Source organism: Cavia porcellus, unplaced genomic scaffold (assembly GCF_034190915.1).
Source record: "Cavia porcellus strain 051 isolate PalLab524CR breed Dunkin Hartley unplaced genomic scaffold, mCavPor4.1 scaffold_17, whole genome shotgun sequence".
Lineage (NCBI taxonomy): Eukaryota > Metazoa > Chordata > Mammalia > Rodentia > Caviidae > Cavia > Cavia porcellus.
The window spans coordinates 48,018,590-48,146,672 of record NW_026947500.1 but is presented as its reverse complement, the minus strand read 5'-3'; the positions used below and the strand labels follow the sequence as shown (position 1 = coordinate 48,146,672).

The following is a 128,083-nucleotide window of genomic DNA, read 5'->3' as shown; positions in this document are numbered from 1 at the left end:
GGAGTCAATATCTGACATGACTCCTGGTCCCTAGTGGGTGCCTGGTAAGGAGCCTCACAGTGAGAGGAGCAAAGCTGCTTGGTCTCCAAGGCCAGGAAGCAGTGTAGGCAAGCTGGACAGCCCACAGAGGAGGGGACTAAAGGGTCAGCCTGTCCCTGGAGCCTGTACAAGCCTGGGCTATAAGAAAAGACACTTCCCAGAAGTGTTCCAACTGCAAGTCAACCCTGCCCAGGAGGGTACCTGATAATGACCATGTCACACTCTGCTGCTCACAGCTGGCTCACCTAGAGAGACCCTCCTCAACAACTCCTAGAAACCTTTCCCCAGGCCAAACGGCCACTGTCTTAGTCTGCAACACTCCACCCCCACCCCATCCAATAAAGCTTCTTTCTCTTAGCAGATTGTCTGGTATGGCTTTGCATGGGTTCTGGTCCATCAGGGACCACCCCATGCCAGGATCCAAGGCCATCCAGGTCCACTTTCCCTCTGGAGAGCAAACTCCTCCAGGTGTTTCAAACAGAAATAGTGAACACGGGATTAGATGTAAACCTGTTGAAAACACTAAGCAGGGCATGGTGGGTACCTGTCATCCCAGACTCTGGGAGACTGAGGCAGGACAATTGCAATTGCCCAGTCTGGGCAAGTGAATGATTTATCAAGATCCTGTCTCAAAAAAGTATATACTTAGAAGGACTGGGTATTTAGCTCACTGGCTCAAATGCTTGCTTGGTAAGCACAAGGTCATGAGTTCAATCCCCAGTTCCAAAAAAAAAGAGAAAGACATTATGTTATTTCAAAGAAAAACACTAGTTGATGAAATACACATTAGTTCTCTGGGAAAATGAATCCCACTGTTTCTTAGGGAGGACAGACTGCCAACCCAGGTTTTCTGCATATCCCCGAGTAGGAAAGGGGCCCATGCAATCTGCAGGTCTGCAGTTACCAGAGGTGTTGGTGCAGATGCCACCCCAGAGAACTTGGGCTGCAGCAGGAAGTGAGCACTCTCTCTGCACAGGGAGACCCTGGGTTCCAGCCCCAGTGCAAGAGAAAGAAACCAAACTGGATCTCATAAGAAAAAATTGCAACTGATTCACAGCCAGATGTGAAGCACGCACTTTCTCAGAATGCATTTTACAGACTTTTATTTTCAGAACGTTAAGGATTAAGAAAAAACACTGTGTCTCTGCTGCATAGACCTATGGAGAGAACCTTTCTGCTGTAGGCTTGAAGGAGAAAGAAAACTCGCCCTACCCCACTGAGGAGCCAGAAGACGTTTTAACTTTTTTTGTGTTGTTTCCTTTTCTGAGGCAGGGTCTCACTATGAGTTCTGGCGGGCTTCAATTCATGGGAACCCCCCTGCCACTGCCTCCTGAGTACTGCTGCCCCATCACACCGGGCCCCGAGGGACGTTTTTCAAGGGCACTGGACAAATTAGCACACACAGACCGAGTTTTGAATTGTAGACTGATGTAGAATGGAGGTTTTACCAGTCACCTCTGCCTACCGCAGGCCGGACTACAGCTCCTGCCGCCTGTGAAATGGGCGGAAGGCGTCCTGAGGCTTGTGGCCCCTGCCCTCCAGCAGCTCATCCTCTTCCTCCTCGCGGGCTCTGATCAGCTCCTCCTTGATCAGGATGTCATCCATCTCCTTCTCTGGGCCCTGGAGGGGGAACAACAGCCGGCGGTGGCCTTGTCCCGCCCCACTGACCCTGTCCCCGGGAGCTACCCCTCGGAGCAGGGAGCCGCGGGCGAGTCCGACCCCAATCCCCAGGTGCGGAGCTGGGGCTGGGCGGTGAGAGGCCCTGGTTCCGCCTCTCCCCAGGGGCCTGAGCCCGGGAACGCTGCCTCTCGTGAGAACCAGGATCTGGTCAAACATCTGAGATGCTTGAGAAACTGTCGGAAGGTAGTGGTCCCATCCTGCAGCCTTTGGGCTGGGGCCAGGGACAGGAAGCATAGGAAGCCGCTGGCCTTATGGCCACCAGCAAGCAGACAGGAAGGGGCAGACCCAACAGTCATGAGGCCCGCCCCATCAAACTCACTTCCGCCCACCACGCCCCGCCCCCTAAGAGCAGCAAGCAGGCACGTGCGGCCACACCTCCGTGGGATCCCGGGTTTAGGGCCAATCACAAGTGTCCTCCTGAGATACAAGGAAGGAGATGGGCATGCAAGGAAAGGAGCTTGAGACTGCCAGCACCCCGATCCCTGAGGACCCTGCATGCTGCCGTCTCAAGCCACGGTCAGGGGTCGTCTGGGACAGCAGCTGCAAGACACATGGCCCTCCTGTGCCCTGCCCAGGCACCTGCAATTCCAGCGTCAGAGGGAGCCCTGGGGGGTTCATCCCGCAGCCGTAAGCTCAGGCAGCCTCCTTAGCAAAGAATGGAGCTGAAAGCCACACAAGGCTGCAGGAACAGAGCACAGGCCGCTCTGGACAATGACAGGGGGGTAAGACCTTACTGAAGCCCTAGCAGGACCGGTCCCACTGCCCTCTCTGAAAAGGAAGCCAGGCGCAGCTGCGCCCCAGGCTTGCCATCCCAGCACTCAAGGGAGGCTGAGGCAGGAGGATCACAAGTTCAAGCCCAGTATGGGCAATTTGGCAGACCATGTCACCAAATTAAAAATAAGGGTGCAGGGGCTGGGGATTTAGCTCAGGGGCATAAGCGCCTGCCTTGCAAGCAGGCAGTCGTGAGTTTGATCCCCAGTACCGATAAAAAGGAAAAAGACAAGGAAAAAAAAAAAAAGTGAGAAAAAAAAAAAGGGGTGCAAGGAATGGAGCTCTGTGTGAAGTCCCTGTGTTCAATCATCCCAGTACTAAAAAAAAAAAAAGAATCTATAGTGCAAGGTCTCTGCTATGTTTGGCCAGTGTGACAGAGGCTTGCTCCAGTCTGTCACTATAGGGAGGTGGGGGCCCTAAGAGGCGGGGCCAACAGGGAGGTCTGACTCATGGGAGGGGACGCTCAGGGGCTTGGGGTGCTGATCTCTTGCTCCTGGCTCACCCAGGGGTGAGCAGTTCTGCTCCACCACATGCACCAGGTGCTGTTTCACATGACCAAGGACTGGCCACACACTTCCCACAGTAACGGGAACTGCCTGCCTGTGCCAAGCTGGCTGGGGGTGCATTCGTCAAACCCCCAAGTCCTCTCTCCAATGAAAGACTCCAGCATGGGATCACAGAAGTGGGCACATCCTCCCTACCTTGGTTTGGCCCCAGGTGGCCTTCCCAAAATTCTCTGCATACGCCTCATCATCTGTGAGCAGGAAGTTGTCAAAGATGGTTCCCGACCTAACCTGCAGGGGCAGAGAAGGTCTTTAATGCTTTGCTTTGTTTTTTGTTTTGTTTTTCTTTTAGGTACTGAGAATCAAACAAATCAAACTCAGGACCTTGTGTTTGCCAGGCAGGCACTTACGCCACTTAGCTACATCCCCAGCTGGTTTGCTTTTTATTGTATTTTGGTTTTTGAGACAGGGCCTTGCTATGTAGTTCAGGCTAGCCTTCAACTCACTATGTAGCCCAAGTGGTCCTCGAATTCATGGTGATCCTCCTGCCTCAGCCTCCCGAGTGCTGGGATGACAGGTGTGGGCCACAACACTCAGTTTGGTTGGGTAGGTCTTGCTTTGTAGGCCAGGGTGGGCTGGAACTTGGGATCCCCCTGCCTGAGCCTCCCAGGGTCCTGGGGGAAAGGTCTTTCACCATACCTGGCTAGGATCTGAGTTATAAAAATAAAGCCGGTCACCTGCCACAGCTCCAGCCCAATGGCGCCAATGTTCTCGAACTCTGAGAGGTCATACTGAGTCAGGTAGCTAGTGCTGCTCATCTTCTCGTGCAGCCAGATGTCCGGGTTGATTCCCTCTGGCTTCAGGCCATCCTATAACAGCCAACCACAGGCTGGTCCAGGGCACAACAGGAGGGGACAGCCTGGTGCATCCCCAGGCATCACAGCGCCACACACCTGATAGGGTGGCTTCTGCAGCATGGGCCCCGGCCAGTCCCTGTCCAGCTCACTGTTCCAATCGCTCGGCTTGTTGGCCCTGGCGTCCAGGAAATGCTTCTTCCAGTCCTGTAAGACACAGCCGCCAAGAGTCACCTGAGATCACCTGGGGTTGACAGCGTAAATTCGGTCTTTCCTCTGCTTGTGCTGCAGAGCAGTGGATGGAAGCCCGGTTGGGCACCTGCCACACCAGTGCTCTCCCAGCTGGCCTGAGACGGGGTGGCCCGGTCTCTTGTCCCCATGTCCCCCGTCCTGCCTTGGGGCATGTGCTCAGGGAGCTGGGCTCTGAGGGCTGCAGACCACAGTGTGCTGCTGGGATTCCCACTGCCCCCCCCATCACAGCTGAAGGGGAAATGTCAGGGTGAAAGGTGACAGTGGGAGGCAGCCACATGCCAAGGCGCATCCAACCTCTGCCTGGGTCAAACAGAGACTGTGCCCAAGGGAAGGCCAGCCTGGGGCGTGAGATCTGCCAAGGAATAACAGAGAAATAGAAATAACCAATATACAAATTTTGTTCTGTTTTCTTTGAGGCAGGATCCTGCTCTGTAGCTCAGGCATGCCTAGAACTTCTGTGGCAACCCTCCCACCACAGCCTCCCAAGTGCTGGGATGACAGGAGTGTGTGGAAAGGCCAGAACCCAGCCTCATATATGCTAGTCAAGGGCTCACCATTGAGCTATAGCTCCAGTATGACAATTTTTCAATGAGTAACACATGAATTTTAAAGTGATTGGCACTGCCCATTATCCTTTCCTTAAGGAAGCACTGCTTAAGTTGGGGTGTGGAGGCCCTAGGCTCTTCCATCCCCAACACTGACAGAAAAAACAGGTCTAAAAATTCTTTCTGGCAGGAATGGTGGTGCACGCCTGTCATCCATCACTTGGGAGGCTGAGGCAGGAGGATCACCACGAATTCAAGCCCAGCCTGAGCTACAGAGCCAGACTATCTCCAAAAGAAAAAATCCTATCAGCCAGACATGGGGCCCAGGCCTGTGATCCCAGTCCCAGTACTCAGAAGGCTGAGTTCGGGAAAGCTCAGGTCCCCTGGGGGTGGCAGCTGCCTGGAAAAGTCTCCTGGGACAGGAACGCACCTGTCCATTAGCAAAAGCTGTTGCCATGAGTTCGACAGCCTGGACAACAGAGCAAGACCATCTCGAAAACAAAATACTATCTGCTCCCATCTTGAGCCTGAGAAAACCCTTCTGCGCCACACTCGTCACCATGCTGGTGCGGGGCAGGTACCTGGGGTGGCAGCCATGCTCACGCCATCACCATCTGTCCTGCAGGAGCAACAGTGCAGTACCGGGAGGCCCTGCCACCCTCGCAGCGTAACCCGAGGTTGCCAAGCCACACACCTGGGCTGTCCTGGCTCTGCCCTGGTCTGTGTCTGCAGCAGCCGCCACCACCATCGCCGCCGTCTTCCTGAGCGATGTCAGGTGCCAGTCGTGCTCAATGCTGCCCAGCTCGGTGGACTGTCCATCAATCTTGACCTCGTAGGTGAGATCCGGCCGCAGGATCAGCGTGTAGAGGTGTGTGAAGCCGTCCACCTGCACGGCAGAGGGCGAGGGGCATGGTGGAACCCTCCCTGGTGCCACGCCCTACACCTGTGACCTGAGGTGTGCACCCAGAGGCCCCCAGAAAGAGACAAAAAGAGAAGCTGGGCACAGTCATGTGTGCCTGTAATCACAGCACTCGGGAGGCTGAGGCAGAAGGATCTCACTGCAAATTTGAGGCCAGCCTGGGTGAGGCCGTTTCCCAAAAAACAGGAAACCAATGGCAACAAGCACTGGCCTCTGAATACTCACTTCTCTGCACAGGGAGAGTTGTTGTCTGCTGCACCGGCCTGCAAGCAAGACCCTCTTCCAGTCCTTCACAGCCAAAGGCCTGTGACGTGGAAGCAGTCAACAAATGGCCCAGCCTGCTGAACAGGACCCCGACAGGCCCAACAGCAGCTCCCAATCCCTGGGGAAGCCTGAGCCAAGCCAGCTCTGGGAGCTGCAGATGGTGGCCTCTCCTGTCCCATCTGTGCTATGCAGGCCACAGCTGTCACCATTACACCAGCAGTCACACCACAGCTTCCCAGAGGATCACCCTGCCTTTGGCCTTTAAGCTGGCAGTGACAGCATGCACGCTTAACCCCTCCCAGTCTCTACCGCCCCCCTCTCTGGCTGGTTTGTTTGGGTTTTTAAATTTTTATTTGTTTATTTATTGGTGCAGGGAATCGAACTCACAACCTTGTGTTTGCCAAGCAGGCACTTAAACCACTGAGTTAAACCCTTGGCTATTATTTTTGAGACAAATCTCGCTAAGTAGACCATGCTGGCCTCAAATGCGTGGTGCTCCTCCTGCCTCAGCCTCTGCGGTGCAAGGATAAAAGGCCTGTGCCCTCACACCCAGCTGTGTTTTTCACCTGCAACACTCTGAGGCCTTCACATGAACTCACACCCATCTCTTTCTGTTTTTTACTCTCACATGGGGTCTCCCTAAGTCACTAAGCTGCTCAGACTGGGTTTGCACTTGCAATCCTCCTGCCTCAGCCTCCCATTTCAGAGTGAACCACTGCACCCAGCTGGTGCTTTTCTTCTTTCGCACTTTGGGCTCTGTTGCCCCAGGTTGCAGGGCTTTGTCACTGGCCTTCTGGGGGTGACGTGCTCTCCCCCATGCACACAGATGCTGCCGACCCTAACGTCTGCCACCCTGGCCATGGGCTTGAGCTTCACTCAAGTTTCCAGCAACTACTTGGCCCATGCGCCTCTGCCTGGATGCCCCAACTACAGGGATTCCACATGGGCTGCTCCAGACCGAGTCCTCCCTGCCTGGTGTCCCCTGCCCATCCTCGGTGACCCTGTTCGCAGCCACCCTCTGTGTCCTTGTGGCCAGCCCAACAGCTTTTGCTAATGGACAGGTGCGTTCCTGTCCCAGGAGACTTTTCCAGGCAGCTGCCACCCCCGGGGACCTGAGCTTTCCCGAGGCCCCATGTGCGCCCTGGGGCTTGCTGACCTCCGAGGCCCTGGCCCACAGCTGTTCCTTCCTGTCTCTGAATGCCCAGAACCTGTGCAGGGACCAGAGCACTGGGAAGGCGGCCAGCTGCAGGGTGCAGGGGGGACCCACTGATCCTTCACAGTCGCTCTCTTGCCAGCCATAGTGGCACATTCTTGTAACCCTGCCATCCCGTGGGCTGAGGCAGAATGGTTACAAGTTCAAACCCAGCCTGGGCAATTTGGTGACGTTAGCAAGACCCTGCCTCAAATTAAAAAAAAAAAAAAGGGCTGAAGGGCCGGAGGTCAGGCATAGTGGCCCATGCCCGTCCCAGCACCCAGGAGGCTGACGCAGAAGGATCACTGTGAATTCAAGGCCAGCCTGGGCTACACAGTGAGACCCTGTCTCAAAAAAATAAATAAATAAGATTTTAAATAAACGAAAGGTAAGACCAAGGAAGAAAGGGGGAGAAAAATCAAACCACCATCTGGGTGTGAGGACCAAGTACCTTACACTTGATGGTTTTCTTGTTGGCGTGATACTCATTCTTGAATTGTAAAATGACATGAACTTTCTTGAAATCAAATCCACAGATATCAGGTCCTACAAACACAATACGGGCACCCTCAGGTCTCTCCTGGCTGCCCACAGTCGCTTGTGCTCAGGGCAGATTTCCTAAGCCAGGGTGCTGGGCAGGTGGACGGCTGATGGCTTCTCTGGCCATGGTCCCACCGCCTACACCTGTGTTAAAACTCATCTGAGCAGCCCAGAGGCTCCATGTCACCTGAGCGTCCTGAGGGCAGCCTCAGGGAGGCAGTCCCCGGGAGGCTTTGCAACTGGAGAAGTGAGGTGGCACCCTGGCCTCAGACAGCGGCTGTGCGAAGCCAGCCCTGCAGGACAGAGTCCAACAGTCCGGCAGGATGACACATGTATATATTGTGTTTTAAATTTTGTTCAAGCCGGGCGTGGTGGCTCATGCCTGTAATCCCAGTACTCAGGAGGCTGAGGCAGGAGGATCGCTGCAAGTTCAAGACCAGCCTAGGCTACAAGGTGAGCTCAAGGCTAGCCTGAACTTCACAGCGAGACCCTGTTACAAAAAATAAAATAAAATAAAATAAATAAATTTTGTTCAAAACCAGGAACTAAACCCAGGGCCTTTGCACTCAGCTATATTCCCAGCCCCCTCTTTTTCCTTTTTAAACCTGAGATAGGGTTTTGCTAAATTGCTAAGTTGTCCAGGCTGGGCTCAAACCTGCCACCCTTCTGCCTCAGCCTCCCAGAGTGCTAGGATGGTAGGCGTGTGTGTGACAGCACATCCAGCCAGACAAATCCAGATCCCAGGCAGGAGGCAACTTACAATCAAGCACAGGCTCTGATTGGAAGTACAGTCTGGAGGCCATGCAAAAGGCAGAGGTGGGGCTTGACTTTTCAGTTCAGGGATGGAGCCCAGGGCCCATGGATTCTAGAAGAGCACTCACTACTGAGCCACACCGCCAGCCCGAAGGATATGTTCTGGTTGTCTTTGTGAGACAGGGACTTGCTATGTGGCACAGGCTGGCCTCGATCTCACAGCTCACAGCATTCCTCCTGCCTCAGCCTCCCCAGTGCTGGGACAAGAAGTATGTACCACCACTCCTGGCATAGATTTTTTTTTCTTTCTTTCTTTTTTTTTTTTTTTTTTTTCTGTCTTTTTCGTTTTTATCGGTACCAGGGATTGAACTCACGACTGCCTGCTTGCAAGGCAGGTGCTTATGCCGCTGAGCTAAATCCCCAGCCCCTCTTTTTCATTTTCAAGACAGTGTCTTGCTATGTTGCTCAGGCTGACCTTGAACTCCCGCTGTGTAGTTCAGGCTGCTTCAAATTCCTGGCAATCCTTCTGCCTCAGCCTCCCGAGTGCTGCTGGCATGGATTTTTAAGTTGCTACTTACAGTAGCTGGGTGAAGCAGTGCACCCTATTATCCCAGCACTAGGGAGACTGAGGCAGGATGACTGCTAAGGGCTTGAGGCCAGCCTGGGCTACATAGTGAGTTTGAGGTCAGCCTGCCGTATACAGTGAGACACTGTCTCAAAAAACCAAAAGGAAAAAATTGTCTGTGTGGAATTCATCTGTGTCAGGGACATGGCAGGACATGCTGGGCTGACCAGACTCTGGGCAAGTGCCTCAGTTTTCTTCTCTGTAAAATGAGATCATATGGGTAACCAGAGGCCACACACAGGATGCCTCTGAGAAAGACAGGACGCACTCTTCCTTCTTGGTACTTACCTGGACCTTACCTAAAAATATGGAAACTGGAAGATATTTATTTATTGCAGAGCCAGGGCCTTCGCATTGAGCTACAATCAGAGCCCTTTTTACTTTTTAGGCAGGTCTCACTAAGTTGTTAAATTGCCCAAGTCAGCTTCACCCTTATGATCGCACTGCCTCAGCTTCCCCAGGGCACTGGGATATTAGCTGTGGCCCCTGGGCCTGGCCATAGTGTCTGTTTTCTGAGGATCCTGCTGGCACTCGAAATGCTTCAGGGCTGGGGCCTGCCCTCTGTGCCCAAGGCTTGAGCACCAGATGTGGAGCCTTGTATCACATAGCCTTCATCACATGGCCTTCAGGGCTGGGGGGTGCCAGGGAGCCGGCAGGCACAACTCACCAAACATGATGTAGTAGGGAGACTGCGAGTTCAGTGTCCGAGGGTCCAGGTCAGCAGGGAAGAGCTTGACATAGCCGCCACCGCAGTCCATCTTCTGCTCATGCTTCACTGTGTACTGCAGCACTAGTGTGCGGCCCTTGTTGCTGAATGGTGGGAAGCGTGCGGAGATGGCATAGAAACGGCTGTCTTGCGTGGTCTGCAGGCCTGGGGGCAACAAGTTCTCAACTCCCAGGGACCCTCCCACCTCAGCCTCCCTAGTGCTAGGATGACAGGTATGCACCACCGCACCACGTTCGCCTCCGGCCTCCGTTAAAATTTTATTTTTACCTGGGTGAGTTGGTGCCCGCCCATCATCCAAGGACTGAGGGAGGCTGAGGCAGGAGGACTGCAAATTCAAGTCCCACCCAGACAATGTAGCAGAACCCTGTGGCAGCCTCAGCATAGTGAGGGCCCCAGGGATGGGTTCCCAGTATTAAATAAATGAATAAAATAAAATTTTATTTTTGAGACAGAGGCTTGCTAAGTTGTCCAGGAGGGCCTCCAACTTGTGCTCCTCCTGCCTTAGCTTCCTGAGGGTGGGGATTCCAGGCATGTGCCACCACACTGGCTTCAAATTTTTTTCTTGTTAAGTTTGGGCATCTCCTTAAAGACCCAAAGCCCCTTTGTCACTGTAGGTAAGCAGACTGTCTCTTTCTCTCTCATGGTCTAGCACTGAGCTAAACTCCAAACCCTCAAATTATTATTTTCTGGTCCTGAGGTTGAACCCAGGCCTCCACAATGAGTTCCATCCCCAGCACCTTTTAAAACTTTTTCATTTGACACAAGGCCTCTCTGCTTCACTAAGTTGTCCTGGCTGAATGAAACCTGTGATCCTTCTGCCTCAGCCTCATCGAGTCTGCTCCACGCCTGTAATCTCAGCACGAGGAAGTCTGAGGCAGAAGGCTCTCAAGTTCGAGTTCCACTGGGCACTTTAGGGAGATTTTGTCTCAAAATAGATGACTGAAGCCGGGCGGCTCGAGACCAGGGGACGGACGAGGTGAGGGAGGACAGTGCTGACAGGGTGCTCCGGGACTCGCTCCCAGTACTGCCAAAAAGAAAAACAAACGAACAAGCTGCGGGGGTCTGGCCCTGGCTCGGCACCTCCTGAGTCGACACTGACCTTTGTCCTTCTCTTTGTGGCCATAGAACTTCCCCGACGAGAGTCGGAAGTGACCGAGGCGGGAGTCGTTGGTGGACGGCACCCAGCGGTTCCTCCAGCGCTCTGCGGAGACAGCACGGGTCAGGAGGCCGGACAGGCGCAGGACTGGGCAGGCGCAGGACTGGGCAGGCCTGCGAAGCTCCGCCCCCAGGTGGCGCCCGCCTGTCACCTCCATCCAGAAACTCCTCCTGGAAGTACACTGTGGCCAGCGCCACGCGGAGCGCGCACAAGGCCCAGAGTGAGACGCGAGCCCAAGCCATGGGGGCGCGCTTCGCTCCTGCCAGTCCCTCTACGCCAGTGGTCTCCCCAGCGAGCCTGTCTAGAAACTACAAGTCCCGTGACGCCTCGTGATTATGACATAGGTCACTGTGGCATCGCCTCGCGCGCGGTGCATGCTGGGTCAATCCCAAACTACAAATCCTGTGATGCTTCGCGATTATGACCGACCAGATCATTGGCCTCCGGCGCGAGGGGCTCGCCGGGAGCGCCCGAACTACTATTCCCATGATGCACCTCAATAGTTACCTGAGGCGCCATTGGCCCTCGGGGCGCTGTGGACGCCGGGAGGTGTAGTCGCTTCCTCCTTGGCACGGTTGCCGCGGCAACAGTACCCTGGGCCCAGAGTACTGGACAGCGATCCGCTTCGGGTAGGACGGCGAGGGAGGAGGGCGGGCCCAGGTGGGCGCCTGGCGCCTCAGTTTCCCCATCAGGGAAGCCCTGCTCGGTGGTCTGGTTCGGGTCGCTTCAGGCAGGGAAAGGACACAATAGGCCGAAGGGCGCCGTGTTGCTGGTGTATTCGCGCGGTCCAGCCGCGGAGCTTTCCCTCCGTCGCGGGATGAACGCGGCTGTCGCGGGTCTAACTCCCTGCTCTTGCCCGAGTCGCCCTTTCTGGTTTAGCGTCGGCGACAGTCATCGGGGGCGCGCGCGCGCGCACACACACACACACACACACACACACGCTTGACTTTTTATCCTTCAAGGCATTTTTGCAGTGCGGGGGGTTGAACCCAGCGCCTCTGCATTGTGCTATATTCCAGCTCCCTTTTTAAAATTCTGATCTGAGACGGGGTCTCACCGAGTTGGTAAGGCTCTAGGCTTCCCAGTCTGTGCTGCTGTCGCCCCTCCCGCTCGGAGCACACGGAGCATCTGGAGGCGGACAGCTCTTTCTCAGGGCCCTGAGAGAAGGCCCCTGGTAGTGTGGATCACTGTAGTGTAACCAGGCCCTGGGTACCAACCCCTAACCCCGGTGAGGGTCACAGAGACTGAGGAGACCCGGGGAGAGGAAGGCAAGAAGGGGGAGACAAAGGACTGAGACTCTGGGGATTCCCATCCCAGCTCACTTCCGAAACATTTTAACAAGCGAATGAGTCCTCATGGGGGGTCGCCACACAGCTGGGACATGTCATACTGCCCCATCCCGTGACTGCAATTACGACACACCACGGACATGTACTAATGACACAATGCTTAAAAAAAAAAAGATAGAGATTTCAAAAGACTACAACAGTTTTAAAAAATGAACAAGGTTGGGCAGTTATGGTAGTGCACGCCTGTAATCCCACTACTTGGGAGGCTGAGGCAGGAGGATCTTGAGTTCAAGACCAGCCTGGACACTACACACAGTTCAAGGCTGGCTCACACTACATATCCAGACCCTGTCTTGAAAAAAATAAAAAATAGGCCCCACTCTGCGACCCAACCAAAACAGATGGCAATCCAGTTTCAACCTGGGTTTTGCAGGGCACAGCTGCATTGCACTCCAAGTGGGCGCTGCGGTCTCAGGCCGCCGGAGTGGATGGACCGTGTGCGCACCTCCAGCCCTGGTTCTCCCTCTGACAGGCTCTCTAGGATGGCGTCCCTGAGGGAAGCCAGCTTTCCTGGGAGCGGGCTCTTTGACCTCAGCTCCAGCTCCCTGGATGAACCCCGGATGGAGGACCTGGGACTCCTGGGCTTTGGCTCACGCCCCGCCCAGGCTGCCACCATGGCTAGCAGGTTCCTAAAGCGAGAACGAAGTGCGGTTGCGAAACACTTCTCCGCCCCACCGGGGCTGCGATCTGCCAAGCTTCCCGCCCCCACCCTGGGGGCCACCGGGGCACAGACCCGAGCCAGCGTCGTACTCATGAAGGCGGCACAGATGGAAACCAAGATCCTGGGCCGGGCCAAGGCGCGCACGACACAGGGAGACGCGGAGTCTGAGCCCGAGACTGCGAGCGAAGGTCCCCGGCGGAGAGAAGAGGACGTGGCCGGCGGGGGCGCTGCCTCCCTGACCTTCCAGGCGCGAACCCTGGAGGCCTGCACGGCTGAGAGCCCAGCGCCAGGCAGGGAGGGCAGGAGGTTCCTGAAGACCAAGGGACCAGCCGCCCGAGACAGGGCCCCCCAGACTCCCGGGAACGAATCGGCCCCGAAGCCGCGCGCTCCGGACAGCGAAGCAGAGAAGACGCCGGTGCTGGGGAGCCCGGCGGAGTCTTCCAGAGCAGGACCACACAGCTGTGTGGGGCTCCCCAGTGATAAGGTCAGGCAGAGAAGACTGGGGAAGTATCTTAGAGAAGGTTTCTCTGGTTTGCTTTTGTGTTTCGTTTCCTTTTTTTTTTTTTTTTTGTTTGTTTTTGTTTTTGTTTTTTGTTTTTTGAGACCGGGTTTCCCTATGCGGTTTCAGACCGGCCTTGAGCTCACTTTGCAGGCCAGGCTGGTCTTGAACTCACCATGATCCTCCTGCCTCAGCCTCCTGACTGCTGGGATTACAGGTGGCACCTTAATGCCCGGGTGGGTTTTTTTTTTTTTCTTTGGTCCCAGGATTGAATTTGTGACCAAGTGCTTGCCAGGCAGGCACTTACTACGCTGAGCTAAACCCTCAGTCCAAGGATGAATTCTTTCTAACATTAATCTTTTCAGCAGTCACTATTCTCTAAGGCCTCAACCTATCAGTACTCATTCTGTGATGAAATGGCACTTTTCAAATCATTCATATCTGCTTTTATATGTATCTATCTACCTACTTAGTTTTTTTGTTTGTTTGTTTTTGTTTTTTGAGATAGGGTAACATGATGTGTTTCAGGCTTGTCTTTAGCTCAGTTACCTTCCTACCTCAGCCTCTTCAGTGCTAAGATCACAGGTGTGCACTACTGTGCCCAGCTCAGCTCTGCTCTTTTCTACTGACTCTTACAGTAGTTCTGGCTAGAGGCAGTCAGCAGTACCCATGCCACATCCTGAATGCTGGGGTGCCTTAAAATTTCTTCTACTACCTGGAAAGCACGAAGTCATGAGTTCGATCCCCTGTACCAAAAAGAAAAAAAAATTCTTTTACTAGATTCATCAATCCACTGTGTTTCAATTCATCCTCACACAAACTCATGCCAGGAACACAGGGTGGACACTCCACATGGCTTCTTAGTCTACCCAGTTGCCAATACAATCCTCCTCCCTTTCTAAAACCTCCTGAGCCTGGCTTTTACTCTCCACATGCCTGTCAGTATTCTAGGGCTGCCTCTGCAGGCAGCAGCTCCAAACCTTCCCCAACACTGCGTGTGGGTAATTCCAAAGGCTTCTAAGCCATATGGTCAGGTTATTTATCTCAGCTGTAACCTACTCTCAGTACCACTTTTCCTACCTTTTCCATTTTGGGGAGAAAATACCTGACAACCACAGCTCATGGGAAGAAAGGGTTATTAGGTTCACATTTCCCAGTGGGTTCAGCCGGTGGCCAGCTGATGCAGGGCCGGCAGAAAAATGTGTGCGCAGGAAGGATGCTCAGCTTGTGGCAGGAAGGAGCAGAGAGGAAGAGTGGGGGACAAGTATTCAGCACCCTCAGGTCCTGCCCCAGTGACCCACACCCTCATCCAGGGTATGCCTCTGTACTTGGGACTTTTGGGCACTGTTTCATCCCACAGAACTTAGTTGTGATGAATTTGATCAGTTTTTCTTTTTTTTTTCTTTTTTTTTTTTTTTTGCACCAAAGTAGGATCAGATCTGGACTCGGCAGATCCCTCCCAGAGTGAAGCCTCCTCCAACATGGCGCCCACCACTCTCAGGGTTACACAAGGTCCCTCAGACCCACGTTCCCAGGGACCCTACCCCCCATGCTGCTTTGCTACCCATCTCCAGCCCCTTGGTGCAGCCAGTATCCTCCACAGAGGTGCACAGCCAGCTTGCCTCCTACCCCAGAAGGAACATCGCAGGGCCCGGCAAGGAGGTGGCCTCAGACACGGGTGATGACGACCAGGACAGCGACAGCCTTGACGGTGACGTGCTGCCCCAGGCAGGCAGGGCCCTGTGGTCACCAGACTGCTGGCTAATGTGCTTTCTTTGTGGCATCAGCACTCCAGATGCTGGGGTGGTGGCTGGGAAGGAGGTCACTTACCTGTGATGCCCCTCCTGGGGAGGCTGAGGCAAAAGGATCACAACTTGAGGCCAAGTTGAGCCACACAGCAAGATTCTATCGCAAAGTAAAAGCAGGTCCATGGCTGTGGCTCAGGGGTACTTGGGTCACTAACACGCACAAGCCCTAGCCTCCAGCCCAGCCTGCAGATCACAGTAAGGATGCACACCTGTGATCCCAGCCCTCTGGAAGGTTGAGGCAGAAGGACAGCAGGTTTGAACTCAGCCTGGGTACCTTAGTGAAACTCTGTCTCAGAAGAGCAGGAAATAAGAAAGGGCTGGGATGCAGCTCCCAGCACAGCCCTGGGTTCAGCCCCACTGTCACAGGTGTCACCAGTGTCCCAGAGGCTGGCCAAGGGGGTCCAGGTGCCGGGACATTGCACGTGTCCCAACACAGTGAAGAGAGCAAGGGTTCCATTCTCCTTGTTCCCTTGTGAGGTCTCCAGTCCCATCTTGGAGCTCTAGTCCCTGCTTTCCCCGGCCCCAGTTACCACCCCTCACCTTCTGAGGGACAATGACTGGGGCTTCCATGGCAGCTTCTGAGGGGCATGAGACACTCAGTTGTCACCTCTGCCTGGACCACAATGCCCCAGGCTCAGGTCCCCACCTGCATAATGGGGATGAGCTGGGTCCCGTGTGGTAAGGTGGGGATGCTGGGGACCCCATCACCACCCATGCGTGGGAGCTCTGAGCTCTCACCAAGCTGTGGGCAGATGACACCTGCATGTGTCACTGGAGCACAGCACTGCACGGCTTAGGGCCAGTGTCAAGAGAAAAGCTCTCACAGGTTGAGTAGAGATACATGTATTCATTTTATTTGGACAAGACTTCACTACAGGGGCAGGGGATCCAGCTCAGTGGTGTAAGTACCTGCTTGAGGTCATGAGTCCAATCCCCAGTACCAAAAAAAAAAAAAAAAAAAAAAAAAAAAAAAACCCCATAACATTACATAAGCCAGACCCCAAACTTGACACCTTCTTGCCTCAGCCTCCTGAGTTTTGGCTGAGGTGTACATCCTCACAGCCAGTGAGCTGCAGCACTTTATGGATATTCTCTATGCCCAACACATGGAGAGGCCCAGCTGTCTATAGGACAGACCAACCCCTGCCCAGATGCAGGAAGCCCTGCACCCTACTCGGGACAAGGGCTGCCCAGTGCAGGCCCCTGAGGACAGCATGTAGCTTCAGTCTGTCTGAACTTCGTTCATTGTTCATTTGCAGATTTTAGGGTAAATATTTTGTCACTTGATGATCTGGCTGCAGCTGTCAGTGACTCTAACTCGGGACAGAAAGTAAGTACCGCCCCTCCTCATTCCTGTCCCCTCTCCTTTTCTCCTCCCCCATTTGCTTTTCTCTGATATGGGAGCCATCCCAGGCCCTCAGGTGACCCAGACCAGCTCTCACCCTGCTGCCCCCAGCCCTTCCTCATGGTTGACTTGGCGACAGGGTCTCTCTGAGTTACTAAGTTGCTGGGCTGGGATTGAGCTTGTAGTCCTCCCGCCTCAGCCTCCTGAATGCTGGGATCCCGGGTACACTCAGCCTGGCTGGCCTAGGCCTGGCGTTCCCTGCACATCCCTGGGGCCACCTTCCTGCACCTGTCGCCGTCATACAGGGTGCTGGCGCACTGGGAGAAGATTCCTCAGGCAGCAGCCTCACAGCCCTGGCACCTACCAGTCCTCAGCCTCAGAGTTCAGGGTCTCCAGATGTAGCCATCTCTGGGCCTCAGGACTGGGGCATCTCCCCCGGGAGCGAGAGCAAGAGTGAGAGTGAGGTCGTGGAGCAACTGGGCAGCAGCGTGTGCAGCACAAAGCCAGAGTCCTCAAGCACAGCCTACTCTGCGGACTTTGAGCCTGCATCGTGGTCCTCTGAGGCCCCTGATGGGATGCTGAACACCGTGTCCTGCAGCACAGGGACAGAGCCACCCACCATGTCGGGGCAGCCACAGGCCAGGCTCCGAGCAAGGGTCACACGGAGGGAGATGGCTGTGCAGACCCTGGATGCCACCCCTGCCAGCCTGTGGACAGAGGGTAAGTGTGGCCTAGGCTGAGTGGCTGTGATGGCGCCCGGCGTGTGGCCTGCGGGGTCCTGGGAGCCTGGTGTGGGCTCCAGCTCATTACTTGGAGGGGCCCTGGGCCAGTGTTTTGAGTGCCTTCCAGCTCTGGAACACTGGAAAGTTGTGGAACCATCTGCTGAGGTAGTGTTTGGGATGCTGGGCACACGGCCAGGTTGCATGGGGGGGATGCAGCTGCTAGCTTTGGGGGTGGAGGCCGGGTCACTGTTCAGCACCTCACAGCCCACAGTGCTGAGGGTAGTGCTGGGCTGCCCGGCTATCTTGGCTTGCCTGGATAGGATGGAGCTCATGCATGCCACGTGGGACTTCGGGTCCCCGTCCCCACCTGTGACACAGGAGACAGCCTGGCAAGACCCTGTCTCAAAATGAAGCAGAGGAAGGGCCAGGTTCAGCCCAGGTTCCTCAAACAGCAAGGGAAACTGAGGCAGCTGGGCAAGGCTGTTGGGTGCGGGGCGCAGGGCCTGCTCTTACCTCTGGTCCTCCTGCAGCCATTGGCCTGGCCTTGGGAGGCACCTACGTGGACCCTGCACCCATCGTCCCGCACACGGTCAGCACAGACGCCTTAGAAGGTACCAGTTTGGGCCCACAAGCATCCACGCCAGTCAGGGAGACCCAGCAGGCCAGGCATGGGTGCAAGGCGGTGGGCCTTGTGTCTGCGGACACAGCATGTGGGGTCAGAGCAGTTCCCTGCGGGGCGCTGGGAGGAGAGAGAGGGACAGATAGACAGACAGTGAGAGAAACAAAGGAAAGTTAGCCTGGCTTCCAGGGCACTCGGGAGGCTAAGGCAGAAGGATTTGAAGCCAGGGTTCAAAGCCAGGCTGGGCTACATAGGGAGACCGGTCTCAGAAAGCAAAACAAACAGGAAAGAAAAAGTAATTCACTGAACCATCTTCTGTCCTGACAAAGTACTCAGATTCTGAAGGCTGTGTCTCAGGTCTCTAGCTTTACACTTTAAGTCTCTTTTTGTGCTGCGGATGGAATCTGGGGCCTTCAGCATACTAAGCACTCTTCTATTTGGCTACGACCCCAGCCTGACCTGTTTTTTAGTTGCTTTTTTTTTTTTTTTTAAACACTCTCGCTATGTAGCCCAGGCCGGTCTTGGACTCACAGTGACCCTCCAGGCTCCTCCTGAGTTCTGGGGTCATAAGCGTGCCCTGCCATATCCAGTGTGACTTTTAATCCTTATACAGAAATTTATTTATGCATGCATGTCGCTAGGTCTGACCTTGAACTCAAGACAATCCTCCTGCCTCAGCCTTTTGAGTGCTGAGATGACGGCTATGTGCCACCGTACCTGGCTTTCTCTCTTCCTTTTTTTCAGTGCTTGAAATGGAAGCTAGGGCTTGGGAGAGCTGGGTATGCCCAGCCTTTTCATTTTTGATTGCATTTTTTTCAAGAAGTGCTTTTCCACTCAGTGCAGTAGCATGTATGGAGACTGAGGCAGGCAGATCCCTGGAGCCCCCTTCGTAGCAGGACCCTGCTTCCCATGTCCCTTGCTGTATCCCAGTTCTGTGTCGGTGTGGCATGGCCCGGAGCAGGGAGGGCTGCAGGGATCCGGGAAGCAATAAGTGATGTGGAGGGGCAGCCCTGACAGCCCACAGTCCAGCCCTGGTGGCCCTCGACGACCTGCTGAGGCAGCAGCTACACCTGACGCAGCAGTTCATCCAGGCCAGTCGCCACCTACATACATCGCTGTTGCAGGCGCTGGACAGGGATGCCTTCCACTACCACAGCCTAGAGGAGGCCAGGAAGGTGAGCGGCCCCGTGCCACCCAGCCCCTTGAAACGTTGCTGCCCCCACTCCCTCTCTGCTCCCGGGAACCTGGCCTTCATTAGCTGGCCACGGAGCAGGAGCCCACAGCACATAGTACCTGGGAGCCAGGCAGCTGGGGACAGTGTGGGCCCCATGTCCTTGGGTCCCATGAGGTCCAGGCTGCTGCTGTGGTTCCCATTTCCTATGCAAATACTCCAGTTTTTTCATAATGACTCTGGCTTTTGGTTTTTTGAGGCAGGGTCTCTCGATGTAGTCCATGCCTGCCCTTGATGTAGCCTAGGCTGGCCTCAAACTCAGTGACCCTCCCACCTCAACCTCCTAAGTGTGGGGACGAGAGCTGTGGGCCACTGATCCAGGTTAAAAGCCGTCTTGCTCTGAGTACAGTGGCCACACCTGCACTGGTGCACAGAGAGGCTGAGGCAGGAGGGACCCTGTTTGGAAAGAGGAAGGGCCCCAGTTCATTGCTGAGACTCCATGAGGTGCGGGCAGTGGAAGACCCAGCGTCACTGCCCTGACAGGGATCCTGGTCTCCAGGCTGCATACCCTGCCGTTTCATTGTACCTCTGGCCATCTTGCTGGTGGCGTGGGACCAAGGCCGGGCATACCACGGGCACCACTCCCCTGCACCTGCTCCCAGGCCTTCTGGACTTGATCCTGCCTTGGCCGCATAAGCATCTGAGAGCACAAGTGCCCCCCACTGAGTGCCTGCCAGTTGGTTTTTTCTTGGTGCTTGGGCTGGAGGCTCCAGGTCCTGGGAGCCAGCACTGGGGCCCTCGTTTTTAGTCCAGAGCCCAAAGTCCTGTGAGCCCACTGTAAAGAAGCCAGTATCTGGTCTGGTAGTTGAGCCCTGTCACAGTCTCCCCACCACTGCTGACAGCGACCCTGGCATCACTATGTCCTGTGTGGGCCTTGTGCTTGCCTGGCCAGGGGCCAGGGACACGTTTGCCTGTGTAGACTGAGCCGTGCCCTCTGCTGGCCGTGTGCTGGCGCAGTGATGGTGCCCTGTGCCCTGCAGTACATCCAGGACCACAGGCCTCGCCTGTGGAGCACAGTGAACGCTGCACAGGAAGCAGAGGAGTCATGAGCGCTGGGACAGACTCGGGGCCTCACCAGCGACACCTGGGGCACTATGGAGGAGAGGAACCCCAGGTCGCAGTAATGACTGGCCCAGGGGACGCCGGGCCACACAGCCAAGATCCAGCTTTAGAAAAGGGCTTTATTGGAAGGCAAAACAGTAAAACCCAGAAGGAAGTGTGAACAATGTGTGTCCCATTCTGGCCAGAGTGCGTGAGCGAGTCTCACCACAGGGAACATCCCGGGGTGGGGTATGGGCGCCCAAGCAGGGTCCCTGGGTGCCGCACAGGGTCACGTCCCTGTTTTTCGGGACAGAGGGTAGGGGTAGGGTGAACAGCGGTGCCGACATCTAAAGTAACAAAGAGGGTGTGGCCGGGCAGCACTTCGGGACCTGGATGTCACCTCAGTCCTTAGCCCACCACACCTGGCCAAGGTGCCCGCTCATGTCCCCGCTGGCCGTCTGTCCATCAGTTAGTCTGTCCGTCCAGCAGGCCTGTCCTCGCTAGTCCTCCTTCTCCTCCTTGCGGGCCCCAAACGTGGAAACTGTGGCAACAGCAGAGTGTCAGCTGGGGACCCCGTGTACTCCCCTGCCTCTGAGTCCCCAGCCCAAGCCCGGCCCCACTCACACTCATCACGGGCCTTCATGCGTGCAATGAAGGAGTAGCTCTTGTTGCGCCGGTAGTTCTCGTAGGGGTCATCCAGTGCCACACCCACACCCTTGTACTGGTCCCACTTGTCACGCACATCCCCGCCCTTGATGGGGTCCTGGATGCCCTGCTCCTTGGCGCCCAGGCCGCCAGAGCCGCTCCAGCCTGGGAGGAGACGGGGACAGTGAACAGAGACACACGCACGCATGCACGCACATACACCTGCTGCCCAGGCGCACCACTCACCCATCTTCACCAGCATCTGGTGCCCCTTGTTCTCCTCGCCCAGCCTTGAGTCAGGGACTGGAGGTGCTGAATTGGAGCCCAGGCCTGCGGAGGAGCTGAGGGGAGACGCAGTGTGGTGCTGGGATGGGCTGGACCCCACAAGTGGGACCCTGGGTCCATCCCCTCTCCCCCTCGGGCCCAAGGGACAGGGCTCACAGCCAGCACTCAGGACGCAGGGCACAGGGGCACTTACGGTGGCGTGGGGCTGTGGGAGTGCGAACGGCGCCTCCTTCCCGGCGAGTAGGACTTGGACCTGGACCGCGACCGGGAGCGTGAGCGGCTCCTAGAGGAGCGAGACCTGCTGCGGCTCCTGTGGGTATCGATGGGGACAGTGGTGGTTGGTGCAGGTTGGGGAGGGGTATGGGGGTAATGGGGGGACACACGGGCTTCCACCTACCGAGACCTGGAGCGGGAGTAAGAGCGTGAGCAGGAGCGCGACCTGGAGCGTGAATAGGAACCCGAGGACTTGGAGGAGCGGGAGTTTGAGCGGGAGGAGGAGCGACCCCGGCTCTTCGATCTGCTCCGGGACCTGGAGGGGCCACTGCGGGGAGGCGGAGAGAGGGGATGTGGGATGCTGTGAGGGGAGAGAGCAAAAGGGGAAGGGAGAAAGAGGCAAGGGCCCCGCCCGCCCGGGCCCCCACCTGTTCCGCTTCTCCTGGCCCCTCCGCCGCCGTGCACGCATCTTGGCCCGGAAGAACTCATAGAGGCCGTTCTGCTCCCAGCCCTCGCTGCAGCAGCCAGTGGCAGCGGGCAGTGACAATGACATGAGGGTGAGCATGGCAGTCAGCCCTGTTCCCCCTCCCCCCCCCGGGTGGCCTGGCCCTCCTGGCACCTGTTGCGGGGCCGGTCGTGGGATGGTGGACTGTAGAAGGCCTCCACTGCGGCCAGGAGCCGCTCGCTGGGCGGCATGGGCGGCGGGAGGCGGATGTCCTTGGGGTCCAGCGGCTTGTACTCATGGTCCTCCAGCTGCGAGGCCACCGCCACCGTCACCATAGCCCTCGGCTGGCCCCCCTTCCCATCCACCCACCTGGCCCCACCCCCACCTTCACGAGTGGTGCCATGAGCCCAGCGGGCAGATCAAAGTAGGGCACGTTGGGCACCAGGCTGGGGTCGTCGTGGTTGACATGTGGAGGGCCCTGGCGCCGCATATGCGGGGGCTGCCCATTGAAGCCATGGGGGGGTGGGCCGAAGTCAGGGTGCTGGGGCCCAGCCCAGGGAGGGTGCTCGTTGATCCCAGGATGAGGCATGCGATGGCCGGGGTGGTGATGTGGAGGCCCCATTTCTGCAGGAGACACAGTATCGGGGGTGGGGGACAGAGGCCCTGGGCCTCCCTCTCTCCCTCCCTTCTGCCAGCAGCACGGCACTCACCAGCTGGGAAGTCGCCCTGTGGGTAATCGAAGCGGTGTGGGTAGGGGGGCCGCTCGAAGGGATGCCTTGGCGGGAAGTCGTCCTGCATGAAGCGCGGCGGAAAGCGGTTGAAGCCGTGGGGGTGCGGAGGCTGGCTGAACTGCGGGTGCTGCTGGTGCGGTGGGAAGGGGCCTCGGAAGGGCGGTGGCCGCTGCATGCGGAAGGGCGGCTCACGTTGCCCGGCGCCCCAGGGTGGCTGCTCATGCTGGCTATTCCAGGGGCCCTCGAACTGGCTGTTCCAGTTGGGGTCTGGCTGGTTGTTCCAGGGTGCGTCACGCTGGCCATTCCAGCCGGGGTCACCGCGCTGCTCGGCCCACATGCCCTCGTGGCTGTTGTTCCAGGGTGGGCAGTGGGGTGGGCCGCCCTGGTGGTGTGGGTACGGTGGCTGCTCGGGAGGCTGCAGGGCATGGCCGGGGAGGGGTCAGCTGGAATGGAGGGTCCCCGCCACCCCTGCCCCCTAAACCCAGACAGCAGCTCCTGTCAGTGACACTCGCCTGACACTCGCCTGCCACACCTTGGGACCAGGGTCCCCTGCTGCCACCCCTGGTTACTCCGTCAGTGAGATGAGACAGAGCCCTCCCGTGCCCAGCTGTGCCCTCTAACCCCAGCTCCCAGGGATACCTGCTGTTGGCCCCAAGGGGCGACAGGGTGTGGCTGGTCAAACCAAGGGGGCTTGCCAGGTGGGATCTGGTCATGGGGCCCAGGGCCCCGAGGCCCGGCGGCGGCGGGGTCCTGTACACCCCCTGAGGCATCATACTCCGAGGAACTGGGCATCTGGATGGGTGGCTTGCTGTCATCTGACCCCAGGGAGACATGGTCAGGGCCTGGGCAGTGGAGGAGGAGCGACTCCCACAGGAACTCTGCCTCGACCCCCACCTTTCCCAGGAGGGGACCCAGGGCCCCTGACCCCAACAACCAACCGCACCTGTCTGAATGCTTCCCAACATGCACCACACCCAGCAACCCTGATTCCACTTTGTGGAGGAAATTTCTGCAGCACCAAGGTTTAAGAAACTAGTGAATGATTTTTCTACTTCAAAGTTTACAGCTGGAAGGGGCAGGGGATTTAGCTCAGTAGCATGAGTGTTTGCCTGGCAAGCGCAAGGTCATGAGTTTAATCCCTGGTACCAAGAGTTTGCAGCTGGGAGGCTGAGGTAGGAGGGCCATGAGTGAGACCAGTGTGGGCTACATGGCACGTTCAAGGCCACTCTGGGTTTGAGATGGTTTCAAAAACAGAACACAACCACCCAAACAGCTCAGTTCCCTTGGGGGATCCTTCTGTGGGCAGCACCAGGCCTCCTGTCCCTGTGGACCATGTGCTGGGCTGCTGAGTCACGCCTCTAGCCCTGAATACTGAGTTCTTGAGCCGGTCTCGCTGTGCTGCCCCAGCTGGCCTCAAGCTCCCAGGCCCAGAGACCCTTCCACCTCAGCCTCCTGAGCTGTGCTACCTCACACAGGCTTGGAGTAGACTTCAGTGCTCAGCACCCGAGCCCTCGAGGTCCCGTCCCACACAGTCTGTTTCCAGCATGAGTTCCATGTCCCTCATCCAGAATGCAGGGCCTGAGCCTGAGACCTCAGGCTTGTGGAGTGTCGGGTATTTGCTAAGATTTTACTCAGTATCCCTAATCCATAAACCCAAGAGCCGCGACTGGAAGGCTGTCTGGTTTTCTTCACTGTTGGAAACCCTAGACTTCTGACTCCAGGAGCGGGTGCCTGGCCTGTGCTCTGCTAATTTATCTTGGGCTCTGCAGAGCCCCGAGCTCGGCCCAAGTTGCACACCAAGCCCTAAGGCACGGCACTTTGCTTAGGTCTTTTGAAGAAAGCATCTTACTATGTGGCCAGGCTAGTTTTGAACTTGTAGCAGTCCTCCTGCCTCCTGCCTCAGTCTCCGGAGCCCAGGGCCCACAGGAGTGTAATGCCGGGTCTGACTGAGGTTCTGGTCCCTATGTCCCACCCTGTCTCCCTGAGTCACCTCAGTTCTGAACTCAGTGCGTGGCTGTCCCCACCCTGTCTGCCGGACACTGTGCAGGACAGAGGTGTGCCCTCCACTAGGGTGGGGACAGACCCCACAGGGGCAGCAGTGAAGCTCTCCTACCAGGCTGGGTAGTAGGCGGGATGGCCGGGGTAGGCGTGGGAGCCGGGGGTGGTGCAGGAGGTGGTGGGGTGGCCTTGACCTCAGCCTCCAACTGGGGCAGCTGCTGCTGCTGCTGCTGCTGTTGCTGTTGCTGCTGCTGTTGTTGCTGTTGCTGCTGCTGCTGGGCCAGGCTGCTGACAAACTCCTCATGCTGTGTCTTGAGCGTCTGGATCTGCTGCTGGAAGGCCAGCTGCACAGGCTGTACCACTGCTGAGTACTCGCTAATCAGGGTGGCCTGGCGCAAAGGGATAAGGTGCTCAGGACCCACTCACATCCAGGGCCTGACCAGTGCCATGCAGCCTGCCCACTATTACCGCCATGGGTCCGGGGACGTGGCTGGGAGGGGAGTGGTTGCCTAACATCTGTGAGGCCCTAGTAGCCTCCCTGGGCTGCAAAGTGAGAAGCCAGTGTTGCAGGTGATACCTGAGGACACTGGCTGGGCCAGGCAACTAGCTTCTGCATGCTTCTGGCAAAGCCCTGGGTTCCCTGCAGCCTGAGGCCCTCCTGAGAGAGGACAGTGCCAGGCCCACTTCTGTGGCCTCTGGGGCCTCTGGGGCCTATTATGTGGCTCAGAAGAGGATGGGAGGTGGGGAGCAGGGTACTGCAACCCCAACCTAAGACCAGACTGGTGAGTGACAGACAGAGAAAACATGGGGTGCAGGGCCCAGGCTGCCCTGGTAGGGACCTCCACAGTACTCCAACACAGGACTCACTTGGTACTGGCCAAGACCCAGGGCCGGGCTCTGCAGCTGCTGGATGATGGAATCATCAAAGTAGCCATTCTTCTCCCAGAGCTGCAGGAGCTGCAGAGGGACAGAGTATCAGAACGCTGCTCTAGCCCCGGCCCTGGCCCCACCCAGCTGCCTGTGCACCTGCCGTACCCTCGCAATCTTCTGCTGCTTATCCTCCTCCACAGCCAGGAAGCTGGTGCAGTAGATGGGCACCACCACCTTCTGCAACGCGGCCAGCAGCTCCCGCGCCTGCTTGCGCTGGCTGTGAGGGAGAGACTTTCCGCGCGTCAGGGCCCTGGGGCGGGACCCGGCCACGCGCCCGTTACCACCACAGCTCCAGCCACTCGGACCCCAGCCCGGCCTGGCGCCCGGTGGGCAGGAGCAGCCCACCCTGCCCCGCCCCAACCCAGGGTGGCGGCCAGGGTGAGGGTAGGAAGCGCAGGAGAGGGTGGGCAAAGTGCTCTGCACCGGCTAAGCACAAAGCAGAAGCTGCTGGGAGGGGGAAGGGCTGGGCAACTGAAGGCCACCAAGCAGCCCCAGCCTGGCAGGAACAGCAGTGCAGCGGTGTGGGTGTCCCCGAGAGGTCCCAGCAGAAGCAGCTCCAGCCCCAAGGCGAGGCCAGGGCAGCGGTCCAGGCGGGGCTACGTGGGAGAGCGGCGTCCCAGCCCCGGGCAAGGGCACCCAGACCAGAGCTCTGCCCCTCTGCCCCCAGTGTCCCCGTGCCGCTCACTGGCTGTCCCCATACACACCAAGCCACAGGGAGCAAGGTGGCAGCTGGGACCATGATTTTCTGGGGTCCCCAGCCCCCTACGTCACCCCACACGCCCGGGCCTCTACGCTCCTGACCTCCGCCCAGCAGCCACAGCATCCACCCCAGACTCGGGAGACCCCAAGAGCTGAGGTCCTCTGGGTGGGTAGGCATGAGGACCCCAGGAGGCAACAGCAAGGGGCCTGGCCACTCACCAGTGATGCAACACGTCGTTGATCAGGTAGATGAGGTGCAGCCGCAGCTCGAAGTGTGCGCCATCAGCCGTGATGCGGTTGCGCAGGTGCCCAGCCATCAACTCACAGTGTGGTGGGGACTTGGCATTGCTGAACATCCAGTTCTTCCCGGCCTGCAGGGCAGGCAGGTGAGCAGGCAGGCCAGCCCATGGGGCTGTAGCAGGCACTCGGGGAGTCGACGCTCACCGAGATGGCATCCTTGGTACACGTGTCGATGATGGGCTGCAGCAGGTTGTCGAACTCGTTCATGTCCAGCTGTGTCTCCTCCAGCAGCTTCTGCATCTGCTGCTCCACGGCATGGGCCACAGCCGCTGTCACCTGCTCCTGGGGGTGAAGGGGACTGTGACAGGCTGCCACCAGGAGTCTTAGGAAGGATTCGGAGCAGGGCAGAGGGGCAGGGAGGGCCGCCCGACCAGGGCTCTGCTTGAATGCCAAACTCAGGGGACTACAGGGTGAGCAGGCTGTGTGCTGTCCTGGGCCGCACCTGTCTGAGGGCCAGCAGGTGCTGCTCTTGTTGCTGCAGGGTCCACTGGCTCTGCTGGATGAGCTCGTCCATGGATGGGGTACCTTGGGGTGGCGGAATGGGCGCAGCAGGTGCCAGTGGAGGTTGAGGCAAAGGTGGCAGGGTGGCAGGGGGCTCCAGCTCAGGCGCCTGCTGCTTGCAGATGACTGGCAAGGGGACAGGACACGTGAGGGTGCACAGGATGCAGGGTCCCCTGCTCCCCTACAGAGCCGGAGGCCCAGGCCTGGCCTCCCACACAGCCCCTGGCTTTATTCTCCCTGGTCCCAGGTCTCCATTGTCCTCTCTGCCCCCTGCCATGTGGCGTGCACCATGCAGCAAAGATGGGGGGCAGAGTGTAGCACATGTGCAGCCACAAAACAGAGGGTGGCTTCAGGAAGTAGCCCTGGGACACACTCCTCCTGAGCACCAGAGACAAAGACAGCCAGGCACCATAGCTTAGTGCCAACCCCTGCCTTGGATGTCACGCCAGGAAGCAATCCCGAGTCTGTTCTCAAATTTGTCTCCTTGATCTCTGCAAGGACTGTCCCCTTCCCTGCAGTTACTCATCCCCATAGCCTGACTGCTTGGCCTGGCCCAAGACCTCCCCATCACTCCTCTGTTCACTGCCCTTAAGGGAACAACCATGCCACCGTTTCCAGCCCTGAGCCCCTCTGCAGTTCCAGGCTGCAAACCGAGACCGGGGTGACACTCCCTGGTGTCGCCTGTGTCACCCTGGGAATGAACTCCATCTCAGGCCCTGCTGCTCCCATGCCAGGTAGTCGGGGTGAACCCAGGCAACAGGCAACTACACCAAGAGAAGGTGAGCAGTAAATTCAGGGCAGATTGGAATGTTAAACCCCAGTGGAAGGGTCCAGGGATTTAGCTCAGTGGCCTAAGTGCCTGCCTGCAAGTGTAAGGTCAAGAGTTCGATCCACAGTACCAAAAAATATAAAAATAAAAATGGTTTGTAAACCTCAGGAGCCCCCAGCTGGTGCTTACCATGGGGTCTGCAAGCTGTGTCAAGTCTGTCCCTTTCCACCCTAAATTGAACTGCCAGCAAAGCCCGAACTTCACACCCTTTCTCCTTCCTTCTTGCTGGGACTCCAGCTGCTCTAGAGGTCCTGGCCAAGGTCCCAATCCCCGTCCACTCTGCTCAGACACCTACTACCATGAGGGCACTGAGGCCCGGGCAGGGACAGGAGGGTGGCTGGGGCTGTGTGTGTGGATGGAGCAGCTCTGGGCGATATGCAGAAGTGCTCCAAGCCCAGGACTCTTCCCCACCCCGCCTGCACCCCGTCCACACCCTGGGACCACTCAACCTGCCGAGGCCCACGCTGCAAACCCTCTTATCCCTTTTAAGTTTGCTGTGCTGGCACAGAAATGACCCAATCAAGGCCTGTCCAGCTTCAAACAGCAACAACCCAGGGTCGACATCCTCTTCCTGCCTGTGCTGAACATGGAGCATAGGCCTTTCACGCTGAGTCGGCCCCAGCCTCTTATGAGACAGGTTGTCACTAAGTCACTGCATTACCCAGGCTAGAATGCAACTCGCGACAGTCGGACTCAGCCACCATGCTCAGGAACTCTCCCCTTTTAGGGTCACTTGACTTGGGGGTGTACCACGCTTACCCCAGATAAACGTAAATTGGGATGCAGCCGTCCCGAGGCCCGTCACCCCCCACCCCGTGATCGCCATCCAGCGCCCGCGCGCCGCTTCCCAAGGCGCGCCGCTTCCCAGGCCCGGGCGCGGGGCAACGCTTCATGACCCCGGTCTGAGCGACGCCGGCCCGCACGCGCACTCACGCTGCTGCTGCTCCAGCGCCAACTTGCACTTGTAGTAGCTGTAGAACTCGCCCCCGAACAGGAAGGAGAACTTGGGGTTGTCCTTCTGCTTCTCCATCGTCATCTTTTCGAACTCGGGCCCATTGCGCGCCACGAACTGGGCCAGCTTGTCGATGACATTGCGGAGCTCCTGATCTGCAGGACGGAGAGCAGGCCGCGCGGGGCATTAGCGCCGATGTCGCTGGGCCCCGGGGCCCAGTCCGGCTCCGCGCGGGGCCCAACGGCGGCCACACGCCCGCCGACGCGGCCCTGGTGGAGGCCCCCGCCCCGGCCTGGGGACTCAGGGAAGACAGGGCAGGCCGACGGGGAGTCCGAGGAGAGAGCAACGGACACTGATGCGGGCTAGGCCTCACCGTCAGGGGGCAGCGGCATCTCCATGGCTCCGGCCGCGGAGAACGACCGCCCGCGCCTCACGACCGCGAACCAGCGCCGTCTACGGAAGCCGGCCGGAAGTGACGTGAAAAAACAATTTACGGCAAGCTAAACGCCAACTTCCGCCCGCCACTTACGGCCGTCGCCTGGAAACCGGGGAAGTGAGGTCAGAAAGCGCGGGGCTGAGGGATTGCACAGGGTTTGGAGCGGGGGAAACAGCGAGTGTTGTGCAGGCGCAGAGCTGGCGGCTATGCTGGCCGCCTGGACCCCAACGGGATAATGCGTCTCGGAGCGTAGGGACTGCGCTCCCGGTCTTTGGGGGTCAGGAGCCGGGGCGTTGCTGCCAGGCGTCTGTTTCTTTCCTGAAAATGTGTTAAGTCCGCGAGGTGAGGCTTGTTTCAAGCCTTGGGCTAGGGGATGCAGAAAGAGGCGGAACCGGGTTTACGGTTTGAGTTCCCAGGTGCTCACTGTCACCGTGGTTGGCTGAGCTTGGCAAGCTTTTATGCACCTGAGGCACAGGTGGCTTAGATTTTTTTTTTTTTTTCCTGGTACTGGGGATTGAATTTAGGAGTTTCCTTAGCGCCATACCCACTCTGTTTTGTATTTTTCAGACAGGGTTTTGCTAAGTTGTCCAGGCTAGGATCAAATTTGCAGTCTTGGTCCTGGAATGTAGCTTAGTGGCACAGCGCCTGCCTAGCAAGCACAAAGTCCTGAGTTCAAGTTCTGGTACAAAAAAAGGATCTTACAAATAAGACCCCCAGCAAAAAAGAAAAACTATAGGTAAACTTGCAGTCTTCTTGCTTCAGTTTCCCAGAGTGCTAGGATCACCACACCCCGCTAAAATTTTTTTCTTTTGTCTTTTTGAGACAGGGTCTCACTATGCGGTTCAGTCTGGCCTTGGTCTCACTTTGTAGCCCAGGTTGGTCTGGAACTCACAATTCTGCCGCAGCCTTCCCAGTGCTGTAATTACCGGAATGCGTTGCCACATCCACCTTCCCTGTTAATTTTGTTGTTGCTACAAAAGTCTCCACCAGGTGGGCCATACTGCAAATATTTTAAACTCTGCAGGCCAATAAGCAAGATTGGGGAATCTTATCCAGGCAATGACATAACCAAAAGAAACGTTTGTAAGGTTTTTATTGTTCGAATTCAGCCATGTGCAATGGCACCTTTGCTCCCCATTCTTTGAGTCTGAGGCAGGAAGATGGCAAGTTTGAGATCAGCCTGAGTAACTTAGCAAGGCCCTGTCTCCCAAGTAAAATACATCAGCTGAGGTGGGGCACTTGTCTAACACCTGCCAGGCCCTGGGTTCCAGCCCCAGGGGTGAAACTTAAAATATAGTAAATACGATTTTTAAAACCAAGTCTGGTGCCAAGGATATAGCTCAGCAATATAGTGCCTGCCTGGCAAGTACAAGGTCCTGAGTTCCATTCCTGGTACAGAAAAAAGTTTACTCTTGAGAAGAGTAGAATCTTTGGGGGTTAATGTTTTGCTCAACTGGGGTTTCAAGTTAGACTTCTGTGTCATGAACAGTGTTGCAGTCAGGGGTTTCAAGGGGATCAAGTATATACAAGGCACATAATCAATAGTATTATGATGGTCACCGAGTTAAATACAAGAAATGCAGGAAATCTGTCCACAACACTAAAGACCTAGAAAATCCAGTTGAGGGCCTGGATCCCATGGCAGTAACCTGCATGACTTCAGCTGAAAACCTAGAGCCCACAGCAATGACCCATGCAAGTATATCCCAGGGATTTGTACTATGAAGACCCAAAGGTCAGCAGTAAAAGCTAGAAGGTCTATGCCAGTGGGATGAATGAGCTGTGCCAGCAGTTGGAGAGATCTGCACTGGAGCCAAGAAACAACACTTAAGGTCCAAGGCTGCCCCAAAAAGTACCACAGCCATCCTCAGCAACAATGAAGTCCTGAGCTCCTCCAATAGTGAGAACAGCTGATAAGTCAGCAAGCCAGCATGACAAGCTTCTCCTGGAGATTGAATAGCACACACCTTCCCCTCTGGAGCCAGGAAGCGATGTTCAAAGTAAGGAGCAGAACTTCCCCAAAGTGAACCCCAGCCACTCTCAGCAACAAGGCCCCCAGCACCTCCAGTGATAACAGCTGAGTTCCTATCAGGGAAGCCAGCATGACAGGCTCCTCCAGGGGAACTAACAGCTCCAAACAACACCACTTAGGAGAACCCACAGTACTACTATACCTCTCCAGGTCTCCTTTTTTGCTGGCAACTTTCCTCAGCTGGGCCATCCATACTCAGCACCATGCTGACTCAGTTAAGTTGACCTCACAGATACTGCCCTGTGCTTTGAGACCAGGAGGCTAAGATGCAGCCACACCTCTCGTGGCATCCACCACCATGAGGGTGACAACCCTAACTCAGAAGATGTGTCAGCATCTCATGATGGAAGCATCATGAGAACAAGACATGGCTGTGGTCTTGAGAGGGTAGCTCATGGGACAGGGCTGGCAGCAGAAGCCAGCTCTGTAACCACATCTTTTGGGGACAGTCAGCACTGTCCTGTTTCTGCAGGGGCTGCTGGTTCATGTTTTCTGCTCCAGTAAAGATCTGCGGCTGATCCTCCCCCTGGGGCCTTTTGCACTGACAGCCTCAGAGCTGCAGGCTGAGGAAGCACACAGCTCAGTCTGGGAGCACTTGTCCCAGGCTGCAGGGCACCCCGCGGACCCACTGTTTTTCCTCTTGGCGTTGGGTGTAGAACCTAGAACAGCACCCCGAGCCCAGCACTTTTCATCTTTTGAGGTAGGGTTTCACTAAATTGCCCAGGCTGGGCATAAGTTTGCAAGCCTCCTGGTGTGGTCTCTTCCTGTGCTGGATTCACAGCTGGGCACTAAGGGTCTTGTGTGGTGGGTGGAGATAGAGTCTCACTTCCTGTGTGGTCCAGCCTGGCCTCAAAACTGGCCACAGTCCTCCTGCATCAGCCTTCTGAGTGCTATGATTACAGGCTTGTGCCATCACCACAGGTTTTTTGCTTTTGAGAGTCGCACTCCTTGCCTTTCCTGGCCTCAAGTGCTTTTTCTTTGCCACAGCCACCAAGCCTGTGCTACAAAAGCAGAAAAAAACTCGCCCTGTGAGGGCCCCTGCCCTGTGTTAAACCTTTCTTTTTTCCAGTTTCTGTTTCCCAGAATGCTACACCCCACTTCCTACCATGTGTGAGGTAGATGAAACCAGAAGGTAACCTTTGAGGAGTCACCTGATTCCCACTGACTCCACATAGGCAAAGAAGGTGGAACGTAATGAAACTTTCTGCTCTGTCACTAACAAGAGCTCTGCTTCTGTACTTCCTGCTTGCTTACAAACCCTATAAAAACCCTGCACACTGAGAATTCAGGGCCTGATTCTGGGAGGGACCACAGGGTCAACAAAGCCGGGCATTCACTTGCAGACCTCAATTTGGTTCCCTGACCAGGAACTGACCATGCTGACTACTTAGGTCACCAGTCAAAGCTCTCTTGGAAGAGTGCTCTCCCCACTGGCAGGCACACCCCCAGAGGTGTCTTGGAGCCTGGCTCACCACTTCTGGTTCTCTGGAACCAGAAGGGGAGAGGACATAGGTTTGGTCTAGGCACCTGGGGACTCCCAGAGGAGTCCTAAGGCAGTGCAGGCCTACTCAACTCAAGGGAAGCATAGCCTGATCACCATTCAGCAGTCAGGATTCCCAGAGAGGAAATGTCTGACCTCCAAGCGGCTGTCGGAGGAATGAGGGAGTGAATGTGAAAGGGCAGTGTAAGCCATAGACTGCCCTGTCTGTGCCACCCCACAGCTACAGCGTGTGCCTAGGTCAGATTCTGGGGTTCTGTGGTTTCATGATTAGTGACTCACAATAGGGGCAGTAGGGGCCTCTGCCTAGACCAGGATCACAGTGTGCATCTTACCAAGATGGACCTTAGTCCCTGCCAGGGAGCAGCCAGAGTTGAGCACATGGCTCCTCTTTCGTCTCCCACCTTTGTCACGACTGCTCAAGGGAATGCTGCATGCCCATAGGGAGCCAGAAGGGACTCCATTTAGTCTGAACCCAATGTCCTAGTCTTGTTGTCGATGTCCGCTCCCGGCCGGCAGGAAGGACACACGACAAAGCCTGGCAGTGGACAACCTTTTGTTTTATTTTCCTTCTCCGTACAGCCTGCCCTGGGATCGCTCCCAGCCGAAGCCTCCTTTGGTCCGCTCCCCGCGGCTCCTTCTGGGCTTCTACTTCCGGGCTTCTTCTTCCCCCCCAGGGGTGGCACCAGTATATATACGGATACAGTGTCCAATCATGTTAAAGTAAGCAAGGCAAGCTGATTGGCTAACATCATCAGTTGCCAGGCAGACTATATTGTTGAGCGGGTTGCTTACGCGGTAAGCAGGAAACTAACGTGCTCGATGGGAGGGGTAATCTACCTCAGGCTTTACTCTTTACTACAGGCCTCACGTCCGCCAAGTGAGGCGACCGGGCTCGGGGCTGCGGCTCCCAACATCTCCCCCTTTTTTATTTTTTTTATAAATGTGCGCATCGTAGCCCTTCCTGGACTGGGTGCAGAGGCTTATGCCCTATGCGTAGGCCCACCGTAGGTCCTTGGCTTAGACCCTGGTCGGCCGTCCCATGATCTGCCAAGGCCCTGAGGCCCTCGTCCTTTTTCTAGGGCCAGGCACAAACTGGACGGAACCTGGATGCACACAAGCTTGCACTCATTTCCTCTCCGTAAAGAAATCCCCTCGGAGAGAAATTCAGACCTGGGCAGCATCTAACAGTCCAGCGGCTTACGTGCAGGATGGGGTAGGGCCTGGCTTAGGTTGAGTCGCACCGAGGGAGTACGCTCTTACCTGTCATTGACTCTCCTACCCAGCTATGTCATAATTTTTTAGAGGAGGAGTGTGGGAAGCTCACCACCCCTAGACTCGGTCGTAGGCTACGCGAGCGAGCCATGCATATGCCTGAGGATCTTCTTGTCCATTTCGGGCTACCGCTATTTCTATTCATCTTGTTGGTTGGTCTGTGATGGATCTCCGGTAGGGCAGGTCTGATCTTCAGTCGAGGGCTTTGTCGCCCGTGTCAGTCTCTCCGGTACCCACAGTGGTTTTCGTCTCGATTCCTGTGGGAAAACACAAACCGCGCCTCGGTTCCAGCTGACCACTGGATCCGGGCCCATCCATTGTCCTGTCAGGACATCTTTCCACTTCACCCACCCTTTATGGTTGGGGGAAGGGTTGCAGTGCTCCACGGCTGGGGAGCAATTATCATTATTTAAATTTAAAAAATTGTGTGTGAATAGTGCCATGGATAATCGTGCCTTTGGGGCCAGGCCTTGGCCTACTCCCCCTTTTTGTTTTTGTAAAATTTCTTTGAGGCTTTTATGAGCCCTCTCAATGATTTCTTGACCTTGGGGATTGTATGGGATACCATGTTTTAATTGAACCTCCATCATTTTGCAGAACTCATTGAAGGCTTTGCCTATATAGGCTGGTCCATTATCAGTTTTTAATATTTTTGGTTTGCCCCATGCGGCCCAAGCCGCCAGGCAATGATTGATCACATTAGACACTTTTTCACCTGTTTCTGTTGTTGCGAATATGACGTGAGAACAGGTGTCTGTGGAAACATGAACATATTTAAGAGTCCCAAACTCCTGTATATGTGTGATGTCCATCTGCCAAACATCACCAGGGATCAAACCTCGAGGGTTTACTCCCATCGGTATGGCAGGTTTGTATGTGGCACAGGAGTCACATAGTCGCACGATATCTCGTGCATCTGCTCTGGAAACATGGAAATGGTTTGCTAGTGTCCTGGCATTGACATGAAACTTATCATGGAAGGCACGGGCTCGCTCGATTGGTGTTAGTAAGGTAAAAATCCATAACGGGCGAGTGGCAGTATCAGCAGCCGCATTCCCCTGTGCCATGGGCCCCGGCAGGGATGTATGTGCTCTTATGTGGGTGGTGAAGACCTTATGGTGTCTGTTCTGAAGCAATGTCTGGATAGACAGGAACAGCCCAGCCACTGTGGAAGTGGATCTAATTAAACCGGCAGTCTCAAGCACTTGCATAGCATTGACCACATACCTAGAATCGGAGACAATATTAATGGCTTTTGAGAACCGTTCAAGAATCATTTTAACGATCTGTAGTTCCACCACCTGAGGCTGATCAGGTTCAAATTGTATGGTAACCGGGGGCTTGCCTAGGATCACATAGGCGCCTATCCCCGTCTTGGAGCCATCTGTGTATATTGTAGTTGCTGGGACTAATGGCTCAGAGGCAGTAACCTTTGGAAAAATTATAGGGTGCTGAGTGACAAATGACAAGATAGGGTCTTTAGGGTATTGATTGTTTATATCCCCATGGAAAACACATCTCAGAATGGCCCATGTATCTATGCAGGCAGCCAGGGTCTTGATCTGGCTGGCGGTATAGGGTACTCGGATGGCTTGTGGTCCTGAGCCAAAATGTTGGACAGCTCTATCATGCGCTTCAAGGGCCAATGAAGCGACTGCCTCCGGGTAATGCTCTATGACTTTTGCAGGTGAGACCTTAGGGTGTATCCACAGTAATGGTCCTTTCTGCCAAATCACCACTGTGGGCTGTAGACTAGTCTGTAGCAAACAGACATCAAAGGGTCGCCCTGGTTCAATTCTGTGTAAGGTAGCCCCACCTAAGGCTTTTTCCACTCTCTGTAAGGCAGCTCTTGCCTCAGGAGTGAGCCTCCTGTGGGAGGCTATATCTGGGTCTCCCTTCAGAAGGTCGAACAGGGGTTTGAGATCTGAATTTGGTATATGTAAATATGGCCTAATCCAATTAATGTCTCCCAATAGTTTTTGCATGTCATTTAGGGTCCTAACGCCATCCGTCCTAATGGTGACCTTCTGTGGAGAGACTAGCATAGGGGAGATTTTCGTGCCTAAGTAGGTCACCATTTCTCCTCCCTGAATCTTGTCGGGGGCAACATGCAGATTAGCTTGTCTCAGGGCCTCGACCAACTGGCCGAGCATATTATTTAGCATGTCTGGGTCCCTGCCGCTGAGTAAAAGGTCGTCCATGTAATGCACACATCTTATCTTGGGAAAGGATTTCCGTAGGGGGGCCAGTAGGGAATCAAGGTAAATCTGACACATAGTGGGACTGTTGGCCATACCTTGGGGCAGCGTTATCCACTCGTATCTGAGATCAGGGCTTTCTCGGTTAATGGTGGGTAAAGTAAAGGCGAACCTATGAGTGTCCTCTGGATGCAGGGGGATTGAGAAGAAACAGTCTCTAAGATCTATAACATAAACTGGCCAGGACTGAGGGATGGCTGAGAGAGCTGGCAGCCCCCTCTGGACCGCCCCCAGGGACTGCATCTGCGCGTTGACCGCCCTTAGATCATGGAGCAGCCTCCATTTGTCAGACTTTTTCTTAATTATAAAAATGGGGGTGTTCCATGGGGAGGTTGACGGCTTAATGTGTCCTAATCTAAGTTGTGTACTGACTATTTTTGACAAGGCTAATAGCTTCTCCTTAGGCAGGGGCCACTGAGGTACCCAAACCGGATCATTTGACCTCCAGGTGATTTTGATCGAAGTGGGTAGGAGAGCTTCTTCAGCGGCCCCTAAGAAAAACCCAGCCCTTGCCTACCTTTTTTGTTCTCTACTGGTATTGGGGATGTCCGACCCTGTAGGGCATTGCCCAAGCCTTTGCCGGGGGTATATCCCTGGTTCCTGAGTATATCCTTAGCCTGGGGGGAGCAGTTTGACGTAAGTGTGACATCCATCTGAGTGAGGATGTCCCTTCCCCATAGAGACACTGGCAACTGCAACACAAATGGTTGGAAATGGCCCTGATGACCCTCCTCATCGCACCAGAACAGGGTTGAAGCACTAACCTGAGGAGCTGACACCATCCCCAGGCCCTGCAGCGTGTTATCTGCAGTGTTGGTGGGCCAGTTGGAAGGCCAATCCTTTTTGGAGATAATGGAACGGTCAGCTCCTGTGTCTAGGAGCCCTGTTATATTCTTGCCATTGACCTTAAGTGAGAGCATGGGCCTTTTATCAAGTATTATATGGAGTCCCTCGAAGACTTCCCCTGAGGAACCGAAACCTTGACTTTCTCTAATTTTCTGCTTTAAGGGGAATCTCTTGTGGAGACTGGGGAGCAGCAAGAGCTGCGCTATCTTGTCTCCTTTATTGATTACCATAGTACCCACAAGAGATTGAACCATAATTTTAATGTGTCCTGTGTAGTCTGAGTCTATGACCCCCGGGACTACTATGAGACCCCGAAGGGCCGTGGAGGATCTCCCGATCACCAGACCCACGGAATTTTTGGGTAACGGTCCCTTAAAGGTGGTTTCAACCACTCGAACACCCATATCAGGCACTAATATAAGTCTGGAGGCGACACTGAGGTCCACACCTGCTGACCCAGGGGTGGCCCTTGTTGAAGGCTGCCATCCTGAGCTGTCCTGTCTCTGGGGCGGGGGCCCGCCTGTGAAGGGGGCCCCCTCTGGCCGTTTTTTGGCCCTCTAGCATCTCGTCCACAAATACGGTTGCCCTGAGCATCAAAGACCGACCTACACTCCTCAGCTTTGTGTGATCCCCTCTTGCATCGCCCACAAACATATGGTTCTTCATTCCTAGGGCGAGGCCTAGCATCTGCATTGTTTGGGCAATGACGTTTAATGTGTCCTGGCTCCCCGCAGGCAAAACACCCTTTAGCCTTACATTCCCCTTCTAACCCGCGAGGTCCCCTCTGCTGTACAGCCGCGGCCAGGAGAGCAGCCACTCCCGAGTTGGAGAACGGCCCCCCTATCTCTCTGCATATCCTAATCCAGGCGTTGAGGTCCTTGTTCTTATGAGGAGCTATCGCTGCCTTGCACTCCTTTGTACATTGCTCAAAAATCAGCTGCCTTACCAGCGGTCGAGCCACTCCCGGATCAGAAAATATCTTATCGGCAGCATCTTGCATTCGGGCCACAAAGTCAACAAATGGCTCTGTGGTACCCTGAATTACTGGGAAAGAACCCTGCGACTCCTTATCGAGCGACTTAGGCTCCTGACAGCTGGTCTCTTTGGCCTCCTTGCCATTCAACTTTCCCTCGTCCTCGGAGTCAGACGACTCCGAGGCTAGAGCCCCGTCCTTCTCCTTAGCATCTTTGTTCCCCTTGACGGGCCCCTCTCGGGAGCTCCCTGACTGGGCCTGCTCAAATACCCTGCGTACTTTTGTAAGCTCTTGAGAGCTTTCTCCACAACCACCCTCGCTCTTAGTGTTGCTACCTAGCATGTTTCCCATCTTTTAATATGTTACTCACCGCGTGAGGCCCAAGGAATCCGCCACTTACGCGTGAGCCTGAGGGGAGTCTAAAAGCCCTGTAGGTGTGCGCCACCCAGAGCCCAGGCTTATCCCCAACTCACCTGTCTCGCAGCTCTGTACTGGAGCATTGTCCGCTGTCACGTCTCGGGGGTGATCAGTCCCCGTGCGGACCTCCAAATGTCGATGTCCGCTCCCGGCCGGCAGGAAGGACACACGACAAAGCCTGGCAGTGGACAACCTTTTGTTTTATTTTCCTTCTCCGTACAGCCTGCCCTGGGATCGCTCCCAGCCGAAGCCTCCTTTGGTCCGCTCCCCGCGGCTCCTTCTGGGCTTCTACTTCCGGGCTTCTTCTTCCCTCCCAGGGGTGGCACCAGTATATATACGGATACAGTGTCCAATCATGTTAAAGTAAGCAAGGCAAGCTGATTGGCTAACATCATCAGTTGCCAGGCAGACTATATTGTTGAGCGGGTTGCTTACGCGGTAAGCAGGAAACTAACGTGCTCGATGGGAGGGGTAATCTACCTCAGGCTTTACTCTTTACTACAGGCCTCACGTCCGCCAAGTGAGGCGACCGGGCTCGGGGCTGCGGCTCCCAACACTTGTAACAGTAGCAAGGGGATTTTGGAGGACTACTGGGTAAAAATGAGGGCCAGGGATATAGTGTAGTAGTTTAAGCACCTGTCTGGCAAGCATGAGGTCATGAGTTGGATCCCCAGTACAAAAAAAAAAAAAACCACACGGACTTCCGGGAGAACATGACAGACATATAGCAGCAGCTACGGAGGCTCTCTGAAAGACCCAGCTTAGAATTCAGGAATGGTGTGGAGTAAGGAATCATAAGCAAGAGGAGATATGCCCCGCTGACCCAAGAACATAATGGGCTGAGAGAAACCAACTGGGAATGCAATCCTGTATAACAGCAACAGAAAAGGCTCAGTGTGGAAGCTGGAGCCTGTGCCATTGGAAGCCACAATTTGGGTTTCCTGCCACCACTGCTGCATCTACATTGGCTCAGGAATCGGTGAACGGAGTTGAAAGCAGGACGGGCGGGGAGCTGTGCATTGACCTGCGGAGAGTGAGAGAAACTGGGACTCTTCCACGGTCTAGGAGACTCCCAACAGAGGACATTCTGGGTCAGGGCAGACTTGTGGGAACAGGGCGCTGCAGTGACTTCAGTCACATATCCCCCTCTCAAGCAGGATTGGTGAGCAGTGCCTAGCCTATGTGACGCTGCTGGCTGAGACCCAGTAGGCTAGCAAAACCCAGGTCCCAGCGCCTGAAGGTAGATTGACCTGGAGGGGCGGGCCCCCGAATAGGCTGCCTGGTCTGCAACTTCCTGGTGCGCTGCAGTGGGCGGGAACACCTAGCCAGCACAATTCAATCAGACTGTGGCTGACAGGGAAGGAAGCTGGGCCTCCTATATATGCTTGCATATATAAGGAACAAAGAATATGGGAAGAGGCAGCAACAAGAAAGGCTCCTCGGCCCCCAATCCTGAGAAAGAGGCAATAGCAGACACAGCACCAATAGATATAAAGTGCTATCTCCAGAGCCTCATAGACAAGTTCAGGAATGAAGTTATTAATGACCTGAAGCTAGACATAAGCAGAATAGTTAGAGAAATGCTAAGCACCACCCAAGAAAAAAACAGATGGTGGAATGGAAGAACAGAAAAAGAGGGAAGAATTGTTTAATGGAGAAAATAGAGAAAGCATAGAATATGTGAAGCAGGTTCAAAGAGATTACCAGGAAACTAAAAAGTTGATCGAAAACTGGCATAACAGCTTGAAAGAAACTAAGGACAGATTATCTGAACTGGAGGGCAGATTTGTAATATGGGAGCATGAAATGAAAAACTTCTTAAAAATAACAAAACGAACAGCAATAATACAAAGACTAGAAGATGATAAGAGGATCTATAACTTAAGAATTAAGAACATAAAAGAAGAAGTAGGGACACAAACAAATGAACTACAAAAGCTACTCACAGAAATAATCCAGAAGAATTTTTCTAATTTAGCAAAAGGTAAAGACACTCAATTGTATGAAGCATACAGGACCCCAGCAACCTACAACCCAAACAGAGCAACACCCAGGCATATAATAATTAAAATTCCAGAAATCCAATACAAGAACAAAATATTAAAAGCCATCAGAGATAAGAAACAGATCACTTACAAGGGAACACCCATCAGAATTACTGCAGACTTCTCGGCACAAACCATCAAATCACGAAGAGCGTAGGGGGAAATAATTCAAGCTTTGAAAGATAATAATCTCCAGCCAAGATTGATATATCCTGCACAACTATCACTGGAAATTTATGGAAAAACAAGGTGCTTCCAGGATAAAGAGGAACTAGGGGAATATGCAACCACCAATTCAACTCTACAGAGAATACTGCAGGATATTCTAAAAAAGAAAAATACGAAGAATCCAGAAATAGTGGCAGAGAGGCCACAATGAATGGAGCAGAAAACAAAATGAAGAAGACAAACTGACATCTAATGACAGAAAAAGAGCTCAACAGAAATGAGGCAGAGAAGATTGGATAATAGGAATAGCTATTTTGGAGAACATGATGTCTTAAGAGGTAATACTGATTTAGTATCATCTTGTTTTGAAGTCTCATCAAGCTTTTGTTCTTCTGTCTCCATTGGTCTAAACAGGTTGTATCTTATTGGATTTTATTATATATGATAGTACAAGCAAAAACTTTTATAGACAAGGAGATTATACAGAAACCATTGTTCATTTTCTATTAGTTGATTCTAAATTCCCTGTAATACTGTCATTCTCTTAAATGGTTTTACATTGTTTTGATTTATTTGATGCTACAGTATATGAAGTTATACTCAAAGATTTCAAGGAAAGAGACAATATGGTAACTACTTTTATGTCGGGATTATCTTGTGGTGAAACACTATTTTGCTTAAATGGTTTTGTTTTGATCTGCACTGTTTTGCTGTTATGCCCTCTTTTATCTCAATCTCCATTTTATTATTTACTTTTTTATTTTTATTCCTTTAATTATAGGAAAAATAAATTTAAGAATAGCAGGATATATTATAGTAACCCACTTTGACTTTCCATTATCTTGATTTAAAGCCCTGTATTGCTCTCACCATCTTGTTTTGACTGATGTTCCTCTATTCTGTTTTTCTTTATAGTACTAGGTTTAAAAGTTTAGGCAACAGCTGTGAAGACAATGGGATTCATTATGACGCCCATTCTGGTTGACTATTATCTACTTTTGAAGACCTATAATGTCTCCAATATTTTGGTTTTGTTGGTTTTGTTATTTACTGTTTTGTTCAATTTTATTATAACTGATGATATAGGCATTTCTATAAGAGATAGCGGGAGGCATTATGGTAACCATTGTTGATCACCTTTATTATGTTTTTACGTTATCTATTATGGCCACCCTTTTGACTGACTCTGTTCTGCTATGTCACATTTGGTTCTACTCTCTTCCAAAAAAGTAATAAGAACTGTGGGAGCAACAAAACCCAAAATGTGTAATTGTCATTGTACAAAAGAGACAAAAAGAAAGTGCTCTAAAAGATATAACTGCATGTATATTTAAGTGTATAAGATAGATAATGATATTACTGAGTTTTGTGGGATCATTGAACAGAACTGTTTGCAGTCTCACTGTTGGAATGTCCACTTTATAAGCTTTAATTTTGTAACTTGAACAATTATTTCTAAGATGACAATATGTAATCCATTAACTAGTGATTTCCTACTGTTTATTTTTTTCTGTAAATCTGTATAACTTGTACCCTTTCTCTGCTTTCTTTTTCTTTTTCTCCTTAAATAAAATTAAAAAAAAAAACCACACATACATAATTCCGGCTCTACACCTACTGTGAGATTCAGTGCCCAAGAGTTTGCCCCAAGGGGCTTCCAGAAGGGACCCTAAATGTCGCTCTCATTGAAAAGATTTGGGACACAGTCACCTGGCTGGTACCCCAGAGCCATCTGGATCAGTTCCCCCACATCGATTGCTGGCTAAACTTGTGCTGGTTTTTCCTGCCTGGGCTCTGCACCTGTGTCTGTCATGATGAAAGCTCTATGGTGATGATGAGTGTGGTTCCCAAGAGATATAAACCAAGGCCTGCCAGTTCTGAGACATAGAGCTCCTCAGCCTCCCTGCAGACCCTGCCCAAGGGTGCGTGCTGCACCCACGTCTCAAGGGCCACAGCCACCTTGCCTGCTCCACCTGTGCCCCCCAGTGGCTCCTCAGCTCCCCTGTTGCTCCTAAGTCCATTGGGCTCGCCCTCCTCCCCGCCCCTGACCCCACTCCAGAATCTTCCCTGCTGCTTGGAGGTTTCCCTTTGCCACAGCCACCCTTGTCCACTCTCATTGCACCCACAAGCGGCCCCTGGACTCCTCTGGTTGGTCCTCACTCCTCTGGGCTTTCATCATGTGCCCAGACCCTCATCGAGAAGGCCAGCAGGCTGAACAGGACATAACTGCAGTTCCCACAGGTGGCTCTAGAGATTCTCAACCCATGCCGACACCACTGGCTTTCAGACAGCTATTCCATATCAAGGCCTCCTTTGTCACAATCCCAGACTCTCCTTCAAGTAAACAAAGCCGTTAAACCCAGCTACTTTTCTGTCTGCTGAATTGGGGGCCCCAGACCATGACTGCTTGGCTCTCACTGGAGAGCTGCTCACCAGCCAGCGGGGAGAGCCCTCGGCTGACACTTGAGCACCCTGTTCACAGAGGGAAGTAGCTCAATCAAGAACAGAATCTGCTGTGCAGGACATATAGCAGGAACCTTAGAAGAGGTGCTTCTGGCAGGACCCCTACCTGTAGGATGGTCAGCTCGACAGGCTGAATTATGAGCACTTACTTAGGTCCTCACTTGGGCAAAAACTAAGGTAAATATCTACACAGACTCCCGATATGCCTCTGCTACAGTCCGTGTCCACAGCATGATTTACAAGGAGAGCAAAGGACTCAAGCTATTGGCTGCACTCTGGGAACCCCAGAAGGTTGCCGCCTATTATGGTTTGTGTCTGGGTGTCTCATGGAGGCAGCTGAACCTATCCTTTGTGATTGGTTCATTGTCTAGTGCTGGGATTGGCAGTGTGAGTGCTGCACCTGCCCAGGGGTGGAGCTGGTGCACAGTAGAAGTGAGGGAAGGAGGCGTGCCTTCCCCTTTCTGCTCTTTTCCCTCTAGTAGCTTGTGGCTGCCATGAATGGCTGCCCCTCAGCCATGCCATCCTGCCTTGGAACCAGCCAAGCATGGACTGAAACCTCCAAAAAACTAAGCTAAATAAACCTTTCCTTCCTTCATTTTGGGCATCAGGTATTTTGTCTCAGCAACAAGAGAAAGGTAACCAAGACACTGTCCTATGCTGCATGGGACGTGAAAAGATGAAAGATTCCATGACCCCGGGAAATCACAAAGTGGAAGAAACTGCTGAGGTGGCAACCAACTTGGCCTGGACCAAGCTCTCCAAATGCAAAAACTTAGAAATCCAACATTAGGAGCCCCAATACTGCAATTATCCCATGGGAAAGACTGCTTTGTAACACCAAAAAGAAATGGGCAGAAGAGGAAGTGGCCACCCAAGGATCAGGGGTCAAATGGACTTTGCCAGACAGATGAACCTTCCTCCCCGTGGACTAGCTTACACTCTGGTAAAATGACACCATGTAATAGCTCTCTCTCTCTCTGTCTTTTTTTTTTTTTTAACTTTTTTAAACTTTTTATCGGTACCAGGGATCAAACTCATGACTGCCTGCTTGCAAGGCAGGTGCTTATGCCGCTGAGCTAAATCCCCAACCCCTGACACCATGTAATAGCCCACAGGGGAAAGACTGCCGTGGTCCAACTTCTCAGCAGACACTATTGTATTCCCAGAATGGCCTCCACCTGGTCTCTGTCATCCTTAGATATCACATCTGCCCTACAGTCTGGCCCCATCAGGGACCTTGACCACCCCAGGCATTTAGCATGCAGGTCTGCCCCCTTCAAAGATCTTCAGGTTAACTTTAGGACTAAGCCCTATAGAGCTTACAAGTATCTATTAGTGCTCTTCTTTACCACTCTGACTGGCCAGAACCGTTTCCCATCCACTCAGAAAAAGCTTCTGAAGTCTGAAAAGTTCTCCTATTACAGATAAGTCCAAGACGTGGCCTGCCCTTGAGTACTGGCAGTAACAGTGAACCTGCCTTTGTGGCCAGAATAACCTAGTAGCTTGCCACCCTGCTGAAAATCAAGTGGAATCTCCACACTGCACAGCAGCTTCAGAGCTCAGGAAACACTGAAAGAATCAACCACACCCTAATGTCCACCTAGCCAAACACTATCAGGAAACTCAGTTACCCTGGGTAGATTTAATCCCTAAGGCTGTACTTAATGTTAGGGGCTCATTAGGCCTCACAGCTCACCTTCTTCAAGATCCTTTATGGGAGATCCCCAGCTGTAATTCCCCAGTGGAGGGGAATGCTAAATGCCTGGGGTGGTCAAGGTCCCTGATGGGGCCAGACTGTAGGGCAGATGTGATATCTAAGGATGACAGAGACCAGGTAGAGGCCATTCTGGGAATACAATAGTGTCTGCTGAGAAGTTGGACCACGGCAGTCTTTCCCCAGTGGAGGGGTCCCCAGTGGAGACCTCAGACACTTAGGTAAACTGAGCTTAAACAAGTAGGAAAGACCTCACAACTCCATACCACCATAGCAGAAAGAGCTCCCCAGCCTACACATGAACCTGGAGACATGATATGGATTATGGATTGGAAAACATCCCTTCTTTGACCTAGAGGGAGAGTCCATAGGTGTTCATACTAGCCACTCCCACCACTCTTAGTTTCAGAGGTCCAGCCCTGGACCCATCATTCTGGGACCATTAAGGCCCATCCTGATGACTGCTGGAAAGTACCCAAATCAAACAGACCCCTGAAGCTGAAATTATAGAGACAGCACCCTCAAAACCCTGTCCCTGACACTCTGGAAGCTGGCAGGTCTATGCATGGCTGAAGCTCCAACCTTGGGGTGAAGTGTGGACAGTGAAGCTTGTTTTATGGGATGCTGGGACAAATCACCCTGGCTTGTTTAAGGTTACTGTTACTTGGCTTCTGGTGCACCATACCCGCTACATACACAACTGGGTAGAGATATTTCGTATTGCTAATCTATATCTGCTCCTATTCAGTCTGCTTGGCCTCTAGGCTTGCCAGGCAGACTCAGGACAAGGAGTTCCAAGCCCAGCTGTACAGTGCCAATCCTGTGGTAATCCTCAACTAGACTAGGTGGGATCCCTCCCAGCCTATTGTGTATTTATATTTTGATACATGCCCTATTCAAACCAAAGACCCAGGTCAGAATTTGTTTTTCACAAAGTATGAAGGCTTGAACTGGGAATAACAGTATCAAACCAATAACAAATATGTCTGTCCTGAATGGCACCAGCCCCCTGGAGGCCAAAGGCATCTGAGCCACTTTAGGGACATTCTAAATTGGCTCTGCCTCTACTGGGACTCCTCCATGGACCATGGGGGACACTCAAACACCCCCCCAACCCAGATCCCATGGAACCCAAATTGCCAGCAAGGAGCTTGCAACTTGCAAGGTACGCTATCTAGGCCCCCACCAAGCAAGAGTGGACAAAATGGTTGCCAAGTGAGTGTCGGGGTAATCATAAAATTCCAGAGTCTAGATCCCTGCACCATATACCAAAACTACCACTGTTCCCACTAGCGCTGGGCCCTGCAGAAACCTTACAAACTCCCAACACCCACCAGTTACCAGTTCTTTGCCTACCATCCTCTGGACCTTACTCTAAATGGTACGAGCTCCAATTCTAGCACCACCCCAATTGCTTACTCATCTCCCGCAGAGGAATATGGGGAAACGCCTCATGCCTCCAGGACTCCTCTACAAGGCCATGTCTTGGCCGACTACTACCTCAAGCTTCCTGATAGCCACCCAAGGAACCTTTTCTGTCTGCTCTGATGGGGTCCCCTGGATCTTCTCAAGCTCAGAAATGAGTCTCTGTGCTCTCACCTACCTCTTGCCTGACCTCTCTGTTTACTCAGGTCAACAAGACACTCCCATGAGTCCTACCATAAGTATGATCAAGCATAGCAGGAAGTTAGGCCCTCAGTGCCACAGCCCTGAGTCAACAGCAATACACACAGTTAAGTACCCAAATTGAAGACAACTTTACAGAGGTACAGGGAGCACGTGACACACTGCAAGACCAGATTGACCCCCTGGCTGCAGGGGCCCTCTAGCAGCACAGGGCCTCCGACCTTCTTGCTGCCCAAGCACACACATGCTTATTTTTAGGGGAGAACGCTATTACGGCTTGAGTCTGGGTGTCCCACCAAACCCTCACGCAGTCATGAAGGGGCCTTCTAGAGTTTGTGAACGATTCATGGTCTAATGCTGGGATCCCCAGTGTGAGTGCCACAGCCAAGTGAGTGTGGCCTGTATACAATATAAGGGACAGAAAGAGTCTTCTCTCCAGGCTCCTCCCCTTTTGCTCTTGTTGCTTGTGCTGTTTTCTGCCACCATGAACTGTTGCCCTCTGCCGTTAGCCAGTCTGCCTTAGAGCAGGCCGATTATGGACTGAAACCTCCACACACTGTAAGCTAAATAAACCTTTCTTCCCTTAACTTTGAGTGCTGAGTATTTTGTCTCACCAACGAGAGAAAAGTAACCAAGACGTTTGCCAGTAAATCGGGTATCGTCAGAAAAAACATTGGCTAACTGTGAGATCAACTCAGTCTCAGTCGGCAAGCCCATGCCATGCATGGGTGTTTCCACAGGTGGGGCTCCCTCAAGGCTGGCAGCTGTGGTCAGGAGCTCTGCTGGGACTGCTGTCTATTCTGAGTTACCCGCTTTGTGTCCCAACACCTTGGTCCTGTAAGCTACAAATGTGTGTCAGACAAGGATTCTACCATTAGTTTCCAGCTGCCACAGACTCAGGCACCTCTTCAACATGAGCACAGTCTAGTCAAGGATTTACTATGTACAGATGGAAGGGAGAATAAAGCAGAATAAAACAAGCCCCCATTTGGAGCCCCACTTTGCAGTAAGCCTTTCATTCTTCCACAAGTCTCTGTTTCCCAGAATCCTGCACCCCACTTCCCGCCATGTGTAGAACAGGTGAACCAGCATGTAACTTTGACCAGTCTCGTGACACCAGCTGATGCCACATACACAAGGAGGTGGAACAAATGCAATGTAATCTTCCACCCAATCAACAGACAAGACACAGGTGGACCATTAGACTCAGCCTTGACTGACTACATCCGCTGCAACTCAGAGGAAGTCTGACCTGGCTCAGGCTGGCTGTTTCCCACTGGACTGCCTGTGCTGTCTGACATGCAAAGGTTCTATTTTCAAGGAATAACCAGGACAGCCTTAGCACCCACCACCCCCTAAGCCCACCTTCCTGTCTAGTTTCTCCCACTGTATGATACACAACCGCTCTAGCCAACCTGCCAGAAACAAATCTGCCTGACAACATATGACTCAATCTGTGTAGCCAATCATAGCCAAACTTACTATCGGCTTTTGTACTTCCTGCTTGCAAGTCATATATAAATTCCTATTTAACCCAAGTTGGGGCTGGTGATTTGGAATTGGATTCCTCCAGTCCCCTGGCACAAGGAAAGTTGCTTTCAACTCCTTGGTGTGGCACCTTTTCCCTTTAGTTCAGCACGGGTTCTGGAACACTTCTGCATTTCCTGATTGCTTGCAAACCCTATAAAAACCCTGCATGCAGAAAATTCGGAGCCTACCTCTGGGAGGGGTCCCAGTCAGGACCACTGGCATCAACAAAACTGTGCATTCACCTGCAGACCTTGAGTGCCACTTGGTTCTTGGTCCTGGTCCGTTGTAGCACTGTGAGACAGGGTCTCACTGCTGGCTCAGTCACTCTTTGTGCTGGATTTACAGGTGGGCACTTAACAGTCTTGCAGGTAGATGGAGACAGGATCTCACCTCCTATGTGGCCCAGCTGGCCTTGAATTGGCCATGAGCCTGCCTCAGCCTCCCAAGTGCTAGGATTATAGGTATTTGCCATCACACCAGGCTTGTTTTTGAGCCTTGCTGTTGCCCAGGCAGCCCTTTCCTGGCCTCAAAGGCTCCTCCTGCTGCCACCACCAGGTATATACTAGGACCCCTGATGTCCTGTGACTTACTATGAACTCTGAAGAGAAAGGCTGATGAGCCATGCTGCCATGTTTAAGGCTGCAGAGGATTCTGGAGTCATTTACCACAATATGTTGGAGTGAAACTTTATGGAGTCAGTTGGATTGCAATGGTTCTATTTTTAGGCCACTATTTAAAGGTGTCATGGTGCTTGGTGACACACATGTAATCTCAGCACTTAGGAGGCTGAGGCAGGAGAATCACAAGTTCCAGGCAGTTTAGGCACCTTGGTGAGACCTGTCCCAGAAGTAAAAGGAGCAGGGGCCACAACTCAGTGCCGAAATCAAAATGCTCCCATGTGGAGAAACTCACCTGGACTTTGGTTTGCATGTGCAGTCCCTGCACAGCCACTGTCCAGAGGGCTGCACACCCACACATGCTGCTTGTACACCCCTGTGTACATTAGTGTGAGCCCCTGTGGACAGATGGCAAGTTGTAGCCCCTGCCCTCAGCTGGCTCTTTCAAGGCAAAAGTAGCCTCACCTGCTACAGCAGACATGCGGTGGTCCCATCCAGATCCATCTGCGACAGCAGACATGCGGTGGTCCCATCCAGGTTCTTGGTTGGCCTGGAACTCACTGTGCTGCTGCAGTGCATCCTGGGTTGCTGCAGACCACAAGCTAGAAACTGAGGCTAGGGGCTGCTTGAGGCTGATGCTCGGCCTGCCTCGTGGTGAGCCTGTTGGTACCTGGAAACTCCTGCCCAGGCTCACAGGGCGAGAGATCTGCCAAGGACGCTCTGGTTTTTAGAACAGCACAGCAGGAATGGTGGTAAGGTTAGCTTGGGGGAAGTTGGTTCCCTGTTAACCCAAGTCCCCGATCCTGCCACAGTGCTTTGCTCCCTGTCAGCTAACCCACAGCTGCCCCACCCCTCCTGTGGCACCTACCTCCTAGCCCTTTGTATGCTTCCCTTTGCATTTTGTCTTTTTGAGACAGGATCTCACCATGCAGTACAGGCTGGCTTTGAGCTCACTTTGTGGCCCAGGCTGGTCTTGAACTCACATCCTCCTGCCTCAGCCTCCCAAGTGCTGGGATTACAGGCGTGCATCACCGAGCCTGGCTTCTTTATGCATCCTCAATCTTGTCAGTCTTTCCTTCCATCCTTCACTGTACCCCTCTATAGGAAGCTGGGGGTCTTGGGATATAGTTAAGATGAGGGAGGTCAGGGCTGGGGATTTAGCTCAGCGGCATAAGCGCCTGCCTTGCAAGCAGGCAGTCATGAGTTCAAGCCCCGGTACCGATAAAAATGAAAAAGACAAAAAAAAAAAAAAAGATGAGCGAGGTCAATGGGGTGGCTGTGACAGGGCTAGCAATCACAAGACAGACCTGAGCAGACACCCTGAATGCTTGTGTCCCTACAGCAGATGCTGTGCCTTGAGCTGGGACTGCCGGGGGAGAACTGGGGGGCAAATAAACCTCTTTACCAGTCACTATCTCAGGCATTTTGTAACAGCACAGGAAGTCAAGAGCATGATGGGAAACAGGATCCACTATGTATGCACAGGTGTGGCGGGATCAGGCAGTTAGTGTAGGGGGCTGGTGACACCCCAACTCCCCAGGATATCGTGGGCACAGACACAGCCAAGGGAGCCACGAGCCAACGCAGTGATCAGATGGAGCTCAGGGCTTATCTGTCTGAAGAGATGGGACCTGCACACAGACACATCATTTTCTCTAGCAGTTCCCTCTTAACTTACAAAACACAGTCATCAGGGCCAGGGACATATCTCAGTGGCACAGCGCCTGCCCTGCAAGTGTGAGGTCCTGAGTTCAATTCCCAGTACCAAAAACTAAAATCTCAATACAGCTATTAAAATAAAGTAGTGGGGCACCCCGATAACCTCTGCCCTCAGAAGGCTGAGGCAGAAAAGTCACTTTGAGGTCAACCTGAGGTACATACATAGATCTGTCTCAAAAAAAGTGGCAGAATGGTGGGACAAGTGTAAAAGCGCTGTACAGGGACTAGTTTTGCTACATTCAAAAAACATAGGGCTGGGGATTTAGTTCAGCAGCATAAGCACCTGCCTTGCAAGCAGGCAGTCGTGAGTTTGATCCCCAGTACCAATAAAAAACAAAACAAAAACCCCTAAACATCTTCACTGTTTTCCACTCACACTGCATATGGTAGAGCTTAAAGAACCAGCTCCCTTACAACTGAGCCAAGCAGGACCCTGGGTGTGTGGCGCCCTCCTGGCTCTGCCTCCTGCCCCCTGGACTCAGTGAGGTCCCTGTGGAGCAGGCAGAGTGCTCATTGGCCCCTTGAGCCACAGGTGCAGCACCCAGGGTTACCAAGCAGGGGACTCCCCCCCACCCCCGTGGGTCTTAAGCAGCCTTGCGTTCCCATGAGGCCCACAGTGCCAGCTTCATGTAGCACAGCACAGGTTCGGCATCCGCACACACCCGCATGCCAGGGCTCAGACATGAGCAGCCATGCAAGGTGCAGTCAGGTCGCCAGGTGCCTCATTGGGTGCACTGCAGTGTCCTTGTATCCAGTTAAAGCATGTGAGTCACGGTGCTGTTATGTCTGTTTATTTACTTTCAATGATGTCATTATTTGGTTTGTGAGGGACTGAGGGTTGAATCTTTATTTTTTTGGACAGGATCTTGCTAAGCCCCCCAGGCTGGGCTCAAACTTGTGATCCTCCCGCCTCAGCCTCCAGGATTGCTGGGAATAAAGGCCTGCACCACTAATGCCTTGCTTGTGATTCTATTTTTATCCTAACTCATGGATCTGTGTGTCACATCTTCTAGGCTTTGGCCTAGAAGAGGACAAAGGGCTGCAGCATATGGCCATCCCCATCACAGAGACAAAGGCATCTGATGCATGACTTCAGGTGAGGTGCATGAGAGGCACAGACACCACCTGAAAACAGCAGGAGCCCATTTCTCTCTCTCTCTCTCTTTTTTTTTTTTTTTTGTCTTTTTCCTTTTTACTGGTACCAGGGATCGAACTCACGACTGCCTGCTTACAAGGCAGGTGCTTATGCCACTGAGCTAAATCCCCAGCCCAGCCACCTGAAAACAGCAGGAGCCCATTTCTCCTCCAAGGAAGGTAGGTGCTGGTGCTGCTGCTGGGCCGCTGCTCAGCACAAAGGGAGTGAGCCTGGTCTCTCACAGAACCCCGAAGGCAAGAGGGTAACAGACAGCACCAGCCCCAGCCTTGGCTTGCCCCAGCCTCCAGCATCTGTCTCGGGGGGGGGGGGGGCTAGGACACTCCTCAAGTCTCTTGATTGTCACCTCTGTCCAGTGTACACATTTGCTGTGGGTTTGTTTATCTTTTATTTTTTCAGACAGGGTCTCACAATGCAGTTCAGGCTGGCTTTGAACCAACTACAAAGCCCAAGTGGACCTGGAACTACAGTGATCCTCTTGCCTCAGCCTCCCAAGCATTGGGATCATAGGCATGTGCCACCACACCAGCTTGCTGTGGGTTTATGTACAGAATTAAATATCTCCTTTATTATTTTAGAAACCGTGATAAAACCAGATAGTCCCTTCTCCGCAGCAGCAAATCTTTCATTGGAAAAGGAAACAAAAATGTTAATATACAAATTTCAGTAACATCAGAAACTCCTGGCCCAGGGAAGGGATGCACTGGGAAGTAGCAGGGCAGGGCTACCCAGGCGTGTCTGTGTCACCTGGGAGGCTGAAGTCCCTGGCATGGACTCAGCAAGTCCTTTTATCTTTTTTTTTTTTTTTTTTTTTTGGTTTTTTGAGGCAGGGTCTCACTGTGCAGTTCAAACTGGCCCTGGAACTCACTGCATAGCCCAGACTGGCCTCCCACTCACACTCATCTTCGCCTCAGCCTTCCCAGTGCTGGGATGATTGGTGTGGCCATCATATGTGGCTTCAGCAATACCTTTTTCTAAATCACATCCATCCCATCATGCCTTCTTTCTACAGTGCTCTCGACAGGGGCCAGGATCTCTCTGGCATTGGGCAAGCTTTCATCACTGCGCTGCTCTGCAGCCTTTTATTTTATTCTGACAGTCTCAGTAAGTGGCCCAGGCTGGCCTCAGAATTGTGATTCTCCTGCCTCAGTCTCCCAAGCAGCAGGGACTCCAGGTGTGCACCGACATGCTGGCTGCCTCTCCCTACCTTGTACAAAGTAGTCTCCAAACTAGACACCGAAAACACAGATAAAGCAGGCACATCTCAGCCAGGGGCGCTAGGCCTCCCGGATATGCATGACAACGGTCCTCTAGTGAGTTGACCAAGTTTTGTAATCTGCCGAGAAATACAGTCACTAGAAGCAAGGACCCAGGGGCTAAGTGTCAGCCACTCTCCAAGTGGCAAGGTGGGCGGAAGGGTCCTGTGCAGCTCTGTCCCCCAAACATGGACATGGCTGCTTCCTGACACCGGAAAAGCCAGGGACCATGCAGGATGGCCCCACATGAGGTCCTATCATTCTCCTGATGCGATCCCGTTGAATTCAAACTTTTCTTTTTTGCGGTGGGGTCCCTCTGCTAGCCGGGCACTCCCCCTGCATCAGCTTCCCTAACAGTTGGGCCTGCAGGTGTAGCCACGGCAATGGGCCCCAGTTTATTCCTGAGCCAAGGGTCTGACCCGGAAAAGTGCATCCAGCTCAGTGTCCCCATCCTGGACCTGACAGGACACAACCAGATCCCAAGGTAAACAGCACAGAGCCAGTGGAGGCCAGGCCACAGCAATCCTGCTCCGGGTGTGATTGTCCTCAGCTGTGCAGTTTCCCAGTGGCGTCACTGGATGGTAGCCTCAAGGGGAGGAGCAGAGCAGCTCTGGCTGTGAGCTGGGCCTGCTGTCTCTGTTGTGCCCGAGATCAGCAGGGATCCGACCAGCATCCTGTAGGTTCTTACCCGGAGATGGCAGTGCCAGACTGGGGTTGGGGGTGGGGTGCAGCTGCGCAGTGGCCCAGGGCCCCAGAGTCCTGTGGCTGCCTGGGAGCATCCAGCTCAGCGAAGATAAGAAGGCTGAGGCAGGACAGCACCTTCCGGCCTGACCCCACAGACCTTGCTGTCCACCAAAGCTACTGCTCCAACTCCACCTACTGACCCAGGTCACCCTCCCAGCTCCACCCCACAGGCTGCCCTCTGCCCCCCAGGCAGGCAGCATTCACCAGCCTCTCCTATTCTGAGTGCTGCTCACCATGCAGGGGGACGGGGACAGTGTGGCCCAGAGCCTTGGCCAGCAGGGACTCTGCCCTGCCCTGTGCAGGCCATGCCCTGTCCCTCACCAGCGGATGTCACCGGTGTCAGGAGTGTCCACAGCGCTGCAGCTCAGACCTGGCCCTGGGTGCTACACATCATAGCGGTTCAGGGCATAGGAGCCAAGCTGTCCGGGCCGGCTGTACTGAAAGTGATCCGTAAGGATACCGCTGCGGCTGTACTGCAGGTCTCCATGAGGAGGGCAGAGGACGCCATTGTGGGGCCACTCCCGGCTGCCCAAGTCTGCAGCAGTCATGGGCAACAGCTGCTTCCGGGCCTGCTGGTTGGCATCGTACTTGGTCTGCAGGAAAGAGATCAAGGGCGGCATCAGCGCATCCTCTGGGGTAGGGGACCAAAGTCGATGAGGTCCGCACCCTTGGTCCCAGCTGCCCAGGAGGCTGAGGCAGGACAGTGTAACACAAAGGCCTAGGGTGTAGCCCGGTGCCAGGTGCCTCAGGTCTCTGTGTCTGAGAGGAGGGCCCAGGGAGGTGACAGCTGCCCACCTTGTTATACAGGAAGACACCCAGGATGGCGGTCAGCATGCCCAGCACGTTGGTGCTGGTGACTGGGTTGCGCAGCATGACCAGTGACACGGTGATGACCATGATCCTCTTGGTGGCATTGGCGACGGAGTAGCTGAGTGGGCTGATGAGGTTTAGGATGCTGAAGGCGATCACATTCTGTGCAAAGTTGCAGAAGCCACTAATGGCCAGGAGCAGGAGCGTCCAGGGCCACTGGGCCACATAGGTCTGCAAACACAGGGTAGGAACAAAGTCCATGGCTGGTAGGCCTTGCCCCACCCCTGCCTGGGCAGCTGTGCCACACTCATCATGGAGTGGGGATGTGGCCGCCTGGTGGCTGGAAGCAGAGAGCAGTGAGGGGACATGCAGGGGCCCCTGGGTTACCCTATGTCCTCCAGAGCAGGGCTTTGCTAATCTCAGGGATGTTCCACCCATCAGGTCACTCAGGATTCACCATCAGCCTTCCAGGCAAGGGGGTGCATGCCTATGATCCCAGTTCCCTGGGAGGCTGAGGTAGGATAATCTCAAATCCCAGTCCATGCTGGGCAACTTACTGGGATCCCATCTCAAGGTGAAAAGTAAGAAGGATTAGGACCAGAGTCAATGTAAAGCCCCGGTAACAAGCCCCCCTGCTTCACAAAGGAAAGAGTGAGGACAAACTGGCATAGGCTCTGTACAGGTGGCAGTAAGCCTTGTGTGGGGTCACGTGATGCCAGGGGTGTGGCATGGCGTGGCCTGGCCTAGGTGCCTACCCTCCTTTGGATGCTGCCGGCTGTAGGCGGGAAGGCAGAGGCTCTGAGCCAGGCCTGACCATAGCCTCCTCCTGTCCCTGGACAGGAGATGCTGCCACCCACTGCCTCGAGCCCGGCAAAACGTGGGCCTCTTGGGCGGTGCCCACCCCACCCATATGCCCATGCCACAGCCTAGGATGCTCAACTTCCACGCACTGAGCTCCTGGACTGTGCCAGGGTGCTGGGGGAGGGGGCACCCTGCTACCCGTGTAGACCAAAAAAAAAGGGAAGGAATCCACGTCCCTGGAGGCCTTGCAGGCTGGGGGCCTGGGCAGCGAAAGTGAGGTGCTTGGTTACAGTCACAGGGCACCTGCACAAGCCCACACACCCACCATATGCTCACCAGGTCGCTGCCCACAAGGAACGCAGAGAGGTCCACCAGCACCCAGGTGGGAATCATGAAGAACACGGCATGGCAGCCCAGGATGTTGAGCAGCCGGAGGTGGTGGATACGAGAGTCTCTCAGGACCTGCGTGGAGGGCGTCGCAGGAGAGGTCAGGACCCAGGAGCCAGACTCAAAGCCCAGGGCCCCAGGCCCCATCCAGGGCCCCCCCCAACCTGAACGATAAGCCGCCAAGCACATCTTGGAAGGCCAGGCAGCAGGTGCCCAGGACAAGCACGGCATCTGAGGTGAAGTGAGTGGAGAAGGGAAAGCAAGAACACCAACATGCAGTGGCCAGGAGGGTGCGGGGAGAGGAGCAGCAGTGTGGGGAGGGCATCGCTTCAGGCGCCCCAGGGTTGGTGGTGCAGGGTGGCCTTTCTGGACACTGCCCAGCAGTGCAGGTGAACTGACCCATTACAGGATAGGGCCTGGGGCCTGGAAAGCATTCTGCATAATGACAGCCATGGGGAAAGCTGGAATGGCCTGTGTTTGTGACAGGACAAGGGCCCTCGAAAGATAGAAAGGCCCTGACAAGGGCCCTCAAAAGGTAGAAAGGCCCCAACCCAAGAAGCAACTTGAAGCAGGTCTACACCTTGGCGTCCCAGGGACGCCAGGAGAAGCCGACCTTCACAGCCATTCCCTTCTGGGGTGCAGCTAACTACACAGTGTTCTGCTGGGCACAGCAGAGGCCCTGGGCTCCCCCTTCCCTCACACAGCTGGAACAACTCTTTCATGAGGGTTTTCTTTTTCTTAGTGTCCTGCATGTGTTAATTTTATAACAGAACAACACTGACTCCTTAAAAACACAAAGCAAACAAAGTGAGCCAAAAGCAGGCAAGTAGACCCCTGGTCCCCCCAGGATGACCCCCAACCCCCACCCTGGCCACACCTTCTTGGAGAAGATGTTCTGTAGAGAGAAGCACAGCGTGGCTGCCAGGGCGCTGAGCAGCCCCCACATGTCGAAGGACAGCTCGGTGACGGTGGCCAGCAGCACGCCGCTGATGATAGGGATGAGCGACAGATACACCTGGGAAGAGCAGTGCAGGGACACAACTCCGAGAACCTGCAGGGCACCAGGGCAGCCCAGGGAAACCCTGCTCCCTGTGGGTCTTGGTGTACCCTGACACTAGGACACCTCTCCCACCCAGCTTGGCCCCTCGTGTCCAAGAGGCAGGGCCTCTCCAATGCTCTGTCCAGCATGCAGTGGGCAGGTGACAGTGGTAGGGGTGGGGGGTGCAGAATCCCAGCATCTGTGTCAGATGTCCTCAGGCCTAGGTCACCCCCAGGTACCAGGAATCCTCTTGTTTATTGTGGTCCCTGGATTGGAATCTGGGTCTTCTATACCAAGCTGCATCTGTGCTGAATCTCTAGGCCAGGTCCTGTGGTCATTAAGCTGGTCAGGCTGGGCTCATGCATGCAAACCTCCTACCTTGGCCTCTCTGGGTGCCGGGCAGAAAATGGCCTCATAACCAGATGAAGACATAGTGAGCAGGGGTGGTGATGTCCCAGTGGGGTGGGTCACCTACCACACACTGCAATACTCTCATTTTTCCTTTTGCTCCAGAGTGAGTATGACCCTATACACCTTGCAATGTGGGTCCCCATGAGGCTGCCCTCCCCATGAGGTTACCCCACTGCATGCCTTAGAGGGCCTCTCCCATCTCTGCTCACTGTGTGAGGCTCTGGGTGCAATGTCCCAAACATGGAAACCTGATAAACGTGATGAGGTGTCAGGTCACACAGGCACACCTCCCGGGTGACTCTGACCCCTAGGACTAGGCCAGTCACATCTGACCTCACCCTGAGGCCAGCTGCAGGGCACACACAGGTCTGGCCTGGGTAAACATGCTGCAACAGAGCCCAGCCAGAGGCAGCCTAGTTTCTATAAGCTGATCCAGGGCACTGTGCCAAGTTACAAAAGCGCACAGTGTCCAGCAAGAAATAGGGGCGTTCCAGCGGGGACAACCGGACTCTGGTCTCCACTGAAGCCACAGCCCCGCTCCCCACAAGGGTAGGCAGAACTGGGCCCAGCACCTTACTGGTCTTTCACAGCTGAGACTTGGGGACTCCGCCCATGGTTGGCGTCAGATTCCCGTGCTGCCGAGTACCTCACCGGACCGCGCGGAGGGAAGCCCGCCAGGCCCTGGGTCCACTCCCGAGCCCACTGGAGGGACCCCGCCCAGCGGAGACCACCCCCAGGCGGCCTGCAGGGCGAGCCCAGGACTGCAGGCTTCTCTCGACTTCCTCATCCGACAGGAAGCCGGCAGCCCGCAGACACGTCACCCGCTGAGGACTGCGTCCTGTACCTCCCGGGGCGCCTACCTTGGTGCTCTGCTTCTCCTTCATGATGATACGGGACAGGAGGACCACCCAGATGGGCATGGTGGCCTTGACTGCGGAGAGAGGGGGCGGCACTCAGGCCCGCGTCACTCCAGGGCTCGCTCCCGGCCCGGCGCCTCCAGCCGGCTGGCGCATTCCTAGCCTCGCGCCGCAACCCCAGGCGCCGCCCTCGCCCGCTCCCCACCCCGGGCGCGACACCCACCGGTGTGCGCGTAGGACACGGGCACCTTCCAGATGCTGACGTGCGCCGACACGGACGCGAAGTACTTGCCGAAAGCGAGCGGCAGCACGTAGCGCGGGTAGAAGCGCGGCGGCAGCAGTGGGCCGGGCGGCGGGTGCGGGCCGGGCGCGGGCCCTGACACGGGCGGCGCGGGCGGCACGCGCCAGGCGCGCAGCAGCGGCGGGAGCCCGGCGCACAGCGCCAGGATGTGGCACAGCGACACGGTCACGGGGAACGGGAAGGCGCTGAGGATCACCTTGTTGACCACGTTGCCGCCCGCGCTTAGAGCGTACCACAGCAAGCACAGAGCCGCCACCCGCGCGCCCTCGCGCGCCCCGCCGCCGCCCGCCGCACCCCCCGCGCCCGCGGTCCCCGCCGCCGCCATCCTGTCCGCGGCGCCCTGCCCGCCCCTTCCCGCGCCCGACAGCCCGACGGCCCGACGCCGGCCGGGGGCGGGACCGGGGCGGATGCGCCGGCGGCGACGCTCCCCATTGGGCGCCGCCACCGCGCGTCACCGTCCCGCGCCGCCGACGCTCCCGCCACCACGTCCCGAGCGCTGGCTACGCCCCCGACGCGGTTCCGGTGGGCGGGACTGAGCCAGGGCGCGGATGGGGCGGAGACCGCAGGCAGGTGCCGGCCTGTGGGCGAGTGCGAATGGATCGGCGGTCCGACCTGGGCCTGGGTTGGCGGTGCATGGAGCGAACCAGGCTCTTGATAGGCTCGGCGGCGGCGGGCACAGAGCGGGAAAAGGTCTTCCTGGCCGCACTGTCGAGCGGGCGCCCACGGAGGGCCAGCCTGGGACCGCTCGGAACGCTGCGCGGTAGGAGGCCCAGCCCGGTCCTTCGGACAGCAGGCAGGCGAAGCCCGGAGACGCCCACTGAGCCCGCAGCCTGCTTAGATTCCTACTCCCAGCTCTGCTGTGGGCCCCGGGCAGGAAGGCAAGACAGCTGCTTCCAGCAGCCAACCCCTGTGCCACTTCGGCGACGCGGGCTTAAGTTGGAGACCCTCCCGGGGCGCCCATACTTGGTAATTAGCAAGTGGCAGCCCAGTTGGTCCCCTCTCCAAAAGGTGGGGCTATCCGTTTATTCTTGCGTTCTTTGGGACTTTCTTTGGGGAGCCTGATAGTGTGACCCAAGGCAGGCACAGGCTGGGCGAGAGCTGCGCGTCCCAAGGCTTCCACTCCACCGTCACCCTCTTCGACCTTCTGTCACTTACTCCTCATAGTGCGGGCAGACAAGCTTCTCTTTCGCGGGCGGGGGGTGGGGGGATGTTGAAGGGCCAGGACCGGCCTCACGCGGCCCTGGAGCCATAGGCCTGGCCCTTACCTGGGTGCCAGGCGGGGAGTGAGAACCCCTGCTGGCTCTGCTGCTTCTGGGCGCCCTGGTGTCTTCAGGGGCAGCTGTCTCCTCATCCCAGGGAGTAGGTACTGACTAAAGGATCTATTCTGAGTGAAAAGACCTGGAATCCTTTCTCTTATCACTTGATGATCTAAGGGAAAAATAGGCATCAATCAGGTGCTGAGGGCAGCCTTGGGCCTCACCAGGGAGCCAGGTGTCTGGAATCTGGGTGACACTGAGGTAGCCTGCAGACTGTCCCCCCATGCCAGCAGCTGCTGGTGGCCCCAACTTCCTGGCCATCAGGAGCCAGGGGAGGCTGATTCAGCTGGGAGGGTCCAAGCGAGGAATGGTTCTCAGTCTGGTTTGTGCAAATGTTTTGTTTTTATTTCCACATTTATATCACAAGGTGTCCACTTACTGGACCAAATAGCAAAGTTGCTCCTTCTACGTCCTGAGGACACAGAAGTCTAGGTACTGTACATTCACTAAGGCTCTTCGTTTTTGCAAATCGCGTTTATGACAAATAACCATAAGGCAAACACATCTAAGGGAATGGTTATGAGTGTCCCGGCACAGACGGCCTCCCTGCTGTTCGCACCTGCTCTGCTGGGGGCGGACAGCTGGCAAGGCTCTGGAAAGGTGAAGTTCTCTAGGCATGTGCAGGGAGGGAGGAGGACAGAAAGGGTGAGGGAAAAAGGTATTATCTGGCTGGTGGTCAGCTGAAGAGAACATAAAAATAAACTCAAGGAAACTGAAATTTCTGCAGCATTTCTTTAAGAATGGGGGTTCAACTGAAACCAGACAGGAATGGGTGGGTGCCCGTGGAGTGTGGGGTATGCCGGCCAGCCAGCCTACCCACCCGATGCCAGCGGCTCACAGACGGGCTGGGTGGAGAGCAGAGGCCGAGGCCAGCCCACCATCTCACAGACACTGGGCTGACTCGGGAACAGAAAAGACAGAAAGACATGAGATGCGTGCGTCTGTCGCCGATAAAGGTAACCCTCTCCCACTGCGGTCCTCTGCCTGCCTGCCTGCCTGCCTGCCTGCCTACCGAAGGGCCCTAGGCGGAGCCGCATATGACCCCCCTCTGGTGGGCAACAGGCCTGATGCCTGCACAGCTGGTTGCCAGAGTTCTGAACTCCCCTGGCTGTCCTTCCTTCTGCGCAGTCCTTCCTTTGCAATCATGTTAGTAAACTGATAGCAGCATTTCACAAAAGAAGGAGAGTGTGGAGGGAAGGGCCAGAGGGAGGCCCGCACCCCACCCGTACCCCTAGCCCGAGGTGGGGACAAGCTCCAGGCTGGCCTCAGTCCAAGCACACGTAAGGCAGAATGTTCAACCGCCCGTCATCACCGTGCGGGTCGAGCGCTATGCACTGCGTCCAGTCATACCAGTTACCCTGTGTGTCCCGACACCCATTCACCCCCGGCCACTGGCCAGCCTCCAGGCGCTCCAGGTCATCCTGCGTCACCTCTCGGCTCAGCCCTGGGAGAGTGGCGGGCGGCGCGTGGGGTACCAGCACGTGTGGCTGCCGGGCCCCGCGCCGTGAGCTCTCCTCCTGCCGCAGGTACTCGGCCATGAAGTGGTGTGCACCCGGGGTCTGTGCACCTGACGACGACAGCAGGCTGCTTTGGCGGCTCAGGTACGACTGGATGATCTCGTTGCGGGACAGCTCCTTCCAGTTTGTCTGCTCGAAGGGGCTCTGGAGGCTCACCTTGGCCTCCTGCTTTTCCAGGTCTGTCCGGGGTGGCTGCTCTGTGAGCGCAGGGCTGTCAGCCCGTGCTGGCTCTTTCTGGGTCAGAGGTCTGATCTGTCTGGTCATTGGGTCAAAGGTGAGCTTGCGCTCTTTTAACCGGACAGGCTTGACACCCGTCTCGGCCACCTGCCCGTCCAAGTTCACCATATAGTCACGAGACCGGTACCTCTTCCTCTTCCGACTGTCCGAGCCACCTGAGGAGGCCGCATCGCTGTCTGCCTTGGAGGAGTCCGGGGAGAAGCCTGAGACGGGCAGGTGTGGCTCTGCGGGGGGCAACCCAGCCTTGCAGCCTGGGCCTGCCAGCCGCTGGTGTCCCTCAGGCTGCTCCGGCCAACGTGCTGGACTCTCTGCACTGGGCAGCAGCTCCATCCGCCGTACAGGGGGTGTGGACGGCTGGGCTGGTGGCAGCGGGGATGGCACCTGCGTGGCCTCCAGCACTGAGGGCCGAGGCAAAGGGCTAGACACAGAGCCCTTGGGCGTGTAGGGGCTCCGATGTCGGGCAAAGGAGCCCTCCTGCCGTGAGTTCCGGGGGCTGAAGGAGCAGCGGGATGGAGCCCTGGGGTGGGGAGGGCCAGGGGTCTCCTCTACCTTAGCCTGCAGGCAGGGCCCGGGGGGCCGGCCGAGTCCTGGGGAGCCAGGGTGCGGCCTCACGGCGTTCACAGGGACCTTGCCACTGAGCTGGTCATTCTCGTCGGCCTCCAGGCGGCTGCCTTCAGAACTCAGGAGCCCACTGCCATCTACGGGGCTGGGGAAGCTCTCCGGGCTCCCGCTGATCCCATTGGTAGGACGAGGAGAGCAGTTGGGACCCAGGAGGTCATGGCCAGCCTTGGAGACCTTGGGGGGCGGGCCGGGGTGGCCGAGGTCACGCTGGTCCCCTCGGCGCTTGCGGCTTCCCAGCCTGTCCAGCCGCGGGCCTGGCAACCTCTGGAGGTCATTTCGGTGCTTGAGGTCAGGGATGCCCTTGGGCACAATGGCCCCAGGCTCCGGCCGGCAATTGTGAGCACCCCCATTGGCCCCACGCAGGGCCGCCTCGCTCTGCTGAGCTGGCTCAATGAGCTTCTGCCAGCTTCGGAGCAGCTTCTTGGCCCGCTTGGCGAGCTCCTCGTTCTTGGTTTTCTTGCGAACGTCGTTGACGAGCTTCCCGAGTCGAGTCTCCTAGGAGCACATGCGGTTAGTGTAGGATATCCCACCCGGGGCTGCCCAGACTGGATCCCGTGGCTTCTGGACCACAGGGGCTTCTGAGGCACCCAAAAGGGACTGGAAACAACCCATGTGGCATGGACAGCGCCAGCCAGTCCACAGTACTCACCTCCAGGGCCTCTTTGGTAATGGGGTATCTCTCCAGACTGGAGATGACTTCCAGCACCGCGACCATGTTCCGGATCTGCAGGATAAGAGCTGTACGTCAGGCTGGCCTCCCTCGCTCCTGCATCTGCTCAGCGTCCCTGCCCCCATGTTTATGTCAGGCGTGGGAGCTCAGCCAGACATACCACAGCAAGGTGACAGTGACCAGCACTCCGCCCATGTGCCTGCTGCTCACCATGCCCCGTGTTCTCTGTTGCCACGGGCCAGGTGTCCCTGCTGTCACATGCTCACACAGAAATGTCCCTACCATGACCTCACATCCCAGGAACCCTACACAGAAGAAGTGCCCAGGCCCAGCCTGGGGACTTGGGAAGCAGACTGTGCAAGCCCACAGAAGCCCAGCCCCCCGCCAGTGCTGTGGCAACAGAGACACTCTGCCTTCCAGATGCTGCTGCACATACCACTCTGGGGAATCTCACAGACAGCCCCAGTGAGGGGGCCTGGGCTGTGGCCAGGAGCCTCTCAGGCATGGGAAGTACTGGGGAAGGGTGCTTGTGTTAGTTGCTTTTCCACTGCTGGTACCTGCCTGACGTGCGCAGCTTAAAGGAATAGAAGTTAACTCAGGCTCATGGTTCTGGAGGTTGTAATTCATAGTAGACTGGCTCCACGGTGAAAATGGCATGGTGCAAAAGGGCTAACAGGAAGAGCCAGGAGAGACGCCTGTTCAGGTCATGCCTCTGAGACCACCAAGTTCCTCCAGCCAGGCTTTACCTCTGAACAGCTATGGTCTCATCCATGGACGAGTCCACCAAAAAAATCAATGCCCAAGATTTAGTCACTTCACTGGTCCCACCTCTGGATCCTGGGGTACTGGAACCAAGCCTCTAATCTTTCAAGTCTTTGAAAGATGCTTCATATTTAGACAGCAGCAGGCATGCCACACCAGGGATCACACATGGCATGCCCCCCAGCCATGTGCAGAGGGTGTGATGGCGCCTGGTAGGGAAGTCAGGTCTCTCGAGGTGGCTGTGGCCTTCTTCCAGAGGGTACTGGGATCTTGGCCCCTCCCTGGCATCTGCCACCATGTAGTCTCAGCATACCACTGAAGCAACCAATCCAATAGGACCAGACTTCTAGACTATATACCAGAATGTACCTCTCTAGCTCAAGTGGACTCTCTGGGGACTTTACTGTGGTACTAGCAGGCTCAATACAGGAACATCTGAGGGACAACACAGGATACACAAGAGTAACACATCTCAAATGACAGCTCTTGTGTGGCACACCGAGCCCCTTGGATGGCTGCCATCTCTACCCATGGTGTGGCCCCGCCTGTGCTTGCATACAGCTCGGCTCAGAGGACTGGAGAGTGGGGAGGGGTGCACTCTTGCAACGGCCTGCGAGTTGAGTGTGCAGCTGCAGGTGGGCACCCACCGGCTCAAGGCAGTCCTGGTGTGGGGGCGTGTGCGCACATCTCAGTGGTCAGCTTCCCTTTGTGACAGGTTAGGCCACTTCCTGAAGCAGTGTTGTGGTGTGGACACAACCATGGCATAATTCAGGCAAAGGTGTCAGGTGCCAAGAACGGTTGTAAGCTGCCACCTACTGAAACCAGAGTTACCATATTCTCCCTACTTTTATATGTGAAGTTTGCCACAAGTTCAAACAGGCAGAAAGCATTCCTCCTCCTAGGTTAGAGATTTCCCCAGATCTAGAAGGAACTGGCGAGGGGACCAGAGGTGAGGCCTGCATTTCAACTTAAGTGAGGAGTGCTACTCTCTCCCAGCTGCCATGGGCTTCCTGACCTGGGATTTGAGCGGCACAGCTATCCATTTGGGGTGCCACAGGGAGCTGGCCAGGCCTTGGGTACAGCCAACACACCACTACTCACCACAGGTCTGCTCCGGTGTGGCCCCAACTTCTGGCTAAGCATGGAGCCCTTGGTCCTTTCAGGAAGGCCTTCAGGGGATGAAGACATGGGAATGCTGGGGCCTGGGGGCTTCTTGCAGAGGGTTGCAAGCCATGTCTCTCTACCCAGGGGGGCACACACAAGTCCCAGAGAAAGGGCAGCATGGCATGTGGCTCATCTATGAGGCCTCTCGAGCACTGGAGGCCAGGCATGCAGGTCTTGGGCAGTACTGGTGTAGTCACTGCTACACCTCCCTACGTCTCCCAGGCCTGACCCACCTCCTGTGGCCACAGCTGTTGTGCAGGCAGGCTGGCTTTTAAAGCCCTGGCTGAGTAATTCGGCCCAGTGGGGGATTTCCAGCTACAATATGAAAGAAGGAACTGAGACACCAAATACAGCATCCTGCAGCCCTCAAGGGCTCCACTCAGCTGGGAAGTAGTGGACGTGACTTCCACTAGTCTGGCACAAGCCTGCCCACCAGCATAGCCTTCTGATGCTTTTCTAGCAGGGCCACAGTCCTGCATGCACATGTCCCCCAATGGACAGGTGGCAGAGTGCTTCTGAAGAGATACAAGGCCACACCAGGTACAGGGCTGTCTCTGCGTCTCCCAGCATGCTCAAGAATCCATCAGGGAGATCCCGGCCAGGCCACCACCACCACAGGGGTTTCAGTCCACAGCCAACACTCGGCCCATCCGATGCCTGCACCTCTGCCAACACTCCCTCCACCGCCGCACTGGGCAGGTATGGCCCCCATGACCCACTAGTCCACTTGGACCCACCTCCTGGGTCACAGTGGACGAGGTCAGCAGCCCCCAGCGGGGGGCCCTAGCAGCACTGTGCCTGTTAAAACTGGCTCATTTTTAAGAGGCCATGGGTATTGCCATCATTTAAAGAAGAAAGAACGATCTAGATAAGAATTTACGATATTGCCTTGCTTCACTCACGAGGCTCCAGAAGTGTTCATCTGCAGGTGCACACCTTCCCAACACAGAGGCACACAGATGGCGCTGGAAACCGGTAGTCTGCACCACTGCAGTGAGCAGGGGCCCAACATACTCTGGCTGGCCGCCCACACCACAGCTGTACCACAGGGGTGTGGCTACACACCCGCCACCAGAGGGAGTCCTGCTGCTGTGGCTGTTCCACCCATATCCCCAGCAGCTGCCTCCGTCCCCCAAGGCCTTGGCTGCAAGTCCATTAGAGAGGTGGCAGTGCCACAGCCCTGGGTGTGGTGGGTGGGCACAAGCGCCGCCAGTGCTCTCTGGGCTCAGTGTGCCTCCTTTTCCCTGGGCCCATGAGAGCCTCACACCCTATGGGTATGTCCCAGCCCCCACCAGCCTCCAGCCACCATGTGCAGAGGTGCTTCTTTGGCAGCAGGACAACCAGCTGGAGCCCCTTGTCATGTACTCATGCAGACTGCAGGGCGCCCGGGAGGCAATGGGCAGAGCTGAGTGTGCCACATGGAGGAAACCAGGCTGGGGCAACCCGAGTGGTGCAAAGGGACAGCATCCTGGTGGCTGTCGAGGGAGCCACATGGGTGGACAGGGCAGGGATGGCACAAGCCCCATGGCCACCCCGAATTGCTCTGTCTTTTCCTACCAGACTCCACGTACCCTGGTGGTCTTAAAATTTGTGTAATTCAGTCTGACCCTCATCTTCTCCCCATCCACAGTGTCCACGTGCACTATCTTCCTGCTGCTCTGCTAACTTCTTTGTTGCCTCTTAGGGACACTAAGAGCTGACAGCTCCTTCCATGGGACATCATTGTTCTCTTGTCACCCTTGTTGTCTGTGTCTTGTGGAGCTGCACCTGGAGTCACTGTCTGGCCTACCTGGGGCCGTGGCAGCACTGTTGCTGTGCATGCAGGCAGGCAGGCTACATGGAAACGAGGGACCCACTTGCCAACGGACCGTGTCCCCCAGAAATGCACCTACATCCTGAATTTGCCAGTTGAGTGCATGTTGTAAATTGAATGCTCCCCATGAACCCCAGCGCAGGTCCAGGAGCAGTGCTGACCCTAGACTGTACATGGATGCCACCTGTGTTCTCTTTGTCACTTTCCCCACTGCCTCATTGCTGTCACCATCGGTACCTTGCTTGCAAGCTTGTGGTCTGGCTGTTGGTGTACTCTTCCTGGTGTTTCCCTGATGCTGTCAGGGTGCCATGCACTTGGCATTGTGGGCAGTAGTTCATCGGCCCCTCCTCGGCATGGTGTGTTCCCATTGGTGCCAGTCTGCAGTGGAACCTTCTGTGCCTTGGGCAACAGTGGCCTCTGTTGCAGAGATAACTGCTGGGAATGTCCCTGTGTGCAATGCCATCCCTCATGCTCCACACACAGCCTAGGAGCTGCAGGCATGGGCTGAGGGCCAGGGCACCCCCCTGCAGTCCTGTGTGGCTCTGTGCACTTCCTGAGCAGCTGGAGTGTGTGAACACTGATCTCGGGTCTCCCTGTGCACTTGCCACTCACTTAAGAGCCCTGCAGGAGCTTCTGTCACTATCCCCACTCTGTTGCTGAGGGAGGCAAAGTGCTGGCTCAGGACTACTGAGCCCCTGGCCTTGGGGCTGTCTCACCACATACCCTCTGATGGCTGGTGCTGGTGCTGCAGCAGACCATGAGGGCGGGCTCCCAAAGTGGGCCCAGGAGGGAGGTAAGCAGGCAGCACCTGTTCCTATGTGCTGACCTGGGCTCCTTCTGTAGGGCGGCTCCCTGTCCTCCTGCCCCTGCTTCCTGCAACCCGTGGCAGGGCCTCAGGGGCTGTGCCCTTGCTGCTTGGAATCCACAGGCTGGGTTGGGGAGCCCTGTCTGTGGTCAGTGCTCAGGAAGGCTTTGATGGGGCTATGGAGTGTGCCAGGGCTCTAGGACACAGGTCACCTGGACAGACAGGGGAGCCTCTCTCAGCCTTCTCTCCATGTCTGTGCAGGCTCCTTCAGGAAACACTAGAGGGTACACAGGGATACAACCAAGGCTCAATTGCTGGGGTGGAGCAGTGGTTGGCACATAGCTCCGGACCTCATGTGGCAGTTCTGTCGGCTCTGGCTGGTGCCTGGTCTTGCTCACATTGACCCTGGGCTGGCACAGGAGGCGAGGTGGGCACCCTTACTACAGGTTTTGTCCCTGCCTTTGGGACCCTGCCTGCTCAGCCCCAGCCTGGTTCTGACCCACACATACCAGATTCTGACCAAAGGCAGATCAGTGGGGAAGACAACTCCTTTGAAAGACAGTGCTGTGTCCACTGGACAGGCTCATGTCAACACCAAACAAGGCCCAGGTATGGCACGCACCTGTCATCCTAGCCCTCGGAGGCTGAGGCAGGAGGATCCCCATGAGTCTGAGGCCAGCCCAGGCTATACAGTGAGATTCAAGGTCAGCCTTGAGTCAAGTGAGATTCAAGGCGACTACACAGTGAGACCTTGCCTCAAAACTATAAAATAAAACAAGAAAAAGAAAATCAGCCAAACATAAAGCTATTTCCCCAACCTTATAATATATGCAAACAGTGACACAAATGTATCATAAAAAACACAGGTGCTAGAAACTACAGATTGGCTAGAAGAAAATAAGAGAGGAAAAGCTCAGTAAACTTGTGTTTGGCAAAGACCTTTAAAACAAACCACTAAAAGCACAGACTACAGAGAAAAAAAAAAAAAAACAGGTTTTATTAATTTTTTTAAAATCCTAGTCTATACCAAAAACAAAAACAAAATCCTAGTTGGGTCCTAGGTGGCAAAGAGGCTGAAGTTGGAGGATCACTGTATGTTTGAGGACTGCTTAGGCTACCTAGTGAGACACTGTCTCAAAAATGAAATAAAACAACACAAAGCTTAAAAATTAAATTTAAAAGGTCTTTTCTCCTCAAATGACCATGTATGAAGGTGAAAACACGAGCCATGGACTCGGAAAAATAAATGCAAATCATACACCACAGAAAGAACTTTGATCTAGGTTACATAAAAAACATTTAACTTACTAACTGTATGAGCAAGACAGTATGAGCAGGTGAAGGGCCTGAGTGTCCACTCAGACCTTCCACCCTCAGCAAGATGAAGATCACAAAATACTAAGGAGTTGTTCCATGCCAGGTATCATCAGGAAAATGCACGTTCAAACCACTGAGACAGTATCCCATCCACTCCAGAATGGCTAAATTAAAAAAGTTGACAAGAATGTAAAGTAACTGGGACTTTTACATACTGCTGGAGATAGCATGAACAGTATAATCCTTGCCTTGAAAACATTTTGCCAGATGCTTAACCCAAAAGCCTGATCAACACATGAACAAACTAGTATTTAAAATGAAACACTACTCAGCAATGAAAAAGAAACCCCAAGAACAACCATGACATGTACGAATTTCAAAATCAATATACAGAAAAACCCACAACAATATACTGAATGAAGAGACCAGACCAAAAGAAAATTTGGAGTATTTATTGCCTGATGCCACCAAATTCTTAAAAAGGCAAACTACAGTGAGAGAGCGGATTAGTAGGAGTGAGGAATACAAACGCAAGAGGAAACACCAGGAGATGATGCCACCTTCCTTTGACTTGATGATGGTGTGCAGGTGTGGAAATTGATCGTACCACACACTTCACATACACAGCTCGCTGCTTATCACACACCAGTCTTACTTTAGCACAACCACATAAATCAGTAGAGGCAGGGAACAGATGCAGTGAGGTCCTAGGAAAAGCAGGCCATTAAGGGGGACGGTGCCCCCACACTGGGGAGGTAGGGATCCCTGGGGAAGCTCCTCCTCTCCTAGGAGAACTGCACTGAGGCCCCAGGGATCCAGCAACTCTACCAAAGACCTGCCTCTGTCAGCTTTACTTTCTGGGACATTCGGAGCACCCCTCCCACACCTGGACACTGGATGGACTGTGCATCCCACTGCAGGTTTGAAAGGCTGGTTCAAATTGGGCCAGCTGTGGGAGAGAGATCCTGGAGCCCAACTGGGATGCCAGGGCCTTTCATGTTGTGACCAAACAAGTGCAAGGTGCAGGTATACACCTTCATGCATGTATGGGGTTTCATCAGACTTCAGCATGGGGACCCAGAAGAGGGACCGACTTCCTGTCATCACAAAAGAAGCTGGAGACTGCAACAACCTGCACACATTGTGCTCTCCCCAAAACACTTGAAGAGTTCCCACAGTGCAGGCGACACCCGCACCAGATCCTGCTCCTTAAAGCTTTACTTAGCTTCCTGCTGTTAGAATGAAGTTCCAGGGTGATTAAGAGCTCCCTGAAAACTCCAACAGCAACTATGAGCCTCACTGTCCTCCATGCATGGCCCAGGTGCAGCAGCATAACTGTACTATCTGCCCCAGACCTGCAGAATCAGCAGCAGGACCTGGACGAGCTCTTGGGGATCATGCACCCAGAGTGGACAGCCACTCTGCTAGGCTGCATCAGGTGCCTCCTGGGAGGGGGGCAGCTGACCCAGAGGCTCCCTGGTAGTAATGCCACCAGCACCCCTTCCAGGTGCTGCACCTAACCCAGGACAGCTCTGCAGCCAGAGGTGGTGTGATGTGCTCAAACACACAGGCAAGTGCCAGACACTGCAGAGCCCACACTGCCACCCCAGAGCCTGGCCAACTACAGGGCAGGCCACTCCTGCAGGTGGTGTGCCAAGAATCACCAGAGGATGAGAGACAGGAGTGGTCAGGCCAGCAGGTCCTGGGCCACCACCAACTGGCAGTGTCTACTGTCAGACACAGCACCCAGCAGCCCCTCCTGGTATTCATCAGTCACCTCTCTCTCACAGGGGCCCATGGCAGCACCCTCTACCTACCACCTGTAGCAGGAGCTTGTCACAGCTCACCCTAGTTCCACTGCCAGGCAGTGCCCAGAACTCCCAGGCAGAAAGGCCCCCCCACTCCTAACCCAAAGCCAGGGACCCTGAGAGCACTGTGAGGCAGATCCTGCAGGATAGCCCCATCACCAGGTACCAGGTGGGTGCTCTACCCAGGGAGCTGACCTGCTGGGCCCAGTCAACTGCCTTATGAACCCTTGCCTTGCAGCATAGTACTTCAGAGCGGGTCAGCTCTTGGGACTTCACTAGCTCTTTATTTTTACAACGCAACTGACAACTTCACATGCACATCCTCTGCCATAGAGTGAGAGATCTGCTGGGTGCCGCTCGTGCCCAGGCTGCACTCGAGGGACTACCACCCCCACACCAGCCCACAGTCTGCACAGAACAGCTAGGCCCTGGGTGACCTTACCTACCTAGAAGGGATAGAATTCTGCACACACCTCTCCTTCAGAGCTGCATCAGGCAAGGCCCATTGGAGGCTGGCCTTCCCAGCAGAAGACTCCGTGGACCTAGCGCAGACCCTTACTCATGGCTCTGTCTCCCACCTGCACACCAGAAGCAGCTTGACTTGTCTTTTGTCCCCAGCCTATAGTTTGCCCCCAGGTGCAAGGACCTAGGGTTTGGTCACTGTCACCTCAAAACTGCCTACAACAGTGGCAGGCATGTGACCTACGTGAGCTGGTGAATGGGCAGACAGACAGAGACTTTTGTTCCAATTTTACAAACATCTGGAGGCTACCTTCTGCAGAGAGCTGGATCTACACCAGCTGTGAGCTGGTGTGGGGGCGGCAGCTGGATCTGCCACCAAGGCAGCACCTGGAAAGCCAACATGGTCTGTCCCATTCCAGGTACCACCTCCAAAGGCCACTGTCTCTGGGTGGGCTCTGGAAACAACACATTTACCCAAGCTGTGGCCGGTGGGGGCAGTTTCCATCAGCCCTGCGGACAAACAGCCGGCTTGGCACAGGCCAGTGGCCTCTGGAGGGTACCCACTCTTCGAGATAGTGGTCCGGGGAGGAATTTCCTTCAACTTACCTTCTTGGCAACTCTGATAGTATTCCTGGGGTTACATAAGGAGGAAGAAGGAAGCCATGGGAGTCTTGCAAAGCCAGCCATTAGATCAATGTGAAAACAGCTAGCAAAGCCACGGTGGTGGCCTGGTGACAGGATGACCTGCGAGAAGAGGAGCAGGCTCTGCTTGGCAGGTCAGAATGGGTGGAGGCTGGTGCCATCCAGAGTCCAGGGCAGTGAGGGCAGCACACATGCCCTAGGCTTACCACCGCTGGGTTGAAGGCAAAGGCTCAGCAGAGGACATCACAGTGCCCTCGGTTACTTGTGCTAGGAGCCAGAGACCACTCCCTCCAGTCTTCCCCATGGGGGTGGACAGCCTGGGGCACCTCTGGAAGGGTGGTCCTGCGCCCTCCACAGTGATGGGCTGTACTAGACCCTGCCAGCACATCCTACTTTGGCCCTGAACCACCAGTGTCCACCAGTGGGGGAGGGGAGCGAAGCCCTCCTAAGGCCAGCAACCCATATTCCCGTAGCTCTATGTTGGGGCAGTGGCACCCTGCAGTGGAATCTGGGCTTTCAGATTGGCCTCAAACATCCAAGCCAAGGTGTGCTCCCAGCTGGGGCCTCGGAGAAGGGGCCACACGGGGACAGAGACAATTCCTGTTTTGCCCAACTTCCTCCCACAGTCCACTTGCTCATTACACTTCTGCAGTCTCTGACACCTATTTTTTTATTTTATCTTTTTTATTTATTTTTTGGTACCAAGGATCAACTCACCACTGTGCGCTTGGCAGGCAGACATTTATGCTACTGAGCTAAATGCCCAGCCCACCTATTTTTTAAACAGTTCCTTTACATCTGTGTTCTCACCCCGCAGACAGGTGGTGCCATACACAGTCAAGCGGAGTAACAGGACACACGCCAGGCAACTGAGCAAAACAAGGCACACATGCTCTCAGACACCGATGGCAGCATCAGGACAGGAAGCTGGCTCTGGGGCTGCCTCCCTCACCCCATGTGATGGCACTACGCAGGCAACCTGCAACCAAAGCGGGGTCCTCACAGTCCTGCTTCAGCATCACCTCACCTCCTCCTACACCCCTGCAAGGCTGCCCCTTGCCCGGGATGCCAAGCACAGGGCGATGCCATCTCAGACACTCCCAGCTGCATGGTAGGTGCACACAGCACCCCAGCCCACTACCCCCGGGGCCTATCTCAGTGCAGCCAGTCACGCAGTGGTGGCACAGCAGACACTGTACCCATCCCAGCCACCCTCCCTCCTGTGTGACTGCATCGTTTGCATGGGCACCGCAGGATGCTGAACACACTGAGGGCACCTCTGTGGCCCTCTGTGGCCCTCTCCTAGAGCAGCACACCCCACTTGTATGCAGGGTTCACACTGCAGCCGACAGTGGAATGCATGTCCTCAGACTGGCTTCCCTCATGCCTTCCCCAGTACTTGGCTTTGCCCTGAGTCTTCAAAAGCCCTCTTCTGGCAGCTGCCCTTGCCCTGGTCCCACCCCATAAGGGGAGTTTAAGACTTCACCAAGGTCCCAGGGACATGAAGAGCCACCACCTGGAACACTGGGATACTGTCCTGACCCTGCTTTGTGTCCCTCAACTGGATTCAGGTATGGCAAAGCTCTCTAATACCTGCAGGGGTGAGACCAGCACAGACAATGGATTCCACGCTCTGACTGCAGCCTGGCCACAGCCAGCACCCAGGCCGCCTCCTCACACAGCCCCAAAAGCAGGCCTGCCCTCCTGTATGGCTCTGATATTGAGCTGGCGTGTGCCATGGCTGACAGCACTCCATCTGAGGAGGAGGACAGAGCACGGCTGCAAGGACAGGAAGGCAGAGGGTGTGGGTGCCTGGGATCTGGGGTGGCTCCCAGATCTAGCCCCTCTTCCAAGTCACCCCTAAACCCATCCACACAGCCTATGGGAAAGGGCCTCTGCTTGGTCAGTGAGGCCTCTTCAGGGCTTGACATCCTTTCAGCTGACCGCTGTGCTGCAGCCTCGGCCTGCTGTGAGCCAGCCTCGATCGAGACAGGCTGTCTTCCTTTCCTCCACTTTGCGGGGCAGCACATGGGGCTTGGGAAAGGGTTTGCCCAAGGCTGGCCACCTCTCAGGGCTCCCTACTGCTCTACACAGCACTCCATCCCCACGTGAAGCTTTCTAAGCTCCTCTGGCAGCACTTGCCACGGCAGCTGCTGGCTTGGACTGACCACTGTTTGGTCCTGTCCTTCCTGTGCAGCATTCAGGAACCAGCACACCGTGAGGGGAGCACACGCCCTGGTCACCCCTGCCACCTCTCTCAGCCGGGCTCCTAGCAGAAGGAACTACCCACATTCCCCCATGTCACGTGCTGCTCTGCCAGCAAGGCTGCAACTGGCTCCTCTGGAGCCGCCAAAACCCAGCTTGGCATGGTCCCACAGGGGTTCTGAAGACACAGGAGGCCTGCTTCCCAATTGTGACCCACTGTCCTCATTACCCCAGCAACATGGGCTAGTGGCAGTCTGTCTATCCTACCCCAGGACCTGGTACCCAAATGAAACCCACAGGATCTGTGCCAGTGAGGAGCCCTGTCAGTGCCCACTACCGCCTGCTCCCTCCTGCACCACTGAGCTGTACCCACACAGGGCCAGACAGCCCTCCAGTGCTCTGCCTTGCCACGCAGACACCCCAGGGGCCACAGTGCCTGGGCACTGGCGACAGTTGGAGACTTCACTGCCAACACCTACGGACCAGGCACACCACAGGGTACACAGTGCCAGGAACAGGCATCTGCAAGAACAAGCAGATCAGACACACAGGCCAGCAACCACGGGGAACAGGAGGCGATGCAGGGCACGCACTGAACTCAGCAGCAGTCAACGGCAGGATTAAGTCACGGAAACACAAACACTCATTGGGTAAATCAAACTGAGACCAAATCCTGAGTGCTGCTCACACACCTCTCAAGCTTCCCACAGAACGCACACCAGCCCGTTCCTGTAGGGTCCCCAACTGTTCCCAGAAGCCCTAGGGAGAGATATGTCAGGCCAGGCACCCAGTACCACCAGCCCATTTCCTCTTAGTTGCCTTTGAAATTCCTTTCACTTTAGTCTTGCCCTAAGAAAGAGTACTGGGCTTGGATGATCATTGACAGGATCTTTTTTTTCCTAGAACCCATTAGGATAAACGCATAGTTAGCAAAATAAAACAGGTACCCCTCCAAATCTGTACTGTGCTTCTTCATGGCAGGAAGGAAATCACACACACACACACACACACACACACACACACACACACACACACACACAATCGGACCCCTTCAATCACAGCAGGGCCTCATATCTCTCATGTGAAAGGCATGCTGGCAGTGCCTGCCTGGCAAGTGGGAGGCCCTGAGTTCCATTCCTGGTACCCCAACCCCAACAAAAGGCAGGCTGTGAACATGACCCCAGGCATCTTGAGGATAAAAAGGTGCAGGACCAAGCAAAGGCTGGAAGGAAGCACAGGGCACTGCTCTCCTAAATGCCTTAAAAACACATCCCTGAGCCCTGCATGCAAGGCTAGGAGAAGTCAGGAAGAGGCCCAAGGCATCACTGCCCTCATACTCAGCACAAGTCTCACTGTCCAGGATCCCCCATGCAGAGGAGACCCCCCAGAATGCCTTGGGGGACTGCAGGCACACACATCTTAGGTCAGGGGAAGGAAAAGCAGCAGAGCTGCTGGCACAATTAGAAGACAGAAGAAAAGAGAGGTATGGCAAGGGGCTGCAGATCCCATCACCCGAGGGGCACCCCAAGTCCCTCAGTCCCAGCCCCTTCTGCCCATCAGAGCCCACTCCATGCTCCCTACCTCATACTGGGGCTGGAACCAGAGCAGGACTTCCTCTATGCTCCTGCAGTGTGGCTGGAGGAGCTGCTCCCTCCCTTGGTGCCCTGGGCTTTGGCATCTGTGCCAGGAGCACTAGACAGACACAAGTGCCTGGAGCACTAGACAGACAGACCGTAAGGCCTACCCTGGGGCCCTACAGAAGTGTTACCATCAAAGGACACTAGCTTATCACAGAAGCTGAAGTTAGAGCCAGGTAAAGGGAACACAACCCCGGTGAGGAACACTGAGCATGGCCCTGACAAAGCAGTGTGCACATCCTGGTGCAGCCCTGGAGCAGCGCTCATGTGTGCCAGCAGCAGCCACATGCCTCAAGGTGCCCCACCCTAGGAAGGGTCTTGGCTGAAGGAAGGGCAGATGCCACCCCTCCCTCACCAGCATTGAACACTGGTCAATGTCACCTGGCCCCAGCTGGATCTGGCCTCAGAACCCCCATCAACCCAGAGTTCTGGAGCCTTGAGGTCCAGAGGGAGCCTGGTCTCTATTCCTCAGGGTTATGCTCCACAATCATTCTGGGTTCCTGCAGTGGCCTAGTGGCCAAGAATGTGGCCCCATCCACAGGTCTCACCTCTATTCTGGAGCCCCATCAGCCCCCCAGCCCTAACTGCCCTTGCTGCCCTCTGCTGTGGGAGACAACGCCAGTCTCTCCCCTTGAATGCAGAACAACTGCTGCAACTTTGATTATATGGAGATTGATTTCCTTATACTGATATGTACAGAGCTGGCTGCGGTATTTCCTTCTCTCTTCGATTGGCTCTAAGCACTGCAAATAAGGCTAGCTGAGGTACTGATATGTAACCTCTAAAGTCATCAGTCTCCTGTTTCTTCACATAGTGTTCTCTGTAAAAGATATGAGCAAGCAGGACGTTAGAGCCATTAGCTCCAGGAATGTCAACTGGGTATGAGCCTTAAGGTAGAGGCTATGACTTCCCAGGACATAAAAATTTTACGTATCAAAAACCAAAGCAACAGCCTCCTAAAACAATTCAGTTGCTACCTTAATTGGATTATGCAAATTGATTCTTCTGATATCCTTATCTCTGCACTTTGCAGAGATGCTTCTCTCAGTGGCTCAGGTAGCCAATTCAGGTTACTAACATAATTCCCACCGTCCTCACTGTCACTCATCCCCCTTCTTTACAAGATAATAAATTCTGGGAGAGGCCTAGGATCAAGGCCTTTATCCTCATACTCACAGGGATTGGATTTAGGACCCCTTGGCTGCCCTTAACTTAGAATATGTCTTGGTGTCTTTTCTCTTGCCGTGGGTTGCATTGGAGGTGGAAGATAGGAATTAACTTGCCAGGATTCCAATAATGTCTCAATGACATTACAAATGTAACTTTTTGGATTGTGAGGAAAAGTGGAAAAGGGATCATGATACTTAGATAATTGTACTCAATATTTGGGATTACAGGGGCTGGGGATTTAACCCAGCGGCATAAGTGCCTACCTTGCAAGCAGGCAGTCTTGAGTTCGATCCCCAGTACCAATAAAAAGGAAAAAGACCAAAAAAAAAAAAAAAAAAAAATGGGATTACGGTACTCTGCCACTACCCAAGCAGAGCTGAGCCCTGATTAGCCCAGCCCTGTCACTCACTCCCCAGCCAGCCTCACGAGGTCACTCAGGCACAATGCTGGTCATTAGGAATCTAACAGAAGCATGAGGGGTGATCTTGGCTTTTCACAAATAGCCAACCAAGGTACAGAGAGGTCCTCTACGTCTGCAAGGTCACATAGCTCCTTACTGCATGTTCATCAATACACAGGCCAACACAGCCACAGCCTCCTCAGGCAGACATATCATCAGAGCACTTCAAACAGTGTGGATGGCTAGGGGTGCACAGAGCACTCAGTCAGGAGATACCATCAAGAGCATGCAGGCCATCTAAAGCCAGGCAGAGAGGGAGGACAGGTCTGGGTGGGATAGGGTGGAGGCGGCCAGGCAGCCTGCATGAGCTAGGGGCGGGAACAGTGGAGGGCAGCGGGCTGGACAGGGACACAGAGGACTGCAGGTCTGCGCTAGCTCTGGCTGCCTGGTGGAGACCATCTTGCCAAGGCAGGGGAGATGTGAGCAGGTACCAGTCGGCAGAAGGGAATGGATGGCAAGGGCTATGTGTGTCAGGGACCGTAGCTGGTGGGAAAGCAGGGGTACAGTGAGCAGAAGCCATGGCAGAGGCAGAGGAAAAGCTGGATGTGTTGGCTCCCCATGAGGTTCTGGAGACAAAGACTCTATGGACCACTGCAGCCTCCTCAGATGCAGTGGCATCTGCCAGAGGGCCGGGGATGTAGCTTAGAACTGGCCTGGCAAGCTCAAGGGTCATGAGTTCAACTGCCCACACCCATAAATAAATAAATAAATAAATAATATAATATAATATAATATAATATAATATAATATAATATATTATCATCAACCACAGAAGGGAGACCCAGCCTCTCTCAGCAAACCCAAATGCCAGAGGAAGATGGTCTTCTTCAAACCCAGCATACCACCTGGGACCAGAAGCAGCTATACCCTCTGCCCAGTCATGACTAACTAGGATCTGCTGGCATCCCCATGCCACACTTCTACTGCCCAGACCACTCTAGCTCCCTACTAGCCCTCTCTGGGTGCCTGACTCACAATGGTTGCAATGTGCACGCAGCCCACAGGCACACAGGAGGGAAGGTAATACCACGGGTCCCCCAAGCAGGAAGGACTATGACATGTGCCCATGTGGATGAAGCCTGAGGACACTCTGCTAAGGAAGCAAACCAGTCTCAGGAGACAGAGAAGATCCCCAGAGTCACATCTGTAGATAGCAAGCAAGATGGGGAGGCATGTGAGGGGTGCAGACTTTAGGCCTGACCAGTGGGTGGGGAGGGCAGCAGGCACTGTGGACATGTTCAATGCTACCCAAGTTCACACATAACAACATTGCAGATAGTGACTCTTTGGGATGGGAAATCAAAGCTGTACATACCTCTTCTGTGTTTAGTGGTACACGTCTGCAGAATACAATGATGATTAGTCTCACAAGAGTCAGTGCATGCACCTAACATCCTAATTCTTTCTCCATCCCCTCTCCCTCAGTTACAGATGATGGGTATTTTACTACAACAAGACATACGGAAACAGAAAGCCTGGAACAGGACCCTTGCAGAGGCCTCTAGGGCTGTGCTCCCAGACGGATCCATGGGGACCTCTAGGCTGCCTATTAAACCAGATGGGCCCCAGGCAAGGGAGCCAGCCCTGACCACAGGTCCTAGGCTGAACAGGACAGCCCCATGCTGGCACCGGCTGCCTCTCTCTGCAGGGACACAGGCACAGGCACTTTTTAGCCCTGGGAGCAAGGCCAGCTCCGGCTCCACGTCTCCAGGAAGGGTGGCAGCTGGGGCCCTGCGGGGCTGCAGTGCGCCTCTGTGAGCAGCGGCTCTGAGCCCTGCAAGGTGCTCACAGCTGACACACATCAGCATCACTGCATTGACAAAGCCAGTAAGAGCCGACTGAGACCATGGAGATGGCTCCCCTCCTGGAATGCACTGTAGCTAAAGGAATAGTGGGACCCCTTCAAACAGGCCCAGAGAGGGAGGACATGCTGAGGAACCAGGACACAAGCCCTACCAGCCAGAATGATTTACCAGCAACACTGATGGCCCATCTCACCATGCACAGAAGAACTCACTCCACATCTGCCAGGACCTCCCCAGGGGGATGGAAGCTACTGTTCAGGGATGGCAGGCCAGGGACCAGAACCAGAGCCAGAGCCCACACAATGTAACCTGAAAGCAGACATATTTACTGCCTGTGCACTGAAAGTATATGAGAATGACTGGAAAGGCATGAGTGGGCAGAAGGTGTGGCATGGGCAGGCTGCTGAGCCCAACCAAGGGGTCACTACACAGGCACTTCTCGAGGCGTAGATGCAGTCCTGGAGCAGGCGCTGCTGCCTGGTGGCAGCCTGCACACGCTCCAGGAGTCTGCTCTGCCAGCTGCTGCGCCCTGCACTGGCCATCAGAGCTCAGGGTGAGGCTTTCAGGGATCATGGGATCCAGGACTAAAACTTCAAGAACATAAAGTAAGTTCCAGAGGAAGCAAAGGAGGCATAGTATTCAAAACTTATCAACACCTGCATCTTTCAGGCACTGGGTTCTGAGACAACATGAAGGACCAACATGCATCCAAGCACAGCATCTCTTCCCAGCCCACGTCCGGTAAGGCCCTGTGGACCAATCCACAGGGTGGAGACAGGCAGACGCTGCCCTCCCTCACTGAACGCTGCCCCTCCAACCCCTCACCGAATCTGAGACGCTATAGGTTAATGAAGCTTTTCTAAAAACAAACAAACAAACAAACAAAAAAAAAACAATAAAAAGAAGTAGTTCCTACACTGTTTATCAAGGTGAAATTCAGTCATGCTCATTCTGTCCATACTGTCCATGGCAGTATGTGGACAGGGACCCTGTGGTGGAAACCCAAAACATACTACCAGACCTTGCACAGAAAAATTTTACCAACTTTTCAAGTTCAGACCTAAGGAAACTGATGGAGAAAACAGCAACGCAGATTAGACTTACAAAGTATGTCAGCATGAAGCTATTAATGGCAACAATAGCAAAACAAACAAACAAAAATTAAAAAAAAAAAAAAAAAAAAAAGAAAACACCTAGTGCCAGGTATATAAATGCAGTTTTGTAACCCCAGCACTCAGGAGGTTGAGACAGGAGAATTACCTTAAATTTGTGGCCAAACCTGGGTTACATAGTTCAAGGCCAGTCTAAACTACATAGCAAGACACTGTCTAAAGACAGTGCTGGGCTTACAGACAGACAGACAGAAAGAAAGAAATCTAGAGTAATATGAAAGCTACTATCCTGCTTGGTGAATCCACTAGTCGACATAAACAAGTATCAGCCTACATTCATCACCTCATCACTGTACTCACAAGTTTACCAAAAATAAAAGCAATTGGTTAGAAGCAACTGCAACACAGAATGGACAATAAAGAGCACGGTAGGTTTCAGTACTATTTGTGAGTTTTCTGCAACCCATTTTTTATCAGTAAAATCTATAAAATTACTTGAATATATTTAGCTCTCTGTATCTGCAGGTTCCAAATCCATGCATTCAACCAACCCGAGGTCAAAATATTGGGATAAATGTACTGACCATGTACAAACTTGTACAGTGTCACGATTATGCCCAGTTTGTCCACTGTTACAGTCCCTAGAAACGCTGCAGGTAGCAGATATATGAGGCCGGGTCTCAAGGCGGCAGGGCTGGCACTGAAAGTACGGATCACCCACACTGTGGACATGGGTGTACATGAACTCCTTCCTTTTGATTACTGTTCCTGGAGAGCAGGTTGTGAAATGTTTATTGTGCATCACTCTCCACACCTAAGTATACAGATTATGTAAATTAAAATGATTCCAAAGTGCTTGAAATAAGGTCTGAAAGGAAGTAAAACTCATTCGCATTCAACACTACATAAAAATGATACAGGGAAGAATCTGGATTCTCTAGATAAAGCAACTCAAACTTTTAAACATTTACTTTTAAAAAAAGCTTAGATTTTACCATCTTACATCAAAATTTCTCCACGTCAATTATCAAAATCAGGCAAAACAGAAACAAAAAGAAGCCCCAAAACATACATAACATGATCTTCATAAATATAAGTGCACTTCTTTTACAAAAATATTTCCATGTCATTCAATACAAGTTTGGGATTTAGTACGCTCCTGAATATTCTGCACTTTACTTTCTCACAAATCATACTGAAATGAGGTTAACGAGTGTGCCTCCCCCGGAGTCTGACTTCAGACCCAAGGAGTCACATTGTGGTAAGGAAAGATGTGTGTGGTCACCTTCTGCAGCATCACAGATGCAACAATGAAGGGCAGGGTGTCTATCGTAAGGCTGACGGACAGCAGGAAGGACGGAAACGGCTGAGCAGGGTGAGCAGGTTACTATGTGATTCTGGAGATCCATTAACACTGGTGTTTAAAATCGCCGCATATCTGTAAATAAACTTCCAAGAGTAAAATCACTAAGTCAGAGGACATGAATATGTCTACGTCTCTTGCTACACATACAATTTCCAAAAGGGTGTCGGTCCCTGAGCTCAGCCAGCAGCACAGTGTGGTGCAGAGACAGAAAACAGCAAGGGGCAACTAGCGTCCTGCCCGGCTTACCTGCCACTTGGTGGCGTGCAAGGGATGTTTTCTAAGTGTGTCTGTGGCCTCTGAGATCTCTTGACTGTTAATGGTATAATTCTTAAGTGGGAAAGATACAGCGTCCTAAATACCATTTCACACACGCACACTTAGGTTTTGATCCTCCCATCTGCCACTGCGGTGAGGGATTTGGAAAAGCCTAGGTAGGTTTTAAACCCGACTCCAAGTTCCAACTTAAGGACCTCTCTCAAAGAAATGTGCCTTTCCTACTTGGACTCTTCAATTTCAGTTTTACCACCAGTGTCCTCCTAGTTTTTCCCAGGGCGCTTTTAGACACATGTAAGATTATGCAGTGTGGTCAGGTAGTTGTTCACTGCTGCCATGAAATGAAAGAGTACCTCTGAGAAGACAGCGCAGCTGACATCCAGGCCCAGCACCTACAGTCGAACCAGGGGAATAGTGCCCTCACTCTAGAAAAGCAGGGAGGCCCCAGGAGCATTTCTGGAGTGGTTTACATTCAGGAAGCAGGGACTGCCATCCCTTTATAGAGGATGACAGGGGTGTGCAAACATCTTATGTGATTTGTCAGAGGACACAGGACTCCAGAGTACCTCCTCCGTCCCTCTAGCTTTCTCTGTGGGGTGGGGAGGTGCTGAGGCTCTCCCACTGACGCCATATCCCATCCCTGAGCTAAGGAACGAGGACTTCTCCTCCACAGGAGAACACCAGGATATCTTACCAGCCGCAGCCCACATTGCTTGGGGCTCTGACAAAGAGAAACCATGCTCAAATGGGGCACATCAGACACAACTCCCTTCCCCACCTCCCAAGCGGGGAAAACAGTACACCTCAAGCTCTGTAGAAGGCACAGGTAACCCCAGGCCCCAGCAGTTCAACTCGGGGGCACTACCTCTGTGCCCCGCCCCCCCACTCCTCCCGGCACAGGCAACAGAGCTGGTACACGAGGATGGCAAAAGCTCTGAGGACAGTCAGCTGAGCTCACAGCTCCTAGGTGTGCAGTACCTAGCTACTTACTCAGGGCCATCATCTATAAACTGGCATGACTCCTAGCACAGATGAGCACACAGGGAGTGCTCAGTGCAATGGCACACACCGGTGATCCTGGCATTCTGGGAGGCTGAGGCAGAAAGACTGTCACAAGTTCAAACCCAGCCTAGATACTTTTAACAGATCAGAAAAAAACCTGTCTCAAAAGATAAAAAAGGGGCTAGGATGTAGTTCAGTGAGACAGTCTTAAATTTAATACTTAGTACCATCAAAAGGAAAAAAAAAAGCATTACAGACCAAGGATAAACGTCCTTTACTTAGCAAGGATATTAGATGCTTGGTTTTTAAGTGGGGTTTGGCCAATTGATTTCCCAAGACCCCGGCTTTCCAGACTTAAGAACAGAACTTCATTCCACAGGTCTATTCACCACCGAGGGGGTTACCCATCTCACTCCCTTCCAACCACATGCCCTTCCCCATCAGTGACAGGAACACAGTATGTTGTAGTCAGGGTTGTGAGAACACTTACAATCAGAACACAGAATTTAATATATTGTTTTATGATGGTCACCTGGAGTTAAACACAACGAAGTGCAGGAAATCTGTCCACAACACTAGAGACCCAGAATATTCAGCCAAGGGACTGAATCCCACAGCAATGTCCTGCATCAGTCCAGATGAAGACCCAGAGCCCATGACAGTGCCTCCCATGAGTCCAACTGGAGGTCTAGAGCCCATGACAAGAACTCACACCAGTCTGGTTTACTGGATCTTTGTTGGGAAGGCCCAAAGGTCAGTGGTGGAAGCTAAATACTCTATGATAGCAAAATGAAGGATCTGTGCCAGTAGGTTGAGGATTCTCTACTAAAGCCAAGAAGTCACACTCAAAATAAGGACCAGGGCTGCTCTGAAAGGTACCACAGCCATCCTCAGCGACAATGAAGTCCTGAGCTCCTCCAACAATGAGAACAGTAGAGTACATGCCAGGAAGCCAGTGTGACAAGCTTGTCCTGAAGGTTGAACAGCACACATCTTCCCCTTAGGAGCCAGGAAGCAATGCTAAATGAGGGCCAGAGTTCCCCCAAAGTGAACTGCAGCCGCTTTCAGGGACAAGGCCCCAAGCTCCTCCGATGATAATGGCTCAATTCATACTGGGGAAACTGTCACAACAAGCTCCTCCAGGAGAACCAATGGTTCAAAACAGTAACACTTAAGAGAACCCACAACACCCAACTCTTTTCCACATTTCTTATTTATGCTGGCAACTTTCCTCAGGTGGGTCATCTACGTGCAGCACCATGCTGATTTAATTCAGCTGGTGTTAAGGTGACCATCAGTTTTCAATCCATAATGTAGTACCAGCTTCCTCACGAGCTCGATGATGAACTAGGCCAGGCTCTCTGACAGGTACCCGACACACCTCTTAGAGCACAGCACCAGCTTCATATCACAGTGAAACAGATTCAGGTTTAGTGACATCAAGCGATTTGCTCTATGATCCCGGGAGCCCCTCCTAAGGGAGTGCCCAGCCTCCTGAGGAACAGGCATGGGCTCACTCAGATGGGACTGACGGGGTCACCACAGCACTGAGTCCTACCAGCAGCCTCCTACTACTCTGCCAGGTTCATGCCTACATGCCTCTCATGCCACTATGGCTCCAAGAGACCCCACGCACCACAGGAGGGACCCTGAAGTCTCAGAGCCCTCACAGGAGTGGCAGCACCCTCCAGGGAACCTACCACACCAACACAAGAGCCAAGTGGCTGCCCTGGCTGCCCTACCCAGCCCAGCTGAGCCCAAATTCTGATCCTAAATCTACCTCAGTTCTCCCAGGTTAGGCCCTTCCATCTCATCACACACACACACACACACACACACACACACACACACACACAGAGCTACACATAACTGGTCACTGGTCCTGACAGAAGGATGGTCTCACACCACCCAACCCAGGCACTTACACAGGTTAAAGAGGTGCTGGGGCAAGCCTATACCAAGAGTCCAGGAGCAATCACAAGACAACACTGCAGAGGGCTCTCCTGGGAGTGAACCCTGGCTTTGCTGGGAGAGGTACTCTGGTCTCTAAGCCCAGAGAGGCAGGGAGGAAAGAGCTAGAGAGCATGTAGAAAGCATTTGAGGTGGTGTCTGAGCAGGTCCAGCACTAGCTGACCCCACACTGAGCATGGTGGAGCAAGAAGAGAGGCAGAGGGGTGCCTGGACCACAGCGGGAGGCACAGTGTGATCAGATGATGCTGATCCTCGTCTCCTAGGGGGCAAGAGACAGAAGAGCCAGCTCCAAGAGGCCTAAACAAAGACAGAAACCAGAGGCTCACTCAACTGCACGTGCAAGGCAGAGCTCCCTTGACTGGCTGGGCTGCAGGGGAAGCCTCCTCCTGAGCATGCTGCCTCCACACAGCAGACCCCAAGTACAAGCAGCTCACATCATCCTTTACTCAGGTCTCCCTCAATTTACCAACCAAGTGTTACAACTTTTATGGGTTCTAATTGGGTCACAGAGCTGTCCTTGAACCAATCACTGGCCAGGGAAAGGCAGCCCCCTGATTGGTCAGACTGTTACTAATCACCCAGTTTGCTACTGGTCACAGACTGGAGGAAGGAGCAGCACTCAGAAAAATCAGGATGCTGAGACCAGGAAAATGCCAAGAGCTAGGAGGAAGGGGGAAGAATGCTCCCCACCACGCACACAGCACCCAGGACACTTCCCATTCTCAGTGGCCTTCCCAGCACCAATCCCTCCTGAGGGAAAAAAGGCTACAAGTAGCAGCAAAGCTTCCAACTCAGCCATGCGCAAGTCTACTCAGGGCAAGGCCAACTTCCCTACATGTGCTGCCAGCCTAAGGAGCTGAGCCTCTGTCCAGAGCAGTCCCCTAATCTGACTCGCAAGGCCTGCTCTAAGGCTGCACTAGATGTGGCCTCCAGTCTCCAGGCCACAAAGCAAGTGAGGTTCTAGGGCAGGCCCAGCTCAGTGTGCCAAGCCAGAAGCCAGAAGCCAGGAGCCAGGAGCTAGGAGCCAGGACTCCTAGCATGGGAGCTGGTGGTGACAGCAGGTGGCCAGGCATCAGGGAGGCACCTGGGAAAGCCTGGCAGTGCTGTGGGGAAGCAGGTACCCCTGCAAGTGGGTGTGGAGAGGGTGGGCTGAGGCTGAGGCAACAGGACATGAGGGGGCTGGAGCAGGTGGCTGTACTGCTTGTGGTAAGGTTGTGCCTTTCCTGCGGCCTGTGTACCAGCAGGACCTCAGTGCAGGCACAGTTGACAGAGCGGTGACAAACACCAGCAAACGCAGGGGCAGCTCACCTACAAAGCAGACCATGCCACCTCCTATTCTCAGTCTAGCGACACCCACCCTGGACTGAACAGAAACCCCATCCAGCATGCTCATCCCAGGCCCAGGAGTGTCATCCCCAGCACACAGAGCAGGTACCTGCCACTGTACCCGTCTCCTCAGGGTCCGTGGTATGGCATGCTCAGGGGTGACGCTTAGGCCTCCCACTGTACCTCTGCTGCAAACGACCTGCCACAGGCATGGGCTCTGCCATGTCCCCCCAGGGGTCGCCAACTGGAAACAGGACAGGGAGTCCTCCCTTTACTGTGCCTACCTGCAGAGCAGAGAGGTCCAGCGCAAGAGCTGCTGCCATGGTGACCCCACAGAAGAAGCTCACCCATGACACCTATGTATACCAGCCTCCTCCTCACTCACGTCAACTGTGCTTTAAGCTATGGCCAGAGGACAGAACAGGCTACAAGGAGATGGGGCAACAGCTTTAGTGCCATGGCAGGAATCACTTGCCTCAAAGGCTGCTTCCCAGCCCTCAATTTGGAAGTGCAAACTTCCAAACTTGAGGGACAGCCCTTTTAAAACAGAAGCAACAAACAGGCGTGGTGGCACACACCTGTCATGCCAGCCCTCGGGAGGCTGCTGAGTTCAGGGCCAGCTTGGGCTACATAGTGAGCTCAAGATGCCCTGAATTATATAGTGAGATGCTGTCTCAAAAAAAGTAAGGAAATGCTTAAAATGAAAGCGACAGTGAAGGACCCTTCCACAAACCTCTCCTTGACAGATGAGCCTAGTGGGTAACAAGTGGCCCACTTCTGTCACTGCCAGGCCGCGGCAGCCAGCAACAGTCTCCCAGAAACACAGGGAGGGAAAAGAGGAGGCTCACGCGATCACTTGAGGTTACCCCTGTTGGTTAACCTAAAGGAAAGGAGCAGGCCCAGAAGTGTGCAAACCAGTTTCCGGGTACCCAGGTTAACTGGGGGAGGGAACAGACAACAGGAAATGGGCAGGACAATCAGTCCCAAGCAGACCTCCCAGTCGTGTCCAGAACCCTCAGGTCTGGATAAGCCATAGCTTCTGTCCAGGTCCCCTGAGCTGCTATGAGCAGCCTCCCAAGCACAGGCTCAGCCCAGGGAGGGCAGTCAATGAAACTCCAGGGTGGAAGATGAAAACACAGAGAGAAAATGTGCTAAGCCCCCCACCCCCACCCTGAAGGCTGAAGCACAGCCAATGACACCTGTTGGCACCTGCACTGAGTCGCAGTAACAGCAAAGTACCCAAGGGGGACTCTAGGCAAATACAGATTGCAGGTCAACCAGAACGGGAAACACTCTGAGCTCCCCCTATGAGCCCCCAGTGCTCACCTTCCCCAGGGCACATCACACTGAAGACCTCACACACATCTAACCCCAGCGACCGTTACCTGGGCCTGCTGTCCTCTGCAAATACCCCTTCCCTTCTGGGCCTGCCTGTGTGGCATGCACACCAGCCCCAGATTTAGGAGCAAACCAACCAGCACACTCTGCCAGGTCAAGCACTGCATGTGGGGGCTTGCAGGAGACACCCAACTGTGTGTGGCGACAGCCACCAGAGGGAAGAGCACCCCTGGCCCGCTGCTGGGATGTGGCTTTGGAGTGACGGTAGTCCTGCACGTCTAGGCTGTGCCCCTTGCAGGATGGACCCAGGATGTGGAAAGAAAGGCAGAAAAACTGTCTGCTGGTCACCAGCTGCTGGCACACAAAAGAGAACACCACAAGGCCACTTGCAGAAAAGGCCAGGGGCTCACTCACTGGGTCGCATGTTAGAGGGAGAGCCCTCATGGGCCACCCCGAGGAGCCAGGCTGCCCACCACTGGCCTGGGCACCATGTAGGATGCACAGAGGGGCAGAGCTAGATGGCATTTACCATAAACGGCCTCAAGAAGAGCTGGCCTTAAGAACAGGAGGGCCATTCGCTACCATGGTAACCACAAGCTCACCCAGGGGAAAGAGAATGTGCCACCCAGGGCCCTGATGGGGGGCGGGAGAGTCACTGCAGAGACAAGAACCCTGCCCTGGCCGAAGGGTAAACCTTTCTGACCCAGGCACCTGCACAGCAACACCTGAGACCCCACCCATCACCAGGTCCCCAGCCAGCTGAGCCTTGGTTGGGAGGGCATCCTCCTCTCAAGCCCCACACAAGGTCCAGCAAGCCACGGGACTGGCAGGAAAAGCGTGTGAGCATACTGAAGTCTGAGCAGGGCACGGAGCTGCCTGCTGGGCTCCTATGTGCCCCATGACCCAGCACACCGGAGACCTTTCCCTAACCACTGCCTACAGACACTGACCCCTGCAGGCCCAGGTCAGCCACAGCCAACTCGACACATCATGCTACACAGCACAGTGGCGACCAGGGGCTCACCAACCTACAAAGAGGGTGGCCTGCAGAAGGGGCACCCCACTTTCTGGCCACAGCAAAAGAAAACCCGGGTGTGTACGTGTCCATGCACGTCCTGCTTTATGGCCAGTGGGACACAGGGTCATGGAAATGGCGTCTTTTGCACCTCTCTGTGTCTCTGTGGGTGCATAGTCCTGGGGATGGAAGCCACGGACAGCACTCAATCACTAAGCTGCACCCCAGTCCTGAGGACAAGGCATGTGAACAGCACCCCAAGGACAGCAGGCAGGGATCTAAGCCCAAGTGGGTCTTCTCTGTTAAGGTGAAGGGCGCCAGCCAGAACAGTCTCTCACATCTCTTTCTCTGTTGGTTTAAGAAGTCCAAACTGCTATAAAACTCGTGACTTTTTGAGAGCTAATAAGACACTGAAAAGTTTTGAATTTTGGAACACGTCAGACTTCATGGTCTTATTTTTGGCTTAGGGATGTCCAACTAACAAAGTCTAAGCAAATATTCTGAAATCTGAATGCTTCTATTTCTGAGCACTTTTGATAAGGGACACTCAATCTATACAACCTTCTACCTCTCAGCATAAACTCTTTTTTACACATGATGCCACTGTAAGATTTAGGAGCCAGGCAGGAAAATGCAGTACTTATGTTCTATACACTGCTGCCCTTGCTGGGGTGGTGGGGCTGCCTATAATCCTAGCACTCAGAAGGCTGAGGCAAGAATATCACTACAAGTTCAAGGCCAGCCTGGACTACATAGTGAGACCCTCTCTCAAAACAGCTAAACAAAGGACTGGGGATTTAGCTCAATGGCATAAGCGCCTGCCTGGCAAGCACGAGGTTGTGAGTCCGATCTCTGGTACCGCAAAATAACAACAACAACAACAAAACAATTCTATATATGCAGCCAGCAGGGGGGCAAAGTGCAGTCTTAGCTTGGTCCCTCAGAGCCCTGTGTCCACTGAGCTTCAGTCTTCTCACCAGTACCTGTGTCCCACAGTTACTGTTCTTGGGTTTTGAACATGCATGGAATGCTCACAACCACCAGCACCTAGGGCCTGCTCAGTGAGAGCTGAGCTCCGGTTCCTGACCAGCAAGCCCCTAAGCATTCACATGCTGCACAAGCTCCAGATAGGTGGGGAACAGTTCACACTCACTATGCAAGAGCTAGCAACCCCACTGCAAATGTGACCCACAAGACCCGCTGTCAACTAGGGCAGGCACAGTGGCACATGCCTATAGACACAGCTTACTCAGGGGAGGTGAGGCAGGAGGGTGGCTAAGCCCAGAAGTTCAAGGTCAGCCTGAGCAACAATGACACCTCCTCTCAAAAACAAAAAGACAAAAGACCCGCTGTCACCAGGAACAGAGGGTTTAAAAAAAAAAAAATAGACCCAGAGGAAAACTGCTTTGGATTTAACAAGGAAAGGATGCCAAAAAGGAGAAGCTACAAGGACAAGAGCCTCCACAACAGAGGCGGTGCAAAAGTCCAGTCCTAGCGGCCCCACACGGAGGGGAGGTCAGCACTAAAATCTGAGAAGATGTTATCTGGATGACAAGCTGTCGCTCTATTGCAAAGCCACCACTAGTCTGTCCCTAGATTTTCCGGAAAAGTCCCTACACACACACCTGTTGGTAGGCAAATGCTTCTGAAAGTGTCTGATAATAAAAATGGATCCTTGCACTCACAACCCTTTGAGCTACTGGGCCAAAGACAGGAATGGGGAAGGGACGGCGATGCAAAAACACATCTAAAACTATGGCAGGTTTGCAAGGTTAGGTCTTGGGAGATACAACAGAGCTCAACTTTCAGGCTGGGGCTGTGAATGAGCAAGAAGGAACTGCCACTGCCCAGTCCACCTGCTTGTGTGTCATCCAGATCCAGACCCATGGGCTTTGACCACAGTCGGAGACCAGACGGCTGCTCAGTCTCTTCCAGCACAGAGCACCAGGTGTCCCTGCCCTGCACATAGCAAGCGCTCAGTCCACAACAACTGTGAGTCATACCACGTCCCCTTCAAGTTTAAGGGACACTTCTGATAAGCCCCTTGGCAACCTAAGACATGCATGCCACCCTTGGAGAGATCCAGGAAACTGTCAAGTCCAGGAGCATTCACCTTCTGCCTGGCAGCCCCTGAGATGAGTCCCCTAGTGGGCAGCTGGCATGTCACCTCTCATGACCCTTCTCCCTTTCAACAGGCTCCACACAGAATCACAGAACTTCTGGGAAGCCAGGAGGCCACAGAATACAAAGGGACTGGGAGACGGTGCATCTTGCTTGAAATTCCAGGTGCCCCTAAATGTAGCGGGGTTTGCCTCTCAAAACTTCTACTTTCCACGCCCTAACTTCACACCCAGAGCCACCCCAAGGGCACATAGCATTTCAAATACTGCAAACCTCAGAACTAGATCTGTAATCCCAGCTACTTGGGAAGCCAAGGCAGAAGCACTGCTTGAGCCCCAGAGAACTGAGGTCAGCCTCAGTGTTATAGACAGATCGTCTCTCAAAACAAAGACTCTAGCCTCTTCCTCCGATAAGGCCTGACAGGTTCTCCTGGGCCCAGGTGCACTCAGATACACTCTCAGCACAAGGCCTGTGTGCTCCCCCTCCCCTTGCTAAGGTTGTCCATCGCTCTCCCAGTGCATCTGTCCAGCCCTTTTCCCCATGCCAGAGACAAAAACAAGTGCTGAAAACCTGCCTCTGTCGATGCAACCTTTTCTTCTCAATTCTCAGGTGATGGAATATCCAGAAAGCCATGTCATGCTCTCAAGAATCTAGAGCTGGGGGTTTAGCTCAGCGGCATAAGCGCCTGCCTTGCAAATGTGCGGTCGTGAGTTCGATCCCTGGTACCAATAAAAAGGAAAAAGAAAAAAAAAAAGAATCTAGAGCTGACCTCAAATAAGACAGAAGGAAAACTGTCCCAAGTGAACTCAAGCGCTGCCCAGGGGCCAGAGTGCCAACCTCAGTTACTCTGCTCCTCTCTGGGACAGATCTTCGGGCAGAGCAGGCATCCTCAGGTCTGAGTGCTTTGCAACCTGCCCCCCCCCCACAACCACCTGCACCAAATATCCAGGCAACTGCTGAGCCCCTCCTCAGTTTCACTGTGTTCCTTTCATACTGAGACCCAAAATGTGCTGGAAGAATACTCAGTGACCTCAAGACTTTAGGTCTACATGTGCACCCCAAGAACAAAGGGGAAGTGGGGGGGCATGACCACCCTGAACAAGCACTGCCTCGTTTACCACTAGCTGAACCCCAAACCCAGCAGCCTAACAGCCTGCTCAAATAATCCCCCCACCCACATCTCTCAAGAACTAGGAAGATCAGGACAACCTCCAACCCAGGACTCAGGGAGAACCACGCCGCCGCTGGGCCACAGTTCCCACAGCCCACTCTGGGGCAAGCTTTTGCCAAGCAATGGCTCTGTCTGAGATGTGAGCTTGGGATGACCACACACAGCTGCATCAGGAGATCAGAAGTCTAGGTATCTCCCACAGGAAGGTCTTGGGATAACCCTCCAGGCCTCTGGGCCTCCTGCCAGGACAACATACACTAAGGCACATATGGAAACCACTGGAGATCAAGCTCTAAAGTCCACCTTCCTCTGAGGAACAAAGCAAGTCACCAATGAGGACTCACATCAGTTTCCCAAGGAATACTTGTTCACTTTGGGCACCCTGTTCCCAAGTCACTCACGCCACACTGTTCATTCCCTGTACCTGGCAAAGGAAGCACAGTGAAGACAGAAGTGTCACTGAGTTGGACCACTGCTGGTACCAGGCAGAGCTTTCAGGTTCCATGTCCTCTTAATACAGAATGGACAGGCTTCCATTTTGCGATTTGCTCAGTCCACTTTCTAGAAGGAGCCAGAAGCATCTTCAATCAGTGTCAAAGCACTGTCACCCTCAGCAGACAGCAAACAAGAGCAAGAGACTCCTGAGCAGCTCCACACTGCTGGGAGCAGCCAGGACCTGTCACCTACACAGTCTGTGAGATCACTCCAGGCCAATCTAACCTGAGCCATACTCTCACGTACACGCATGGGGCAGGCCTGCCTTCCTCGGAAACATGTCCAGTCAGGACAGCCCTGTGCCAGGCTGACAGGTGTGCCTGCAGAGGGAAGGAGTGCACCAAGTGTGGGTCCCACTGGGGCCATCGTGAGCTGTACTTCCCTCACCTCATGCCCCTTCTGAAATGACCTATCTCTGACAGCAAAGCTGTGGTGATCAGTCAAAAGACTGGCACTGAGGAAAGCCCCTAATTTGGAGACAGTCATCTTACACCAGGTAAGTAAGAAACAGAAGTCCCTGCTCTTCTCTTGATGCTGAGCAGCACCTGCTATGGCTGTGTCTCCCATCTCCCTGGATGGTGCCTGGAAGAAAGAGAACAGTGCGATGGCAACAGGCAGTTAATGAACACACCACTCCTGCTTTTGAGACCTTCACACAAGCCTCTGCTCCTGCTTCCACAGGCCACACCTGGTCTGGGTACATGCACCCCTGCAGGTCACTGCTGCAGGTAAGGGGCTGCAAGCCGCCTACTCAGACTGGGCAGCAGGCCTACCCTGCATGAGTCTCTGCAGAGCCCCTGCTGTGATGCCTGCAGCACAGAAGGAAGAAGTGGTGCTGAGGTGGCTCCCTGCTCCAGAGCCCACCAGCGGGCACATGGACACCGACATCACGCCTGATTCAAGTCCCTCTTCTCCATGGGTCTTTCTCCAGCCTCTCCTGGCTCTGAACATGGGGCACTCATCCTGCCCCGGGCTGGTCTTCAGCTGTGGAACCTAACGTGATATCTGTGTTCTCCCTGGCTCTCCACAGAAAATGAGCTCCAGCCACCTGTGACTGTCATTCTCCAAGTTCACCACTGAACTGTGAAGTACTGCGGCTCCTGGGGCTTCCTGAAAAAACGGGGCTCACATAGAGCTCCTGAGTGACAAGCACGAGATATCTCCCGGGTCAGCCAGGGGGCCAGTAGGGAGGATGTGTGTCTGGTGCACCTGCACTGGTGGAGAAGACATGAAGCACACCCTCGAAGGGACTGCTTTCTGCCAAGCAAGCACAGTGCAGCTCCAGGACAACAAGTGGTCGTCTGCCACACACAGGAAGCAGGCAGCTGCCAGGGGGACATCATGGGGGACTCCCTTGGACTTTGCACAGGTGTGAGACAGCCCTTGGCTTCACCGTGGTGTGGCAACATTGACCAGGTCACAACCTGGGCACACACACGGGACCACCATGCTCTGGGCCAACACACACAGGGCTGAAAGTAAGGTTTCTATTGTTTCGCACTGCTTGTTGCTTTTTGAGAAGGAAAGTAGAAGATTTACTTGTTACAGAATTGGCAGAAATTACTAACTGAGCCTGCTGCTATAGAAATTCAAATACCCCAGAGACCGAAACTCAGAGCAAAGACAAAGCTTTCTTCTCAAGAACTCCCAGGCAAGGAGATGGTCAGTAGGCCCCTACCATGTTACTTCTCAAACTTTTCAGACACTGCACACTGCACATTAGGTCAACTGGCTCTACACTTAGTTTTCAAGCAATAGCTGAGTTTGTTAGCCATAATTGCATGCCCATAAAGGTAAGCATTACATGACACAATTTGCTGTCGCTTCTCTCTGAAGAGGTTTAATTTTAGTGTTGGCTCTCCAACACTGTCCCCATTTTTTTTTTCTTCCATGAGCATCTTAAATATGTGTCAACTACCCAGTGATGGAGGTCATACCCCAGCAAGGTGGCCCTTCATTCACCTGAGCCTGGAGCTATCCCAAACAGACTGCAGTTGCAGACTTCCCAGCCCCCGTACCTCCTCTAGCAGCAACCACACACTGTCCAACATGCCAGGCTTTCTGAGGCTGAGGGGTTTGCACGAAGCCACAATCCTGTCAAATACACTAACAATGTTTGATGTTCACGGAGGGTCACTAACAAGGGCAGCACTTAAAGGATGCACTTTCCTCACAGCTGGTACGAAAAAGAAACAACTTCCTAGTTTGCCCACCACACCTGGATTAGCAGAGTTTGACCCAAACCCATCACTAGAGTCTCTGACAAATAAGCCATAGGAAACCTACACTCCATGCTACCACTCCAACCCTGGGCCTACAGGAATATCATACTTTTGCACAAAAAACTCAAGTCTGCTCCCTCTTCTCTGCTTTCCCCACAAGGAATCTTTGAAATTGGAGCTTTACAAACCCTGCGGCACCGGCACACATAATCTACAGCACCACAATCACCTGTCAAAGTGCCTCTTGATCTCAAAGCTCTCCTTGGTGGCACTGGGGACCTGTGCAACCTCTCAGGTTCTTGTCAAAGAGACCACACATTAGTCAAGAAATGACAATCTGGCTCTGAGAAAGCCACAAGTCTACTTTTTCACATTGTTTGTTTTATCCTTTAATGTTTCAGCCTTGGAACTGCAGCTGTACCAGTTACTGCAGAAAAGACCTTCTAGAAGGTTTTACATTGCTTATAACTTCTCCACTTCTCGTCATAACACGAAATGTCAGTAATATTTGTTGAAGACAATTGCCATGAAGTCAATCTTATGGGCCTGAAGACCAGGAATAAGATAATTACTTGTGACACCAGAACCAGAGCCTTACAAAGATCGTAGGTCATCAATTTCTACCAAGACTCTGCCACCAATATGATTTTAAAAAAGAAAAAAAAAAAAGAGTAAAGCACACTGCTAAGAGTAAACTGGCCAAGCTCATCTCAGAGATAGGAAGAGCAAAGGCTCCTCTTGTGAGGAAAGCCTGAGTTACCTGGCCAAAACCAAGACATTTTTTTCTGTCCCCAGCACATCAGAAAGGTCTGTCCATGCCACTTCCCAGAAACTGCTGCCCCCATACCTGGATGCTGCAGCATCTTCCTACTGCCTCACTAACCGCAGCAGAAAGAAACGACCCTGACTGCCCCTAACCCTTAGAGACAACCCGAGATCAAGGTGAGCTTCCTCTACAGCCGGAGGACCCAGGGGGATCCCTCTACAAGAGGCTCCTGAGCAGGCAGGCCCTGGAATTAACCCTGACAGCCCAGGTCACAAGCCTTCCCCACCGAAGCGAGAACGCCGTGGAGAGGAAGAACCGGAACAGGGCTCCTAGGTAAACGCGACTGAGATCGACCACCTCTATTCCACCACTCACAGCTGGGCTCTGGCCGGGCCAGACATGTGAGAGGCACCCCAGGAGGGACCCCACGTTCCCTCGACCCTCTGTCCCAAGCAGCGACTCCACAGCGGTCTAGGAACGGCGGGTCTAGCTGTGGGGCCCGGGAGCCCAGAAAGTGTTAGCGGCAAGCAAGGTTCCCCCGACCTCGGGAGTGGCTTCCTTGGACACCAGTTGCTTCCCAGCCGTTCCTCCCCTCCCCCCTCACAGGGGGCTCAGGGCCCCGCGTACTGGGGCGGGCGAGGCAGACGTCCAGGGCCGGAGCCAGGGGCAGGAGGCTCGGCCGGGCTCCGTCCGCCCCTCAGTCCAGGCCGCGCGGAAGCCTCGGCCTCGCGTACCGAGTGCCGCTGGCCGCGCGAACCACCACGGCCTGGGCCCCGCCGGAGAGCGGCCAGGATGGCAACGGCCCCCGTGGGAAGGGGGTCGCCCAGCGAGGCCCCCGGGACTCATGGGCGGGAGGACCGGGTCGGCGGAGAGTCCCGGGCCAACGCGGCCTCGTCCTGTCGCGCGCGGAGTACTCACGTTGCTCTGGGAGTCGATGGCCTGCAGCAGCCGGTCCCTCATCTGCTGCGGAGACGCCGGAGCCGCTGTCATTGCCTGGGCGAGACGGGGGGAGCGGCCGGGCCGGCGGGCGGGCTGAGGCGGGGAACCGGGGTCACTCACTCGCCGGCCTCCGGGAGCGGAGCCGCATGTTCCCCGCGGCGCCGGGGGAACTAGGGGCGCACGGGGTGGCGGAGAGGGAGCCGGGTTCGGGCCCCGGCCGCCGCCGGCGCCGAGGGAGGTGGAGGAGCCGCGGGAGCGCCGCCGCCACCGCCGCCGACGCCGCCGCCACCGCCACCGCCTCGAGAACCAAACTCCAGTGAGCTGCCCCTGCGCGGAGCACTCTGGGTAACCCGCGCCGCACGCAGCGTCGGCGCCACGCTGAGGAGGTTGGGAGATGGGGCGGGCGGAGACTCCAGGTCTGGGCGGGGCGGCGCGCGCACCACGCCCCACGCCTCTGCGCAGGCGCGCGCAGGCGCACTCGTCTGGCCTGCGCTGCCCCACCCCGCCGCCAGGCTCTGGGAGCGGTTGAGAAGCGGTTGGGCGGGGCAACGGCCACAGCCAGGAGACCCCGCCCCTCCCTGGACCGGGTGGGCGGAACCTTGTGACGGAAGCGCGAGCGTCCGGCCCTTGAACTCGGACATTTGAGGAGGAGGGTCTGGGTGGTGCGGCGGTCAACTCCGTCCACGGGAACGGGCGCCTTCTGCATGCGCGGTGGAACAGCATTCGGAGCTCCGGGACCGCCCTGCTTCTAGATGGGGATCTGGAGCCCGCAGGTGGCACATCCCCTGTTTCTGCGCCTCCGGCTCAGAGCCGTGTCCGGAAGCCCCGTCTTCCCCTGCTTGCTCGCGTGGGAATGCAGCAGGACGGATGCCCGCGCCCCGACTAACGGAGGAGGAAACTGAGGCGCGAGATCCCCAGGGTTGCAGGTCACAGGCAGAGGGTTCCCTTAGTCCCTGACTGCACTGAGTGTCCCCTTCTCTCTCTGCAGCTCTGATCAAGCCGGGCGTCCTAGGCACCCCCAGAACCCCAGCACTCTGGGAGGCCGAGGCAGGAAGGTGGCAGGTATCTAACCCTAACCCGGCCTAGGCGACTTAATGACTTTCTCGAGACTTGTCTCAAAATAAAAAGGCTGAGTGAGGATAGTCTCTGATTGAAAGCCCTGTGTTCGATGCCCAGTACCGCCAAAAGTCAAAACAACAGAAGAGGGTCCTGTGTGGTGCTGGGGACGGAGCCCAGGCAAGCACTCTGCCGCGGGGCAGCACCACTGTGAAGCTAAAGGTCATTATCCGCGGCCTCGGGAGAAGTGACATTTTCCCTGGGCACCGGGAGACCAGATGGGGAAACAGGTGGGTAAAGGTTCACACCACACTCGAAGACAGTGCACAGGGCATGGCCACTTTCCGGGCACACGACTGTGGTCCAGGGTTCCTCTCCAAATAAGCTGAGTAAACAGGTGTTTCTGGCCAACCCCCTTGTGAGGCAAGCTTTTTGCATTAAAGCAAGGATCACACAGGGATAAGTGATTTGTTTGGCAGAGGACAGGTAATTTTAAGCTTGAATTAGAAAGCCCTCAACTTAACCTGCTTTTCTAAGGTTCTCAGATTCAGAAACCTTAACATGCATGTGTCCCACATGGGCCCTAGCAGTGCAATCTGGGGACACTGAAGTTCCTGCCAGACTGCAGGTGAAGCACTGGTGAGTCCCAGTGGCCTTGTGCCCAGATCAGACCAGCATGGAGCACATGAGCTTTCATCACTTCGGCCTGCAGAGCTGGACACCAGTGTGTCCTGAGTGAAGGGGATCCCCTGTAAGACCCTGCCAAAGCCGCTGTGCACAGAAGGACACACACGCACACCCAGGTGCACACACACACTGCTTTATTCCAGACTGGACATGCAGGACCCACATCTGTCCTGCCAGAGGCCTTGGCAGAGCTCCAGCAGGTACATGGGGGTGTCAGCAGCTCCTGCGAGGCCCAGAAACACCGCAAATCACCGGGCTGACTGCTCCACAGAAGATTCTGGAAATGACTCGTTTTTGCAAAGGTGGAGTTGGCCTCTTGCTTCAGTGGTTCCTTTTTCAGTAATAGCTCCCTATAATTATCATAGGGGGGGTCTCACAATGTACTTCAGGCCAGTCTTGAACTCACTAGCCCACACTAGCCTTGAACTCCTAGGGATCCTCCTGCTTCAGCCTCTCAAGTGCTGGAATTATAGGCATGCTAGGAGGGAGTCTGGAAGCAACCACAGGATCCAGCAGGATTTGGAGACACACCGGGATCACTGGGGCTGGAAGGGGCCACCCTGGGTGCTGCACCATCTAGATTTCAGCCAGCGATGGCCACCAGGTAACAAGGAGAGGACGCCGGAGCATAGGCTGTAAAGCAATGCATGAGGTCCTGAGGTTGACCCTCAGCACCACATACACACACACAAGCAAAAAATAAACCTGTAAAGCAAAGGAATACATGGGTACGTGGACGTGGGGGCACATGCCTGTCATCCCAGCACCCAGGATGCTAAGGCAGGAGGATTGTTCTGAATTCGAGGCCAGCCTGGGCTACACAATGAGTTCAGGGCCAGCCCAAACCACACAGTGAGACCCTGTCTCAAAAAACAACACACACACATGGGTGAGCTGTAGACGTGAAAAACCAGTACAGAACCAGAGGGAGAAATACAGAATGCTCCCAATTTAATAACTGGTAAGACATAATAGTTCTTTTAGTTTTGTTACAATGTGTGTATATATGTACACATGCATGCACACACACACACACACACACACACACACACACACAAGTGATACAATGGTAAAAAATACCATTGTAAACAAAAATATAGTCCTGATGGACAGCCAAATCTGACTTCCTGCTCACATTTTTATTTTGTTTTTGCTTTTGTTTTTGTGCTTTCAGGCAGTCTCCCTATGCAGTTCAGGCTGGCCTTAAATTAACTTGTATCCCAGGCTACACTCAAACTCTACAGCCCTCCTGCCTCAGCCTCCCGAAAGCTGGAGTGGGATGACAGGTGGGCACCACCACTTTTGGTGGAACACGCACCGCCCCTCACCTCCCTGGCCAGGCTGCCGTCAGCTAGCTAAGCTGCATGTAATCTCCAGGCCGGGCCGGGCGGGGTCTGGGCCAAGCACTAATGCTGGCTGCAGCTCTAATCCGAGCAGCGCAGCCTTCTCTGCCTCTCTAGTTCTGTGCCACTGTTCTGAGTGACACAGGAAGAGCAAGCAGTAACATTTGCTAAGCAGCTACTACACCTCAGAGTCCATGCTGGGGAGTCCTAGGCAAATTTCCATAAGACCCAGGTCCCTTTCATAGTGGACTGCGATTGTCAGTCCCCTTTCATTGTGGCTGGGGCTGTGACTCATTTTAACTAACAGAATGCAGGGAAAGCCCAGAGCACAGGGTGATGCCTCCCTGTTACCTTAGCTGCTCAAAAGGCTGAGGCAGAAGGACCTCAGCCAGGACTGGCAGCACTAGCATCTGCACCCAATGTCTTTGGGTGCACTGCATGCTTCCGTGTCCTTGAGCAGTGCCCAGGAGTGTCACCTGGTCACATGGCAACCATAGCTGAGTTCTAGGCCAGCCTGGGCAACTTAGCAAGACCCTATAACAAAATACTAATGGGGATGGTAACAGTGACAGGGTGCAGCTCATTGGTGGGGTGCTTCCCTAGCATGCAAAGGCCCTGAGGTCAATAGAAAAACAGACTCTGCCAGTTGCCAGACAGCCTAGAGCCTAAAGAACACCTGGCAGCCATGGTTGCCACGTGACCAGGTGACACTCCTGGGCACTGCTCAAGGACACGGAAGCATGCAGTGTACCCAAAGACACTGGGTGCAGATGCCAGTGCTGCCAGTCCTGGGGGTCTAGATGGAGCCACATGCATAGCACATCCCAGCCAATGGGATGAGGAGCTGGCTTGCAGGACAGGACTGGGCAGGGACCTGGTGACAGCCAGCACTAGTGACAGATGCTGGAGTTCTACAGGAGCATCCACCACGACACAGGCACTAGCAGGTGACCTGGAGGCAAACTGCGTCTCAGGGGAGACACTAAAATGCAAACACTGAAGTCACCAAATCAGGAGACAGTCTCTGCTCATCTGCCTGCTGCGCCTCTCTGTATCCCAGAAATGGAAGCCCCCATCATCACTGCCTTCGTTGCCCACTACTGTTGCTTTTTTTTGTCTTTTAGAGACAGGATGTCTCCACGCAGTTCATGCTGGCCTTGAGCTCACTTCGTAGCCCAGGCTGGTCTCAAACTCACAAAGACCCTCCTGCCTCAATCTCCTAAGTGCTGGGATGACAGGTGTGTGCCACCACCCCAGCCCCACTACTGTTGCTTTAGGACAGGCTCTCACTAAATCACCAGGCTGGCCTTGAACTCTTGGGCTGAAGAGATCCTCCTGCTTCAGCTTCCCAAGCTGCTGAAACAACAGGTGTGATAGTGACAGCAGGCTGGACCCTGAGGTGGAAGAGACCTGGCTCTCGTGGTATGCAGCCATGATGCTACCAAGCTCTACTCCGGATGTGACCACCACGTCATTCTGGGGCCCCTGTCCTGTAGCATCCTTGTCTCCTGGGGCATCTGGTCTGCTGCAAGATGTATACACACTGCCAGGTACTCACCAGTTGGGGGTAGGCCAGTGGGCCGGCTGCCATTCCTACCTCCGCTGCAGTGAAATGTCCCGTATCTACTATGGGTAAACAACTGTGCTTCTCTCAGGTGGAGCTGGAGAGGACCCCAGGGCCCTGTACCTGCGGGGCAGCGGCTCCCCACTGAATCACCACCCCAGCCCTGTTCTATTTTTGTTTTTTGATTTCAAGAAAGGGACTCACAAAGCTGCCCAAGCTGGCTTTGAACTTGCCATCCTCCTGCCTCGGCCTCCAGCGTGGCTGGGTAGGTATGGTTACCACGCCTACCAAAAATGACTTTGAGGACAGCACTGAGCCAGGCTCGGCATGGTGACACAACCACCCAGGCTCTGAGTCCTCTATCTGAATAGCTTGGGGACACTGGCACATGTGTGATGCCTGGTGTTGCCAGGCCTGCAAGGGACTGCGCCTGGCCTTGCAGGCCCCGGCTGTGAGCTGTCACTGCAATCGGTAACCAGGGTGGGTCTGCAGAGGGGAGGTGGGCTGGGGACCACCCGCCACATACCAACTGCTGAGCAACGCCCACCCTGGCTGACACCAGAACCATGCCAGCCATCACCACAGAGTGCGGACGATAGCAGCGTCGCCCAGGAGGGCAGTTTCTCGCCAAGTCTTGAGAGAGGAAGCTCGAGCCAGGTATGGTGGTGTGGTATCTGCCCCACCCTGGCTCTCGGGGAGGCTGAGGCAGGAGAAGGCAACTAGGCAACCTAGCAAGACCTGGTATGAAAATAAGGAAGTTCCCCCTGGCTGTGCCCATCCTGGGAACCTCTTGCCTCAGCTTCCTGAGTATCTGGGGTAAAAGGAAAGCTGCAGCACACCAGCTTATGTTCACTTGTTTTTAAATCTCAGTCCCAGGGCTCTCCTTGCTTCCTGGACACTGTGTGTGTGAGGCTTCCCCATTACAGGTGTGATGCCTGCTTGCCGCAGGTTACTGAAGTACAGCAAGAGGCTCATGGGAAATCACTGCACTAGTCTACCTTCTCCTTTTACGAATCTGCCAGCCAGGCCCAGCGGCACAGCTCAGAAATCCCAATACTCGGGCAGGCTGACACAGGAGAACGGCAAGTTCAAGTCCAGCATGAGGAAACTGGCAACTTAGCAAAACCCTGTCTCAAAATGAGGTAAAAAGGGCCAGGGATGAAAAAAGAAAAGGCAGTTGGGGATGTAGCCAGTGGCACAGTGCCTGCCTAGCAAGTGTGAGGCCCTAAGTTTGATTCCTGGTACCAAAAAAGAAAAAGACAAAAGTGAAGTGTGGTGGCACATGCTGGTTATGCCAGCACTCAGGGCTGAGGCAGGAGGACTGCTGCAAGAGCAAGGCCAGCCTGGGCTACACAGTGAGTTAGGGCGAGACCTTGTTGCAAAAACACAAATGAATAACTAAAATAAATAAATAGGCCCTGGGTTCATTTCCCAGTACCAGAGAAGAGGCAGGGAGAGCACTGTGGCTGGGGCCAGGACAGGGGCTGGGTGGTAGTTTCTAATTATGAGACGCTGTGTCCTACCTCCAGCCCCCACAGGGGGCAAGACAGGAAGACAAAGAAACACAGGAGGGACAGAGGGACAAAGGGAGGGAAGGAAGGGGAGAAGAGAAGGAGAAAGAAAGCTCCAGGCTATTGTGGCAACCCGAGCTATCAGCAGTATGGGCTTATGGGGACCTGAAGCCTGAGCTGCCACCAAGTGGAGAGCCTCCTGCCTCAGCCTCCTGAATACCACATTCGCACTGTGCCAGCTGTCTGAGCTTGTACTACAAGGCCCTGCCTGGAGGCTCTTCCCAGAGGCCCTGCCCAGAGGCCCAGGTGCAGGTGAGAACCGTGAATCCTTCCTTGCAGTTGCAGGGGGCACTGGGCATCAAACCTGGAGCCTCTGAACTGAGCGACCTGATCCCTCTTTAAAAAATGTATGCACAGGCCAGGGATACAGCTCAGGGGCAGAGTGCCTGCCTGGTGAGTGTGAGGTTGTGAATTTGATTCCCAGCACCACAAATAAATAAATAAATAAAATAGAAAATATGTGCATCTATTTCTTGAGACAGGATGTCCCTAAGTTGTTGAGTTGCCCCACTAGGCATGCACGTGAGCTCCTCCTGCCTCAGCCTCCTGGAGTGCAGAGATGGCAGCACCTGAACCCCACAGGACTGGCGACTCTGGCCCATGTCCCCACAAGGCCACCAAGGATACAGAGGCACTACGGCAGCACTGGGCCAGGGTTGGGGCCATTCCCTGCCCCATTCTCCTCCCCTGCTCCTGGAGGTGGAACGCAGGCCTGGCCCAGGTTGTGCTCCAGCTCACCTTTTTTATTTTGAGGCAGAGTCCCACTGTGTAGCCTGGGCTGATCTTGAACTCACGGCAACCCTCCTGACTCAGCCTCCTAGTGCTGGGATGGTAGATGCACATGTCCTTACCCAGCCTTCACCATGGTGTTCCTGGACAGCTGCAGAGGCTGAGTTTGGGTCTGCGGTGGGTCTCTCCTCATCTGGGAACAGGAGCTGTGTCCCGCTCACTGCCAGGAGCTCTCGGTGCTGGGAAGGAAAATGGACCAGGGCAGCACAGCATCTGTGCCAGCGCTGGTGCTGTCTCCTCCATGCAGGAAGCCAGCAGTTGACCTGAAAGCCTTCAGGAGGGCAGGGCTGGTCCTGGGGACGCCCAAGCCCCAGGGGAGTTGGGGTGGTAGGTCTGGGCAGTGACTGCCTCTCATCCCAGCTATGGGGAAGCTGAGGCAGCAGGATTGCAAGTTCAAACCCAGCCCAGACGACTCGGCGAGACCCTTCTCAAAATAAGAAATAAAGGGCTGGGGTATACTTCAGTGTAGGGCCCTTGCCTAGGAGGTGGGAAGGCCCAAGGTTTCATCCCTAGAATCGAAAAAAAAAAAATTAAAGAAAATGTATGTTGCACACTCAGATAGTCCTGCATAAAGAGAATGGCTGCATCAGGTATGGCGGAACATACCTGTAATCTCAGCACTGCTAGGCAGAGGCAGGAGGGTCCTGAGTTCTATCCTAGCCTGAGAAACGTAATGACTTTGTGAGACTCTGTCTCAATATAAAAAATGAGGGCTGGGGAACAGCCTCAGCACCATGTAGAAGAGACGGGGCCAGAAGGCTACGGACCCAGGCTGCCTCTACTCAGTGCAATTCTGGTGACTTTCCTACCTTCTAGCTCATCAGCATCTCACACTTTTTAATAATAAATACACCTGAGTAATAGGGAAGTTTTACACAAAGTCAAAGGAACAAAAACCACTTAATGCTCCACTTGGGGAGCACTTGGGGAGCCAGAGGCAGGGTGATCTTGGGTTTAAGATGAACCTGGTCAACTCATGGACTTATTGAGACCCAGTCTCAAAACTGCAAAAAAACTCTGAAATGCCAGGATAAAGGTCAGTGTGGAGGACTGGAAAGCCTCTGCCCATGGGAGCAGGCCACAGGCTCCCACAGCCAGGACACCATCCCACCCCGATTGGCTGCCATCAGAAGAGGATGTGAGGCCCAGTGAGGGTGCCCAGGGCGCTGGTACCACAAGGGGATAGCCCCAACAGGCGCCCAGGCCAAGCTGTATGTGTGCCCCAGCCAGGGGGGACGTGCAGACCCCACAGGGAACATGAAGCTCAGAGCAGATGCAAGCAGCTTGATCCCACCTACGTGGAGCTGGGACAGGGTCTGACATAACTTGTGCATGTATCCCATGCTGGGTTCAAACTCAGGGCAATGCCCTTGCCTCAGCCACCCAAGGCTAGGATGATCTCAGCGGCTGAGCACAACCATACCCAGTTGGCACCCAACCCTAATGTCCCGGGCATGTATCTGAGACCTCCTGAAGGCCGTAGGCCAGGCTAGCTGTGCAGCTCAGCAGTCAGCACTTGCCCCGAAGCCAGAGGCCTGGGTTCCAGCCTCAGCTCCACTGAAATCAAGGTAGGGACAGCCAATGCGTCCCTGAGACAGCCACACTGCCCAGCCCTCCCCAAATCCAGGTGTAGCTGCTGTTCCTGCCCAGTGAGCGCCCTATCGACACTGCCCAGGTGGACAGAAGTGGACACCCGAGGTGGGGAAGCATGGGCAGACGGGCGGTGACCATGGCCCTGGCCTTGACTGGCCACAGCCTGCCGCCTCTAACAGCCACAGCACGTCCATCCAACTCCTGCCCATCTCTCAGGGCGGGGGGCTCTTAGAGCCTGTGACTTCTGACAGTCACCAGAGGCCCCCATATATTTCCCACAGACTGTCCAAAATGCGCCTTAATAGAAACTGGTTTCCAAAATTTACAAAGAGCCAAACACAGTGGCACGGGCCAGGGATCAAAGCGACTCAGGAGGCAGAGGCAGGGGCAGAGGCATCCACTGGAATGCAGGAGTTTGTGGACAGCCTGGGTTACACACCGAGAACCGCCCCCCCCCCCATCTAAAAACCACAAAAACCAAAGCTCCATTTTAAACATGTGCTTCATTTTCAAAGGTTTTTTTTTCTCCTCAAGCTCCAAAAACCAAAACAAACCAAAAAACTACAGGACTTGGCTGCTGACCACCAATGTTTCACTTCAACATGGAAACAAGGGGTCCCTTTCAAAGGCACTTCTGAGCCGCTCACAGCAACACACACCTCAAATCTGAGCACTCGGGAGGCTGAGGCAGGAGGATAGCTGCAAGCTCAAGTCTGGGCTACATATTATGAACATACAACAAACCACTCAAACAAACAAACAAACAAACAAACAAACAAACCACTCGAGCAATTGGACGCTGTGTGTGAAGTGAGGCTCCTTTATTCAACAAAGGCATTCAAAGCAAAGTGGAGTTCCTGATCACCCGCCTGCTAACACCATCTGCGCTGCCTCATTCGAAAACCAGCGCATGGTGCCCAGGTGTCTAACAGGCAAGGGCCAGGCAGCCTACGCTGTCCAGTCCTGGGGTAACCTCGGCTACAGGACCCAGTGGCCAGAGGGAGGCAGAGACCACCCAGGGCTGTCTCCCACACCATCATGGCCAGTACATGGCACTCACTCTGACAGCGCAGAGGCAGATGCTGCCCAGAGGGCTCCCCTAGCTCTTGGCTGACACCTCGGTCCAGGCCCTGCCATGACCTGTAGAAATGGACTGGAGTAGACCAGAATAAAAGTTACTGAGAATGAACTGAGGTGCAGTACCAGCAGGGCTCCGGGAGATGCTGGCCAAGTGGGCCCTGCTGCAGTGGGGATGTGCAGGGAGCCACCTCATCGCAGTCTGGCCAGGACCTTCTACCCCAAAGCCAGGACTTCCTCAATCCCCGCTGGTTTGCTTTGAAAACACTGCTGAAGTCCACAGGAGAGAAGCGCATAGTCCACATCTGGGCCAGGAGTCTGGTTCCGCTGTCGCCAGGGCTCAGGAGCCGAAGAGCCTGTAAAAGGCAGAGCGCAGGGTGACTGGAGGACCAGACAGCAGAGCCAAGACTCAGCCGGCCTTCATGGCAGCAACTGAGATTTTCTGATTTAAAAAAAAGTGTGGATAGAAAAAAAGTATAGGTGCTTTTCACATGGGAATGCGTCCTGCAATACCAAAATATTTACTCTCGATACAAAACTGACCATGCAACAGTATGCACAAAGCCAAGTGTGGCAGTGCACATCTGTGATCCTGGCACTAGGGAGACTGAGGCAGGATAATCACCATGAAGTCTAGGCCAGCCTAGGCTACAGGGTAAGTTCAGAGCCAGCGCAACAAGACCCTGTCTCCAAACAAAACAAACAACCATTTCTACCACATTTGCCCTGCATTAGTGCTGTAAGTAACCGCCTGGTTTCTGGGACATGGGGTATGCTCAAGGTTGAAACAACTCTGATGCCCTTGAGAAGAAGGGACGTGAGTGCTTAGGAGTCTGTGGCATAGCAGCCACCCTAGGGCACCACAGTCAAAGCTAACAAAACCCAGACTTGACAGTTCATTCTGTCAGTCAAAAACACACAGTACAGTGGAGCCCAGAGATGACACTACCACTCGGGCCTGGGCTGAGGTCTATGTGCTCCAACATGGCCCTGGGGGACTATGGAGACATCTGTCACATGGGCCTTTCAGTACTGCCCCATAACGGGCTAGAGAGCTTGATGTGGGCCAAAAGAAAGCAACTGTTTTGAAAGAGTAATGGGTGCGGGACAGGGGTCTCCACACACACACACAGCATAGGAGCACATCTGCAAAAACCAACACAGCCCAGGTGTAGTGCTGCAAGCCTAGAACTCCAGCACTCAGGAGGCTGAGGCAGGAGGACTGTCACAAGTTCCAGGCCGGCCCTGGCTACAAAGTAAATTCAAGGTCAGCCTGAACTGCACAGTGAGACCTCATCTTTCATGAGTAAACTGAGATGGCCCAGAGGCCTAACTAGATATAAAACTACCAAACTTCTTAGAAGAAAGTTGGACTTTATATCTCCACGACCTTGGTCAGCTAGTGATTTTTTAAGTATAAAATCAAAAGTGCCAGCAACAAATGAATATCCAGATAAACTGGACTTCTATCAAAATTAACACTTTGATGCTTCACATAAGCATCAAAGCCATCAAAAAGTAAAAAGATGGGGCTGGGGATGTGGCATGTGCTAGGCTCTAGGTTCAAACCCCAGCACCACAGGAAAAAAAGAGGGCCGGGGATACAGCTCAGTGACACTACCTGCCTGGCAAGCTTGAGGTCATGAGTTCAATTTCCAGTACCAAAAAAAAGAAGAAACCAGGATAGGAGAAAACATTTACAAATCATATCTGATAAGGGACCAGGATCCAGAACTAACAGGAATGGTTACAACACGGTAACGGCCCAATCAAAAAATGGGGAAGGGATCTCAGCAGACATTTCTCAAATTGTACAAATGGACAGTAATCTGAAATGATGTAAACCCCACATCATGGACCACAAGGAAATGCAAATCAGAACCCTTCCACACCAGGATGGCTATGATTAAAAGACTAACATGGTCAGCCCAGCATTTAGGTGGCTGAGGCAAGAGGAAGACTGCTGTGAAGTTTAAGGCCAGTGTGGGCTACACAGTGAGTTCAAAGTCAGCCTGAAGTGCATCATGAGCCCCTGTCTCCAAACAACAACTAAAAGACTAATATAGAAGTAGCAAAGCCCACCTGTCATCCCAGGATACAGGAGGCTGAGGCAGGAGCATGGCTGGCTGGGAGTTCGAGGCCAGCCCAGGCTACATAGTGAGACCCTGTCTCAAAAAACAAAAACAAAGGGCTAGACATTTAACTCAATGGCATAAGTGCTTGCCTCACAAGTGCAAAGTCGTGAGTTTGACCCCGGGCATCAAAAATAGAAAATAGAAAATTAAAAAAAAATTGAAAAAGTAAAATAGAAAATAAAAACTAAAAAAACCCAGCAAAACAATAAAATTAAATTTTAAAATACCTGGTCAGCTTAAAAAAAAAAAAAGACTCGTATTACCAATGCTGGAGAGATGGGGACCCCTCAGTACACAGCAGGGAGAAGTGCAGAGTGCCCTACTCCTCTAGAAGAGTCTTTCTAGCTTCTTCTAAATCACCTCGGAGCTGGCCTGGCCGGGGGACATTGTGCGTTACCTCAGTTTACACCTAAGCAGCCCAAACTGCCCCACGGCGACAGCAACAGCGACAGCGCGTGTGCATGCACCAGCCTCGAGCGCCAAGGACCGCACAGCCTTGGGACTCCGGGAAATGGGCCCCTCAAACCCTGTGCAGTGAGGGGTAAGAGGCAGAACGGGTACTGCGCCCCTACTAGGCTTCTCAAGACTTAACGCTACCAGAGCACCTCGGCTTAGCACCACCGAGGGCTCCAGGAACAGGAACCCATCTCCTTCTCTTGTTGGCATGGTGCTGCTGATAGCACTCGCCTGCTTGCTGGGCTCCATCCCCAGCCCTTTTTTAAATGTTTTGAAACAGTATCTTCCTCAGGCAGTATGTTGCCCAGACTGGGCTTGAACTTGCCTGCTTCCGCCTCTCACTGCAGTCTGGAACTACGGTCATGTACTACTGCCCATTTACCGTTTACTCTGCACTTTTCCCTTTTCCAGTGCTGAGGACTGAACCCAGGGCCTTTGCATTGAGCTACAGCCCCAGGCTTTTTTTTTTTTGAGATAGGGTCATGCTATGTTGCCCAGGCTGGACTTGAAACCATCTTCCTGCCTCGGCCTCCCACATCAGGCCCAGCTCCTTTACTCTCTGTTCCCAGGGAACAACTGCTGCCCCTGACCTCAGACTGCACCCACAGCACCAGACCTGCTCTCCCCCAACAGTGCTTCCTCGGGGTTGGCTGGTAATGCTGGTCACTGAGCATCCCTCTTCACAGCAGACTGCCACGGATGCTCAGGTGATTCCCAGAACTTTCGTGTCCTGCAAAGCCCCCCAGAGTCCCTTTCTCACTAGGCAGGGAGCCAGGGCATCCTGTCTTTTTTTCCTTTCTGAGTAGCAGTCTCACTGAGCTGCGCTGGCTAGGCTCACACTTGCCTTCTTTCTGCCTCAGCCTTCCGAGCACCGGGCGAACACCCTTTCCTGAACAGCTCTCGCCAAGGAGCTGGCCTCCTTCCTGCAGGTCTCCACACACTTTCTCTGCAAAGGGCCGGGGCCACAGCACTGTGGAGCAGAAGCAGCCAGCTGGGAGCAGGCAGATTCGGCCCCACTGCAGCCTGGACTCCCAGTGGCCCAGGGGATGCGGAATGAGGACTAAAGTGGGAAGCCCTGGATGGGACGGAGCAGACTTCGGAGCTCCCCCTGCCTGGACCTCAGCTTTCACAACCCGTGCCTTCTCTGGCTCAGTGCCAGGCAGGTTCCTCCCACACTTCCCAGCTTGGTTTAAACCACAGCTGTCTAGCGGGCTTTCTTCCCTTGGCTGCCTCCGCAAGAAGGAACGCTCCACAATCGTCTGTCTACTTTTTATTTTCCTTTGATACAGAGCCTTATTGTATGTCCAGTGTGGCCTTGAACTCACTGTGCAGCCCTGGCTGGCCTAGACCTCACGGCAATCCTCCTGCCTCAGCCTCCTGAGTGTTAGAATTACAGGCATGTGCCACCATGCCTGTCCAGAAGTTTTGAGGACACTGCTGCCACTTCTAGCGAAGCTGCTGGAGGCCCTGGCAGCACGCCAGACATCTGCATTGCTTCCTACCTCGGCAGAGGCCCCAGCAGGTTCTGCCCTGCAGGCGGGACAGAGGATAGCGTCACTGGGTCCAGGAACCAGTGGAGTCCGCGGCACAGCAGGAACCTCAGTAAGGGTTAACCCCACTGGCCCCTGGGCCCCTCACTGGAGGGGCCAGTTCTTGTTTCAGAAGCAGAGGTGTGAAATGAAGGGGACCCCTGCATGCCAAATGACCCTTCTGTGGGCCACTGAGCGGGCAGGCTAGACTTACACAACCATGCAGAACATCATGAAGACGTTCCAAAGCGCGATGAAGATCCGGAAGTATCGGAGGCTCAGTAAGAACTCCCGGATGTTGTCACCTGCAAAGTGCAAAAGCAACCTTAGGGCACAGGTAGGGTGCCCGCTTTCTGCTGCAGTGCAGCTGTTGGCTTCTATACCCACAGGGGACCAGCATTCCGCCTTCTCCCTCGGTCTCCTCAGCTCCCCAACCCGGAACATAGGCAGTGTCAGCCACCAACCAATGTCCTGACAGCGCCAAGCTCCGAAAGGCTGACTGGCTTAGGGAGGACTATGTGACCGAAGTCTGTCCAATCAGAGTCTGCCCTGAGACTCCTACCCATGACTATTGTGGAAAAAGATAGTACCCTCATTTTTTGAGGGGTCTGCTAGGCTGGGAAGATGTAGGCTTCTTGCTCTAACAAAGGATAAGAAAAGCTATGGCCTACAGGCCAAATCTAGCCCTTTCCACCTATTTTTCCCTCTATGGTCTGTAAGCTGAAATGGTTTGACACTGTCAAAATTTAAAACCTCCAAATAATATTTTATGGGAGACAAATACAGTATAAAATGCAAGTGCCTGTGTCTATGAATTAAAGCCTTTTATTGTATTCTGAGACAGAGACTTGCTGTGTCCTTCCAGCTGGCCTTGGACTCATTGTGCAGCCCAGGCTGGCCTCAAACTAAGCGGTCCTCCTGCTTTGGTGTTCCAGAACTGGAATGACAGTGAGTAAAGCTCTACTAGCTCACCCCGCACCCACTGAGCTATTTCCTTCTCTGGCTGCTACAGCGTGGTCCTGGTCGGGCCTGGTCGCAGCAGAGCTGAGCTCTTGCACCACAGAGCTGCAAATATTTACCCTGTGGCCACTGGCTGAAGAATGTGTCCTGCCCCAAGCCATCCTATACACAGGTCATCAGGACAAAGAAAAAAGGAGAATTAAGAGCTGGTGAGGGTCAGAGGGGTTTTTTTGTTTTTTGTTTTTTGAGAAGGTTCAAGGCTGGCCTTGAACTAACAGCAATCCTTCTGCCTCAGCTAGGATGACAGGCATGGACCACAGAGTGATAAGTTAGAGGGCTGCATGGAACCCTGAGCCCAGGGGTACTAAACATTTAAGATTCCTTTAACCACTTTGAGCTGAGTTGGAAGCACTAGAAAATAAAATCGCCCTGAGGTTGGGTTACAACTCACTGGTAACTGCTTGCCTAGTGTGTGCAAGGCCTTGGGTTCCATCGCCAGCACCACAAAAAACAAAACAAACACACAGAAAGCACCCATGTCAGGCATGGTTGAGCATGCCTGCTATCCCAGCACTCTGGGAGGCTGAGGCAGGAGGCTCCCAAGTTCACCGCAGCCCGGACAACTTAGCAAGACTCTGCTACAAAACACAATGTTTGGGGAAGGGTGGGGTGCTGAGGATGTACCTCCACGCAAAAGCCTGGGTACTGGTTCAACACCAGTACTTATATTATTATCATTTTTCTTTTGTACCAGGGATTGAACTCATAACCTCATACTTGCCAGGCAGGCACTTGCACCGCTGAACTATATCCCCGGCCCTCAACCGGGGAGAGGGGAGAAAATATTCCTCATTTGAACAGGTTATATTTTGGGTATTCATGCTGGTCTCTGATACTGAAAAACAAAATTCCCTGCAAAGGGAGGCCATTTGGTGTGGTAGGACTTCAGAGAGCCGAGGGCCCTGAAATCTTCCTCTGGGGCTGGAAGGCTCCAGAACGAGAAGAATGCTGGCGAGCCACCAGATGCTACCTGAAGCATCACACGCAGGCTAGGATGTCCGTGAGCACCAGCTCTGGAACCTTCCAGTGACCCCCACAGCTGGGCAGTAGGTGAGATAAGCCCAGGATTACCCAAGAGACAGGCTGGGCTGCAGGTAGCTGGCCCAATCTTGATCTGGAATCACTGAGACCCAGCTCTGTCCCCAGGATGTTCAAAAGCACCGCTCTGCCTGGGAAAGTGACCACAGCTGCCCAGAGCAAGAACCGGCTAGCTATGGAAGTCCCTCATCTCAGGCAGCAGCCAAGCACAGGTGCAAGGAGGAACAAGACCCAGCTTGAGGTTCTGGCCCACTCTCGGGGCAAAGGGCTGCCTCAAGGGAACCGAAGAGGACTACACCTGAGGCCCTCCCTCGCCCACTGCCCCCAACCTGGCCTGGGCCAGGCCTGGGCCCCGGCCTGTTGGTGCCCGTTCCCACCTGGAATGGGGATGGCAGGCATGTTGGGCGCGGAGCAGGTATATCCATGTAGCAGAGCTTGAGCAGGCACAGAGTCCCAGCCAGGTGAGGCCAGGAGAACATAGCATGCCACAGAAATGCCAGACCCGGGAGCCACAGAGACCCTCAACCTGCCAGAGACTTCTGCCACTGCTGCGCCTGGCTCTGATCACCGGTGCAGACCTGTACAGTCTTGTGCATTCCCCATTCTGGACAGACGAGATTTATCTGGGTGGCGGCGCCACAGATGAATGAGTGGTCAGTGGAGGAATCAATGGACAGATGGGTGCACGGCAGAGTGAACTCACAGGTGGATGAATGGGTAGATGGCAAAGCAGTGCATGGATAGGGGAGTGAAGGGTGGATGGACAACAGGTAAATGGACAGATGGATGAATGGACAGATGGGTACATGGTCAGTTCAGAGTACAAACTGAGCCTGGCATGGTAGTGCAGGCCTGTAATCCAAGTACCAGGGAGGCTGCGGTGCGAGGATTACTGTGAGTTTAAGGCCAGCCTGACCTACATAGAGACAACCTGCCTCAAAAAAATAAAATAAAATAAAAGTGGAGAAAAAGAATCCAAACTCTGGGGTCAGAAGAACCCAGTTTCTAATCCTGTCACTGGTTTGCGGTGAGGCCACAGGCAGGCTAAACCCCATCTCTGAGCCTGTCCCCTCACCTGCAAAATGAGACAGTGATCCTCACCTTGTGTGGGCTGAAGTGGGTGGGGATGCTGAGGAGTGAAGGTTTGGGGGAGACAAGCAGAACGCCTCCAGGGCAGCCACCTAACCCATGTGACAGCCACTGAAGTGAGGGCAGCTGCTAGGTCGCCCCCAAACCTTCACTCCTCAGCATCCCCACCCACCTCAAGCAATGCTCCAGCTGGGTGCAAGGTCCTTGCTGTCACCCTCCTCAACGTGTCCAAAGCCCCCCACAATGGCAGTTCCTATGACTGTTCCTCACTTAGGAACCATTCTTCCCATTGCACGCAACATCTGCCTCATCTCTTCTCTATGCCAGCACCCACCCCACTAGCTGTCAATGTCCAATAAACATCCGCTAACTTTGTTTACCACTGGGACTGAACCCAGGGCCTCAAACATGCTAGGCAAGGGCACTCTGGCAGACAAACTGATGGAAGCATGAACGCCACCACTGTTACCTGCTGGTGCCTTTGGACTGTCACGTGACTGATCCAGGTGAAGTGGGGCTGGGTGAGAGAACTGATATAACTCAAAGAGGTTGGGCCAGAGGGAGGTGGGGTCCACAGGCCCTGCCTGGGGAAGCTCTACTTCTCAACCCCTCTGGTGGGTACCAAGGGATCCCTACCATCCCAAGCTGCACAGGCGCTCTACCACTGTACTACAGCCTGGGCCCTTTTCATGTTTTTAGATAGGCTCTCTAAACAGTCCTAGCTAGCTTCAAATCTGTGATCATCCTGCCTCAGGCTCCCAAGTACCTAAATGTAAATGTGCATCACCATACACAACTCAAACTTCCTCTGCGTGCGTGCGTGCGTGCGTGCGTGTGTGTGTGTGTGTGTGTGTGTGTGTGTGTGGCAGTAGTAGGGATCAAATCCAGGGCCCAAACACAGAGCTACATCCTCAGCCCTTGTCGAGGCTGGGCTCAAACTTGCAATTCTCCTGCCTCACCTTCTCAGGCGTGCCCCATCACACCAGCCTCTACAACTTTTTACACGATTTTTAAAAATCTGATCTCTTAGGAAAAACCAGACCCCTAAACTCTCATATAAAATCTCCTGACTAGACTGGGGATATAGCTCAGCAGCACAGTGCCTGCCTGGTAAACACAAGTTATTGAGTTCAATTCCCCGTACCAAAAAAAGAATCTGATTTATTCAAAATCTAATGTTGGCCTCTAACTCACAGAACCACAAAGGTCTGCACTGCTCGGAAAGCAACTACAGGTGAGGCTGTTTGCTTTTTTCATTCCCTGCACTTCTAGCCGGGTGTAAGGGGCAGACAGGCGCCTTCGGAGAGAACACAGCTGCAGGAAGTGCTAGTCTGCTCCAAGAAGGGTGTGGGAGAGGCAGGCACCCAATCAGCCCACCTCTCTAGCCGCCAGACACGCACATGATCAGTTAAAAAAGAAAACCGGAAGCCCGGATTACTGAGAAAGAACGGTCCTCCCGGAGGCGCAATGCGCAATGCGCAATGCCAGGGGCCGAGAAGGCGATCTCACCTGTGCTGGGCTCCCTCGACTCCTCCCCGAAGCCCTGCGTGTCCTTCTTTTTCCTACAGAGGAAGCAGACGACGGGCACTTTCGCTGGGGCACAGGGACCGCTCACTGTGCCGACCCTGACATCAGCTCTTCCGGCGCGAACACAGAGCTCCAGCTCCAGCCCCGCGGCGGTCCGGTTGGTGAGCTCTGGCGGCCCACGGTCCCTCTCTGGGCACCACCTGCCTGGCCCATCTTGGCCAGCCAGAAAGAGAAACGGGGAGTGCAGGCCGAGAGTCTGGGCCAGGGCGATCTCCTGGGGGCGCGCCTCAGGCTCTCGGGATATCTGGTCACCCGGGGCTGGGTTTGTAAACCCCGGGTTGCTCGGAGCCGCCGGAGGCGGTGATAGGACGGGGGCGTGGTCAGAGATGAGGCGTGGTCTAAAACGCGGGGCGTGGCCAGAGGATGGGCTATGGGGCGGGGCGAGCTTACACTAGCTGGGGCGGGTCTACGAGTTTCCCGGATGGACCCTCAACCCGGCGCGGCCTACTCACAGCTTAAAGTTGAGCACAGCTCCAGCATTCACCAGCAGTGTCCTGCAGAAGGAGGATTACGTTTACTAAGTGCGTCCTCCGTCTCGTCTGACTGACTTTCCCCACCTCTGGTCCCCCTAATTACCCGAACAGCAGGATGTCACCGATCATCGTTACACTCGAAGCAGCCGTCAGGACCGGAAGCGGAAGTCACAGGGAGGGCGCCTCAAACGACCAATTCTGAAACTACCGGTGCCGAGGGCCGGGCCAATGGAAGGCCAAGGCATGGAGAGGTTCCGCCCTCTGAGAGCCAGGAGTATGCAAGCGCCCCTCCTTGTCAGGGAGGTCCAGTGAGCTACGGAAGAAAGGGCGGGACGAGGCGCGACATCGCCCGAGGGGAGGTGCCTTCCGGGCTGACGCGTTCTCGTGTCCAGCGAGTGCCGAGTGCCCCGTGTGTTAGGATGCGCGTGCAGGCGATCACCGCCGCTGCACCTCTCGCTCTCTGAGATCCAAGATTCGGGTCTTCTAACACAACAGAGCCTGGACCCCTGAAGTGTCCAGGTGCGGCGTCTCGTGAGATACGCTCCCTGATCCGGCGATCCAACTGTGTGGACTCCAGAAAAGAGGTCCTCCTAGACCACTCGCCAGGCGGGGTCCCCAGAGGACGCGTGCCGGATGCTGGGGTCTCCAGAGACGAACGTCTTGCCTGAGCTTCACGGAGGAGAGGGACCTAAGTGGTCCAGGGACGAGTGCCCACGAGGGTGGACCCAGCAGGCGACAGGCAGCCAGATGGACACGGGTCCCCGCTCTGCATCACTGGGATGAATGGGGAGGTGGTGACAGGCGTGCGCCTGTTATTCCTCGGGCTCCTCCCCTCCCGTGTGGGGGGGTGGAGCCAGTGCAGGGTCGGGGCCTGTCTGGTAGGAGGCGGGGCCTAGGAAGAGCAGTGGGGCCTGAGCGAGGAGTTGGCGGGGTTTGGTGGCCGGCGCTTGGGGAGGAGACTTCTGTGTCAGGGGCGGGGCCTAACTGGCGTGGGCGGGGACCTGGCGGGCGTGCCGGGAGACTCAGTAGCCCGGCCGCTGGACGCGCGGTGGGACCCGGGCCGGGGTGGCACCCGGCGGCGGCGGCGGCTTGTGGGCGGGCGATCGTCATGGACCTGCTGTCGGCGCTGAGCCTGGGCGAGCTGGCGCTCAGCTTCTCCCGGGTGCCACTGTTCCCCGTCTTTGACCTCAGCTATTTCATCGTCTCCCTCCTGTACCTCAAGTATGAGCCTGGTGAGTCCCCCGGGACCGGGAATCTGGCTTTGGGGTTGCATAGACCCGGGGAGCTGGGGGAGCGGTCTGGCCCCGCGAAGGTGAGTTCGCTCGCGGTCGCGGCCAGGGGAGTGCGGGGGGTGGGCGTATAGACGGGGACTGCGTCCGGTCTGGTGCAGGTCCGGGGCCCCGCCGCCCCCTGTGCGACCTTTGTCTGCGTCCTTGGCACGCGTGCCTCGCCTGCTTGTGTCTATATAAGGCCGGCGCGATGATGACCAAGATCAGGTTCGGGAAAATGACACCAGTGTCCCCTCCTGTTTCCTCCGTGCCTCTCGCAGGATCTCTGCTCCCAGCGCTGTGGGAATCCTTCCAGCCTGGCCTGGGATCCTTTCCACTCCTGGATCCTCTCCACTGGGCCGAGTGACTCGGGGTCAGCCTCCTCTCCAGCCCCTCCAGCCCCTGGAGAGACACAGGAGGAAAGACAGACTCCATTCCCTTTAAACGTGTGTTTTTTGTTTTAATGAGGACAAATGGCCTCTTTGGAATGCGTTCTATTTTTGTACTGGGCTCTTCAGCAGCAAATGCTTCTTGTTCAGCTCCAGTATTTTAATTATTAGCTCAACAGCACACATAATGGACAGGAGAAGAATTTAATTTGAGAAGAAGAAGAAGAAGAAGGAAAAAAAAAACTTAGCAGCCCCTTCTCCCACTTGGGTGTAAACAGCCTTTGTCTCAGAACAGGAATAGTTTTAGTCATCTTCTTCTAGTAGCAATAGCTTTATTCTTTTTCAGATGATAAAAACAAGTGTTCATGCTTACTAAAATGCCTGCCGAAAACGGTAATACAGCTCACTCGGTGCCCTTCCTTCCAGAGATTTTTTTTAAATGTGCATTTATATTTTACTCTTAGAGACTGGAGGGCAGGCTCTTATGCAGACAAGATCAGTCTCCTGTCAGAGGAGGAGGTGCTATTTTTGTCTACCCACCTGCCAGCGTCTGTTCCCTTAATCTTGGGGAAAGCAGTCGCTTTGCAAAGCAGAATGAGCTTTGTACAGCCCTGGTGTGAACCTGGGGCTGTTTTCTGCCTGGAGAATTCCTGGTGGGCTTGCCAGCACCCAGCACATCTTGAAAAATCTAAAATGAAAGAGGCTGCAAGGAAAATGTTTGGGCCAGGGGTGTCCAGGAGGCTGGGGAGTGGTTCTCAGCCCTGGCTGCCCAGCAGACACACCTTTGGATTTCCATAGCTCCCTGGGGGCTGGAGTGAGCTTGGTGGGGGGTGTTTGTCCAGTACCCATGGGGCCCTGGTTCCTCCCCAGCATCTCAAAATGAGATGTCCAAGTGCACGCTTTGCCCCATCCCATTTGTGGCGAGTGCTCCGCTTCTGCAAATGTGTGTGTGTGTGTGTGTGTGTGTGTGTGTGTGTGTTCCTGGTGATTGAACACAGAGCCTTTCAGTGAGCATCTCCAGCACTTTTGAAAATGTTTTAAGACAAGATCTCATTTAGTTCCCCAACCTGGGCTCAAATTTGTCATCCTATCTCAGCCTCCCAGAGTGCTGGGACTGCCGGCTTCAGCTGCTAGTTCTGCTTGTCTGTAAATACTTCCTAGAATCCATGTGGAGTTGCTGTATCAGAATTTTCAAGGCTATTTGTGAAGATCTTCCAAGAACCTTGTCAGTAGCAGGGTCTTGGACATTTGGAGCAGGCGTTATATTTATTTGGAAGGCTCCAAGAAAAGTGATAGCCAGGCATTTCCCACTCTGGCTTGCTGAGGAACCCTCATCTTAATCACCTGGGAACTGTAGAGAGGCGGAGAGTACCAGGCACCGCTCTGACCTGCTGAACCCCTTCTGCATTGAGTCTTGAAGTCTCCTAATGGGCTGAAGCTCAAGACCAGCTTAAGTGGAAAAAAAAAAAAAAAAAAAAGCAGGCCCTGCTTATCCTACCTGAGCCCTCGAAGCACAGAGGGTGGAGCCGGGCATGTGTGGGCCCCAGCTCCAGGCAGGGAGAAAGCAAGAAGTAGGGTGCTATACCTGATTACAGGAATGACAGAAGGAGTGAACAGAGGTCTGGATACTAAAGCCCCTGTCCATCCAAAGAATCTTCCAAACCTGAGTCCTCAAATCTGTTGACACAGGCATAGAGATCAGAGTCACCAGAGCTGGGTCTGCATGCATCCAGGTGTCCCCAGGTCCCCAGAGGTGCTTCTGGGACACCTGTGGGTACCAAACTTAAGGATACTCAAGCCCTCCAAGGAGCAAGGCAGACTGCACACTGACCCCACACTGCCCAGGAGTGGCAGCCACCTCTGGGTGACTCGGGGCCCTGACACAGCATACAGGTTATATTGGTGGCACAGTCATACAGGGCAAAGTCATTGTACTGTGTGTGTCCTTAGGAGACCGCTCTAGAAAAACTCCCTTACACGTCTGATATGGTTGCAGCTTTTGGAATATTTCCCACCCAGAGTGATTGAATCTGCAGTTGCCAAATCCGAAGGTGCAGATGGCCAAGTGTAATTTTTGGATTTCTCCAGATAAGAACAGATGGTTCACACCATCTGTGAGGTGGTAGGGTGGTGCTGCCCATGTATTTCAGGAGGATTTGAGGCATTGCTGTGGTCACTGGCAGTGCCCTGATACACAGTGATGACAATGAAAACATCCCAGGCCTTGTTGATGTGGAACACTCAGCTCCCCTGGCTCTCAGGGCCAGGCCTGTTATACAGAGAAGTCCACCAGGGAAAGATGTCCTGGGTGACACCAGGCCAGCTTGGCCCACTTGGCTGGGGCTGCCACCACTGGGCCATCTTACAAAGAGGCTGGGAGTGTAGATTTGCAGCCCCTGGAGTGTGTAGAAGGCTCTAGACATTCAGAGCTATGGTGTTTGTATGTTTGTTTTGTTTTGTTTGAGGTTAGGTCTCACTATGCAGTTCAGGCTGGCCTTGAGCTCACTTTGTAGCCCAGGCTGGTCCCAAACTTGCAATAATTCTCCTGCCTCAGCATCCCGAGTTCTGGGATGAACCATGTGCACCACCACACCCAGCAAGGCTCTGGACATCCTGTTTGGACATTTTTAAAAAATTAATAGATTTTTGGTTTTGTTTGGTTTTGCTTTTTTTTTTTTTAAAAAAAGTGTCTTGCTACATAGCCCAGGCTGACCTCAGACTTGCAGCAATCCTATCTCAGCCTCTCAAATTCAGGGATCACAGGTTTACGTCACTACGCCCACCTAGATTGTCTTTTAGAGCTGTTTTAGAGTTCTACGATATAATTAAAAGTTGACAGTGCAGATTTCCCATGGGCTCCTCCCTCCACTGGGTCTCTCCATCACCCACTTCACCTCAGTGGAAAGTTTGGCATTATTGGTGAACAGTGCATAATCATCATCATTTTGGGACGCTTGGTGTGCTAGACAAATGCATCCCATTGAGCTGCACCCTGACCTGATATAGTCCACAAATTTTGACCCATCTGGAAGAACACACTTCCACCACTTTGGAATCACACAGAACAATTTCACTGCCCCGGAAATTCTTCGTATAGCTTTCTCTAAATTCTTGTTTTGCTTTGTTTTGTTTTCTCCTGGTACTGATTGAACCAAGTTCCTTTGCACTGAGCTCGGCCCTTTTGATGTTTTGTTTCGGGACAGGGTCTCATTGAGTCACTCAATTGTCCATGCCCAGCTCGAATTTTGGTCCTCTTGCTTTGGCCGCACGAGTACCTAGATGACAGTCATGGCCATTGTGCCAGGCTTCAGAGCTGAGTTTTAAAAGTCTGCCCATCCTTCTTTTCTGTTTCGGACTGAGTTCTTTCTCCCTTCACCCTCTTTTCCTCTTTGCCCTTCTTCCTGTTCCTGGTACCAGCCTGTGATCTTCAATCAGTGTAGCTACTTAGGACATAAATTAAAGTCCCTCCCGTGGGGGACCAGACTCGCCTGGTACGCACGAGGTCCTGGGTTCCATCCCTGGCAAAAAAAAGAAAGACACATCCATCTCCCCAAATATCTGCCCCAGGCATTTCTGGGTTCAGCTGGTCCTCTCTTACATCTTCGCTAAAAATTCACAGGCACCCGCTGGGGTGGAGCAGCCCAGTTCGTTCAGGTTTAGGGAGACAGTGCTCACTTCCACCCTTGTCCCCACCCAACCCCAACCTGGAGTTAGATTAGGGTTTAGCACTGCCAGCTGCTTCAGGACCCTGAAGGCGTCCATCACACATGGTCACACAAAGTCCCCAGGCACCCAGGCACAGGAGGCCTGAGCTCACTCCAAATGGACACTTCCCAGTCACCCAGAGTTGAAATTCCCTATTCTCCAGCTTGCTGCTGCCTGCCCAGAATACAGCAGGAGAAACCAAGGGTCGGGTGCTCACTTAGATGGGCTCCCTGGGACAGGCCTGGTCTCGCCTCCACCCCACACACACCCCGGGCAATGATGACCTTGAATTGGCCTTAGTTTGTGCAAGGAGACGCAGTAACCCAGCCTTTCCACAGCAAGAGGCCCCAAGCAGGGATCTTTTTCTGCCCAAGGCCATACCAGAGTGAGCAACAGAGCCTGGGAATGTGACATTTTGCAGTGCTGAGGCGTTAAACCCAGGACCTTAGCACTGAGCTCTGACCCCAGCCCATTATCTTATGAGACAGTGAACTGAACTGCCCAGGACAGACTTGAACAGGCTATCCGCCTGCCTCAGGCTCCCCTCACACTGCCATACAGGCGTCTCTGGCCATGTGACTTTGATGCCAGGATTTGCTCATGGGACACACCCAGGAATCTCCAGGTGGGCACTGATTAGGGCTCCTCGCCCCTGCCCCCAGCTCCCAGTCTATGCCAGAGTGATCCTGAAGGGCAGAAGCAGCCCTGGAGGGTTCTGTCCCCAGGAGTTATTCTTAGATGCAGAAGTATCCATTTCTGCAGACTGCGCCTGCTGAGAGGATTAACTCAGCTCGAACCAGGTTTAAATAGAAGCCCAGGACAACAGGAGGCACAGTGTTGTGCTTCTTGGCCAAAGACCTTGAGACTTAATGGGAAGAGAGGGAAAGTCATCCTAGTTTCCACCAGGCTCGAGGCAGGGAAGGGTATCAAGGACAGAGAGAGACATGGTGAGTTCAAAGTCATGTGGCTGGTTGGTGTGAGGCAGAGATGAGGACACATGGGTTGCTTGCTTTTGACTTGTGTCAGGGATGTACACTGATCATAAGATACCCTCTGGAGGGATAATAAATGTGATCTTTTCCTATGGTGGAGTACTATACAGCAGTGAAGATGAGCATTACCCTTGAATACTTTGTGGTCTGAAAAGCTGCACACAAAAGGCAGGTGTGTGGTGTGATGATTCCACCTGTTGAGATGCAGTCAGTGCCTTGTTTCTGTGGGTTCTGCATCTGAGAATTCAACCAACCATGAATGGAAAATACTCAGCAAATCGGGGTGTTGTGGTGCACCCCTATTTTCCCAGCACTGGGAGGTTGAGGCAGGCAGGAGGATTGGTGCAAGTCTGAAACCAAGCCTGGGCTATATAGTGAGTTTAAGGCCAGCCAGGACTATGAGCAAGACCCTACCTAGAAAGAAAAAACTAAAAGCAATACACTGTCTGGGAACTGAGTGTGTGGCATGGCAACTGCACCTGCACCCCGTGTTCTCCTTCAGGTAGAAGTAGGGGTCTGGATGTAGGTGAGTGGTGACACCTGCCCATCACGTGTAAGTCCTGGGCTTCACACCCACTGCTGGCACAAGGCTGGGGGCTCACCCCAAAGAGCCAAGGGGTGTCTGTGTACAAACCCCAGAATGCTTCAAACCCCACATCCCACAAGCTGTCCCCTCACCCTCACCTGGGCGGCACAACCTGGTCCCTGGCCCTGTGAAGTCGAATGTCCTGGACACAGTCTGGGCTGGGATCTGTGGTCCTCCTGCCTTAGTCTTCCAGAGTGCTGGCATGATGGGTGTGGGTTGCCAGGCTTAGACCTTGCTTGTCTCATGGTATAACCCCGTATCAGCCACACTCCTCCTCCTGTCCCTCCAGCACCAGGAGAAGTGGACGGGCTAGGCCAGTCACCCTGACAACATCGAATTCAGTCAGGTGAAACAAAGGATTATTGGGACCCAGGATGCGCGCGTGCGTGCGTGCGTGCGTGGGGGGGGGGCAGAGGAGGCCGCTGCCCCTCCCAGAAGAGAAGGGAAAGCGGGAAGGGCCTATAGCTCTAGGCCACGCCCCCAACAACGTACTGCCTCTCTCTACGCCCCACCTCCTAAAGGCGCCACATCTCCCGACAGTGCCATAGGGTGAGTGACAGAACCATGCCTGCCCTCCACTGTTTATCAGGCAGGCGAGGCGTGGGAGTGTGGTGCTCTGCAGAGGGGTGCAGGTCAGGCTCCCACAACGAAAGCACCACAGTAGTGGCAGGGCTCTGTCTGTCCTGTGCTGTTGCAGAGGCCCTGCTGCAGAGGACCCGGAAGGCTGAGATTGGGGCGGGGTGGTGGGAGCGCTCTATGTTAGGGGCTCTGCCCGCTTTCCGTGCCCAACCAACGTGGAGATCAGTCTGAGGGCAGTCACAGGCCTTCAAGGCGGTGGGAACCCGTGGCACACGTGTTATCTTTAAGGCAGCAAAGTTAAGATACAGGATGTTTTTTCTAACCTAAAACCTCAGGACCCAGGTTTAACCACAGCGTGGGCACGTGGGGATATGCCAGTGGGGTTTGGGATTGCAGTTTGGGTGATGCTCTAAGCAATTCGCCATCTTGAGGGTACAGCCAGCTCGAGAAACCCCAACCGCATGGCCTCACCCCTCAAGAAAAGGATCGGTGAGGAGCTCATAAGGGGTGTAGGACTGAAGTCCCAGCACTCGGGAGGCTGAGGCAGGAAGGATCATGGTGAGGTCAAAGCCAGCTTGGACTTCACTGTGAGAGACTCTGGGCTGGGAGTGCAGCTCAGCAAAAAGGTCCTACGTTCAGGCCCAAGTACTGCACGTGTGTGCACACACAAATGCGCACACCACGGCCCAGCCTGGGCTATGGGGGAGGCGGGGGCTCAGGTCTTGCCTATGAATACGTCTCCCGCTGTCTGACCCTGGGAGACCCTGGCCAGCATGAAGGCTTCATCACCGCAACCACTGCATGGCACAAAGACTCTCCCCCACCATGCTCCTCCCCCCACCATGCTTCACCCCCTGCCCCATGCAACCCAGGTGCCCACGTGGAGCCTCCCTCCTTCCTTTAAGTCCTCAGCTTCGCCACCCTTGTGCCCATCCTTGTGCCCGGCACTGACGGGGTGGGACCTTCTGCTGCAGGCGCTGTGGAGCTGTCCCGCCGCCACCCCGCGGCATCCTGGCTGTGCGCCATGCTGCACTGCTTCGGCAGCTACATCCTGGCCGACCTGCTGCTCGGGGAGCCCGTGATCGACTACTTCAGCAACAGCTCCAGCGTGCTGCTCGCCTCGGCCGTATGGTGAGGGCGCCCACAGTCGGGCAGGCGGGCGGAGAGGGGAAGGGACGTGACTGGCCACGATGCCTCCAACTCCACCCCTGGCCTTCCCCGGCCTCCCCAGGTACCTGACCTTCTTCTGCCCGCTCGACCTCTTCTACAAGTGCGTGAGCTTCCTGCCCGTCAAGCTGGTCTTCGTGGCCATGAAGGAAGTGGTGCGGGTCCGAAAGATCGCAGTGGGCATCCACCATGCCCACCACCATTACCACCATGGCTGGTTCATCATGATTGCCACCGGCTGGGTCAAAGGTAAGCGGGAGGGGACTGGGCACGCTGCTCCACCCAATGGACACTGACCATTGCTCATGTCCAGGCCTCCTTGTGAGCCAGGACCCAGCTAGCAAGCGAGGGTCCCGTATAGACAGCAGGGACACACTAAGAGCCAGCATGCATGGTGTCATCCTAGCCCTCAGGAGGTTGAGCCAGGAGGATCACAGTGAGTTCAGGGTCAACCTGGGCTACATAGTGAGTTCAAGGCGAACCTGGACTGCATAGCATGACCCTGTCTCAAACAAGCAAAACAAAACAAAACAAAGCTGCTGGCAGAAGCTGGGTGTAAAGAGCTGTTCCACCTTAATCACTGTAGGTGTCCCAAGGAGTAACAGGAAGTCCAGGAAGAAAGGTCCAGGCAGGGGCTAAAAACTGCTTTCTAAGGAGATCCCAGAGTCCCCCTCCAGGAAGCCCCAGTGCCCGTGGGAGCCCTTGACACCGGGATGTCTCTTGCAGGGAGCATCTCGTCCCTCCTGCTGGATGCCAGCAGTGCCCCTATCTGCAGCAGCTGGCACTGTCCCAGACATTGCTGGACATTACCCAGGGAGCCCCTGTGTGCCACATTCAGCAGTCGACCTTGAGGGGGGCTGTCCCCAGCTCTTGGGGTGCACAGGGTCAGGTGAACCCGGGAGGAGGGTGGCCCATCCCCCAGGGTGGGCAGGGGATAGCCTGACCCTTCATGCTGGCCTGGGTCCGAACACGGCAACTCTGCTGCCTGAGCCTCAGTTTCCCTGCTGAAGGACTGTGGTGCCCAGGCCCTACATCCTCTGCTATCAGGGCCCTGGCGGCCTGTTCACCAGTGCTGCCCCACAGGGTCTGGCGTCGCGCTCATGGCCAACTTTGAGCAGCTGCTGCGGGGTGTCTGGAAGCCAGAGACCAATGAGATTCTGCACATGTCCTTGTGAGTGTGGCTACCCCTCCTGCCCCTGCCGATGACAGGGGTCTTGGCCTCCCAGAAGCTGTCTGGGCTGAGGCTGACCCAGGGGAGGGGGCGGGGACATTTGGTTTAGGTTTGAAGAGTGCATAGGAGTTTTCTGGTTAGCATAGAACAGTGGTGGTGCTGGATCTTCAGGGCCAGGGTACAGGCTGTGAGTAGGAATGAGGGGCAGGCAGCTGCTGGGCATCCAGAGCTTGAGAGTCACAAGTTCCAGCCTGGCCTAGGTTCTGGCCAGGAAATGCAGAAGGCAGTAGGGTATCACAAGGACACTGGGGCACGGGTCAGGCCACGGTGCCTAGTAGCACTGATCACTGATGATATGGCGTCCCCCGCAGCCCGAGCAAGGCCAGCCTGTACGGAGCTGTGCTTTTCACACTGCAGCAGACACGCTGGCTGCCCATGTCCAGGGCTACCCTCATCTTCCTCTTCACCATGTTCATGGTGTCCTGTAAGGTGAGTCTTCATCTCAGCCCAGGGGTGGGGACCCCTGCCAGGAAGCACTTGGGGGGTTGGGGGAAGGGATCTTCCCTCTGGGGACAGAGGCCAGGTCTAGCACTTGGGTGGCCTGATAGTGACAAGTCCACCCTCACTGGAGGTTCTGTAGGATTAACTTTGGGGCCAGCCAGGTGAGGTGGCACACACCTATAATCTCAGCACTCCAGGAGGCTGAGGCGGGAGGGTCGAAGGTTCAAGGCCAGCCAAGGGAACTGACCTTGTCTCAAAATCTAAGAACACATGGGTGGGGACAGAGCTTGGGGTGAACGCGCTGGGTTCCACCTCCAGTCCTGAAAAAAAGTAAAATAAACTGAAAATTGGCCAGCATGGCTGGGGGTTGGAGAGGGTCCCCACTAAGGGGCTGTGCCCCCTGACCTCACCAGCCCCAGAGAATTCTACCCCATGTGAATTCCAGGGGACAGCACACACTGCCTGGCAGCCCAGGTTGGGGGCGGGATGGCAGGGCCTCTACCTGGCCTCACTGACTTGGTTCCCCTTCACCCCTGCCTCGGTTTCCTTCTCTGTCCTGCCGCAGGTGTTCCTGACGGCTACTCACTCCCACGGGTCCCCATTCGATGTCCTGGAGGGCTATGTGTGCCCCATGCTGTTCGGGACAGGCTGGGCTGGCGACCATCACCATGACAACCATGGTGGCCTGCATGCTGGTGGCCCTGGCCCCCAACACTGCCCACCATCCACCAAGTCCAAGGAGGAGCTGGTCGAGGGGTCCCGGAAGAAGAAGACCAAGAAGGCGGATTAGGGGGACTTTACATGGGCCTTGACCTTGGGGCCAAGGGGTCTACCCTCCTCAGAGGCCCCGGGATCCCAGCTCTGGGGATCACAGAAGCCCCCTGGCTCCAGCCAGCTCCCTGGCCATGCTATTCCTGGTCTATTTTATTTTCCTCTGAAATGGCTTTTTATTTTTAAGGGGATTTTTTCTCTTTTGGTACCAGGACTTGAACTCAAGAGCCTCACACTTGCCAGGCAAGTGCTGTGCCCTGAAACTGGTTCTTGACCCCCAAGACTCAGGAATGCTCCCGCTGCAGCCTTCCAGCCCAGACCCCGGGGCCAGGGCTGCTGGGTATCCCCAGGCAAGCTGTTGCCCATCTCACACCTCTCCTCCCCAACTGCACGGCAGCGGAGACTTCTGTCCTCCCGTGTGCAGGATGACATCGGGAAAGTGGACAGAGAAGGGTGTTATAAACCCCAAGCGCCACATCCAAGAAGCTCTCATTATGCACCTCTAGGCCAGGCTGGAGAGGTCTGAGGTGGCTGCTGGCCTCAGACTGCCCCCAAACCAAAGAAATGTGACCAGTAGGGTGGGGCTTCCCCGCTCTGGCTTGGCATTGGAGCCCTGGAAGCATCAGACCTTCCTTATGCTTCACTGACACTCTTTTAATCACTCAACAAACCCCAAATCTACTTTGGGAGCAGAAGGGTAATAGTGAGCAAGGGGAATGGCAACTCCCTCATCTCTACCTTGTTTACTAGGAGGGGCGAGTGGGCTCCCAGGTCCTTGCCTGTCTCTTGGGAAAGTGCCTTGCCCAATGGTTTCCCCAAGTGGCCATGCAGCCGACCTTCTCTCACATGCCCGCCCCAGCCCAGATCAACCAATAAACCTGCTGTGAACAGCCCCTCGAAGTGCTCCAGTTCTGGCTACCTCAGGCCAGCAACAGGGCAGGACTGCCGGGGAACTGGACCTAAGGAAGGGTTTCTGTGGAGCATGGTTGAGATTTCAGAGACAAGGGCGGGGCTTGTGGACTACTCTGAAGACCCAGCCACTCAGTGTCCTGGGGCTGCAGTGAAATCCTGGAGCCTGGGTGGTCAGTGAGGACTGGATGGTTATCTTTTCAGAAATCCTTTTTATTTTGAGACAGTCTCACAGAGTTGCCCAGCTGTAACTTTTCGATCCTCCTGCCTCAGCCTCCCAGCATGCCAGGATCCCAGGGATGGGCCAGTGCTCCTGGCAGAGGTCCTTTTGGTAACAAAGCCATTCCTGGACTTCCCAGTGAACTTCTGTGATAGCAGAGCCCTCCAGACTCGAGAGGGCCTCCTCCCCTCCCCACCCCACCCCCACTTGAGGAAGATACCCCAACACCAAAGGTCAGAGCAGAACACCTCTTAGAGACTCTAAGAAAGACACTGCACAGTGGTGCAGGCCTGTAATCTCAGCACTCAGGAGACTGAGGCAGGAGGATTGCCCTAGGTCACACAGCCAGAACCTGTCTCAAATACCCCCAAAATCAAAACCCCCACAGGTGTTGCATCTGACATGGGTGAATATCCAGAGCATACAAAAATCCTCAGGGGCCAGGGGTTTAGCTCAATGGCACAAGCACCTGCTGGCAAGCACAAGGTTATGAGTTTGATCCCCGGTATAAAAAACAAAACAAAGAACCTCAGGACTCACTAATCTACTTCCTTAAGAAATTAAACAGAATTATGACAGGATCCAGTTATCCCACTTCTGTATATTGCCCTGCCCCCCCATCCTGCCCCAATTCAGGGCCCCTTTTCCCTTTTTCTTTGTGGTACTGGGGATGGAACCCAAGGCCTCACACATGCTAGGCCGGTGCTCGCCACCAAGTTGCACCCCAGCCTTTTTATTTTGAGAGAGAACCTCACTAAATTGTCCAGGTTAGACTCAAACTTGCCATCCTCCTGCCTCAGCCTTCTGAGACACCAAAGTGACAGGCATGTGTCCTGTGCCCACTAAAACCCAGTCAGGCACCCAGCCTCCTCACAGTGACAGCTGCAAAGCTATCACGGGGCGGGGGGAGGGGGTACCCCGGGCCTGACCACAGTTTGGGCTGCGAAGCTGGCGGATGGAGGTGCCCCAGGGCTGCAGGGTCTGTAAGCACAGAGTGCACCAGAAGAGCCATCAGTCCTATTCTAGGGAGTGGCTCAGTGAGTGGAAGGCCAGGTTGGGCCTCTGTCCCTTGCTCAACTCCTGGCTCATTTTAGCTTCAGCCCCAGACTGAGTAGCGTCCTTGGTCTCACACTGAAAGGTTTGTGGAAAACACCAGCCATTGAACAGGGCAGGGGTGCACTGCAGGGGTGGGCACCCACCTGGCTGGGGGAAGCCCTGGGCTTCACCCCAGCACTGAAGCAGCACAAACACAGGCCAGATGCAAAGGTGCTGTGCAAATCTGACTTCTGCC

General features: G+C 54.4%; 7 protein-coding genes across 26 annotated transcripts; 2 read left to right on the top strand and 5 right to left on the bottom strand.

The window, feature by feature from the left end:
• Positions 1 to 1,125: 1,125 nt before the first annotated feature.
• Positions 1,126 to 13,017, bottom strand: Calr3 (calreticulin 3). Of its 5 annotated transcripts, none has more exons than XM_063228118.1 (9): positions 12,903 to 13,017; positions 10,764 to 10,865; positions 9,605 to 9,808; positions 7,471 to 7,565; positions 5,339 to 5,530; positions 3,947 to 4,054; positions 3,731 to 3,862; positions 3,192 to 3,284; positions 1,126 to 1,659 (listed from the first exon to the last, which is right to left on the bottom strand). In XM_063228118.1, the coding sequence occupies exons 3-9, from the start codon at positions 9,693 to 9,695 to the stop codon at positions 1,516 to 1,518; spliced, it is 855 nt and encodes a 284-aa protein (XP_063084188.1). In that variant the 5' UTR covers positions 9,696 to 9,808; positions 10,764 to 10,865; positions 12,903 to 13,017; the 3' UTR covers positions 1,126 to 1,515. The 5 variants fall into 5 exon arrangements, with proteins under 5 accessions (XP_063084188.1, XP_013001958.2, XP_013001959.2 ...); XM_013146504.2 differs by lacking the exon at positions 12,903 to 13,017 and adding an exon at positions 11,328 to 11,682 and having other exon boundaries at positions 9,605 to 9,747; XM_013146505.2 differs by lacking the exon at positions 12,903 to 13,017 and adding an exon at positions 11,328 to 11,409.
• Positions 11,269 to 20,280, top strand: CUNH19orf44 (chromosome unknown C19orf44 homolog). Of its 6 annotated transcripts, none has more exons than XM_063228114.1 (8): positions 11,269 to 11,449; positions 12,642 to 13,314; positions 14,761 to 15,040; positions 16,397 to 16,467; positions 16,788 to 17,202; positions 17,735 to 17,815; positions 18,948 to 18,998; positions 20,035 to 20,280. In XM_063228114.1, the coding sequence occupies exons 2-8, from the start codon at positions 12,652 to 12,654 to the stop codon at positions 20,274 to 20,276; spliced, it is 1,803 nt and encodes a 600-aa protein (XP_063084184.1). In that variant the 5' UTR covers positions 11,269 to 11,449; positions 12,642 to 12,651; the 3' UTR covers positions 20,277 to 20,280. The 6 variants fall into 6 exon arrangements, with proteins under 6 accessions (XP_063084184.1, XP_063084183.1, XP_013001957.2 ...); XM_063228113.1 differs by having other exon boundaries at positions 11,271 to 11,449; positions 12,543 to 13,314; XM_013146503.3 differs by lacking the exon at positions 11,269 to 11,449 and having other exon boundaries at positions 12,314 to 13,314; positions 17,081 to 17,202; positions 18,832 to 18,998.
• On the bottom strand, positions 20,216 to 29,153 carry Cherp (calcium homeostasis endoplasmic reticulum protein). Of its 5 annotated transcripts, none has more exons than XM_013146495.3 (18): positions 28,997 to 29,153; positions 28,605 to 28,778; positions 26,784 to 26,968; positions 26,486 to 26,623; positions 26,261 to 26,412; positions 25,448 to 25,592; positions 25,280 to 25,369; positions 24,528 to 24,801; positions 23,054 to 23,256; positions 22,394 to 22,829; positions 22,069 to 22,307; positions 21,858 to 21,991; positions 21,667 to 21,753; positions 21,423 to 21,566; positions 21,219 to 21,335; positions 20,987 to 21,081; positions 20,720 to 20,905; positions 20,216 to 20,636 (listed from the first exon to the last, which is right to left on the bottom strand). In XM_013146495.3, exons 1-18 carry the CDS (start codon positions 29,019 to 29,021, stop codon positions 20,596 to 20,598), a joined length of 2,865 nt encoding a protein of 954 aa, XP_013001949.2. In that variant the 5' UTR covers positions 29,022 to 29,153; the 3' UTR covers positions 20,216 to 20,595. The 5 variants fall into 5 exon arrangements, with proteins under 5 accessions (XP_013001949.2, XP_023418394.2, XP_005001214.2 ...); XM_023562626.2 differs by having other exon boundaries at positions 22,394 to 22,796; XM_005001157.4 differs by having other exon boundaries at positions 23,054 to 23,229.
• Positions 29,154 to 51,933: 22,780 nt separating this feature from the next.
• Slc35e1 (solute carrier family 35 member E1) lies at positions 51,934 to 58,324 on the bottom strand. Its single transcript, XM_063228117.1, has 6 exons — positions 57,922 to 58,324; positions 57,702 to 57,772; positions 56,269 to 56,406; positions 55,341 to 55,466; positions 54,189 to 54,434; positions 51,934 to 53,986 (listed from the first exon to the last, which is right to left on the bottom strand). Exons 1-6 carry the CDS (start codon positions 58,322 to 58,324, stop codon positions 53,777 to 53,779), a joined length of 1,194 nt encoding a protein of 397 aa, XP_063084187.1. The 3' UTR covers positions 51,934 to 53,776.
• Positions 58,325 to 59,638: 1,314 nt separating this feature from the next.
• On the bottom strand, positions 59,639 to 95,865 carry Med26 (mediator complex subunit 26). Its single transcript, XM_003464244.5, has 3 exons — positions 95,507 to 95,865; positions 62,340 to 62,414; positions 59,639 to 62,185 (listed from the first exon to the last, which is right to left on the bottom strand). The coding sequence occupies exons 1-3, from the start codon at positions 95,576 to 95,578 to the stop codon at positions 60,581 to 60,583; spliced, it is 1,752 nt and encodes a 583-aa protein (XP_003464292.2). The 5' UTR covers positions 95,579 to 95,865; the 3' UTR covers positions 59,639 to 60,580.
• A 9,065-nt stretch (positions 95,866 to 104,930) lies between these two features.
• On the bottom strand, positions 104,931 to 115,411 carry Smim7 (small integral membrane protein 7). 7 transcript variants are annotated; one of them, XM_063228107.1, is made up of 6 exons: positions 114,638 to 115,411; positions 114,514 to 114,555; positions 113,984 to 114,214; positions 109,542 to 109,632; positions 107,290 to 107,372; positions 104,931 to 105,563 (listed from the first exon to the last, which is right to left on the bottom strand). In XM_063228107.1, exons 2-6 carry the CDS (start codon positions 114,539 to 114,541, stop codon positions 105,424 to 105,426), a joined length of 573 nt encoding a protein of 190 aa, XP_063084177.1. In that variant the 5' UTR covers positions 114,542 to 114,555; positions 114,638 to 115,411; the 3' UTR covers positions 104,931 to 105,423. The 7 variants fall into 7 exon arrangements, with proteins under 7 accessions (XP_063084177.1, XP_063084178.1, XP_063084181.1 ...); XM_063228108.1 differs by having other exon boundaries at positions 113,984 to 114,036; XM_063228111.1 differs by lacking the exon at positions 113,984 to 114,214.
• Positions 115,412 to 115,538: 127 nt separating this feature from the next.
• Tmem38a (transmembrane protein 38A) lies at positions 115,539 to 126,556 on the top strand. Its single transcript, XM_003464246.5, has 6 exons — positions 115,539 to 115,766; positions 123,028 to 123,184; positions 123,285 to 123,469; positions 124,304 to 124,391; positions 124,763 to 124,880; positions 125,458 to 126,556. Exons 1-6 carry the CDS (start codon positions 115,643 to 115,645, stop codon positions 125,680 to 125,682), a joined length of 897 nt encoding a protein of 298 aa, XP_003464294.1. The 5' UTR covers positions 115,539 to 115,642; the 3' UTR covers positions 125,683 to 126,556.
• Positions 126,557 to 128,083: the final 1,527 nt, after the last annotated feature.

What these genes read in the sequence shown, in the direction of transcription:
- Calr3 (XM_013146504.2), bottom strand. Translation starts at nt 11,509, where the DNA reads ATGGGGAAACTGAGGCGCCAGGCGCCCACCTGGGCCCGCCCTCCTCCC. An exon ending in GCAGAGCCAGGACAGCCCAG is followed by an intron (nt 4,055 to 5,338) that starts GTGTGTGGCTTG and finishes TGTGTCTTACAG; the next exon opens with GACTGGAAGAAGCATTTCCT. An exon ending in CCACCTGGGGCCAAACCAAG is followed by an intron (nt 1,660 to 3,191) that starts GTAGGGAGGATG and finishes TTCCCCCTCCAG; the next exon opens with GGCCCAGAGAAGGAGATGGA.
- CUNH19orf44 (XM_013146501.3), top strand. Translation starts at nt 12,511, where the DNA reads ATGGCAATCCAGTTTCAACCTGGGTTTTGCAGGGCACAGCTGCATTGC. An exon ending in GGACAGCGACAGCCTTGACG is followed by an intron (nt 15,041 to 16,396) that starts GTGACGTGCTGC and finishes GTTCATTTGCAG; the next exon opens with ATTTTAGGGTAAATATTTTG. An exon ending in GCCTAGAGGAGGCCAGGAAG is followed by an intron (nt 18,999 to 20,034) that starts GTGAGCGGCCCC and finishes TGTGCCCTGCAG; the next exon opens with TACATCCAGGACCACAGGCC.
- Cherp (XM_013146495.3), bottom strand. Translation starts at nt 29,021, where the DNA reads ATGGAGATGCCGCTGCCCCCTGACG. An exon ending in AGCAGCAGAAGATTGCGAGG is followed by an intron (nt 25,370 to 25,447) that starts GTACGGCAGGTG and finishes GTCCCTCTGCAG; the next exon opens with CTCCTGCAGCTCTGGGAGAA. An exon ending in ACAGGGCGACTTCCCAGCTG is followed by an intron (nt 22,308 to 22,393) that starts GTGAGTGCCGTG and finishes TGTCTCCTGCAG; the next exon opens with AAATGGGGCCTCCACATCAC.
- Slc35e1 (XM_063228117.1), bottom strand. Translation starts at nt 58,324, where the DNA reads ATGGCGGCGGCGGGGACCGCGGGCGCGGGGGGTGCGGCGGGCGGCGGC. An exon ending in TCCTTGTGGGCAGCGACCTG is followed by an intron (nt 54,435 to 55,340) that starts GTGAGCATATGG and finishes CTGTGTTTGCAG; the next exon opens with ACCTATGTGGCCCAGTGGCC. An exon ending in GTGTCTTCCTGTATAACAAG is followed by an intron (nt 53,987 to 54,188) that starts GTGGGCAGCTGT and finishes TCTTTCCTGCAG; the next exon opens with ACCAAGTACGATGCCAACCA.
- Med26 (XM_003464244.5), bottom strand. Translation starts at nt 95,578, where the DNA reads ATGACAGCGGCTCCGGCGTCTCCGCAGCAGATGAGGGACCGGCTGCTG. An exon ending in CCATCGACTCCCAGAGCAAC is followed by an intron (nt 62,415 to 95,506) that starts GTGAGTACTCCG and finishes CTTATCCTGCAG; the next exon opens with ATCCGGAACATGGTCGCGGT. An exon ending in TTACCAAAGAGGCCCTGGAG is followed by an intron (nt 62,186 to 62,339) that starts GTGAGTACTGTG and finishes ATGTGCTCCTAG; the next exon opens with GAGACTCGACTCGGGAAGCT.
- Smim7 (XM_063228107.1), bottom strand. Translation starts at nt 114,541, where the DNA reads ATGCTGGAGCTGTGCTCAACTTTAAGCT. An exon ending in GCTGTGCTCAACTTTAAGCT is followed by an intron (nt 114,215 to 114,513) that starts GTGAGTAGGCCG and finishes TGGCTGGCCAAG; the next exon opens with ATGGGCCAGGCAGGTGGTGC. An exon ending in CCTGTATCCTGGGATGACAG is followed by an intron (nt 105,564 to 107,289) that starts GTGGGCTTTGCT and finishes TGCCTTTTACAG; the next exon opens with GCTCTTCGGCTCCTGAGCCC.
- Tmem38a (XM_003464246.5), top strand. Translation starts at nt 115,643, where the DNA reads ATGGACCTGCTGTCGGCGCTGAGCCTGGGCGAGCTGGCGCTCAGCTTC. An exon ending in CTGCTCGCCTCGGCCGTATG is followed by an intron (nt 123,185 to 123,284) that starts GTGAGGGCGCCC and finishes CGGCCTCCCCAG; the next exon opens with GTACCTGACCTTCTTCTGCC. An exon ending in TGCCACCGGCTGGGTCAAAG is followed by an intron (nt 123,470 to 124,303) that starts GTAAGCGGGAGG and finishes GCTGCCCCACAG; the next exon opens with GGTCTGGCGTCGCGCTCATG.